The following is a 144,179-nucleotide window of genomic DNA, read 5'->3' as shown; positions in this document are numbered from 1 at the left end:
TGATACGAAGCAGGGGTAGGTTATACATATGTACAGGCGTGCTCGGGTTTCTTACGAACATGTAGAAGCAACGTTCTAGGTGTATTTAGGAAGTTCGACGGTTGGGTATGCGTGTTGGTAGGGCACAGACTCCCTGCGCACCCAGCGCTGTTTACTCGCCTTTTATAAGTATCACTAAATTCAGATTGAGTCGTATCATCATTTATAACAATACTATTCCGAGGCTTTAAAAAATAAATAAATAAATGATAATAAAACAAATAAACAAAGCCACTTTCCTAAATTTGTACTTTCACAAGGCAAGGCACCGTTTCAAACACGAAAGCCGAGAGAGCAGCGTGGAGCAAGGTGAGAGAGCGCGGCTGCCCCCGTAGCGACGCGATTACTCGTGTGACCTTCCCTTCCCTTCCCTTCCCTTCCCTTCCCTCACCGCCTGTTTCCGCGCTCTGAGGGCTCCCCGCTCCCCGCCCGGCTCCCTGAGCCCTTCCAGCCCCTCCTCACGCAGCCCCCAGCGCTCACGGCAGCCCTCAGCCCAGCGCCAGCCGCGCTCGTGGCGACGATTACCGACAAACCAATACAGAAAATAACATTAACAGCCGCCCCGATGAGCGGCCCTTCGCCGTGAGGGGACCGCTGCTTCCCTCCCCCCCCCCCGCGACCGTTGGTGCTCCTCCAACGGCCGCCCCGCCCAACGGCCGCCCCCGCAGCGTCGGCCGCGCGGCCGCAGCGGCACGGGACGGGGCGCGGCGGGCCCCGTGGCGGCGGGCCCCGTCCCGTACCTGCACAGGTCGTCCAGGACGCTGCTGGGGATCTCGGCCCGTTTGGTTTCCATGGCGGAGCGCGGCTCATCCCGGCGCGGCGGGGCCCGGACGCGGCTCGGCGGCGGCGGCGGCGGCAGCGGCGGCGGCGGCGGGGGTGGGGCGGGGCCGCTGCCCGCCCGCCCGGCGGACCGGGAGGGGGCGGGGCCGGCGGTGAGCGGCGGCGCCCTCCGCCAATCGGCGGCGGGCGGCGGCGCGGGCGGCCAATGGGAGGCAGCGGCGGGGCGCGGCCCTGGGGTGATGGCGGGGAGGCGCCAGCGGAGCGCCGCTGACGGGACGGGGCGGCCGCCGCCATCTTGGGGGCGGGGGGCGCCCGCCTCCGAGCCCGGCCTTTAAACCGCCCGCCCCCGCCTCAGGGCTCCCGGAGGCGGCTGCAGCCGCCGGGGGGCGCCCGCCCCGGGTTGCGGTCCTGCCTCCGGTTCCTGGAATAAAGGAAGGCGCTAATAAAGACACCCCGAGTCACACGAAGCATGATTCACAACGCGTTTTGTCAACCGTTAGGGGGGGAAAGTGATAAATGCATAATTTGCCCCCCCCGCTCAAGTTAAGGAACAAAGACACCACGGTGGCTCTGGAATCACAGAATCACAGAATTTCTAGGTTGGAAGAGACCTCAAGATCATCGAGTCCAACCTCTGACCTAACACTAACAAGTCCTCCACTAAACCATATGCCTAAGCTCTACATCTAAATGTCTTTTAAAGACCTCCAGGGATGGTGAGTCCACCACTTCCCTGGGCAGCCTATTCCAATGCCTCACAACCCTTTCGGTAAAGAAGTTTTTCCTCATAGCCAATCTAAACCTCCCCTGGCACAACTTTAGCCCATTCCCCCTCGTCCTGTCACCAGGCACGTGGGAGAACAGGCCAACCCCCACCTCGCTACAGCCTCCTTCAAGGTATCTGTAAAGAGCGATAAGGTCACCCCTGAGCCTCCTCTTCTCCAGGCTGAACAAGCCCAGCTCCCTCGGCCGCTCCTCGTAGGACTTGTTCTCCAGGCCCCTCACCAGCTTCATCGCCCTTCTCTGGACAACATATTATAAGGCAATTTTGGAGCACAACCTTGGTAGAGGCAGGAGATTTACAGATATTGCTGCCCCTCTTCAGCAAGGTCTGCACAATGGTGTTTGACAATGGCGTTTGCCCCAGTATCTGTTTTGTGGTGATATCTGAGATGGCTTGTGTCAATCTGCACACACAGAAGTAGTTTGAATGAGGAAGGGGTGGCCCTTGACACGGCTAAACAGAGAGACAGGTGGAGGGCTCTGAGTGCAAACACAAAAATCCCATTGCTCAGGGTTGCAGCGAGTTCAGTTTCTACCAGAAGGGGTAGATACACAGGGTCTACAAAGATACACGACCTGCATCGCCCGATTTCCCGGGTACATGCTTTTGCTAATTGATAAGTGCAAAATATCGTCCGTAAGTCAGTGAGCAAAGGCCTCAAACGTACTTCCAAGCAAGCAGCATTTATCTGGAACCAAAGCAGCTCATCGCCCATCGGAAAGAAGTCACTTGATGGTGCTAATTCCACCATTCCTACCAGCCGTGAGAGGACTATGATACCAAGATGGCAAAACTGCACAGCTCAGAATCACTCTGCTGGAATTCATTTCCTTGTCCCCACCTCTCTCTTATCTTCTTTGCCCGTATTTTCCTTCTTTATTACTTGTCATTGCTGGAGACACATAGTTATATAGCACCAAAATTCAAAGTCTAAAGCTTTTCCTACAGAAATCATTGCACTTACAAGTGCTTTTTACATGCAGAACGCTGCAACTCGAGACTTGTTTCCCTGGAGGGCTAAGAAGCAATCTCTCTTACTAAAACCCCCACATCCTGAAGGGTAGAATGAAATATCCAGCCAGTTTGTAGGAGGTATCTGTTGTGAAGCAGGGATCAGAGAAAATCTTTCTGCTAGTGTTATTCTCTGCTCTGCTGGATTTTCTTTCTCTCTCTCTTTTTTTTTTTTTTTTTTTTTTTTTTTCCCATGCCGCTGTTGTACCAAGAACCCTGTCAACTGATAGAGGGAGAGAAAAGTGTTTTAGAAAAGGTAGGTTGACACCTTATGTCAGCTAAGCTATTATTAGCCCATTCACGGCTGGGGGGAGGGAGAGTGTGATACAATGATATGCTGAATGTGTGTAATGTTACAGACCTTATGAAATACCCTTAGATAATTAATTGCTTAACGCATGAGAAACTGAAGAGCATAACGAAAGCTTAGACACGATGCTGCCAAGCCCCCAGGACAGGAGAGCAGGAGACAGACATTTGCAGAGTTCTTGCTGCGCTTCTGAAACGTTACTGAGAGACATTAAGTTAGCCATAACAGGAATTTAAGAACAAAACTTGTTATGTGGGATTTGGAACTGCAAATCATTTTTTTCTTCATTTAGAAGAAACTCATGGGTCAACCTCTTCTTTGCTAAAATAGCACATACTCCTTTCTGCCATAAGCTCATGCAAAGCAAGCTTAGTTAGAGCTGACACATTCAGGTTATAGCATTTCCCCAAAGATAAGTCTCCATATCGACACGTCCTGGGAAGGTGCACGCAGAGACGTATTGAGGGCAGAGTTGACAATGTCTCTTGTCAAGCTGCAAGCACAATTAGGATACAAGGATGGTGACACACAGCATGGAGAACTTTTCCCTAGTACGTACAGCACCAGCCAACCTTTACAATCATCAGGTAATGTAGTCAAACAGGTTTTTAGTATTTGCTTATCAGACAGCCCTGGCTCTCAGTCAGAAAGGCAACAATACAAAGTTTGGAAATTAATGTTTGTTGTCTGTTTGCACTGGGACAAAGAAAGAAGGTAAGAAAATAAAAATGAAAAAAAGATCCACACTTTGTGCCATCAGAAAGAAGTCTTAGAAAGGGATCTAGACTGCAGAGGAAAAGCAACAGCCGAGGGTGGAGAAAGTCTTGCTTGGAGAGGCTGACCGAGGTGGATGACAGAATTGTGTTGAATAGGAGGAAACTCTCAGAAGCTAAGAGCCAGCCAAACCCAGAGCTCAATAGCATGCATTTGCAGCTCATTAATTAGATTGAAGACCGAGGCAGAGTGTGGAGAGTCTGCAAACAAATGTCCAGCGTTGAGGCCCACCCAGGTCATCAGAAACAGGAGTCCTTTCCACTCAGCCCTCCCATAAATGCTTGGTTCCTATACTAAAATCTCCAACGAAGGACTGCTGGCTAACAGCAGGGGGGCTGAAAAGCACTGATGTAGTTCTTCTAAGAAACGTGAGCTTACACAAGCTCAGCACTGCCAGCTGCTGTAAGTTCATATTTTGGGTTGAATTTGCATAGAAATTACACAGAGACAATTCAAGCACTACTGTTCGGCTCAGTTATCACAGAATGGTTTGGGTTGGGAGGGACCTTCAAGACCACCCAGTTCCAACCCCTTGCCATGGGCAGGGACACCTTCCACCACACCAGGTTGCTCAAACCCCCTCTTGCTCCCCTGGCCTTGAATATTTCCAGGGATGGGGCATCCACATCATCTCTGGGCAACCTGTGTGCCACAGCCTCACCATCCTCTGAGTGAAGAACTTCCTAAATTAGTCAGTGTGTTACAAGGGAAATGAGCTGAGTGGGAGAGCACACACAGGCATCCAGCTTAGATGGGTGGTAGAGATCAGCCAGCACTATATAAACCATAGTAAGAAAGAAACATAAATACATAAATACTTAAAGGATTTGAAGATGAATTTACATATAGCAAATCACCCACACAAAGTTAGTGAAAATTTACACCTGCATTCACGTATGTCCCAGTTCCCTGTTCAAGGAAAGTTAGCCACAAAGATCTTCAGAAAATAATTCGGCAGGTTTTGTGGTTTTTGTTGCTGTTGTTGTTTGTTTTTAAGGAGACGCACTACAGAAAAGACCACACATGTAGTGAAGCACAAGAAATTATAATAATAAGATGCATTCAGTAGAAGATTTGAATGAATTATAGTAACTAGGCACTAGTGAAATTCTCCGAATGCTGCAGAGGAAGAAGGCGGTCTGTGGAAAAAGAAAAGTCTGTGATCACATGGTTACAGTATGTATAAAAGCTGTGGTAAGCCCGCACAGAAAATCTGCATTTAGGTTTTTTGCTAACATTATGGTATTTTACTCAAGTAATTTCCTGGTTTGTGAGTTTGCAGGTAATAATTAATTTAATGGCAATAATATGCACATTGTTATACAGACAAAACAAGGCTGCAGTGAAGCACAGCATATGCTACAGGGCATGCCTTACTTAAGGCAACACTGAACTCAAACAGGCTTACCCAGCTGATCCACATAACAATTTACACATCCCTTGGGCATGATAATCCCCTCAAAATCCAATTTAGGCAGATTGTTAGATGAAGTGTGCACCTGTGCTAAAGCCAGAGCTTAACCTTTAACTGTGGATGGATGACAGGAGTGGACAGGAGTTCAGGATGAGGAACCACGTAGATGGAAAAGCAGATAAGGAACCAGTGAGCATATCTAGGTCATTCTGATCCTCAAATCAGACTTAATAACTTAAAACACCAAACTGGAGAAGTAAAGACATCCATTTGTACTAATGGGGAAATAAAGGTAGAAAAAAAATAGTATGCAAACGTCCTGGTTTCAGTTAGGACAGAGCTGGTTTTCTTCCTAGTAGCTGGTGGAGTGCTGTGTTTTGGCTTGGGATGAGAGGGGTGCTGATAACATGCTGATGTTTTAATTGTTGCAGAGTAGTGCTTACACCAAAAGAAACATGAAGAATGGCGGAGAACGATAGAACAGAAATAACCCCGCTACATGCCATTCTTTTCCACTTCCCCTTGAAATGCAGCCCTCACAGGGACAGAATATGCAGCCTGCCTGCCTGGGCTAGGCTTAATTGTGCAAATCCTTGCCAGCTCTGCTGTGTCCAGTAGCCCGTGACTCTAGATGCCTGTCCTCACTACGTCATGGTAATTGCAGCTGGAGGCACAGCAGCCTGCAGAAACTGGCTACTACTGCATGCACTTTGGTTCTGACTGTGGACACATCTTGCACACTGCCACTTTCAAAACTTGCAGGGTAGGAAACCACTTGTCTTTTGGACCTCCACAGGATTGTCCTGCTGCATTTGTGTTTCTCCAGCAGAAGCTCCCTGGACAGGTCATTCAATCCTCCTTCCTCTCTAGGCTTGCTCCTTCCTGTTGCAGGATTCTTCCTCTTCGTTTCAGGCTTTCCTGGGAACAAGAAAGAATAGTAGCCAATATTTTTTGTTCTCCATATTGTGTTGGAAGAGCATTGACACAGTGCTCCACCTTTATTTCCATTTGCCTTTCCAGCCTGCTTCTTCTAGCCACCCATTTTGCTCTTGCTCTATAACAATTAACCTATCATAAACAAAACAGTTAAGCACATAACCTTTAAAAGGAATTTCCTCAGCACATTGTAGTGCGCTGACAATGCTTGTCTAACACAGGTCCCCTCGTTCTCTATAAAAGCCCAGACAAATCGGATGGATAATGCAGACAGGGAAGGATGGGGTGGCAGTGGGGGAACTGGGACACATGGCATAGGAGAGGCTCAGAATCTGTGACTGTTGTGCTAGTTCTCAGAAGTGAAGGCTACGTGGGGATATCTGATGGCTATCATCAGCTATCTGTCTGGAGGGTAAGAAGAACCAGACCCTCCTCAGATTTCCTCTTCCAGAGGACGAGGACAAGATGAAGCAGTCACAAGTGACATCAAGGGAGATTTCAGTTTCAGGCATAAGGAAAAAAGTCTTTTTATTTTTATTTATTTTTTTTTGTGTGTGTGTGTGTGCGCAGTCAAACACAGCAACAGCCTGGCCATGGAAACTGCAGAATTTCTATCCTTGAAGATGTTCAGACCAAACCGCCGGCACCAAGGTCTAGCTTTCACGTCAGACCTACACTGAGTAGAAGGCTGGACTACATGACCACCTTAGAACCCTTCCAACTGTATTTTATGGTTTCATTAAGGAAAGCTAAGCCCTTATCACCATAAATAAATAAATAAATAAATAAAATCACAGTACGAACATTTTACCTGGAGTTACAGACCAGGCTACTAGCAATGCATCTATTTCAGCTAAACCACACAAGGTAGCCTGGAAATAGTGGTGAGTCATTGTGATGGGTGTCCCCTGCTGCAGGGGACGGAGACACTCGCCTGTCAACCTGATTTATTGATTAGGAAGGTTTGCTGCCTGCCAGGGATGCAGAGCAAGGATGCTGGTCCAGCTCTCTGACTACTGCCTCCTGCTCTTACTCCACATGGGTGCAAATGGTACTGCTAGGGGAAATCTGGGCAGTATCAAACGGGACTACAGAGCTCTGGGGGCAGTCTTCAAGGGCATGGGGGCTCAGGTGGTGCTGACCTCCTCAGTCCTGCTGAGAGAGGAAAGGATGTGAGAAAGAGGGCACTGATAGAGGAGGTCAAAAATTGTCTGTGGAACTGGTGTGGGCAACAGGGCTTGAGGTTCTGTGACCATGGGACCCTGTTTGAGGATCAGTGTCTGCTTGGGAGAGATGGGGTACAGCTCTCTAAGTGGGGCGAGGACAATTTTGCCGATAGCACAGCTGATCTCATAAGGAGATAAACGAGGAAGAGGGAGAGGGTACCCAGTGGCCCTGTGAAGGAGTGATGCATAGGGCTGCTGAACAATGGGCACAGGGTGATGTGGCAGGAAGGGATCACAAAATCAATGATAGGGCTAAAGCAGGCTACTTCCAGCACTTGCAGGCTAGCAAGGAAATGCCTACAAGGCATTATTACGGAGAACTCCCTCAAACACCCTCTAGTAACACAGCATGCTGGGGTACCCCTCTGAAGCGCCTGTGTGGGGAATAAACAAGAGAAGTTAGAGGTGTGCATATGCTTCCAGGGCTGGGATCTTACTGACACCAAGGAGATGTGGTGGGATGGCTCCCATGACTCAGCTGCTGGCATGGAGGGATAGGGTCTTTGGGAAGGACAGGCAGGGGAGGCGTGAAGGGGGCATCGTGCTTGACGTCAGTGAGCAGCTGGAGTGCATGGAGCTCTGTCTGGGGATGGATGAGGAGCAGGCAGAGAGCCATTGGGTCAGGATTACAGGGAGTCCCCCATAAGATCCTCCTATAGAAGCTGCTGAAGTATGGCCTGGTTGAACGGTGAGGTGGATTAAAAACTGGCTGAACAGCCAGATCAAATGATAGCGGTCAGGAGCACAAAGTCTAGTTGGAGGCCAGGAATGAGTGGAGTATCCCAGGGGTCAATACTGGGTCCAGTCTTGTTTAACAATTTCATTATCAATCTGCATGATGAGGTGAAGCACACCCTCAGTAAATTTGCAGACGACGTGAAACTCAGGGGAGTGGCAGACTCAGCATAGGGCTGTGTTGCCATCCAGAAGGACCTTGACAGGCTGTCGAGGTGGGCTAAAAAGAACGTCATAAAGTTCAACAGGAAGCGTGGGCTCCTGCAACTGGAAAGGAACAACCCCAGATACTAGGACACGCTGTGAGTCACCTAGCTGTAAAACAGTTTTTCAGAAAGGGACCTTGGAGTCGTGATGGACACAGAGTTGAACATGAGTCAGCAATGTGCCTTTGTTGCTAAGACAACTAATGGCATTCTTGGCTGCATCAGGCAAAGTATTGTCAGCACGTCAAGAGAGGTTATCCTTCCACTGCATTGAGCACTGGTGAGGCCGCAAGTACGAGAGAGACTTGAACATGCTGTTGAGAGTCTGATGGATGGCTACCAAGATGATGATGGGACAGAAGCACCTCTCCTATGAAGAGAGGCTGAGAGAGCTGGGACTGTTCAGCCTGGAGAAGAGGAGGCTCAGGGGGGATCTCATAACTGTGTATAAATACCTGAAAGGAGTTCAAGGACGATGGATGCAGGTTCATTTTGGTGGTGCCCAGTGCCAGGACAAGAGGCACTAGGTACAAACTGGAGCACAGGAGGCTCCCTGTGCACATCAGGAAACACTTTTGTGGCATATGGGTGTTGGAGCATTGGCACAGGTTGCAGAGTCTCCCTCCTTGGAGTTCTTCAAAAGCCCCTTGGACATGGTCGTGGGCAATAGTCTAAGTGTCCCTGCTTGAGCAGGCGGCTGGACCAGATGACCTCTGGATGTCCCTGCCAACTTTAACCATTCTGTGATCCCACGATTATTCGCTGCTTCTCCTCATTCCCGCCTTTAATGACAGCTGCCTGAAGAAAATCTATTTCAACAGTAAGAAAAAACTGTTTTTAGTTCCGCGCCAGAAGCATTTCCCCAGAACAAAGACAGCATAAAAGGATAATGTGCAATTTACATTGATTTTTTCTCAGGTGAAGGTAGGAGAAAAGGAAAATAATAATAAGGCAAATTAGTGTTCCAGCATGCCTACGTGTAGCGCAGATTCGGAGGCATGAGGAGTGTGTGTTACTGGCTGTAATGCTGAGTCAGATGCAGAGGGGCTGCTGGGAAGAGTCAGCACGCTGAGGAAGTTTCCGAGACGGTGTCATACCCAATAAATTATATTTAGTTGGTAAGGTTACGCACACCATAAAGCCTTGGGTACTGTTACAGCCCTGAGCCACGGACATCCACGCAGCTTTTGGGGAGCAGTGGAACCACATTTTTTCAGCCCTCCAACATCATTTCGGGTCCCACCGGGAGGTCTAGTGGCTTTTATTCGCCCCTACACACCTGCGGTCACTCGCAACGCACACCACGGCTTTTAACCTTTTGGCCAGATTTCCTCACACCACTTTCCGTGACCGGTACCAGCCACGCAGGGCAACCACGGTGCGGGCCCTGGTGCTCCCAGGAGTTATTATTTTTTATTTCGCAGGGGATTCACAGCACCGCTGTAACTAGCGTAAAGCACCGAGCACCCCGCCTCGGGGCCGGCAGCGGGGTCTGGGGGCACCCCCGGCCTCCATTTTGCGACCCGGGGGGCCCTGAGGGGGGGGGGCGGTGTAAGATGGCGCCCCGCCTCCCCGCGGGGGGGGCAGGGAGGGGCGGTGGCGTGGCGCCCGTGCTGGTGGCGGTGCCTCCTCCTCCTTCCTCCACCTCCTCCTCCTCCTTCTTCTTTTACTCCTCCTCCTCCTCCTCCTCCTGGCCCCGTCGCGGCCGCGTGCGGGCGGTGCCAGACGCCGAGCCGGCCACACGCCCGCGGCTGTGTCGGGCTGAGGAGCGGGCGCCCCCGGCACCGCCACCATGACGGCGGCCATGCGGCAGCGCTTCGACCGCTTCCTGCACGAGAAGAACTGCATGACCGCCGCCCTCGAGCGCATCGAGAGCAAGACCGGCGTCGACCGCAGCTACATCGCCATCGGTGAGCTCGGGCACCGCGTTTAGGGGGAGAGAGGGGCATGGGGGGACCGGCCGGCAGCGGGAGGGGGGCGGCTTGGCAGCGGCTGCAGCCGCGCCCTGCCCCGCTCCTCCGCCTCTTCCCCCGGGCCGCCCCCTCGGGCAGCCGGCGGGGCAGCGGCTGGCCCCTCGGCAGCGCCATGCACCCCTTCTCCGTCTACCCCTTCTCCGTGTACCCCTTCAGCGCCGCAGGTGAGCCCCCGCCCGGCTCGGGCTGCCCCCTCTGCCCGTGCCGTTGCCTTCTCCTAATTCCCTCTCCGCTTTTTCCCCCCCCTCTGTTCTCCCCGCAGCTCTCCTCGGGGCGGTGGCCGTGTACCTGGTGATCGGCTACGGCGCCTCGCTGCTCTGCAACATCATCGGCTTCGGATACCCCGCATACGTCTCGTGAGTGCTGTAGGGTGCACGGGGTGCGCGGGGATGGCTGTCCCCGTTACCCCGGGGAGGGACCTGGTGGCAGGGTGCCAGCCCCGGCGGTCCTCGAGGACCGTGCCCCAAAACCTGGCTGCTCGCTGTCTGCCCGGCAGGTGCTGTGTCATGGGCTGGCAGGTGCTGAGCAGCTTGAAAGCGATGCCCACAGTGTGGTACGTGTCCTCCTCGGCTTCTCACGCTGCTGCTTTTAGCCCAGAGGGCTCCCAGGTGCGGTGCCAGCACGTGTTTAATGCAAAGCCCCCTGCACGGAGGCAGGCGCATTAAGGAGCGATGCTTGCCGCAGGACAGCCTGGCGGAGGAGGAGGGGGAGAGGAAGGCTTTGGGGCTCCTCTTGAGAGTTAAAGTCTTAAAAAATATTTTGCCTTTCAGAGGACAGTTTAGGAAAGCCCCCGTGGGTGTTCTGTTTATAAAAGTAGCTGGTATCCTTTTATTGGCAGTATACTGTCAAATTACTAGAACAAAATGGCCTTCCCACTAGGTAAGACGTCAGTAGGTTGCAAAACACTTTTTGGGGTTTACTAAATAAAACCTTCTGTGTAGCATGCAGTGTTCATAAAATGGAAGTCCTTCCCAGCTTTAATGTTACGTTGCTGAAATGCAGCGCTTGGCTCTTATATAACCACTTACATACAGTCAGCGGCTTTTAAAAATGTGTTATCTGGCAATTAGCTTCTGGGCAATTAAAAATATGTTGCTTTGCTTGCCCTTTCTCTTGTTTCCCGAGTGGGGGAAATCAACTCAGTTTTAGACTCATACAAGATTAAAAACGACTTTTGAAATGCCTTATGGTTACGATGCTTGAAGCTAAGCAGTGCTTTTCTAAATAGTGTTACTGGTGTGCACTAATTTAGGAGATAATAGGTCAAGAACAACTTGGGGGAAACTTAGGGTTTGTTTTATATAAGGCAATTTATAATTGAATTTTTTAAATTAAAATCTGAAAGTAGAAATGTTTAAATACTGTAGAACCTTTAAATAGTTGAATAGGAAATACATTTATGTACTATTTTCTGCCTGAGTTAGGCCACTATTAAATTTTTATAATTTATGATTGTGAAAGGCTACTTAAAGTTTTACGCTTGTTTGAGATCAGATTTTAAATCTGCCTATATTCAATTGGGATGAATAAACAGACTGTAGAGCTCTTAAAGTTGTGGAGGCAAGACAGTAGCAAATCAAATACAAATAGTATGGGTTTTCTTTCTTCTCATGTTTGTCTCTTTTTTTGTCCAAATCTGGAAAAATTACTTTATCTTTTTGTAGAGTGTCTACCCTTCTGTGTGCAGGTAGTTTTAAGTGTACCCTGGCTTGAAAATGTACCCCATCAATATTAATACTGTGAATTTTTTTTGGTCTGTTTTTGTAATGGGTGCATTGGCCATTGTTCTTGATTACAAGTCTTAACTAACATATGCAAACAAATGAAAAAAAGCATGAATATCACGCACATTTATACAGTGCCAATTCTGGCTTTTCTGAATCATGCTGATTTAATGCTTTCCCTTTGTATATCTTTTTAATGTGGAAACATTTTTTTTAGGGTAAAACTATAATCTCAGGTGATAATCTCATTTATATAGCATGCATGCCAGGGGCATACACTTTTTAGTGGCATCCTGCAGAGAGGTGTTAGCCTGTGAAGTAGTCTGCTGACACATTGGCTGCCCTTATCTCCCTTCCCAAGTGCGGAGATGATGCTTTGCATTCTCTGACGAACAGTGTTCTGCCCACAGAGCCAGCAGCCCAGCACAAGTGCAGAGGAGATGTGGGAGGGAATATGCTAGCATGCATTTTCATGGTCCTGTTCCATTTCCCCTTTTTTGGGGAAAGTGTGTGAACTCAGGATGGGCATAGTAGCCCTTGCTAGTCTGTACGTGGTTATGGGATCAGCCTGGGAGCAACAGGCCAGGATATGTGTGCTTTCTCCTGAGATGGCTTTCAGTCTGCTGCCATGCATGGGCTGCCTAACCAAACCTAAAGCCTGTTTGGTTTTACCTGGAAGACATCACCTGTCTTCCACTGCATGGGTTTCTTTTTGTCCTGGCACTACCATGCCACGCTCTGTATTTACCTTAGGGTAGATACCCTAATGTAGGGATAAGCCATGGGAAGATACAGCTGAGTTAACAGAGTGATTCCAGTTTCCTTTCCACAGCTTTGATCCTGTACTGTAGTTAGGGTGCTGCTGAGTCTTGTTCCCTCTGCTTGTGGTCCTAAAACACAAGGAGCTCCAGCCAGTGTGGTGTCTTTATTCCTCACTTCTCTTCAGTCTGTTCCTCTTTGAAAAGACAGCTGAAGAGCCCACTATATGAAGTGTCAGTACAAGTGAGAGTTGCTTCCTAGCATTGGGTAGAAAACAGTTTCTAGCTTTTTTCATTGGTTGAAAACACCTTCAAATGTGCTGTGGTGGGTTAACCCTGGCTGGTCACCAGGTGTGTACAACTACACTGCTCTCTCACCCACCTTCCTCTGAAAGACAGGAAAAAATACAATGGAAACACTCAAGGGTTGAGCTGAGGGCAAGGAGATCATGATAGTAATTAGTGTAATTGGTGAGTAGACAAAACAAGCTTGACTTGAGGAAGATTAATTTATTGGTTATCACTAACAAAGTAGGAATAGTGAGAAATAAAAAAAAAAAATAAAACACCTTCCCTCAACGCCACTTTCTGTGCAGGTTCAACTTCACTCCTGACTCTGCTACCTCATCCTGCACCCCTGAGCAGCACAGGGAATGGGTGTTGTGGTCATCCACAGTGCTTTGTGCTGCTCCTTCCTCATGCTCTGCCCCTGCTCCCCATGGGGTCCCGCCTGAGGGGGCTGCCCACAGGCAGCAGCTCCTCAAGCACTGCTCCCACATGGCTCCGTCCCACGGGGTCCATCCATCCATCCCCCAGGAGCAAACTGCTCCAGCACGGGTCCCCCACGGGTGGGCGGCAGCTCCCCCCAGACCCTCTGCTCCTGCGTGGGCTCCTCTCCACGGGCTGCAGCTCCGGCCCGGGGCCTGCTCCTGCAGGGGCTCTCCATGGGCCGCAGCCTCCTCCAGGCCACATCCACCTGCTCCACCGGGGGCTCCTCCACCCATGGGGGGGCTGCAGCGTGGAGATCTGCTCCATGTGGGACCCATGGGCTGCAGGGGGACAGCCTGCTCCACCAGGGGCCTCTCCATGCACAGCCCGCAGGGGAACTGCTGCTGCCTGCCTGCAGCACCTCCTACCCTCCTGCTGCACTCACCTGGGGGGCTGCAGGACTGCCTCCCACTCCTCACTTGCTCTTCCTAGCTGCTTTTGAGCAGCAGTATTTTGTCCCTTCCTTAAATCTGATCTCCCAGAGGCCCATGCAGTGTCACTCCCTGGCTCAGCTCTGGCCAGCAGCAGGTCCCTTTTGGACACAGAGGCCTCCCCTGCAGCCCCCATGCTACCAAAACCTTGCCACGTAAACTGTACAGCTGTTAAAGCTGTGCCTCCTGGAAGAGGTCAGGGAACACAGCCATCAACAGAACATGTAACAGAGGGAATTAATTTGATGTACACACAAGCATGTCAGCAATGGGTCCACATGTGAATCAGCTCAGAAGAGTACTGAAGGAGAAAAAAGAGACTGCCTTTCCCCAGCTAACTTACTGTCTTTGGTTGTGATGTAGATCAGTGTGTCGTTTTTGTGATGTGATTGAATAGTTTAAGATGAGAAATAACTTAAGTAACCAGTAGAAAGACTGGTGGTAGCATTAAGTGGTGGGATGTGTGTGTTCTGCAAGACAGATTACCTCCTGTTCTTACAGTTGCTTAAAACAGCCAACAGGCTACTACTGATGAGAGACTTGCTAGGCATGTTCCAGTTATCCTCTGTTAGGATTTTAGTTTTGGGTTACCTTGGTCACAGTAGTTACTGATCATCTCTTTGCTTGCCTGAAAGAAAGTGTATCTGGAAAAAAAAAAAAAACAAAACAGTCCAGAGATGCTCCACTCGGGAGTTCAGTCTGCTCACAGGCAAAGCCTTGGCAGTTTCATAGCTGCCCACCATGCCTTGTGTAGTTCTGTAGTTTATTTTCTTTCCTTAGTACCATTCTCTTTGCCCTGTGGCCGTGTGTGCTGTGCAGCAGATGTGAATCTTGCTGGTGTGGTACCTGAGGGCTGCAGCCACCAGTGAGACCGGGCTGGTGGGGTGTGCTGCCAGCACTGGCCAAGGCACAAGGTGGTTTCAGGTAGGCACAGCTGCTTCCCTTCTCCTTCCCCCCCTTTAATGTTCACCTTTGGCTTGGCTTTGTGCAAGTCTGTGCTGTGTTTGTGCACAGAGGAGCCATGCACAATCATCTGTCACACACAATCTTCTTGGCTCTTCTTTGAGCAACCTGGTGTGGTGGGAGGTGTCCTGCTCATGCCAGGGGGGTTGGAACTTGTTTGTTCTTGAAGGTCCCTTCCAGCCCAAACCATGCCATGGCTCCATGATTCCCCAAATCCCCGTCTTCTATGCCATGTCATCACCCACAGGGCTCTTAATGTAGGCAAAAATAAGCAGTAGTTTTCCAAGGAGAGCTTATCTGGCTATCGCCCAGAACATCAGACAATCTGGGTTACAGTTAGTCATAAAACCCTGGCGTTTTTCCCTCAAATCCTGTGCGGTGCTCTGTGATTAAAAAGAGTAATTGTTTTTAAGTTGAAATCTACTACTCATTTGCAGACTGTTGTTTGCAGTAGGCCAGCATTTGAACATTCTCCGCAGGTGATACCAAAAACCTCTTACGCGTCCAGTGAGCTTTAGCTGCACAAGGCGATACTCAGACTAGGAGATGGAAGGAGTGAGTCCTGCAAGTACTTCAGTAATGTTGCCAATGTCTCGCTGCTTTTCTAAACTTTCCAGATCTAGCCTGTTCAAACATAGCTCCACCCATAGCCCACGGCGGTTAGCTGCCTCAGAAAAATTAGAGAGTGCAAGCAGGAAGGGAGCCCCTTATGACTCAGAAACGCGTGCAAAGGATTTACTGAAATTTCAGAAGTGCTGTCATGTTTGGTTTAAACGTGGCTAAGATGAAAATAGCTCCGGGCAGTAAAATGTCTGAACTTATTACGGGTGTCTTCAGGGGAGAAGAGCAATATAGTACAATCATCCCTCCTCCTGCTCTGGCTAATTTTGTGCTGTTACTTCAGTTTATCTGTTTTTACTATTTAAGTGCTTATTATGGCATTTTAGAAACAGGAAACAATCTATTCTGATTACAAAGAGGTGTAAACATGCAATTCAAGTCTTGTAAGTATCATTGTGAACCTGAGCCTGTCTCCTGGTTTCTTTGCATGTTCCACGTCACTGAAATAGGAATGGTGCTTTTTTTGGTCAAAGACGGTTAAAAAATGTGAAATCATGTGTTTCCTGAGAGCTAGGACAGTAAATTTGCTTTCTCATAACAAATTTTGAGAGGAATGCTTACTTTTTTACTTCATGGAAAATTCTGCATGGTATATTTACATTCACAAGCAATGCTGTGCTGTTGTTTTATAAAACTGTTCTGAGAGAGCTGATGTATCTCATGAGATCTGCAATGTTCAGAGTAAAGTTAAGCAGAAAGTTTCCAAATCTGTCTATGCTTATACTGTCCACTTTCTCAGATGACACTCTTGCCATGGAGTTTCAAACTTTAAAAGCTATATATACTTTTTGCGTATGTTTTGCATAAGTCAGTTCATCTGAAACATGTTTGTTTTTTTTTGTCTTACAGATTTTAGAGTGCTGTGTTTAAAACAAAAGCTGTGCATCTGTTAAGTAGGGAAATGGCGTGCTTTTGTTTCTAGAGACAGCAAGTTGTTTGATGCAGGAGTGACTCTTAACATTACAACGAATGTAGATACATTAGAATTTATCTCCCACATTTTAAATTTAGGTTAAAAAGCTAAAGACCTTTGTTCTACAGGTGGGTCTGCAATCCAGATTAAACTCCTTGGAAGGCTACTGGTTTATAACTGATACAGACACTGTTTTAAGGAAAAGCTGATGTGTTCATTCATAAATGAAGGCATTTTACCATTTTCTTAGTCTAGAAATACACTATTGCATGCACTGTTCTCCCTTAACTGCAGTAATCTCTAGCAACTTTGCTGGTGTTAAGGATAGTGTTGTTAGTGGGATAGTTAGGATTACACCACTGGTGTTTGCTGAAATACTTTCCTAAACTATGCTTTCTCCTGCTGAGTCACAGTGCTTCTGAAATTCGATGTGTAACATTGCTGATCCTAAGCGTCGAAGAAGGTGGAGTCAAAAAGATAAAAAAATGTGGATTATTGTTGGTTGCTGTTCTTGTTTGCCCCGTGTTGTTGCAGTCACATGTTCTAGTTATGCTGTAAAAGGCTTTCACCACAGCTGTGAGACTGCTGGAGGAGAGTTCATCACACCGTGCCATCCTGAAAGGACGGCAGCCTACTTGCCACTGGGTACACAGTGAGCAAAATATGCAATTTTTGGACGAGGTTAATGAAGCTGTCTTCAGCTCCTAGGAAGAGAAATGCAGTCTTGCATGTGAGGATCTGTGATCATTAGTTAAAACTCAAAAATTTTGAAAAAGAAATGGCAAAATGTTATACACAGTTTAGTAGCTGGCACTGTACTCAGAAAGGAATTGAGGATTTGCAGAGACCTGAACCCAGAAGCAATTCCTCTAAGTCTGAAACTCAAATCCCTTTCCTACTCCCTGATGAATCAATTTTTTAAATTACTCTCAGTAATTAAAACCATAGGATCTATGTAACTTGCTTTCTAATTTAAAAAGTACTTGCACAGTGATCACCTTACAACAGCAAGATTTTTCCATCCAAGACTGTAATTGCTTTAAACATCAAGTCTGAAAATGTTGCACCATTTTGTGCTTAATTGCACATTTATGTAATTTAAGGGCACCCTGTAATTCATTTGCCAATATCATGGTAAACAGAACTGAAAGGCAGTCTTAGAGCTGTAACAAAATTATGCTTAAAATACAGCCTCCACAGTGCACTTCATGTTGACAAGGAAATGTAATTTTTATTCTTTCTATATTGTTTTAAGCATATAGCAGAGGACGACGACTTCTCCTCAGGGTAACAACAACTCTTTGATCTCTGTGCCTATACCCTAAAAAGTAGCAGCTCTGGAGAGACAATCAAAGAATATGAAACATGTTTTTCCTTAAACAAAATTGCCTGTCACAAGTACAGAGGGTGCCAGCAGCGTTGCAGATTGCCAGCGAGTGGTATCTTCTGGTGGGGATGCAGCATGTCTGCATTTTGCAGGTAGGATTTGGCTTTTTTGTAAGCTCCATGGACATGCAGTTTTTGTCTTCCTTGTCATAACCTTGAGGAAAGACAACTTGGAAGACTCCTGTAATAAAAAGTGTAATAAATGACTAAGTCCCAAATAGGATTACAATCAAAGTTTACAATTTATTAAGCGAATAGAGGTAAGCAAACAGCGCTGGGTGCGCTGGGAGGCTCTGCTCCACCAAGATGCACTCAAGTTATATCAGGCGGCTGTTTTTTGTGCTCCTAGGCTCCTGCATATTCATTATTATGCTAATACATATTCATTACAACTTCTAGAAAAGGCAGGGTTATTATAATTAGTTCCCTGAATCCGAACCCTCCTGCTGGTGCATGCGTATCAGTCTCTAGTGGTCCCTCTGGGGGTCTCTCATGCTGAAGGCTCGTAGTCTTCCTCCCAGGCTTTTTTCCTTGTCTTTCGTCTTTGTCCATCTTGGCTGGATGTCAGAGACTTGTGCAGTGTCCCCTGCAAGCTTTGTCTTTTAGTCGTCCTTCAGCTTTCCCCTTCCCCTTAATCTCTTGGCCAGATATCAGAGACTTGCACAGTGTCCTGTGCAATCGTCATAATAGTTAGCAGTTATTCTGAAACCCCTTTGTTCTCTTATCCCCTGTGGACAGGAATTGCTGGACCATTCCTTTGCAGGATACAAGGAATACATTATACATGTGTATACAAGAATACAAGATACATTAACCACTCTGTCTTCCTTAGACTTGTGGTTATACAAGGGTATGTAAGACAGAAAGTCGCATTTCATCATATCATGCAGCCCTAGCATTGTTCAATATGGACACGAATCAAATGAACACGTTTCACAAAGTGAAACTGGAGGTTACTGAAACAGGGCCTTTTAGGTTCAGGAGACACTGGTGTAGCTGCTCACGCCTACAAGCACAGCCAGCAGTAAAGCTGGTAAAGCTTATTCTGAGGATTCAAGTGCAGGCGAGCTCTGCTAAAGCCTGCAGCGACGTCCCTCACCTGCGTTAAGGCTGGCAGTGGAGCAAATCCTTCTGGTAGAGAGGGTAGGTGGACATCTTCTAGGGGAGCAGAGCCGGGGATGCTGCTGGAGGCCCTCACCTGGCCTGCAGGGCAGCAGGAGCAGCAGCATGATGGTGTGACAGCCTGGACTGAGGCACTGATCCACGTTAATCCCAGCCAAAAAGAGCCTGCGGTGTGGGAGCGTGTGTGGGGAGCTGGCTTTAGCCCGACTCAGAAGTGGGGAACAGATCCATCACAGGGCCCTACAAATACCCGCTCCAGAGGAGAGCGGGACAGGAATAAACAGTGATGAAATGACAGAACTGCTGCCTTTTTTTTTTTTTTTTTTTTTTTTTTTAGGAACCTAGCTTTGTGCTTATTTAACATAAGCTGTGGTACTCTCTTCACCTGTGACAACAAATACCCTTCCTATACTTCACGAGTTTGTCTGCTGCCATCTTCTGAATATACAACATTAGGAGAGGGGCAGTGGTAGACCTGCACTTACACAACTGCTGCAGGGTATTTGGCAGGGATGTGTTTCCAGTATCTGCAAAAGCATTACGCTACTAGTATAGTCTGGAGGAAGAAGCATGGAAAGACAGAAGGCTTTTAGCTGATGGATGAAAATGGAGAAGACAAAATGGTAAAGCAAATACAAACACACAGGCACAGGCTTCACTGCAGTGATGCCAGAAGTTTCAGGGGTAGCCTGGCAAGGGGGGTCTGAAATGAGGATGGCAGGGAGGCACAGGGCTTAAGGAAGAGTGTTGATCCCACAGAGGTGTCTAGATAGCTAGAAGTAAATTGGTTATGAAGCTCAGCAAACTGCTGTAAGGAGCCGAGACAGCCTGACAAGTATGAACTTTAGAAATATAGAGAATTTCTTTTTTTTTCTGAAGTTTAAAAAAAAAAAAAGGAAAAGTTAACCTTAGCAAGAGAGTCGTAGATGTGCCAGCCTACTCATTCAGTATAGCTCTGATTAGAAAACTGAGGGGAGGATGCACAGAATGGCTTATCTCCTCCATAACTACAGCAGGACTGGGTTTAGTTTAAGCAATGCAGTGTGGTTGTGAAATACATGTGTTGAGGGATACGTGGTTTACTGTGCACTAAAGATGTCTTAGACTGGAGCCTGCCTTTTGTCTTAAACTTGTAACTTTATTTGTACAAGAGTCATCGGGTATACCTTGTAAACTGCAGAGTTTTGAGTGACACTAGGTAATAAATTTTGGCATTTCAGCATTTCTTTCTCTTAATTTCTGGCTTCCACATTTACTAGCTGGACTCGGCTCAAAAAAGAAAAAAAAATATATATATATCCTTGTAAGATTATAATAGGCTTATTCTGTGAATACTGTATGTGTGAATTAACTCATCATTAACAATGATTTATTACGCCAGAGCTAATTCAGGGGTGAGTAACAACCTCTTCCTGGAAAAGAGTTGGTATTTTTTCAAGATGAGACAGATGCTTTAAGTGAAATAACTCAACTTGGCAAATTACTAATGTTAGGCTTAATCCAATTAATGCTAGACGTGGTCCGGTTGGACTGATTGTACGACAGAAGCAGTCAAAATTTGGGACCCGTGGTCCTGAGACTGCAGCTGCCCAGCCGCTGTGAACCCTGGGCTGCTGGAGAGCACGGCAGCCTCGGCTCTTCCCCGTTGGCGTCAGCAGCTGGACGGGTTATCAGAGAACAGGGGTGGATAAAAAGGACGCTGTCAGTGCTCTCCCCATGTGTCTGCACAGGTTGCAGTGCTGGCTCAGGGCAGGTCATACGCAGTGCTGCAGAGATACCTGTGTTTAAAATAACTGGGCTGTGATGTTTACCAGCCAGGCTGCTGGAAGCTGTTCTCCGTGACTGCTGCTTCCTCCTGCACGTGTAACTTCTGTAAGTAGTTATTTGGGGCTATGATTAAAGTCCTCTGCAATTAGAGTATAAGCACCAAATAAATTCCTTTGTGAAGTGTGATTGCTCCACATAACTAACGTGAAATTTACTCATATTGTTATTAGACGAAAAAGATATCAAACTACCTTCTTTATTTTCTATTTATTTATTTGTAAATTTGAAAGCATGGGCTTTGGGTGCTTCCTCCTTCATTATGAGACCTTAATGATACATGCTGCTGAAACTGACTTGTTCCTGCAGTGTACAAATTGCAAGGAGGCTGTCCTAAAGCTGGCTGTACTGCCAGCATCGTGTGGTCTGTATCTTTCCACTTACTGATGGAGGTTGAATTTTGAGTATCACACTGAGTCATGATTTAACATGAAGAAAAGCGAAATGTCCTTGCCATGAAGTAGCACCTATAATGTATCTCCTAAAGTTAGTTGTGCGGAACGTTATAGCAGGATAATAGGTAATAAATTACTGAAGTGCAGTGCAATTAAGGTGAAATTCTCCTGCTGAACAGAGTTATAAATGGACAAAAATCAGCTCAGATACTGTAGATAACCTACTGTACTTGCATATTCTTGAGTAAGAGATATTTTCTGTGACTTACTTTTGAAATGGTGTGTAAGTAGCAGAGGATGTGGTTATCTGTTGTCCTTTTATTAGGCAGGCACGTGTTATTATTGTATGGACTAGCACTGGCACTCTCCACTGAGGGACGTATTTCCCATTACAAAGCAGAGTGCTCATCACATATTCACCTTTCCTCGACTCCAGTTACACTGGTCAGTCACTGACAGCTCTGTTGTTCCCATTCTTCCCTTTCTTCCCTCCTACTAAATGGCATTAGGCTGGCGTCCTCCTAACAGCTGCAATTTTTGTTCTTGCCTCTGAGCCAATGGTGCTGGCTGTCATCGTCTGTGGTGTGGTGTCAGCCCTGTGAGCTTGTCCCGTGATACCTGGACCAGGCATCAGACCTGAGGGGAGTGTTGCTCTGCTGTTTTCTTCAGCGTGCAAGAAAGCACCGTGTGTGGGTTTAGTGTTGCATGTCAGCTGGTTAAACCACACCAGTGAATGACAGCTTGCAGTGCTGCTGCTCGTGACAGTCTGACCAAGAAAGTGTCCCGTTCAGATGCTCCTCTGTCACTGGTAAAAGGAATCCGTATTCCTTGGGTGTCTTCCCACCACCTTCCACCAGGAGGAAGACTGGGAAAGCTGTGGGGTGCCATGTGTAGCACGTAAGCTCCAGTGAAAGTAAGTTCTCAAGATCAAATGAGAGCCTGACTTGATTGTGGTCACGGCTCATTCTTTGTCATCAGCATTCATTATCATCAGAAGGCCTTAAGATACATTTCTTCCTTATATTAATTTAGTGTCATGTCCTTGAGAGGGGTGGTCATGTTTTGAAATGTCTCTCTGTGATGCTCTCAGGAGTAGTTCCTCATCATTCTAACAATTCCCATTTATTTCTTCAAGATCCTTCTTCAGGTTTTGAGGATTCGCAGCTTCACAGTTAAACTGAGACTTCCCAGATCAGCAGAGCTTCCTCTGAGGTGCTAGCAGGACTCACGAGTGACATCACCAATACTTTGGAGCAAAGGCTGCCATTGCTTGGGCTTTTTGGATGAGTGAATATGTTGTAGATATGAGCATATGCAAATGTTTCATAAGCATCCCTACAGAGCTGAAGTACTTTAGAAATAACAACTACCTGGCAGGTAGAGAAAAACGCACGTCACCTTAACTTAGTGAGTCTGAAACTCTTGTTTGCCTGTTATTTGGGATCTTTTTTGGGTTCAGCTGGGGACAGTCAGTTTGCATTCTCTGATTTGACCAGGCAAGGTATCAGCTTAAGCAACTGCAGGAGCAGATGGTGAACGTCCAAGTGGAGCAGCACCCATTTCTAGAGGAGAGCAGATACGAAAGCGAGCCATATTGGCACAGCGATGTGTCCAATGCCCTTTGCCACTGAATTGGAGGCTCTACGTTTTTCAGTGAAAACTGATTTTTGTGATCATTAGGATGATTTTTAATAATGTTAACAAAAGTTGAACAGCCTCCCCCTAAATCTGTCGACGGCTTCAGACGATGAGTGGAAAGCAGCAAGGCTGTTAGCAGTTTCACTGCCAAGTGTTCTCTCGCAAATACCAAGCTAGCATGTTTTTTGTGGTAAGATAAGCCTCCCCCAGTATGCCAGCAGTGAAGAACTTGCCAGTGTAACTGGAAAAATTAATGCCCAGCAGGTTTTCCTTAACCACGAGAAGCTGCCATATGTTCCTTTCCCTCCCCCGTTTACCCCTTTGTTCAGCGCTGACTTCCCTGCTGGCTGATTTTGCTGTTTCTCTCCTTCAGAAGGCAGTTCCATGCCGTGACAGCAGCCCGCACCAGGAGCTCTCTCCCTGACCTGCAGTGCGTTTTCTCAGTGGCCCCTCAGCCAGCGGTGCTGAAACTAGTGCAGATGATGCATACATTAAGTGTCAGATCCTCTTATTGCATCTGAAAGTAATTCAATCCAGGAGCTGCACCAAATCTCCCAGTGTGTGGTGGGTTTATCAGTGCTGCTGCTAAAACATAAGGCATGTCGCGTGGTTGGCTTTTTATTTTGACTTGCAGAGCTAGGAAGTGACACACTCTGAAGGGCTCGTCAATTCACAAACCAGGAAGTCTGCTCACGGATAGCCATCTCCTTGTGCCTTCTGTTTGGTAAACCTCCCGAAATCTCAACCTTCCTTACTGTCTAAAAGAAAATTTTACACCTTTGACTTACCCCACAGATCTTGCATTGGCAACAGTGTAGTTGATATTAAAGGAACAAATTGTAAGAGATTTAAAACCAAATATACAAACTTTAATCCAGTGGCACGAGTGGAGAGTACAAATGCTTTTTAATATTCTTAATGTTCATATTATCAGGCTTACGGTGGCTAGCATTTCCTTCTAAAACTTCTTATCGTGCTAATCTAGAACTGAGCAAGACCCAGTCTCCATTTCTCGTACTAAAGAAAACACGCGTGCATCTTTCTTGCAACCCCCTATTTTTAAAACTGTCTGAACTTGCATGCCCCCAGCAACTGGGGATTTAAAGCCAGTTAATTATTAAGCAGAAAGCCCAAGACTTCACTTGAGGTTTCTCCGCTGTTCGTAATGCCATAACCTACATCATGATATGCCAGTCCTGTAGGAGTGGATTTAAAGAGCGAAGCAGCTGGGGGTGCAGACACATCGTCCTCGCTGCCTGCGTTTGGGGGAGGTTGCTTTATACGGCCTCTGCTCGGCTGCTGTAGACCAAGTGCTCGCTAGCAGATAGAGCAAACCTTCCCATCTGCCTTTTCAGAAAGGAATCCAGCTCATGTACACGATGAATAAAGGTGTTTGATACTCACTTCCAAATCCTGGGCAGGGTTGCCTTGTTCTGGTCTCTTACAGATGCTGGTGTCATTGCTGGTGCTGGGTGATGATGTTCATGTTTCTCTTGCAGTCACAGTGGTAGAAGGTGCTGCTTCTTTCTGAAGTCACATGTTTAGGACAAAGCTTTCCTATCCAGAAATCTTGGGCACGCTGTCCATGTGATGGATAACATTTAAATCTGTTCTGCAGCTGATACAGAGAAATTAAATTATGAGAATTCACACGTTGCAATAAACCTGAGATGTAAAAACTTCACCATTACAGGTGACACTAGTGCTACTGATTTACTTACCTCTCTTTTTTTTTTTTTTTCCCTTACAGGATCAAGGCCATTGAAAGTCCCAACAAAGATGATGACACACAGTGGCTGACTTACTGGGTCGTGTATGGTGTTTTCAGCATAGCAGAGTTCTTTTCCGATATCTTCCTGTCCTGGTTCCCTTTCTACTACATGCTAAAGGTATTTTACTACCCACCTCCCTCTCTTAAAATGAGACCTTTGATGTAACTGCTTTAACGTCTTCAAGAATGAAGAGATGTCAACAGACTCCTCTGGAATCGTGCCTGGGTCACACCTTATTTTTAGATGCTGGTTACACTAATCTTGCTCTGTGAAAGTGATCTGGTTACAGCTGATGTTTTCAAAAGGCAAGTGGGAAACTTGTGGTGGGTAACAGGGAAAGATCTGCTATATTTTAGGAAAGAAGAGATTATGGAGATATTCAGTGGAAAGACAGTTGGCCTGCGGTGCAAGTTTGGGCAAGATGAGAGCACTTGGTAAAATCTGCAGAGTGGCTTCATTTCTGCTTTAAGTGCTTTAGTAGAAGTGGAGAGTTAAATTGCAAAGGCATCAAAAGGAAGTATTATCTTCTGTGCTATTGGGAGCAAAGAAGGAAATTACAACGTAAGAAATAGATTCAATCATACAATCTTCGTTTTTCATAGAAGATACTTTCCACTTCCTTTCAGGAAAGTTTCAGAAGAGCTTGTTGCTAACGTGTATTTAGTAGTGGGGTTTGACTACCAACAATTATTTGTTTGATGTGTTCCAAGCTTCATTTGTCAAATACAGTATGACTGTACTGTCAATCAACTTCCAAATATTAAATTATTCTGTGAGGGAGTCAATTAACATGTATGCTTTTGGGTAGAAGCTTGCTGGACAGCGATTTCTTTAGCTTACAGAATTATCACTTCTGTGTTCTCTTGCTTCTTTTTCCTACCTTTGTTAGCCTGGCTTAGCCTTTGCAAAGTACTTGAAAGGATTTGATTGTCAGCCATTGTGGTAGGGGCATTTACAGTTTTAATGGTAAGGTCTGATGTTGCCAAATAGTTTTTCCAGGAAACGCTGCATTTTGAAGACAGAACGAGCTTAGGTGGTTCAGTTACATGCATTACTTTTGCATTCTTCCTTTTGAATCTTCAGCTGACACCAATCATACAGTCATTTAGATGTTTAGTTCCCCAGCTCCCTCAAACACTCTGACACATTAGAACTGCTGCTTCAAACCTAAAAAAAAACAAACAAAAAACTAGGCTTGTCTCACAGAGTTAATTCTCTCTTCCCCCTTTTTTACCCCTTAGTCAAAAATTACAAGTTCTTTTACTATTTTAAGCCTAATGTTTTTGCTTGCTAAGTTTTAAAGAGTATGCTAATTTTGAAGTTTACTATGGTCTACACATACATGAAAGATTTACCGTTTTAATATATTAAGATCAAGCCAAATAGCAATGAAAATGCAAGTTCAGCTGACCTGAAAACAGGATCCAAAAAGATTGCTTATGGCACTGGGAGAATCTGTGCTCACACAGTTGTTTCACATCTCCATCTTCACCTTACAGTTGAGCAGCATTATAACTTTGCCTATTGTCTCCAGTTCTGAATTCATAGGGAGTATTCTCAGAGCTTCTTTTCTGGTAAAAACATGGCAATGATTTCTGCATGCCTGCATAGCACTCCTTCTGAAGAGCGTTCAATTGCAATTCAGGCTGACCTAGCAAATAAGAAACAAACAGATGGCTGTGATAATCCTGTATCAGAAATACCACATTTACATGTAGTGGTGGCAAAAACCGTAAGATACTTATCTCAGTTCAGCAGAAGCAAGCAGAAATGAAGGAAGCAATTGCAATAAATGTACAGCTTTCTATGATAACTGCTAAAGGCACATGCAAGTCAAGTATTTACTGTTAGCAGTGGGTAGGAGAGAGATACTTTTGTGATACAAAGGCAGACGGAAGGTGTTGGCTAAGAATCAGAAAGCACTGCTAACTGGGTGGGAGGATGGAAAATATTCAATGTGGGGAAAAGGAGGATTCTGGCAGCTTCTAATTTTCAGTCTACTGCAACTAAAACCTCTTGTAGTACTGTTTGTGATGTCTATGTCTCTTACGATCTTATGAAACAGAAGCCCAAATAAGCCATACATACAGATTTCAAACTTGCTTTTGTTTTATAAATATGCCAAGTTTGCATATTTATATTATTTTGATAGAGCTTGTAGTGTTCGCTCTGAACAGTCTTAGCTGCTTGTTATTCCTGTGTGCCTCAACAGGCAGGGCTGAGACTCTGATCATAGTTGCTCCCATACTTTCCTAAGTCCAGTGACCCTGACGTTTCAAGCATACTAGGAGTTTTCATATGTGGGTGAAAGGCATGTTCAAGAATTCTTTTGATATGTGGTACAATACTTCCAGATACTTTTTGTTCTCTAGCAGAAAACTTTTGAGTTCTTTTGGTTCTGTGGTTGCTTTGCCTTTTTTTTTTGTAATGCCTATTTTTTATTTATCAACTTCTTTACCTGAAACACAGGATATGTTTGCAACTCACAGTTTCATGTGTATGTGACCTGATTTTTGATACTTCTGATAATTATTTAAAGATTTTTGTTGTTGTTGTTCTGATATTAAAATACTATGGCCACTGAAAGTAGTAGAGGTTGTCCTAAAAGTATTACGGGAAGGAAGGAGATTCCATGCTTTACTAACAATTCTCTGATGAAATAATACCATCCTCTTTCGGTCAGACACATCACATTGGCTGTATTATGAAAACTGCTTCGACGAAGCACTCAGTGAAATGAAATGGGAGGAGTTTTCATTGAGGCTGTGTTATTGGCTGTATTACGAGGCACTCAGTGGAATGAAGCAGGAGGAGTTTCCGCTGTGAGTGTAGTAATGTGCCGCATGTGGCAGTCTGACTGTGCTTCAGGACAGAGATCCCATCCTCTCACCCTTGCACTCTGGGCAGTTATGAATCTCATTCCCTCCTATGGCTGGACTGGAGAGTCACAAAGAATATAGCCATTATTTTTTTTTTCCAATTAACGCTTTAACCACTCTATGCTTTGTATACCTTTTTTTATGAATCATTTTATGGTTATTTAATATGTTATGGGTATTTAATATTTTTTGTTACTTCAGCCTCATACGAGACAAGGGAAAAGTAAACTAAGTTAGCAGTCTGACATTCTCGAGCTTTGAAAAGGCTGAGATTTGCAACTCTGGTATGTGCCCTCTTGGAAAGGTATAAAACCATTTTTCAATACCTTTCAATAGTCATTGGTGTTTGAGAATAAATCTAGAACTGTAAGATACTTTTTTCATCACTAGACTGGGGCAAAGCTGTAAAAATCAATATGACTAATTTTATTGCTAGGCAAGAAAACAGAAATTTCAGTGTCTTTTGTTTCAAAGGAAGCTGGACTTAGAGGCATGGGATTTCCTAAAATAAAGGAGAACTAAGTAACATCTGTGTCTCCTGAGACAAGTAAAATAGCTGTTGTTAATTGGCCAGTTATTCCTTAAAGGAAATAGAATAACTCTCAGCTTTTACTGAAAGGTGCAATATAAGATGCTACTATTTATTCTTTGTTTTATTCCATTCCAAATAATAGAAGCTTTTGAAAATAAGTATTGCAGCACTTTCTGCCTTTATCTTTTAGTTCAAAGATAAAAGCTTAGAGCTTGCCTAAAAGGATGGTGAACTAACTGCCTTGGCAGAAGTTTGCAGTTGTTATCCCCTGGAATCGGGGTTCCTTTTTGGAAAGAAATCCTCTTCCACACCAAATATGTCATCATTAGCTTTCTACAGGGCTGGGAGAAGGAAAATGTGCCTTAAAGGAAAAAGGAGTTGCAGTCTCTCCAGAAACAATAGGTTAAAGATGTTTATTTCAACTGATGCATTTTTTTGGGGTGTATATTGCACTGAAGACAGAGCCAAAAGAGCTGGAGAGCAGAACCTACCAGAAGTCATCCCTTATCCAAGAAGGGCAGAGGGAAGACACCCTGAAATATTTGGAAGGCTTGTCTGGAGATCACTATGTAGTTTTCATCATTCAAAGAGGATTCTATTTTTTTTTTCTTTTTGTTAAATCAGAATCTTTCCTTTAAAGTAACACCTCATGACTTCAGTGACTTTGTGGTGGCCAAATTGTTATTTACAAGGCTCTTACGTAATACCAAAACAAATATTTGGGTCTTTGCATTTTTCCAGTGGGAAATCAAAAGCATAAGTGGAAGGAGAGGAGACAGAAATGCCTAGGTAGGCACAGTGGTACTCTGAAAGGATGCTGTAATCGAACTGATGTATAGGAAATGCTTTTGTGCTGTGCAGTGTACTCATACCTCATGAATAAATAAGAAATGGCTTGTATTTTTCAAATGACTTTCAGAAGCCATAGTGCATGCATTGAAACCTCGGTGCACTGCCTCTTTGACTGCTGGAGATACTGCTGTGAAAACCAGAAAGCTTCTGAGATAAAAAATATTTAAATAAGTCCTATTTGCCAACATTATTGAAAAGCGGCATTATCACTTTAAATTAAATGCCCATTTTTGGCCAAAGCTGGGGTGGTTTTGTTTTGTCTTTCAAGAAAAGGTGGTCTTCTGTGAGAAGATGTTCTGTTTTTATTTTTTGGAGAGGCTTTTGACACTGAATAATATTGTTCTCCTTGTGTCTGGAAAGAGTTGTTCTATTGCCGAGAAAATTTGCTTTTTTTTTGTTGCAGTTTTATTGCTGAAATATCATTCCATATATACTCCCAGTGCTCAAGCAGATTCAGTAGTGGCACTTCCTGTCCTCTACATGTTTTCATCTTGCTCTGCATAGCCATCTTTCTAATGCATATGACAGTGGAACTGAGGCCAAATAAAGGTGCTTCAGTGGTGAAGATAGGTATTTGTAACATACGTAATAGCTGTCTCTACAGTCCCCCTTTTAAGATGCAGAAATACTACCCCACACACTGTGGAGGTGGTTTCTGTTTTCCAGAGAGCAAACTGTGGTGTAAAGGCTATACCTAAACTGTGCAATCCCAAAGCATTACCCTATCTGTGTGCAATGTGTAGCTTGTTCGTGGCTTCTCATCAAGCCACTCTACCACTGGAATGCACACAGACCCTTTTTTCCCCTGCTGCATGGCCAAGGTGAGGAAGCAGAGTGGGTAGGGATGTGTTTTAGCTGGATCAGAGGGACCAAGGGGCTAGACCCTGAGTCATGTCTGTGCCGTTGTAGTTCAGATGTAGCCAGAGACTAATGTTTTGTCTGGTCAGCCTTTGTGTACTACTACCTTATAAAAAAGAAAAAATAGTGCAGTCTTGGTATACCTTTTACCAGATGAGCTTTACTGCTACAGCCTGCTGCCTTTATCCTATCAGTGTGCCAGAAGTTACTCCAATATTAAGATTTCCTGTGCAAAACTGTAATGATACATGTACTTATTTGGCTGTGACCGTACAAAACTGCAGGCCATTATGTACCATTTCAAATACACTTCAGCCTGTGGCAAAGTTAGGAGGGCGCACTGTTCCTTGTCTGCTGCTCGTCTCTTCCACTGACACAGATGTCCTTGTTCCCTCTAGTGTGGCTTTCTGTTGTGGTGCATGGCTCCCAGCCCGTCTAATGGAGCAGAGTTTCTCTACCATCGAATCATCCGGCCTTTCTTCCTGAAGCACGAAGCTCAGCTGGACAACGTTGTTAAAGATCTGAAAGACAAGGCTGCAGAGACTGCAGATACCATTGCTAAAGAAGGTGAGGAAAAGACCACTCAGTGATCACACCGAGTAGGAAGAATTTACCTTTGCAGCTCTAGTATTAAAGGTAATATTAATCAGTTTGGGGGGGGGGGGAAACAAGATTATTATGTAGATTTTAATGGAGAAGTTAAATTGGATGAAACTGTCAAGAAAAGAAGACTACAGTGAGTTTTACCTTCTGGGAGTACAGTTATGCTAGAATAAGCACAAACTGTATGAACACAAGAAGCAGCTTGCATTTTTTTTCCAAATGTGGAAGTTTGTGTGTCTTCTCAACATACATATCCTATCAAAATTCTCTCTAGAGACAGGTCTGAACATCCTCACAAGGTATTTTCCATAAATCTAGTTACCGTTGCAGTGTGTTTCTGTATATCCTAAAATACCATCATCCCCAGTACCTGGCAGTATAGGACTGACACTTGCCTAGTAAAGCAAACCCTTCGACTCAAGCAAGCAGCAGTGTTTGGAGTGGAGGTTTTCTGTCTATAAGATCTTGTAATTTTAATTCCTTTGGAAATCAAAGGATTCTGAGACAACTCTTAAAGAAATTTCTTAGATTCGTATTTGATTGAATAACATCCTAATTTTATCACAGCCTGGAGTTACTTAATGCGTGCTTTTATTGCCTTCCATTCGAATCTGGGCCTGTATACTCCAAAATGTTCAGTGGTAATTTCATGAATGAGAAAAGGGAATCTATTAATTAGCTGAAGTAAAACTTTACTTAAATATCATTGGAGAGGAAAATTATAAGATACCTCAAATCACCTTAAATCTGTTCTTCCCCAAATAATATATGCAGTCTGATTTCTTTTTACCAACTTAAGAAGTGTTCTTATGAGTATTTAAATGATCTGCCTTTCTCAACTACTCTTGGGAATTTTGCTGCATGACCCTTTCTGAATCATTATTGTTGAACAGGTATCTTAAATAATGTTCTTCATCTGTCCTTATTCTGTCACTTACTACTTACAGCGAATAAGCTACTTAAATCTGTAGGCCACTGTTAAGTTTTAACGTTTATTTTTCTACAGCCAAGAAAGCAACAGTGAACTTACTGGGTGAAGAGAAGAAGAGTACTTAAACTTTAACTGGATAAAGCTTCCCTACCACTTCCTTTACGAAGCTTGATGTTACTGGGAACTGTGGTATAACTTTAATAATGTTGCCTTGGAAACATTTTGATATATTAAAGGAATGTGTTATAAGTTCGCTTACTACTTTGCTGTTGTCTGTATAGAGATTAAGCATTTTTATTTAAAAGCAATGCAGTGGGCAGCATCTGAAGCTTAATGAAAACATTTTCTTCATCTTCATGCAGAAAAAATCTTTCAGTAATCACCTTCTGCGGTAACATAAAAAAAAGGTATATCTCCCAGCAGCTCTTGCACTTTAGTTGTCTCTTCGTGCATGTAATTACCCTTAATGCTGGCTTTGGTGTGTCTGGTAATACGATGTTATTGTATAAGGACAATATTAGTCTGAACAGATTTTCTTGAATATACAGGGGATAATTGAGAGAGATGGCAGAGCTGATGTATTTCTCACTAGTGAAGTAGTGAATGATGAAATCACCTGTTCTAGAGGCACCTGATGATAGAGATTATTCACTGCTGCATGTTTTGTTGTGTTTGGTACAATGTGCATATTCTTAAATGGATAGACACTAAATATGAGAAAGAGTAACTTCATTCGAGTGATGAGACCTATATTAGTGTGAGGTAATTTAACAGAAATGATGCGTTAAGTTGCACAAGATGACTGCAGTACAACTCTCTTGCCTTCTCTTTCTAAATAAAGTTGTCATCTAAAATTGTAAATAGAGTGCCTTCTTAAGCTCACACTCAAAAGCACAAACCACCTTTTCATTAGGAACAATAACATTACAAACACTTCTTCCTAAAGTCCTGATGATGTATTATTTACTGCATTAGGTATCAGTCCACGGAACTACATCATTAATGGGGTGGACGGCCAGTGCCACAAGCTTTTTTTGCACATAAACATCTCCAGTCTGTTCTGACTGTCCAAGAACAGCTTTGCATGAGCACTGAAAATTCCTGAATAGAAGTTATTTAGTCTATTAAATAAAGAAGTCTATTATTTAGTCTACTTGATATATTTCTGACCAATGGGTAAGAATGCAACCCAAACAAAGAGAATGAGCGCTTTTTCATAGTTGATGGAAAATATTTTTATAGATCTGAAGCTGCATTTGCTTTCACACTACAGTATTTTCAACAAATTCAGCATGAATTACTGAAATCTCTGTTTTCATCTCCCTGCTGACACGTCTTCAAAGCCCACAGTAGTGTTCTGACAGTTTTAAACTCAGAAAACACACAGAACGTGGAAGGTAAGATTGAACTTTTGATGTGATAAGAAGTGATTTCTGGTCCTCAACTTAAATTCTAGAGTAAAACAGACTTTTGAAGATTTGGGGCTTTCTGGAACAAGTTGGTATAGAAACATGTACTCTAAATTCTCAGGCACAAGAACTGTAAAAGAGTGAAGCACACAGTTACTGGGCAGATCAAGTTTACATTTGAGAAATGCCTATTATAAGAAGAGATATAACAGTGTCTTAAGAGTATGCATTTTAAACTTCAAGCTGCAAAACAGACCTTAGAGCAGTCAAATAACATGAATAGGGATGCATGAGGTCCTATGCATTATTTTCCATAGGACAGCATAGAGCTTGTTATTTTAAGAAAAAAAATAAAGTATCATGCACTGTCATTCAGTGGCAACATTTTATTATGTGGGGATATGCAGAAAAAAATACAGGGTAAAGCAAACTTCTTGTGAGCAAGTAGGAAGTTTGACGTGACCCACACATTTAATGCTTTATTTTCTCATTTTCCTCTGTCTTTAACCTGCTGAACTTTTCTATAAGCCATACTGAATGCTAATGCTGTGTTTCAAACACTGTCAGCTGTGTGCATACCAGTCACGTTGCCAGTGCTATTTAGTCTCACCTCTAGAAATAGTCTTACAGACACCTAAAAATTTGATTTAGGTACAAATTGCTAGGTAAACTACTCCCCTAAAAGCTGTCGATAAATCTTAGACGTTCCAAAACTAACCAGAGCTGTGCTACATTCACCATGCTCAAACTAGTCAACAGTTCTTCCATTGTTACCAGTGGAGATAAAATGCTTTTAGCTTAAGTTTTAAAATGGTCCTTACATCTCTTAGAACTTAGTGGTTAGTTAGGCTTTAAATCGACTTCTGTTACGTACAGCTCAGTATTTCCTGATCCAGCAGCCATGCTCGGTGATCCTTCGTGATTTCTGCTTGAGGTGGACCTACTGTCTGATGGGAAGCTGTGAGCAGAACTGGGTCTCGTTTACCTTGCTGCAAGTGGAAGTGACCATCTAGGACATCCATGGACTTCTAGGGAGACTTAATTCTGAGAGCTAAACACACCGTGTCCTCACGGAAACAATTAATTTCTAAAAGATTTAGGCAGTTCTGTGAAGACTTCAGTTAAAGGTAAACAGTGTTTCTGCGGCAAGTTGTCCTTTCCTGCAGGTAACTCCATGGGGCTGGCCCCACACACCGTGCTCTTCTCAAAGTCCTCTTCACAACATCTATATGCAAATATTACTATACACATCTACTCAATGTCTGTGCTAAACCTGTAATGTGCTATATAAAAACAAATAAAAGGAGATTCTTACAGGACTGGCATGATGCTTCTGTGTTGCTTAAGAGCCCTGCGCGTCAACGCAGAGAAAGCCATTTATTTAGATTAAGAACACAGATCTTCACAGGGTATTGACTTCTTAAACAAACGTCATTACTGCAGAACAAATAGAAGCCTCCCTAAAAGCCTGAAGGAAGTACTTTAGCCTTTTGACTAGCTCTCAAGGGTCCAACCAAGCTGTTTCACAGCATCAGGCCTGAACAGAACAGTTTGGACTACGGGGCTGCTCTCAGTAGCGGGCACCACAGGAGGCTGACCGCACCGTGTGGCTTTACAGACCCCGTTGCCTCGCCTGCCTAAGGAATCATCAAGGTTTACGTCCAGAAGGAAAGCATACTTTAGAAGTGTGTGTGTGGGGGGGAAACAGTAAGCTACAGGGATTTCAGACAGCTGTTTCCTTGCCTGTTGGTTTTCTACTGTTCCATTGGTGAAACAGTCGAATAATACAGCAACTGGGATTTGGAATATATCCTAGAAACAAGTGATTAAATAATACTGCACAGTTAGGGGCAGTTGGGGTGGTTGCACTTACGGTTCTTCCAGCTACCAGTATATGTAAGTAGGACATTTCTTCACCTTTATCACACAAGTTTCCAAATTCAGCAAAAAGAAAAGCGTTCTTAGAGGAAAGACCTGTGAGGAAACACAATGCAGTCACCACTGAAGATACTAAAACAAAACGAAATTCCTCAAACCAAAGCAGGATAGTTGAAAAACGTAAATTCTTGTAAGTAGTGGAAGATGTGACTAACTGCCAAGTCAAACCCTCACCATTTCCTTAGTTTGACTAAGAAAGTGTCCTGAGTTTCCATTCCAGTCTTACTAACTCTGAACAAGCCTTCTGTTTAAACAGCCTAGTTAAATCAACACAGACGTATGACTAATTCCTCAGTTACTCTCTAATCCCCACTTCAAACTCCACCGACTTCCTTACACAAAGCAGGAAGAACAAAGTTTAATAAAATGAAATTACTAATTCCTGTACTTCCTGATAGTACATTAAAGAAGTATATTAAGTTGTGTTCTTTAGGTTAAACGATCATCTGTCTATGGACAAAGAATAATTTTGCAGAAGTCACACTCCTGCAGTGAATCTTAGACTTGCTAAATCCATGATTATTCAGAAACACAGTGTTTTCATGTAAACTGCACGTTCAGCAAGCATGTAAGCAGCGTGCACGTCAGTCTGGTATTCCCAGAGAGATTCTACATCCCTTGTGATGGAGTGAAGCAGTATTTAAGGAATAACAACCTGGAGAACACTGAGGGAGTCCCTTGGCTGTGCAACCACCTACTTTGTGAGGAACTGATTTCTTCCTAGCTTGTAAACCAGTAAGATGTTTCTGAGCAAGCAAACAAAAACCTCTGTTGACCACTGTGGTACCCAGCTGGGCAGCTGAACTCCACCGTAACTGCTCTCTCACTCCCCATCCTTTGAAGAGGGGAAGAAGAAAGTACGCTGGAAAGAAAAAAACAAACAAACATACAAACAACAACAACAAAAAACATAGGTTGAGATAAGTATAATTTAATTCCTTTAATTAAATGTTCTTTTGGTCAGGAAGAGGAAAAAAAAAAAGGCTGCATGGAAGCGCAGAGAGGAGAAAGGAAGTTACTCTCTATTTCCCACCAAGGAGCGATGTTTGGCCATATCCCAGGAAGCAGGGCCTCAGTGAGTGTAGCGGTTTGGGAGGATGACTGTCTTCATAACAAGAGCTCCCCCCCCAACTACTTCCCCAGCTTTTATCGCTGAGTGTGACACCACATGGCAAGGAGTTTCCCTTTGGTTGGTTTAGGTCAGCTGCCCCGGCCATGTCCCCTCCCCATCTCTTGCCCACCCCAGCCTGCTGGCTCTTGGGGGGCTTGGAGAGAGGCCCGATGCTGTGCCAGCACTACACAGCAATAGGCACAACGCTGGAGTGATATCAGTGCTGTTCCAGCTACAAGTGCAGAGCACAGCACTGCAGGGAAAGTTAACATCCCAGCTAGACCCAGCACCAACATACAAACCCATGAGACAGTCAAGTAAAAGTAATTGAAGATGAACTTTGTTGAATTTAACATCTTTTGGAAGGCTATGTGGTTGATGTGTTTGGTGAGGCAAATGGAATTTCACACAAAACAAATAAAAATGCTTCATTTACCTTCCATTTTTGTTATTGCATCCTTGCAGGATGATGTAACACCATAGGATCACAGAACCATAGCATGTGTTGGGTTGGAAGGGACCTTAAAGCTCACCCAATCCCACCCCCCTGCCATGTGCAGGGACACCTCCTGCCAGACCAGGCTGCCCAAAGCCCCATCCAGCCTGGCCTTGTACACCTCCAGGGATGGGGCATCCACAGCTTCTCTGGGCAGCCTGTGCCAGCGCCTCACCACCCTCTGAGGGAAGAATTTCTTCCTTATCTCTAATCTAAGCCTACCCTTGTTTAGGTTAAAGCCATTTCCCCTTTCCTTCCTGACAAAGAGTCCCTCCCCAGCTTCTCTGTAGGCACTCTTTAGGTACTGGAAGACGGCAACGAGGCCTCCCCAGAGCCCTAAGTACATTAAGTGCAGTTTTGCCAGAGCAAACTGCCAACCAGAAGGGATAAACGTTCATTCTCCTTGACTGTCCATGTTCCACCTGGGGCACAGAACGGTTCTTCATGACTGAGGAGAACTCACTGACTTTGAGAACTTGCCTTTGTATTATTTCAACCTTTATTTCAACCTTTTATTTGCCTTTGTATTATTTCAACCTATTATTTCAATTATTTCAATTTTCAAGTGAATCAACAGTTATAACTCAAAAGTTATAATGCAATAGATGAAGAGAGCATTTGTATCAAGTCTTTTTTCTTTAGGAAAAGATGTCTCTGAAAAGCTGTAGTAAGACATAAAATAACACCATAAAGTCGAGTTTGTAACAGGAAGAAGCTAAACACATTAAAGCACAGCTACACCTGCAGCTGCTGACGGAGAATGAAACGAGACCCAGTGGGTCTCGCGTGCTCTCAGTGCATTGCACAAGAACATCCCAGCTGCAGCTGCTGCCCCAAAAGGCAGCGCTAGCTAAAAGGCTCCAATCGTTGACACGCACAACAAACAGGATGTACACGTGTTGGTTTTTTATTTTTAAGAGTAGCTGTTTTCCCCAAACCTGTTTGCGAAATTTATTTCATGACTGAAGGTAGAAAACTATATATGCTCATACCATACTGCCACCTCTCAATTAAAACATATTTCAGAATAACCTTTGGAAACTCTCTTTATGTTAGGAACTGAGTAACAGCGGTTGTGCTTCTGTGAGAGCAGCTACGTGCTCCCTTTCACGCAGCCGAAAGGACGAAGCATCTGTCCCGAAACAGCGCCGAATTTTCATTTTTAGTCACCGCTGCGCTGCGCCTGCAGAGCTGCCCAGTGCCTGCCTCAGTGCTCCCACCGGGCGCCGTCACGGCTGTAAGGGCTGCTCCAAGGGTTTGGAGCTCACAGGTCCCCTTCACCTGCTTCATCTTTGCCTGTGTGCCTTCCCCCAGAAGCACAGGAAAATGAGGATACGCTTCCAAATACCTTGCCTGGTGCCTTCTGGGGGTCGCCAGCCCGGCATCCAGACTCCCCGCGTCGCACCGCGGAGGTGGGCTCTGACCCCGCGATCCGTACCCTTGTTAACGCTGCCACCTGCTGGAAGCCGCACGGCCCAGCGGCCTCTCGGCAGCTGCTGCGGCAAATGCTCGCGGGAGACAGTAAAAAAAAAGCAAGGCAGAAGGAATAAAAAGATTTCCAGATACCTTAAAAGAGATGGCTATAACGGAAGATAGTTTTGAAGAGAAGAGAAGCCCTGCAGAGGAATCTGACTTTCTATCCTGGCCTGTTTGCTTTTATCCTCTACTTGTTAACTCCACTTGTTAAAAACTCAGGAATCCACAAATAAAAGTCAGGTTTGCGTGCTTATCTCTGCTGGTAAAGGGGGAGTTGTGCTGCGCTGCCCGATGCCTCATTTAAGAGCCAGCATGGCTCACGAGAGCACTAACTTGAAACCAAACAGAAAATGAGAAAGCAAAACGTAGAGCAAAAATAGCAGAACTCCCCTCAGCTCGCAGAGATGAGGGGAGAAGCATGCAGGGTCTGTGAGAATTGGGTTTTGAATCCCTACTGGTAGTAACCAGCTGATTTCCTACTAGTGCACAATTTGCTTAAAATAAGCCAGCCTTACCCAAAATACCCAGAGCTTTGTTCATTTATTAAATCAGTTTTATGTATCTGAGCTTAACAGCAGTTTTTGCAGAAACTGATCTCAGCGTTTTTGTACAATCCTTTAGTTTTCACGGAGCTCCCACTTTAAATATTTCAGAAAAGTTACTCAGTGATCAGGAACAGTCAGGAATAACCAGAGCCCCTAAATCAGTGAGCAGTTACGGTCTTCCATACAACTATCGCACACTCTTGCTCCTCTCACTTGCTGTTTCAGCTTCACAGAGCAGCAGTGACTACCGAGCGACCTCTGCTCCCTGTAACGAGCCCTTCACCTGCTCCCGGCAGTGCCCACGCCGCCGTCCCTGCCGCAGGGCTCTCCGTCAGCTCCCAGCAACACCCCTCAGCACTGCATTTTCAAGGCCGGGTGACCCAGAGGAAGCTCCTGCAAACTCTTTTGTCAGCAGAACAAAAGGGATCTGCTGGTACAGAGCCATACCCAACCGCAGCCTGAGAGCACAGGATTTCCTCTCCAGGCACTGTGCTACGGGCAGCCTCTGCTGTTACTCGCACTGCCATGGGGCTCGGGCTGGGGAACTCATCACGGCAGCCTCAGGATCGGGTGCAGCTGCTGTGAGAGTAAGAATGCGTCCCACGTGCAGCACTGCAGTACGAGAGCCACACCTGAAAAGCCTCAGAGAAAGGAAATAAAGCAGACTCTGAACCACGCACAGGCAGCGGACTCCAAGTCCTTCGCGGTGGGTACCAACCAGCAGCAGCTCCAAGGGTCACTGGCAACTTGCTGTCCACTTGAAAAAAAGCACTTGGGTGGAACAAAGAATAGGAGTATAAGAAAACCCAGAACACAAGCATGAGTACCTTGAGCAAAGACATCATCAAGTAAGAACTCAAGAAAGTTTCATTGCTTCAGACTCATAGTCATTAAATGTTTAGATGAATTTTGAATGCTGCTTATCTTTGAAACAGGGAAATAAGTGATGCCAGAGAACATACCTGACAGACAGATTAAACAAACTCGAAAAGAGAATACTGCTGCATGAAAAAATCATCAGAATACTCTGGTAACTTGTTTCTAGCACCCACCTGGGAAAACATTCAATTGGCTTTGTTTTCATGTATTAGAAAAGCTCATGAGGAATTTAAAAAAAACACAAAACTCAAAACAGGTAGCACTGTTTCCCGTTCAGTCTCGTTACACTGATTACCCCTCGTTTAGCTTTTACAGTACATTCTTCAAATAGTTCTAAGGCTCCTTGTTACTGACAGCTGTTTGGATCAATTAATCTTCTCCAGGTATGTTTCCATCCCTGTCCATGCTCTGCAGATACGTATTTTTGGAGCACATATTTTTATGTTACCAGATATTGCAAGGCTCAGACACCAGAAATAGTATTTGACAGGTAGAAAGTAAAGCTAGGAAGTGCGTTTCATAAGCTCTCAAACAACCACCCAAAATACATGTAGGATAATACAGTATTTCATATTCTGTAAGAAGACAAAAAAAGAGTACGACAATTTGTTTAATGTGTTCAGTTTTCAGTCATCATAAGCAGGATACTAACACTGCACTATGTCACTGACTTCTTTAACAGGTTGTTGAAGAAAGTTAACACTTTTGACAGAAGTAACTATACAAGTTAAGTTCTTCAAAATTCATGTGCCACCTTTATTAGTGTACTGACAATTGTGAAAGATGATCAGCAAGGACATTTACAAAGTCATAATGTCACTGATGTACGTTTTGTAGTTGGTGGTACAGACCTTCCAGAAACAAGACAGTCACCTTACTAGCAAAGGTAAATGGTTAACCAAGCTGGAAAAACGTTTGCCTATCTAGTTTGCATAAAATTTTACAATTATTTTTTAAAAAGCTGCATATATCTTTTGGAAAAAATATTTCTCCCCTCCACATGACTTGCTTATGTTGCTCCGCTTTTAGAACTGGATGCTAGCTTCAGACTCGCAGGTTGTGTGTGAAGACAGATATATTGTTACAGATGAAAAGCAGGTACATGCATTCCAGTTCCAAAATAAGCCGGCAGTTCAATTTGGCTTGACCTGTTTCTTTCTGTCCTGTATCTTTCACTTCAGAGTTGCAGTAGGGTAACGTGTCCATCCATGTCTGTCATAACCACAACTATTCGATGTTACAGTTACTCCTGATGTGGGATCATTTCTTTTTCTTCCCTTTCCCTTTCTTGCCTCCCTCTCCTTGCTGAAGACTTTGATCGCTACCTCCCATCTTCTGGGTTCTTGTTTTCAGTTTGGGAATGGTTTCTGCGGCATACAGCATGACTGATTTACCTGAAAATACAGAGAGAGATCATTGCATACACCTGCTGCGTTAACAGCATCCACATCATCTTCAGACAGAAACTTCAGTTCCATTTTAGATTTCTATTAAACACATTTCAGATTCAGGTTTCTGTTAAACTGGATATAAAGCCTAGGAGTTCAGTTTCCCTCCACTCTGTAGCTGGAAGTTTGGAAGGAACGTCTTTTTTTTTTTTTTTTAATTTTATTTTTTAAGCACAGGAATCAGACATGTCAGAAATCGGTATTACAGCAGACCAGAACTGGCACATCACCTGACAATATCTAAAGCATCTACATCCTTTATGTTTCTCTCTCCCCTCAACTCTTACTGGCCTAAAATACTTGGTACAAAATGACTAGGCAAACAGCTACAAGTGTTTTTACAAAGACACTGCCATCTTCCTACTGTAATATGGTTTGATTTTTTTTCCTTCTGATTAACAGTGCTCTTCAGCTGCTCTCATTTTAGTATTCTTCTTGCTCTTTCCTTAAGTTACCTGCTTCTTCAGATATGTATTTGCTTGCCTTTTACAATTTGATTCCTTGTCAAGAAAAATGCACAAGTCCAACTAACAAGAATAGCTCTTCAAGTAATTTCCAAGGAGCTGCTTCAAGACCTGCCCTTTATTGTTAATTTTTGAAAACAGACAGTAGAAAACTGAACTGGACACTCAGTGTTGTGTTTTACCTATCTGGCACCTGTAATGATGCCTAACTGATGTATGCAGAGTAAGAAAAAGTTGTGGAATTGAGCCATTTTAATATGAAATCTTCGGATTCGACTGTCAAAAAAAGGGTAAACCAAAACTGAATGGATGATTAACTCAATATAGTTATCACACAACACTCCACAAACTTCTTTTTGATTCCAGTGTTGAAGAAAGAGCACTATCAAAGACAACAGCATTTTTAAAAACTCCGCTCACTGCTCATACATGGACTTGATTTTGTTGACTTTCAGAGGTGAAGAGATTTAACGTAACATTCTAAAATTTGTTAACAGTAGAACTAATTAAACAAGCTGCTAACAAAACAAAGCCTTTCTGTTCTACTAACAGGTAAAGTGTCTAACCCAGATACTCTACTCACGTGTTGGGAACTGAGGTAAACACGGGTTGCCATCATCTTGTTTGAGCTGAATTCGTACTCTACCCCTGTACTGCACATCGCGGTTCCACTCTCTGGGATACATCTTGTTTTTCTGTCACAGGGGAGAAGAAACTTGCTTAGGTATGAAGTAATGGACTCATTTTCTACAAAAATTGTCAGGCATCTGATCTAAGTCACGGCATACTGGACTTCTGAGCAGATTCAACTCAGACCTGTGGCTCTCCAGCCATGTCATCCCCCAAGCATTTGGCCAACAGTATTTTAAATTAATAATCTCTTCAGAAAATGAAGTGTGAAAAGTTACCTCACTACAAACACAGATTCATTCCACTGGGAGAAAGTAACCAGCCAATAACGACCTTTCATTGCAAATTAAACTTTAAAATGCGTGTTTTTAGAGTTACACCTTGCAGAATTTCCTTTTATTCTACTTTACAAAGAACTTTTGAGATACTAAGATCATCTTTCCAGAATAGGTAACTAACAATAATCTTTTTATAACCTTAAAAAGTGACATTAACTCAGAGATTCAAGTTATTCTTGCCTTGCACACAGTTTTCAAACATTTCCTTCATCATTATTACTCAAAAGCAATCAAATATCTCTATTGCTACTAACAAAAACTTCTCAGTTGCAGCTTATCCTGCCTGAAACAAAAACCAAAATGATAGGAGACAAACACCGAGGCAGCTTTTTTTGATCGGTTTGTTTGTTTTACGTTACCTCTAGTAGCACATTGAATCCAACTGCTGCACACACATCTTGGATTTCTGTGGACGTGGGATTTTCAACAGCCTGTTGAAACAACATACTACTGTTACACATCTTTCAGTGGTGCACTAACTACTTATACAGAAATAGTTAGTGTTTCCCACTCCATACTTTACAGCTAGAAAAAGCAGATGGGCAAAGAGATGGCACTGCAAATAGTGACTTATCTACTGCCCTCCTACAGATTAGGGAACATCAAAAAGAATATATAAGGTATCAGTAAAGCAAAGCAGATAAGACACAATTATTTAGGACATAGGAGAAGGTAGCAGAATTGCCTAGGAAAAATAACTGAAACAACATCTATTATATTTATATAGAACCAAAAAAGACAAATTAATGACAGCAAAACTATAGCAAAGACTGCAGATAAACATTTTTGTCTCTTTTAATGTAAACTTTTTAGGCCTGTGGCAGCAGATTCATCCCATAAACAGATCTTTGACTGGCAATGTATATGCTCAAGAATTATTTTCACTTTTTTTTTTTTAAACTATTATCAGGAGAAAGAAAAACAAAACACCACCGAAACTTCCTAACCAGTGAGAAAAGCCATTTAAATTGCCAGCATTGCTCGTCAAAAATGCTATAAAGAAGGATGTGATCAAAACTATTTCCGTACAGATTGAAAACAACAGCAACTACCACATCTACATGCCACAGCATAGCCTAAGCTCATAGATAAGCTCTTATCTTTGACAGACAGCAGCAAAGAGGACAAAGCACAGAATATGGGCATGTTTCGATAAGCCAGTCATGAAGCACACAATCACAAGCTAAATATTCTTTTCCGCATCACTCTCTTATTTGGCAAATCAATTCTGTAATAGATTGAGCACATTTGGTTTTCATTGCTTCACCTTCTTGCCAAGGGTGCTGCTCACATGAAAACAGATGCCTGAACCCAGAGCTCCTCTACCAACTCGACACATTGACATTAGATTATTGTCAAACACACTGTAATTTCTAGTTATCAAGCTACTTGCCACAGGGCATAGGAAAGATCGATAGCTTTGAAATTTATTTTTGTTTTCCAATTCTTTGCTCACTACTGCACAGCAAAACAAAGCATCATATTTCCCTGCTGCCCCCAAAATTACTTTGTCTATAGGTATCCTTCTTCCTTCTGCTATTGTCTTCTTGTTGTTTAAATATGCTGGATAAATGCAGATAAATCTAGAAAAAAAAGAGAGAACAGGAAGTTTTAATTAAGTAACATCGACTCCTGACATTGTTTAAACATTATTTTCCTAGTAAAAAAAAAAAAAAAAAAGTTGCTAAAACACACAAGTTTCCACAGCAGTTTCATTTATTTTTAATACGCCGCAAAATCCCATTTCAGTTATTCAGTATGCTGCCTGACCATTTGGCAAAAATCCCGTTTGTGTGACACTACTTTTGGGGGCAGAAAGCGTACGCAAGGTGGGGATATCTGTTCTGAGAAGAAAAAAAGGGTTGTGAGGCATTGGAACAGGCTGCCCAGGGAAGTGGTGGAGTCACCATCCCTGGAGGCCTTTAAAAGACGTTTAGATGTAGAGCTTAGGGATATGGTTTAGTAGAGGACTGTTAGTGTTAGGCCAGAGGCTGGCCTGGGTGATCTTGGAGGCCTCTTCCAACCTAGGTGATTCTGTAATTCTGTGAAAAGGAGGCTGAAAAAAAACCACGTTGTTTTGACCCATTTCTTAAAACCCAGAAAGCTAAGAGAAGAAAATATATCTCATACGTTCCTTTTTGCTGAGAATTAATGGAAGTTCCCTCAAAGGGCTGTAGCACCTTTGTTGATGAGTAAGTTATAGGCAAAAATAAGATTCACTTTTTTCCTACGTATTAACGCTAGCCAGATTTATATAACTTGTAAGTTATATAAGTGAAAAAAATCACGCTTAGAGACTCGACTACGTTGAATTGAGATTGTTTCGCGACACCCCATCCTGCCCAGCACGTACGGCGCCAGCGCCCCAGTCACGCTCCCCTCGGGCACACCGAAACGCGGCCGAGGCCCTCAGGGAGAGGCCCAGCAACGGCCCGGGCGTGACGAGACCACCGAGGCCGCGCCCGGGCCCGCCACACGCCGCTTCTAACGGCCGCGCTGTAACGGCCGCTTGTAACGGCCCTCAACGGGCCCCCCTCACCGCACGCCCCGGCCTCGCCCCGCCGCCGCCCTCCCGGCCCCGGAGGGCTCCGGTCACGACGCGAGGGGCGGTAACGAGGCCGCGCTGCCGCCCGCCCGCCCGCCATTACCTCTCCTTGTCCGACGGCGAGGCGGCGGCGGCGGCCATAGTAACGGCCGGGCCTGCGCCGCTGCCCGCCCGGCACCGCCTCCTCGCGCCGAGGGGTCCCGCCCCCGCACGCCATCTCGGGGGTGTGATTGGGCGGCGGTGCCGTCTCTTCGAGCGCCGTGTCCAATCAGAGGGAGAGACGTGCACACAACGCCGGGCGCTGAGGGCTCCGCGGCGGGAGGAGCTAGCGCTGGGGGGGGGGGGCGGTGCACAAAATGGCGGCCGCGCCTCATGGCGGGGCGGGGCGGGAGCAGAGTGCAGATGATTCAGGCACAGCTGCGCGTCTCGGATACCTCCCCGATGGGAGGCTGAGAGAACTGTTCCACAAATAGCTGAGCATCTAGCCCTCCCTGTAATTTTTCTGCTTTAACAAAACGCACAGGTCTCCTAGAGGAAGTACTGGAGAGGAGGGTGCTGAGACACAGAATGTCTAGGTTGGAAGAGACCTCAGGATCATCGAGTCCAACCTCTGACCTAACGCTAGCAGTCCCCACTAAACCATATCCCTAAGCTCTACATCTAAACGTCTTCTAAAGACTTCCAGGGATGGTGACTCCACCACTCCCATGGGCTGCCTGTTCCAATGTCTAACAACCCTTTCGGTAAAGAAGTTTTTCCTCATAGCCAATCTAAACCTCCCCTGGCTCAACTTAAGCCCATTCCCCCTCATCCTGTCACCAGGCACGTGGGAGAACAGGCCAACCCCCACCTCGCTACAGCCTCCCTTGAGGTACCCATAGAGAGCGATAAGGTCGCCCCTGAGCCTCCTCTTCTCCAGGCTGAACAAGCCCAGCTCCCTCAGCCGCTCCTCGTAGGACTTGTTCTCCAGGCCCCTCACCAGCTTCGTCGCCCTTCTGGACACAACGCAAGACAGGATGGCATTTGGCACCCATCAATGAGTTACTTGGTCTGTTCAGTGTTTTGGATGATGGACAGTTTTGTTGTCTTCTATCTTTGCTCTCGTTACGTCAGAAGTCAATAAGCTGTACAAAGTACTGCAGGAAAGAAATATGAGCAGTGCAACTCTGTGGTCTCTGCAGTAGCAGCTTTCAAAAATCAGACTGCAGCTGTCCAGAAGCACAGCAGCTCTTCACAAACGTGACACAACAAGCTCAGCAGCTAAAAAAAAAAAAAAGAAAGAAAGAAAGAAAGAAAAAGGTTATGCAGAGTTGTGAAGGAAGCTGTTGATCCAACATGCCAAAGTTTAGCAATGTGCTAAGGACAGATTTTTGGAGGGTGATCTACTGGTTACAACTAACCTGGATAATACAGAGGTAAGTGTACCTCTCCAAAAGGTCATCTATTGAAAGTAATTATTTAGATGTCTATTTTTTAATAACAAAACATCTTGTTAGTACTAGCTTGATAATGGATTCCGTGTTCTTGCTTTGTACACGGTTTTAACTCTTCGTTGCACACACATGCACACATCCATTAAGTGGTTTTCCACTGAGATATCCATCACCAACATTAAAAGTTATCTCTTCACTCTGGTTTTTGTTGTTGGTATTGTTAAATTTCTCAATGTTTGTAATTTCAGAGTTACTTTTTAAAGCAAGTTCTGGTGCATAGTGGACTACCATTAGATCTCAGCTTGAGAAACACTACTGTGACTTTACATTGAAGAAGGCATTGAACGTCACCGGTTTATGGATGGCACAGTACCATCGTTGCATATTAAGTTTGCTCTCAGTCAACCCACATAGTTCAGGACACTGAGAAAGCTTTTGTGCGTTTTATTTTTTAATGTTGTTTGACAATTGCAGGCTATTTTTTTCCTTCACTTGAATTCATACAGCTATTTAATGCCAACATATTAGGGGCAATGGCTCCGCTTCTAAAACAGTATTTAAACTTACTATATCAGGGCAAAAGCTACATTGCCTATATCAGTATTTTCGGTAACAACAAAAATGATTGATTGTTTATTTTTCAGATGAAAAAATCATAAAAAATTGCTGGGAGTTTTTTGGGCTAGACTGAATCATGTGGCATACGTGACTGATGATGAGGGAAGTATGTCTTCTTTTCTGCCGATCCTATTGTTACATACCAATCTTACTTCTTGGTACTAGTATTCATAGTGTTAGTGAAGCTAACATGCCTAAAATGAACCATTAGGTACAAACATGTCAATTTAATCCCCATCATCGTTATAGAATGACCTCATTGACTATACGGCATCCAGTCACTACATTTGTTCTCGTGTCATAAGAAATACATTTCAAACTTGAGTTCTGCTTAATTCTAGCCTGAAGAATTCAGGGACAGAAGTAGGTCACAAAGCACACTAGCTCAGGCACGTTATGGCTGCATGCACTTTCCAAATATGTGCTATCCCTGACATCAGAAATTTAATAATGAAGCAATCAAAACCTGACAGGCTTTAAATATTTTAAAGCAAGCTGAAGATGCAATCGCTGGTGAGCATAGGACTCATGCATGTCTGTAGCAAAATGTCAAGACTGCAAATACTGCCTTTGCTTAATACCATGGCTCCTGGTCTCTGAAAGCTGTGCATAACTTGAAGTTATTCCATTTGTCATTACTGCTGTGGAAGGGGCAAGGAATGAACACTGCACTGCCTGCATTTCAGAGAATTTCTTCACTGCGCACACTGTCAGCAGCAAGTTGTGTGCCTAGTCAGACCTTACTTTGTTACTGTTAAGAATGTCTGGGGAAGAAAAATAGTATCATTGCCCCTGCCCCAATAAAATAAAACAAAATAAAATCAAGGGCCCTATAAAATAATGAAATAGAAGTTCAAATTGGTTTTACTAGGGAGTGGTACACTTCACCTGTGATAAATCCAAGTGCCCTGAACAGAAGTGGCACTCCAAGCGCAGATAAATGGCTTGAGCTGCATCAGTACTGCTGTGTTTCACTGAAAGGGTCATGTACAGATGTCAGTTTATTCAGACCAAGCTTACGTGTTCAGTTTTCTCTAACCCAGTGTTACACTGCATAGTCAGTCATGCTAGACATGCCTCTATAATAGGTGGACTAGTGAAGTCATTCAGGAGGCGTGTTTTCAGCTAGATGGGTGCAAGAGATCTGTAGTGGACTGCAGATAAAATGTGGAACAAAAAGGGGATGCAGAGAGGTGTTAATTGGTCCAGTGGACATGGAAAGGAAGGGGGCAAGCTAAGAAGGATTTTCTCTGCAATCTTTATAAACTAGGATTCAAAAAATATATTTTAAACTTCACTATGGGGTCTGGAAAAAAAGTGTTCAAAATGGAAGTGTACTTCATGCTTGAGACTGAAGTACAGAGAGGTGTAAACCTGGTCTCTCGAACAGAGACCTTTCATCAGCATAGAGGGAGAAGAATGCCGTCCTTAATTCAGAGCTGTAAAACTAGTATTACTTACCATGAAATTGCAATTTTCAGAGTGAGCCATTTCATTCTTGGTGTACTCCACTTTGCAGTATGTATACTGCTTTCCCAAAAGGAGCGATTATTTTAAATACAGAGTCTACTTAGCATTTTCTGGAGGTGTTCTTCCTCATGCCTGTCCTGCAGAGACAGCAGCTGCACAACTATCTTTATTAATCAGCAGAACCCTTGGTTCTGTTCATCTTGATGCTAGAAGCCCATAATCAATCTTAATAGGCTGTATATCCTTAAGATGAAAGAAAAACATCCCCAAGATTTCTAAGGCCACAGTAGATGAATATGCTTCATCTGTTTAAGTGCTGCACAAGAGCAGCTGACAATCAGAGTTGCTTTGAAATAGTCCCCGATTGTACTCTGTTCAGAGCTAAAAGTCTTGGATTACTTCACCTAGACCCATCCCTTGACCTACGCGGGGTAAATAACAACACAGAGCAGAGTCCATGTACAGTATTTCACAGAGGTACTGAGGAGACTGTCAGGCACTACATTCCCGATCGATTGTATCCAAACCCCCGTTTAGCTGGCAACAGTGGAACTGACAAAATTGAAATAGAGAAACATGGATTTCTGCGGATCTCTCATTCCTTAGTAATTGCAAGGACTATGTCTCTAACTTACAGATCTTGGTTTTACACCCAGTCGTTCTTTGGCCTTGTTCTTGCCCTGTAGAACAGCTGACAGCTGTGTAAAGTCACAGCTGTGTAAACTCAGTTTTTCAGATAAAAAGGAACCATCAATCATCCGGATGTATGTAACACAGTAACATAGTATTTGTGCTGAACTCATAGCTTCCACTTAAGCTAGAGGATTTCTGTTGGTAAGACTTCCAAATAACCTAAAAAAGTGTCAAATAATCCATCGTTTTCATTCAACTGCTCAATTATAGTAGGAACAGAAAGATGCCAACCCCCTTTCATCATGCAATGGGATTAAAAAAGAGGCTTGCAGCCATCAGTTTTTCATCTACCTGCCTGCTCTTCCATATTACACATCTGCCATCACAGACCTTAGTAACAACCTAGGTAAGATGCACGAAGCCTGAACTCTCTTTATTGTACACCCAAGATGTCTTTCCCCCTCACCCCAAGCAGCATGTTATATTGCACAGAGAATGGTTAGCAGGGACCGAACTAGGCATAAGCTACCTTCATTTGTATTAAATGTAGCTCACTCAAAATCCTGTAATTTTCACCATCCCTACTGACTGAATTACTAGCAAGGAATTTTCTCTTTCTGTGTATGAATCAAGACCTTGAAGTGTATTTTTCTTTAGACACTTGAAAAATAAGGGACCAGCTAATCAGTCCTGAAATTAGACCTTTATTTTTACTTATTTAAATGCTTCTAACTATGTCAAAGTCTAGGATGGATAGAAGAGTGCAAGCCAAGCATACGTCTTTAACTACATGTTTGTGTATGTATTGGCAATCAACTCATCTAAGTCCCTTAATAGCCTCCAATCAGAAACAAAATGCATTAGTTAAGAAAAGGCTGGAATTAAATGAGTCTGCCATGCTTGAAAGTCATGATGAAATAAGCTTCCTTGTGAACTTACTGTAAATATCAGAGATTATGGAATTACATGGTGTCAGAACTAGATTTTGTGCAATTCATTTAAAGTGAGACATGGAAGAGAACAGAATTATACTGGTGACCTGTGTGTCCTCCTCAGCCTTTTTCCACTTGGTGTTTACCTGAAACGTGGCTACTACCAAAATGAAACCACGTGGTTTCTCAGACCATTAGTTCTGATATGCTTTACCATTGCATAAGTGTCTCAACAGCTACTTTCTTTTTACATGAAATCGTATTTCTAGTACAGCAAACAGACGGCTAACTTTTAGAAATAAATAGCCAAGAAAAGAGTTCCACTCTGACAAGGTGCAATCAGGAGGAAATTTTATATAACACTGCAAGTAATAAGTTATGCATAGCAAGACTAAATTCAGAATTAGTATACTGTGAAGCAAAATACATTAGAATAGTTGAAGAAAGAATTACAGAGTTAGGATTAAAAACAGTAACGCATCTCAGGCAGAAGCAAGCAACAAAACTGAAGGAAAGAATTGTGGGCTGAGCTTGTTAAAGAGAAACAACATTCATAGGTGGGAAAATGTATCTGATCTCAGAGGATAACAACTTACTTACTTGCAGAGAACCAGCACAAGCTTTATGCATCTTAAATCCCACTAGGAAGTAGGGCACATGAGATACTCAATTTGTATGCATCTCTTGAGCTTACGACTCTGGACGGTAGCACGTTTCAGTGAGTGAACAAGCTCCCCCTATACCTTCATGAAATCCTAATTGCAATTCCATGTCCGCTCAAGAAAAGAATACTTTCACCACCATCAAAATTAGAAGAACCTCAAATATTGGAAGTGGCAGAAACTAATATTGATTTGTAAACCAGTAGCTACGAGGAAATTTCACAAGGAGTGGATTACTTGCAAAACTATGCTAAGGAGACATTATCCAGTCTTAGGAGTAAATAAAGAGCACGTCTGGAAAACTGAAAATTGACAGCAGAAAACCTAGTTATTAAATACATACTTGATAATCATCTGGGCATCACAAATTCATTGACACCTACGTTACTGTTGTGAACTCTTAAGCTCTTCAGCACCACACCAAATTCCCTTGCACTTCCAATATGTAGCCAAATACAACACATAACCATCTACCTTACCATTCAGACTAAAAACTCAACCTTAACTACATTAACATTCTCTACGATACGCTTACAGGTACAATCTGTTATTCTGCATATAGTAAACTATGAAGCAGGAATGCCATTTCTATATGTGACTGGAAAATAAAGAACTGGGGACATCTCTTCTGGTTATGCTTAAAAGTGCAAAGGAGATGGCTGTGGTAGCAGAGAGTGAACACGTTTGGGTGATATGGTAGTAAGGAAGTCCTCAGAGCTTTAAGCGCGTGGAGGAAGTCATGCTGCACGTTAACTGACACTTCACTTTTGATTCACAGCTTCATCCAAATCACACATCTCACCGAGAACAAAGCTGTCAGACAGGTGGATGAGACCTTGCAAGGCATTGCAGTATTGTTAAGTTATGTTTAGGTGGAAGTCTAGGTAGGATTGTTAGCGACATTCAGGTTGTACTTACTATTTAATGGGAGGTCTGAGAAGACTTTTGGGAGGTATCTAGTAACAAAAGACTGCAAGAGCTTGTCTACCTAAACATTTTCCAGATCATGCCTACAAGTAGTACTGTCTTCATCAGGGAAGGGATATGTCCTCTCACCCTTCAAGCCTCTTCCAGAAATCAACTAATTGCAGTAAATTAATTTTGAAGGATTTAATGCATTTGGCATTGCAAATTTAAGAATTGTTGCATACAACTTCACATATGGTAGAAAAAATCATTTCTTTTTTTTTGAGATTTTGAAGAAGAATGATTTATTTTCTAGAAACACAGACTAATGTAATACTTCTTGTTAGTTGTTAGAATTTCCAGGATGATGGACTTACCTGGAACACAATATATGTACATGCAGAGTGCTCAAGGCCATTAGGCAGAAGTTTAGAGTGAACAAGTTAGGGGTCCAAAACTTCAGTTTGCTTTTGCTGTCTCAAAAAGGGTGAAGAACAGTTCTGGAACTTGCCATATTGGCTTAAAAGTGCAAGTAATGGCTCGATCCAACCACTTTCCACCAGCACTAGCTGCTTTTCTCTTCTGCTGGCTTAGGCAGCACTTACCTGACCCTGCACGGAGCAAATTCAGCATACTAAAGCAGCACAAATCATACTACTCCCCTCATCCAGCTCTACCAAAAATGAGCTGAACTGGTCCACTGAAGGGTCAGATGAGTGCTGCTGCTCACAGTCTCAAGTTTGAAGCCAAGTCCTGCTTCAAACAATATTCCAGTCTTGCCAGGAAATCCTGGCAAGGCTGCTGACTTTCAATTTTCAATCTGGCAACTCTGACAAGGAGTTTTAAGAATTATCTTTAAAGTTTCAAGGCAAAATATTCTGATGGAGAACCGCACGTGAAAAGTAAAAGTAGATTAGTTCCCTTTTAAAGTCTGCAACACTTAGAAGAGCTTTCACAGAAATTTAGCAATAACCTTAACTGTGGCACACTGCAAGGAGCTAGATGAACATAGGTATTAAATAGTAAAAATATGCAGGGAGGTCATGTTTCCACAGCTCACATAAAGAGAACAAAACTTTGTTTAGTAAACTAATGCAAAGACAACTGCAGATCTGCGTACAAATCACAAAAGTTCTACCAAAATCTGTAGAAAGGCAGGCAGTGTATCCCCAAAGAACAGGAAAAGGAGCCTTGGCTTTCTCAGCTCCTTACTTTCCCTTGTTTTGCCTCAGCATAAGTAAGGTCTGTTGCCTGCTGCAGCAACTTCATTTAAGTAAAACCAAGGAATAAATCTTTGGCAGCACAAACCAAATCTGGCAACCATTAATCTAGACATCACTAAGAAAATCCAAGATCGAATATACTAATTATAACTATTTCCCATTTTCCCGTTTTTATATTTCTGGGATCTGTGTTTATAGTTAAGCTTAGAATCCAACTTTGTATCCTAATCACTAACATGAATCAAACATCCTGGATGTCCTTAAATATTCTAAAAGGCTCTTAACAGCTATTATGCATTTTAGATAAAGAATCAGAGACACGCAGGTCTGGCACGGATTTCAAAGGATCACCTAAGCCCATCTCTGCACGCAGGCAATATGAAATATACTAAAGTCCATCCCTATGAGATGTTTCCTAAACCTCTTTTTAGAACTTCTATAATGGAAATTTAACAACTCCCATGGGAAGCATATTTCAGTGTTTCACTACCGTTATAGTTGGAAAGTTTATCTCATCTGTCTTTGCTACAAATATAGGCTTGTTTATGAGGGTATTAAGAGAAACTTCCCAATTATAATGATCATGAAGTACCTCCAAGACTATCTAAAGAAGCCACTACAATTTTCACAGACATTCTGGTGTTTGATATGCATACCATTATTGATAGTTTTCACCTCATGTTCTTCTGATTACCTCAGTTATAAAGCTGAAATCAGAATTTCTATATAGGGATTGAGTTTACCTTTAAATTCTTAGATCAAGAGGATGTAAAGCTGGTGCTAACTGACTATCCTGGATTACATGGTATATCTTCCTATTAGTAGTTAAAAGCCCAGCACAAAGGAGTATTACATAGTTTATGGTCTTCCATTTTAAACACAAGGATGGAGTTCTGCATTCTACTCCAACAGCAAATCCTAACTTCAAACAAACCACATAATCTTTGTCTCTACTTCCTCTTTAAAGAACAGTAATACTAATATTAAAAGTCTCATGAAGATACTATACGCAACATATTATATAATAATGCTAATAGCAGAAGCACTGTTTGTTAACAGATTCACCTGGTGGTGTAGAAATACAGTATGTCTTTAAGCAGATTTGTCGAGAGGCAAATAACAAAATATCTAATAAGATGCCACTTATTCCAGAAAGGTACTTTTGGTATTGGCTTTAAATTTAATCAGAATTGACTGCTGTCTGCTGATGGTATCTCAACTCTGTTCATAAACAATGCAAATCTTATGATGAATTTTAGACAAAACTGATTCATTTCAATATCAGATTTAAGTCCAAAGCCACAGATACGATGTACTCTGCAACAGTGTTAAAGCTACCATAAAGGTAAAACTTCTCTATTTCGGGGCTTCCTGATATTAGGGCATCTTGAATCCTGAATATGAACTGTTTAGAATGCTAACTTTAGAATAGTCCAGCTGAGATACAACAAAACTGACATACCATTTCATGGTTTGTTCAGTCATGCACAGAATGGTTAATGTTTTGTTATCTTGTGTTTCTACTTTAAACCAATTCTTATCTAAATTCCAACTATATATATATATATATATATATATATATATATATTTAAAGCACAAATCTGTCTTTTCAGCATTGTTCTAGCACAAACCATATTTGCATCAAAAAGGCTTGAGGCAGCAAATGTCCTGGTTTGTGTTCAAAATTGTTTTTCCCCTACAACAGCAAATTTCTTGTCACGGAATTCTTGCTTTGTTTCCCTTTATAATTTTTTTCTAAAAAACAAAACAAAACAAAAAAAAAGCATGAAGATTTCAAATAGAATTAAAATTTCATCTTATAGTCACTATTTCACATTCTACATTATATCCCCATTTTTTTTTTTTTTTTAAATTGCTTTATAAATATTATTCTTATACATACAATATTATTTCAGGCTCGCAGTGATGAAAACAATTATCCTGTTTGGCTTCTGGAAATACCCTGCCTTTAGCCTTGTTATGCACCTGAGATGGGTGAAACTGTCTCAACTATAATTATATTACAGAAGACCTAGGGCCTGATCCTGCAGCTGTTAAGCATCCTACAACAGCTATTTGTCAGTGATAAAGAAGAACAAATACTGGAGGTACAAGGTTTTGCTGGATCAGGCCATAAATGTAAGTGCATTATACAACATATTATAAGGTGACATCTCAAAATAAAGTACTGTATTTTTATGTAATGCAGAAGTAACACACACAATTTACATATAGTAATAATTTATTCTGAAATGTTCATTTTAGTCTCTGTTGAAACATCCCCTTATTCTCATTAATAAAAGAGCAGCCATCTCACCTCAAATACCAGAATATACAACAAGTTACAGCATAGCAAAAAAATTCTACCTACTTTAAGATAAAATCTAGATCAGGTAAAATAATTTTGTTCAAGGTTTTACAGTTACACAGTTTTCTTTTTTTTTCTTTTTTAATTTTTATTTTTTTTTCAGAGCACAAAGGAAGTGTAAATTGTTACACCATAACTATCTATGCACGTTATGTGACCACAGAAATGTTATCATTACTTCAGAAAATAACCATCAGTTCCATTCATGCAGAAAAGCAGGCTGGGAATGCTTGTTCAGCAGAAACCATATTACTGTGAATTTCACAGCCACATGATTAATTATTGGTTTAGATGGACTCACAAGTACTAAAACTGAGTATACTTTTTTGCATAAATAATACCAATTCTTCCCTGATGTAGTTTAGTCAGTCTGCAATCTAGAAATGATTGGTAAAGCAGTACACTGTATCATTTCTACCTGCAATGTTCCATAATTTCAAGACAAGCAATATTTAAAGATTATGGGATGGGAAGCTAATTAAATACATGTTAAACATACTGTACAAATATACTTGCATTAGCAATTTTATTTCAAACTGTCAATCAGGTATTCCTCCAAAATATTACCAGTGAAGACAAAGTATACTATCAAATATGGCTTCCAGAACAAGGACTCTCTAACAAGAATCAAACCTATTTACAAAAAATAAAAACAACAAAAAAAAGCAATCCCCATTTTTCTTAAGTTTCATTCGAAACAAAAGTTCTAAGTAGCTGCTATATGTAATACATCAGTTTTATTTTGTGATGTATTTAAACAGAAGTCACCAGGTAAGAGCCAGAGTGGCGCTTCGGACTCTGAGTTCCACTGGAGTCTGTGTTTTCAGATTTCGAGTCACGTTTCTTTGTGCTGTTGTTTACCGGTGTCGGTATCTGCGACGGCCGAGCAGAACTATTGTCCACACTACTCTTCCTACGGCTCGGATTGTAGTTGAAAGGAGTAACTCTTGCGGCTACAGCACCGATGGGGGAGCTGTGTTTGCTTGAACTACTGGAACTGAATGGTGTACGCTCGCTCACAGTACTCTCATTATTTTCTGGTGCAGGAGCAGGATTAGTCTGCAGAGGTTTTGTTTCAGTGCCTTTCTTGTCTGGACTGTCTATCTGAAAGAAAGAGTTCAGACGGTTTTCTAAACCAACGGTACGAACAGGAACACTTCCATTCCCTGGATTTTGTTTTTCTTGAATCTCTTTAGAATCTTTGCCATTCACACCCCCTTTCTCTGAAACACTGTCAATAACAGGGGGAGTATTTCCAGTCGGGGACCTTCCAGATCGAGGATTGTTAATTGGGCAGTCCTCAATCCTCACCCACACATCCTCTGTCTTAGAGACAGCTGGTGCCATCTGATAGATCAGGGTTTTGGAATCAGAGCTATTTGTGGCACCCGAGGAAGAATGCTGAGGATCATTCATTATCTGGGGAATTTCATTTTCTTTTATTTTTCTCCAAGTACCTTTTGCTGGTGCTTGGCTTTCTTTATTTTGCTTGTGTCCAGACACAGAACTTCCGTGCTGCTTCTCATCTTCACTTTTTGCCTTCTCACTGGATTCTGAAGAAGCTGACAGAATCGAGGAAGAACTTCCAGTTCTTCGCCAAGTGCTTACACGAGGAAGTGATGAGGAATGCTTACTGTGTTCACGTTTCCATGTTCCTGATCTATTGACTGGCAACCTAGATGGACTTTCAGAGTGAGAACGAGCTATATCATGACGTTTTGCTGGTCTCCCATCATATTCTACAGAAGGGCTCAGATTAGGGGGTAATTTTCGCCAACCGCTAGTCTGGGCAGTTGAATGAGAGGACAAAGACATATCAGGAAGAGAAGGACTTAGAACTGGGGTCTGTAGCTGGGACCTTGTGGGAGAATCTGGCCTGGAAGGAGACAGAGATTCAAACGAAGCAGACTCTTCCAATTTCCGTCTTAGAGTTGGACTTGGAGCTTCTTTAATAAAAGTTGACTGGCGAACAAGGACAGGTCTCTCAGATCTGTCAGATTCACTTCCGCTAGATTTTGTGGACGACATTCTGGATAGGTCAGTCTTCTTGTTTGATCCGCCACTGCTGAGAATTTGGTTTAATCCTTTTGAAGCAGACTCACTTCTTGGGATGCTACTGCTACTCTTCGGTAAGGCAGTTTGCTTAGTAAGGTTTTGTTGGCTCATCTGCCTTCCTGGTGACGTGTATGACATTCTGCCTGAACTTGAAGATTTAGTTGAAGCTGTGCTAGGAGATGATGTCCTTGGCAACTGAGACAGTTTGTTTGGAGGACTTATACCATTTCTTCCTGGTGAAATTGAGTTTCGTCCTGGAGATTGCAGAGGCCGACTTAATGGCTGCTGTTGAGGTCTAGAAGGAGTGGAGTCTCTAGATCCTGATCTAGAAGGTCCTTTACTTGATCCACCCTGGTTCAACCCTGAAAGTTGCCTAGTTACAGGAGCTGGCTCAGGTTTTCCTGATGACTTGACACCTCTTGGAGAGCTAGCTGAACTTTGGCCTTCACTGGGACTCTTGGAATTTGCGTTTTTGAGTGGGGCACCTTTTTTGGAAACAGGACTAGTACTTGAAGAACTATTTCGAACTCCTGGAATATGAATCATTGTCCTACCACGTGAAATTGAAGGCACGCTTGTTTGTTGGGGTTGCTTTAACTGGCTTGAAACTTCTGAATTGGAGCGAGCTTTTCCTGTAATCATACTTTTATACACTTTTTTCCCTCCTTTGATTCCCTTATTTTCAGCTTCTGCTTTTTTAGACTCCAGTGTACTTTTCTCTCCTGGCTTAAGGATTCGTGGACCTTTATTACTAGTAAAAGGTTTTTCTTCTTGGTCTGGAGTAAGATGAAATGGTGACCCAAGGGAAATACCAGATTTTAATGAAAGGATAGAATCAGAGTCTGATGAAGCTTGCCTAGACAGTGATGCAGCAGCTGCAGCTTGATGCAAACTACTAACTATAGAGTTCGCACCTTCTTGTATTGCTTTCCAGTCAAAGTTCTCTGAATCAGGTGAGAAACCATGTTCTGAATCTGGCCTCTGTATCTCTCTCAAATCCAGTGTCAAATCTTCTGCCAATATACCACCTATATTTCTGGAATTATTTTTTTCACTTTCGCTCTTTATCCTTGATGGTTTTTTCTTTTTAGGCATGGCAGAACTAATGCATTCCTGCAAAAGGTCATCTTCGGAGTCAATACTAAGAGAACTCAGAGAGCTGTTTCTAGAGAAACATACAGGTGTATCTTCAACATGAAATGATTTGGGTGCATAACCAGAAGTCTGTGGTCTGTTTGGTTCTATCTGTGAATCAGGAGCCTCAGTTTGCTTTGCAGGTTCTCCTTCTTTGTTGTTATTGTTTTCTTGATCAATATCACTAAGGGAACTAAGAGATGAATTGCGAGAAAAACAAACAGGTGTGTTTTCGATAGCAAAATTCTGCATTTTCTCATCTGTAGCTGCCCCTCTGTCTGGAATATCTTTAGTTGACTGACAGAAACTTTTAGGCTGGCTTCTGCTTGTTGGGTGTTTTTGACAAACTTGTGTCCTGTTGGTTGATTGCTGATTTGAAGCCTGTTCCACATTAGCGCAGTCTTTAGCTTCTATTTCCTTTGCTTCTTTTCCTTTTCTTAATTCTGCCTTTTCCCTTGAAAGGTCAACATCATCATCATCAAAGTCTAAAGAACTTAGGGAATCATTCCGTGAAAAACAATATGGAGTTCCCTCAATAGGCGTATAATGATGAGGTGAATCAAATGCAAAGCTTCCTCTTACACGCTCTTCATTATTTGGAAGTTTGTCATTAAAATCTCTCGCATTATTTTTAACGTTCTGTTTCTTTGGGTCTCTGTTCTCTGAATAGCTTCTTTCATTATTAATATTGCTTTTAGGCTCTGTGTTTTTTCTTACACGTGCTCTGTATTCATTGTTTTGGGGAACAGGCTTTACAGGTGATGTTGGCTTCTTCTTTTCACCTTCCGATTGGTTTTTGTTACTTAAAGATGCAGATGCTTGTTGAATTTGATCCATTATTTTCTTCACTCTAAAAGGTTTGTGACTTTTTCCTTTTGGCATAGCTGAGTTAATGCACTCAGCCAGAATATCACCCTCTTCTGTTTTGTCATCATCCAGTCCTGGGGCAGTCACAGTTATGCTTTTTGCTCTCTGAGAGTCATCTGTACTCCTACCTTCTGTAGGAATGGTGTCTCTCTTTTCAAATTCCCCTGACTCTGCCCCTGTACCCACGCTGTCTACGTTGGCCAACTCATTTGGTGGTGATTCTATTGTAAGATCACTTAAAGATGTAGCTGTTGAAAAATTTATTGGTGTTCCCTCAACGCAATACACCCGCGGCATATCATCACCTGGTGTAAAACTAACGTGCTTTTGGGATTGCATTCTGCTCTGTGAAGGCATAAGCTTGTAAACTGGTAGCTGGCTGGGCTTTCTGGCTACAGGAGGAGGTATTTTTGGAGCAGATGCTTGAGAAGGCTTTTTGGCTTTGCGTGAAGACTTTGTTGGCATTGCAGAAATAATACATTCTTCCAGTATTTCAATATCATCATCATCAGAATCATCCAGAATGTCTTTTTCTGCTTCAGAAGGCTTCTCTGCTTTCTTCTCTTGGTTATCCTTTGTATCATCTGACTCTTCAGGTTCTGCTTCATTTCCATGTTCGTTTTCATGTACGGGAGGCATTATTCTCAACTCTACATCTTTCTGTATAAATGGCTCATCAAGACTCAGAGCACTCAGGCTAGAAGAGCAAGAAAACCCATCTGGTGTACTTTCTGTGGCAAAATGTAGTAATGTATCAGCATCTGGCAGTACCTGAACTCTCTGCACAGCTGCATTTACAGCTGCCTGTCTAGGACCAGGCTCTCTCTTTTCTGCACTAGGTACTTTACCTTTAGCTACATCTCTTTTTACCGGAACGCCTTGAGAAGGAGGTGGAGTTTTACTTCTGCTTGGAGGCATTGTTTGTCCTGGGCTGTCTGGAAGATCACTTGGACTTATAATGCCACTTACCATTCCACTGCAAGGCTCACTTTGAACCGAACTGGCAATCGAACGGCTTTCAAAACTATCCAGGGAACTTACAGAAGTACACCTGCTGAACATCAGAGGAGTTTCCTGCACATAATGTTCTGGTGGGCTTTTGGGGGTTTGTGCACCACTCTTTGAGGGAGATTTGGCACCTGAAGAAAACTCAACAGCTTTATGTCTAGAGGAGTCGGAAGGAGATAAGCTAGAAGTTGGAAGTCTACTGGATTTTGTTCTGATATGTTGTGATGTTGATGTGATTTCACTTACTGAGGCTTCTGCAGATAGAGCCCCACTGTTTTCCTTCAGTTCTGCTATCTGTAGTGTATTATTAGCATCTGCCACACGTGTGGATTGATCACGTCCTATTTCATCTTCAGCTGATGACAAAGATGACAGAGAGCTACACCTTGAAAAACATATTGGTGTATCTTCCACACAGTAAGTTTGTATAGTTTCCTGATTAATAGACGGAGTCTTACAGGAGGCAGTCTTTTGAGCATGACCTCCTCTGCTCTGTGCAGAACTTGGGTGGAGCTGATTCTGTCTCTTTGAAACAGCTGAGGGGGCTGATGCGTTCCCAGTGCTTGAGGAAATACGGTCAGTTTTGGTGCTTTGCACTGAAGAAGTCTTAGAAAAAGTAAAAGATGGCTTCTGAGAAGAGGGAGGAACTTCTGTTGAGTATTTTAGACTATAATCAATGGGCTGATCGACATGATGTTCCTCTTCATTGTACTTTATACTGTAATTGGTTGGTCTGTCTTCCTCTTCGTGTTGTTCCTCCTCGGAGTAACGCTCACTGTAGTTGGTTGGCTTATCATCATCGTAATCATCAACCTGGCACAGGGACTGGTTTACTTTCTGATTCATTCCAAGAGTTGAGCCTACTCTGTTCTGATCTGAACCATTGGATGCTCTTGATCTAAACGAAGAAACGCAATCTTGCTGTCCAAAAGGTGACTGGTATTTCATATGTTTATCATCTCCACTCTCAGTGTACACTGGGTAGGCTGCACTTTGGCTCCTTGACTGCCTTTGTTCATTCTGTTTCATTTCATCATCTATTATATGCTTAGGCCTTGCCCATCTTTCATTCTGAGAGGGGCTCTGCCTTCCAGAATTTAGCTGTTCGTCCGAATACTTAAGACTATAGTTAATAGGAGTGTCTAGCTCTCCATCATTGTCATCCATGTGATTTGCACTGTGTATCTTATGTGCCAAGTCAGCTGGATATTGACCGTAACTACAAAACTTGCTTTCATCATCTTCAGAATAAGATTCAATGGAAGGCTTCATTTGGCCTCTTTTACCATAGCCATCACTGCTGCTTACACTATTTAAACTATCGTTTGAAGCTCTCTTGTATTCCATTTTTGCGTAAGGCACAGGACATGTCCTGCTTGAATTCTCAGGTTTAGGGAAGTATGTACTTGAGTGAGTAAGGGCGCTGGCTGCTCTCCTCGGGGCATTTCTGTCTTCTGTCAAACAGTGCATTTCAGAAGTGGAACTAGAACTTCTGTCTTCTTGTGGAATATGCATGCTTGTTACTTCTTCCATAACTTTGGCAATTTGAGCTGCAGCAGTAGAAATTTGCATTCCTATTCTCTTAGAGGAGTTCCCAGTGTTCTCTGTAGCCGGATGATAGGTATTTAAACCTACTGCTCGATCCCTGTCAAGACTTCTGTCTTTCTCAGACCGACAATTTTCTATGTTTCCTCTACTGGAAGAAGAGGAGCCAGGCAATACTGTAGTATTTAAATATGGTGAAAGTACAGTCATATTACCAGTATTAAAACTTTCTGATCTGCATATTGCATCATCATGACGACTAGAATCCAAAACATACTCACTGTATATGTTCTGCTTATGTCTCTGCTTATTACGGTGAGATGCTTTTGGGCTTAAATTATCAATATTGTCAAAAGTCTCTGATAAATGCTGAGCATCTAATTCTGCTTCCAGTGCCTTTTGTTTTCTAACATGAAGAGATGGTAAGCTTGATCCTGGAGACATAATATTAGCATCCTTATACTTTGCTGGCCTGTTTGCCATGAGGTTTCTTAGAGCTGCAGCGCTGCCCATTGCTATCATCTTGTGTTTTGAGTGGATGAGATTTTTGAGCATGCTGACTGCTCCCATGTCCCACAGTGCCTCCTGATCCTTTGCATTTCTTGCAGAAAGATTCCACAGGGTCCCACATGCATTACTGACTATCGTCAAACTGTGTGACTTCAAGTGTTGTAACAAGGTTTGTAAGCAGCTGTTCTCTCGTAAGATTTGCCTGGTGTTAAGTAATTGAAAACAAAAAATCAGTAAGTGGCATTTCAAATGAATCAGAAATAAAACAAAAACCTACTATGCTACAGGTGAGGTTAGTCCTTTGAAATGATGAGTATGAATTATCTGGTGCAAATCTGTCTTATTTTTCCTCTATTCATATGGAAATCCATCCAAATCCAACTGATCAAATACTAATACGAATATGAATCACTTGTTCCCACCCTACACTCCCTGTATTAAATATTTTTCCATTCCAGGTTGTTTCCTGTACAGCTTAGCAATTTTCTCTTTCCTGGAAAAGTTTCTAGTACCGTTCATTATTTACAAGCAACAGATTTGATATTATTGTATATTCCTGTTATCTGAGTGGAATACGTGCCTTACCATATTCATCACAAATTATTGTATTTGATTACTGTTCTTAATGAATGCATTCCATTAAGATTCAACATACAAACATGCTTTTGGTACCACTATACTGTAAATTGTCAGAAAATGTATACATACCTGTGGTCCTCATTAGTAGCAATTAAGCTAGAAACATTTCTTAATATTCCTCCTCCGCTTTCTATGATGGCTAGAGTGTTTGTTTGGCTCCGGTATGTGAGTGTGCCGACTAGAAATGCAAGAGCACCATCAACAGCACATATATCGGCTTTGTTCTCAGTACAATGTGCTGACAAATTCCATAAGGCACTCAAAACGCTTTTTAGGGTTGATTCCTAGGAAAATAAAATGATAGAATTAGAAAAGTTTCCAACTGTTGAACACAAGCCCTCAAAAATACTTAAGTTAGCTTCAAGGACTCTGTCAAAGATCTGTCTTTCCAGTTACCACTGATGCAAAGTGGAACCAAGAATAAACTGAAATAGTAATTCCTATTGAACCTGCACAGTCTGAAAATACAGCCCAGAGATAAAAACTGCCTCGCTGATTCTAACCTACATTTGCAAAGAAAAAATTCATTGATCATGGGGTATTTTTTCCCCAGTTAACTGCAGAATTTTATTTTTGCTTGGATGAAATCTCGTGTTGTATGTTAAACACCCAATATTTTGTTTTCTGTTTTCCTATGCATGTCTCTATTTCTCTAGTTTTCCTCACAAACACTCATAATTTGTGATTTAATTATGTTCCAATTTCTGATTTCTGAGCTGGTAAGCTAGAGACATATAGCACTGCACACACCAATAATTTTCTTTGCTTCTCTCTTACCATCAGCTATGGATTTGCTATTGCTTGCCAGAAAATTTTGGAATTATGAACCGCAATATTTGTTAGCTGCCATAATGGTAAAAATGGTTTGAAGATTAGCTGGCAGAGGACTCTGGGATGGAATATAATTCCGTATGATTGCAGGAATTATACCAAGAATATATCCAGAAAATGGCAGAAGTGGAAGTTACCTATTCACTAAATCAGAAGAGGTTGCACTGAATTGCAAAATTATAAAAAGTGCCTATTAGAACAGCGCAGCTCATGAAACTGAAGAGCAAAAGCTGTCAACTCTCATCAATAAAATTATATACCATTAGTTCTGAGTTGACATTGATATGTTGTGATCTGCTGCCCCATTAACTCAAAGCAATTCTATTCAGCAATTTCAATTGCTTTGAGTTAGGTAACTTTAATTTAGAAGTTACCTAAAACACCCCAAGTATTTGATCTACGACTTCTATCAAGAAGGACAACACTTTTATTCTGTATAGAATAAACAGAACATTTCAAAAAATTTATCTTTTAGTTATTTATACATGATACCTTCTTAACTTCCAAAGCACATTCCATCAATGCTTTCACACTCCCAACTTCTCGTAGTGTCTTCTTACTGTTTACATCTGCTCGCCAGGACAAGTTCCTCAACACACTTGCAATGACCTGCAAACCATGAAAGAAAAATATTATACATAGATGCATATAAACAGGTGTATTTTATATATGTATGTATAAGCAAGCATATATAACAGTCTCATTTGTGCCAGGAGAGGTTTAGATTGAACATAAGGAAAAATTTCTTCACAGAGAGGGCAGACGGGGCTGCCCAGAAAATGGTGGACTTCCCATCCCTGGAGGTATTTAAGGTATGTATGGAGGTGGCACTAAGGGACACTTTAGCGATGGGACCTGGTAAGTCAGGTTGATGATTGGACTTGATGATCGTAAAGGTCTCTTCCAACCTAGATGATTCTGTGATTACATAAGAAATATATATCTTATTGCTTACGACATTAAATAAAAATAATTTAATATTTAGTAATTTTAAACAAGTTCCCAACCAATGAAGAACAGTTGTGCGTTCTCAGCTCTGAGGATCACTCTACACACTTCATAAATACTGTTTATTTTCAAGATATTTTCCTCTACAGCACAGGATCAATAGGAAGAGACACTTGTGTCACACCAAACACTTTGCTCATGCTTTGGCAGTTTCTCCGGGAGGTGCTGCTGTGGAGAGCAGGTATGTATGTACGTACTAAAAGTACAACCTTGGCAAGTCAGATACAGGTTTTTTTTTTTTTTTTGAAGAAGAGCTTCCTCTACTACGGTCCCCCTATTATTAACTTTCTGTTACTGTAGAGGAGCCACAATAACGTGTTAACCCTCAGTCCACTAGCACTACCATAAGTAAGCTGAATTAGAGAATCTAGGATCACTTTTCTTGAAAATTGGATTTCCACCAACAGACGAGGATCATACAGACGAGTTTTACAGCCCATGTATTTTGTGTGTTTTGGTGAGAAAACAGTACCACAGCTTACCATTTTTACTACAAGAAAGTTGTACTTCATGGTTCACAGAATTAATATAGGTACTAACTTTGCATCAAACTTAATGCAGGTAAGACAAGGAAAGAGCAACAATTAAAAAGTCAGGCTAGGATAAATGCAGCACATTTCAAAGACACACTAATTAAAAAAAATAGAGAAGGCAGCACCCTAGAAACTTAATGCAAAGACAGAATTCAAGTATAAAAAAATGATGTCGAGAGTAAATCAGTAGAAGGAAAGTAAATATTAAGAAAGGAGAGCAGAAATACAGTATTTTCACATAATGCAATAAAATTGAAATGAAGCAAAATAATGGAAACAGCCAAGAAATATTTCACCTAGTAAAGACATTACCTGCTGTAAGTCTTCACTTTCAGACTTCAATTGGGCTACAAGAGCTCTCATGCAGCCCTTCATAGAACACAATGTAGCCTGATAAAAATCAGAAGAAAATAGAGAAGAAATAGTTCTAAATGACAGATTATGTGGCTTGCTTGTGCTCAATTCTTTGACATTTTCATCTGATCATTTGTGAAGTTCAAAAAAAAGCTTTGGAATACACGTTTCCAACAATAAACATTTGGTCCGCAACTATTAAAAATTTAAGCCTAACACAGTTTCTGTACTGGGAAATCCCAAAGTGGTAGAATCACGCTAAATTTTACTTTTTTTTTTTTTTTTTTCCAACAGGTCTAAGACCAGATCTGGAAAAGTACTAGTTGAGAAGCCTTCTTTAACATATGCTGGGTAGCATACTACACAATTACCTGTAAGCTGGCAATGTGTTTTTCCCTGCTCTCTATAGAGTCTCACAATTACACTTTTCATTTCAAACATACAAAATACTAAAAAAGATGAATATTTAAAACTAAAACGAACTAATTCTTCTAATTCTTTGAAGTAGTGCCTGTGATGAGCTAGATATTCAATAAATGTTTAAGAGTGAGCTCCAGCTTGAAGAGGTTTGCAAAATCTTTTTGGACAATAATAGTATTATTAAGTGACTATTTAACAAAATTTGGCTCAATTAACAGTTTTAGTTCAACATCCTCAGAAAAATCAGTCACTGTCTGTTACTGTTGGTCCATAATCATTGTGTTATACATTACTGAAAGATCATATGTATTGCTTATAAAAAAAATAAAATCAATTGGTAAAATCCTTACTTTCAGTGACAAATTAAAAATGACTTGATTTAATGTGACAGTTGATACTGTAATGGTACAATATAACATTCATGTCTGTGGTACTCTCAGTAAGGAACAGGATGAAATGGCATTTTCTTTTTCTCTCCTGAGCTCAAATTCAATATCCTATCCTCAAGATTTCATCACCTGCCTGAGTATTACAATTCAAACTTCAGCTTTCAACTGAAATTACAATATGTTTGAAATTCTATTCTTACCTTGTTTGCCACATCCCCAAAAGTCAAGTTTGTCAGAGCCATTCCAGCATACCTCCTTAATGTAACACTATAGTGGTCATTTGTAAGTCCATACATTTCACAATCCACTTGCAACAGTTCAGCAATGGCCTGCAAACCTCCTTTAAAAACAAATTAATAATAATAATAATAAATTATAGTAACAAATTTCAATCCTTATACCAAGAATACAGCTTGTATATATACCAATGAACAAATTGCATTTATAGGCATGGAACAAAGCTCAAACACCTAAAAAACCTGAAAGGCTCTGAAGTAAAATAAGCCATTATATAATGACTGTGGATCTCAAATTCTATGCTTAGCACTGGCTGAAAGGTTGCACTACATCATACTGAGATTTTGGAAGAAATGGAGTGAAGTGGGAAGAGAAACATTTATGCAGAAGTAAGGAAAACTCTCACATTTTATCTCCACCCAGACAAAATCATGACCGATGAAATCACACCAGTTACATAAAAGGCTATTTAGTAAATCTGACAGGTATTGATTTATTAATTATTATTACTGAATATTATTTTCTCAGGAAAATATACTTAGAATATTTTTACACAGAATCAGCAAAGAAAACCTGCCTGCACAGAACTGACTGAGTATGGACAAAAAAGTTCAGGCTGCTAAACAGGAGCCTACTCATGACACAAAAAAAAACCTCTGGAAAGCAGCCTTCACTCCAAGCTTCTGAAAATCACAAGTACTTCTATGATTATATACTCTTCCAAAATTCAGTGTTCATGCCAAATAAAAGAGTAACTTGTATAATAACCTGTCCAAAGGCAAAGGATACAGTTAATTTAAACTGCTTTAATCACTTAGAGATCAACATCTGACACAAATGAACTGAAAATCTGTTTAATCCAGTGGTAAAACAATGCCACATATCCATCACATATCCATATACAAATATGGAATGTCAGTATTTCCAGCAAGTGTTTCAAAGGAAGTCAGAGCAATACATTTGGTCTTACCGAGCTCATTCATTGCATGCCTATGTTCTTCGTCAAATGAAAGTTTCATCAAAACGCACACAGCAGGACAGATCTGATGATCAACTGGAGCAGGCACTGATCCAGAAATAGGTAACAATTAGTATTTCCTAGGTATATAGCTTTGTATAAAAATTTTCAAAGAGAAACTAAATTTAAGATAAATCAATTACAATTTTTGTTCAGGGTTTTTATCTTCCTATTAATCCAAGAATAGACAATTACTTCAGAATATTACTACTGTATCTGTATACACAGATGCCTGAATAAATCTACAAAAAAACAAGATGACATATAAGTACTAGAAATATACTTGATGCTGAAAAAGAAACTAAGGAGAATCATTAATCTATATATTAAATTAGAAATATAACTTCTGGTACCAATTATCTTACTACTCTTGAAAAATAAAAATCTCTGTGAAAGAAAGCATTAAGGTTAAATATTATAGTGGCATTAAATAACACACCTAAAGTGAAGCTGTTTCATTGGGTGTTAAGTCATTAGGAATGATTATCTAAGCCCCTTTGTTTCATAGTTTTAAAATTCGTAATTTTGTTAGCTAGATACTGGCTAATGCATAAATTGTATTGATGCATGTTGTTCAGAGCCCAACTTCTGCGAAATGGTTGTGGCAGAAAACTCCAAAACCTATGATGCAGCTCACTGATTTCAGTAGTACTTCCTACAACCTGTATTTACAAAATGCCATCAATTCAGAAAAGCAGTTGAATTATGCAGATTAAATCTTTTTTGTAACTGCTCCTTAAGAAAATTCCTATTTCATTTACATTGCTACATCTCTGGTATTTTAATATTGAAATATGTCTCATGTACCACATTATAAATAGTAGCCGTTATATTGGCTAGATTGAGATTACTTAATTTGCGCTCTGTACCTCTCTCCTAAATGAAGTGTGAATCTCGCAAATACATCTGAATGAAGAACAATTTGGGATTACTTATTTATTTAGATATCCTTCATTATTCATCAAAATGTAAAACAGGAATGAATAGAAATTTACTTTTAATTTACAGACCATATGCATAAAACACTAGAGTTTTCATCTAGAAAGCATACAGAAGCCTTATGATTTGAAGGAACAGGTTTATAAATAGGGCATCATATTTGTAATAGATACTACTTCCTAACACTACCTTGAACTTAAAAAGTGTATTTGTACATACACCCACATGCATTTATTTGCAGATACCCATATATATACATATATATATATACACATATATATATATATATATAAAACAAATCTTACATATATTCAACATGATTTCAGATTATATTGTATTTTTTGTTAATTCACTGTTTTTCAAAATTTATACAGCTTGAAGAACCTACTTGGGTTTTTGTCTTGGTCCATGCCTTGTTCATGTGCTTCCTGCCATTCCCAACATGTTTCACAGTAAGCACGAATCTGCTCCAAAAGATGGAGCACGCGGATTTCCCGTCTGCCTCGCTTATCATCAGGCTGGGAGTGAATGATGTTATGTAGTGCTGCGCTGGCTCTGGCACGGGCCTCTTTGCTACCACGAGAGTTCCCTAACAAGACAGAGTCTTTATCGTTGCCATGTAAAAGCTGGATGAGGAGAGGAAGACATCCAGACTGGCGCATGGCTATGCAGCTGTCTTGGGAGCTAGACATTGCTAGCAATGTTCTTGACATGTCATCTTTATCATGAGTACCAAGCATTGACAACAATGAGTACACCATTTCCACCTGCAGGTCAAATGATTTTAAAAAATACAGTTACATTTTAAAACTGCATATAAAAATAAATTATAATGAAATCTGAATGGTACATATGAACAAAAAAACCCCAAAGAAACAATTGATTTAATGCTGCAAGAATTTTAACTATTATCACTACTTCACCATTTATAACCTTAATAAATCTCATTTAGTGATTAAATAGCTAGAATAAGTGTGTGGTAACTGTAAGCAGTTCTATTAATCTATAGGTCAAATGGTGAAGACTTCTAACTTTCCATTGTACAAAAAGATTAATGAAACATAGTAATGAAAATATTTTAGTTTGAGACAGTTAAAATATAGTTAAAATAAATTATATCTCAAAAAATCATGTATGAACCACATTTTCATGTACGAATGTTCTTCAGTGAGAAATTATTTTCCAAATGGCATTAAATACAATTATTTGAGGCAGGATAAGAGTGATTACATGAACTTTAAATTTCCATTGTACTAAAACAATGCTGCATCTACATAAAATTTTCATGTAATATTTTCAAATTAACTAACCATTTTTTGTCACAATGAGTGACTTGCATACGGACCAGATTACTTACAGCAAATGCAAAGCTGAAGAGTTAGAGGAACTCTTTATGGGGACAAAACCAGAAAAGAAAACAAATGCTCTTTTATAACATATCATGTAACTACCGAGCATTTATAAAACTAAATAAAGTCATATAAACCTAGCATTACACATTTAACTTGGTGCAACAAAAAATCACAGCAAAAAATAGCAATTCTTGAGGGATCCCAATACACTATTTGGCTTGTCTACCCAACCTGTTTTCTTCACTAGTAGCCTTATAATGAGAAATGTATTTGGTCCTTGCAGTCAACTATTAGTAGAATAATATCATGTAGAAGGTGATTTAGATACTATCCGAAACTCCTGAACTCTATCCAAACTCCTAAAGCCAAGATAAACAGCAACATTCAAAATGACAGCACAACATAAAGAAACTACCAAAAGGAACTGTGAAATAGCAGAGGGAGTTTATTTAAAATATGCTAAGAAATAGCACTTGGGACTGCTAAACCAAGTTTTCTACTACTAATTAGATTTTTGCACTAGTTACTAGATCAGTAAATGCTTTTATTTGGTTTCTTCACAAACAGTTCTAATGTGTCTGAAGGTAAGTACAATTACCTAGTTAGATAAAAATTGAATGGCAGTGAGTAGACTAAGCAGAGAGTCTGGTAACATGTATTTCCCTAAATGCCATAGGACTGCTGGAGCAAGGAAATCTTAAAATTTACAAAACTATGATTCCATGCAAAATCCACTGAAATAGTCCTGTAGCCAGTTTTATGACAGTCTAGCATCCCGGTTTGGAGATTCTTGGTCTGGGAAAATTCATATGTAGTATTAAAACAAACTGCTTGGATTCGTAAAAGAGAGTGAATTTAATCTGCTTTATGTGTGCCTTTTGACAGATGTTTCAAGTTGCAGTTTTTATTCCACAGTTACTGTGATTTGGAAGGCAAAGTTTCTGTCACACAATAAAGCTGAAGCCACCAAAATCTGGCCTAGAAGTTGTGGCAAACACAGTATAGGAAAAACTAAAGTGTACTTCCCTCTGTCTGTATACCACACTGCAGAGACATCTCTTTCTGTATTTGTAAATGCATAACTGTATGTAGAACCCCTACAAATTTCCTCTCTTCTCATGCATTACTACTAAACTTTTCTTACCCACAGCAGAGTAAGTTCAGCCTATTTCTTTGCCTGTATCCTTCCACAATCAGCATCTTTCCCTGCATTCAGGGCTATCCTCATCTGTAACTTCTAGAAATTCTATGATTTGCAATGAAAGATTTTTAAACAAACTACCTGATATCACATTCATTTGCTACATGCATACAATGCACGACAGAAAATCTGTTATAACAACCTATTTAAAGCCCAAAGTAGTTAGTACTATGCCAATCTAATAATAGCCCCTGCTTCCCAGAAGACTGGGCTTAGCACCCCCATCTATACTACTGCTGATTCCAGAGGCAATATGAACTCCAGTGGTTCACGAACTTAATTGTGTGTTACAGATTTACACATTTTTCCCTCTCTTTTTATGCTGTACACACACTTTTGAGTGCACTCTATCGCAAACAGGCATTACTGTGAAGAGCTTACATGACTTTTTTAAAGTTCTGGTCTAGTTAATGTCTTAGCAATCACATCTATTTTGTGAATTTGGTCTCTGTAAAAGTGTTTCAAGAACTGTTTTTAAAAGGGTTAGTTTTCATCTTGGAGTATAAATCAACATCACAGTTTTAGAATACTGCAGAAATTTCTAGCAATTGTTTTTTCCTTACTGTAGTAACTATTAACTGGTCATCAATAAGTTCAGAACAGGAGGGTTTCTGTGGATGTATTTTAAAAGGGGAAAAATACTGTTAAGTTTTATCTCCATAAAATTACTATAGGTGGATAGATTATTCAACTAATATTAGTACTACTGGCAGAAACAATGAGATTATTGTATTAGTAAAATGTAGCATTAGCGACCTGTGGTTTGTAATCTTCGGTTACCTTGGTACCCAGATGACTTGTCAGTCTGCGAGGAACAGAATAGTTATTACTAGAGCTCATAACACTGGCTGTCTCATGGTCCATTCGAGCAGCAGAACCCTACAAATTTAAACAACAATTCAGTATAACATGAAGTCTAACTGAAAAAACAACTACTGTCTAATTCAATTTCAGCACTGGATCATGAAATCATATTTATAGTGGTGAACTGTCAATGTATTTTGGGTAAATTAGGTCCTCCCTGCCCTTACACTACTTAGATGTCTCTGTTAGGTGGGGTTTATTAACCACTTCTCCCAAAATTCAGTCTCAATGGAGTTCCGTTTTCAATGGAATTGTTTTATATTTCCTATTTTCATCGAGAAAAGGGAGAACTGGACTGTGCAGCAAGCTGAATTATGATTTTTATGGAGAGAAAAAAGCAGCTTTTACTTTTATGTCAGATTACATACTGCCTAATGATATGCATACATCTTCAGAACGCGATCAGATAAGCAAGAACTGACAAGTTAAGAGATTCATCTGGACAAGGAATAACCATACTTGAATTTGTCCACATCAAAAGCAAATTACAAATGGATGAATCGGTTTTATTTTTAATGAAACATTGTAAAACAATGCTGACACTATTTGCTGCAAGTTTCTTAGAAATTATTGTGAATGTCCCTACCTACTGTAGCAGGAACTACTATTAGGATATTTGCTGTCTTTCAATCTATTTGGTGTATTTTTCCTTTTCCACCTTTGCTGTCCACTTTTTTTTTTGTCTTTGCTGATCATTTTCTCTGCTTACTGTCTGTGAAGTTTCCTTTACTATTTCCCTCTGTCCCCATTCAGTTTAGGAACTTAAAAATACATTTGAATAGCGAACACTTTAAGAGAACGTTGTTCTATTTATTTCATTTCTGTATTGGTGAACTTCATCTTGCAAATGAGATGAGTGCCTTACAAAATTTACATCTCCCCAGTGCTCTGTTGACCTGAACCCAGATCTCTGTTGTCTTTGGTGTTTTTTTTTTCTTTTTTTTTTCCACCTCCCCCCCCCATATCAGGTCTAACAGCAGCTGATAGCAGAAGGAAGACAACTTCCTGAAAGTCCTGAATCCCTTTATATATACCTAGGTAAGTATGTTACCCACCACGATCATAAGATGGTGATATGATACATGTGTATCTGGAATCATGTTTGTTCTCTCAACATCACAAAAAATAAACTCCAGAAGCTGAAAAATTACTTCGTATTCTAACTGTTTTTAACCACTAACTGTGAGGGAAGAATCACAGAAGCCACACAACTCCTACAAAAAATCATAAATATCAGTGGACTGTATCAGTGACATTTAAAATGCTACGGATAAAATATTTTAAAGACAGTTCTTTCAATCTAATGACTTCTAATATCGGAATTTAAAATTAGATTTAATTATAAAATTAAAAGTAGTTAGTAGCATACTGACTATGCAATCAGGGAAAAAATTTCAAAGGGGGTGCCTGCACACCTAGTTGAGAATACCTGAATACCTCAGTGGAAATCAGCAATAGGAACTGTAAATGCTCACTCACTTTTAGTATCCAAAAACTGCTTTACTGAGGTAGTCAACAATCCTTGGCTGATCTTGCCCAAAAGCTAGAATGTGTTCGTGAAATTATTAGCTTAATTAACAAAACAATATTGTCAAGCTATCTGGATGAATGAGTATCAGTATTTTTTTTTTCCAATGAAAACATAAAACACCGAAGAAAACTGTATGAAAGACACTTTGAAATAATTTGTTGTTTTTCAAGGTGCACCATAAAGAAAGAAGATGAATATTCCTCTCAGAGTATTTGCTATTCATACAGTTCAATATCTTAAATTTGAAATTGAAAGTGAGTATAATTAAAGTTGGAAATAGCTTCATGCAGAGTTTGTTTAAACAGAAAAAATCTCATTATATTGGAACATTTAGAACCATTATTATACTCATTTCACTCTCCATTTGAATCCAGAACATTCATACATATTACAGAATAAGTACTAGCACAGGATGCTAAAAAGTTGTAACTAGAATGATTTAAAGTCATATATTAATTTATTCCAATATATATTTCCAATGTAAACAAGCCTCTATGTTCGCCGTTGAATATGAGAAAAATTCAAAATCTTTAAGCTTAACATGAAAACTATATTTTACTTTTTGAATTACTCACTTCAGTAATCTGTGGTGCTATGAATATGGGAGAGGACCCCAATATTTTTACACTGACCAATCCCTTCATATCATTTTGACCTCAGACTACGTTCAGAGGATTACAGGTTCAACATAATGTATATGCAAAAATTCTCCACTGCTAAATTCACTACGATCATCTTACCCAATACAGTAAAAAAGATGAAAGTTTGGAGTACTACCTGTTAAAGTTCACCACAGTACAGACAGTAATATTGCACTTTTCCTATTCTTTCTCCCAAACTGTACTTATTTTTGTTCCCATACCTATTTCATTCAGAGCCATCATGTGGCCTTGCTACTTGCAGGATGCCAGGAGTCCCAAAAGAAATGTAACAACCTTTTTTTTTTAATGGGTCCTAAAGACTGATTTGGAAGAATTAGTTTAAGAAATGTGTAGCCATTCATGTGAGAAAGTGAAAAATTACAAACAAATATTACATGGACCATTCTTGTGTAGGACTTTCTCATTTTAAACCATCTCCTATTTGTCTACTTCATCTTGTTTTCTCTTGTTATAGCTCACTGCTATTCACTCAGTGTTTGTTTTACTATGCTTGTTACTTTCCCTGTCAGTCAGGTTATTTTCCCTATTTTGTGTCAGATTTTCTTAATGCAGCAGACAACCTAACTGAATTCCTTTACAAATCTTGCAAAACAAAGGAATGCAAAAACTTCTCTTCAGTGCCAGCACAGTGACCATAATGGGAGAACAGAGCTGAATGATGAAAGGGACAAAACTGAATCCTGAAAAATCTCAGCTTCAACTGGCAGCATTTCAATTAACATTCATTTATGTTAGTAGATGGGGCTACAAAAACAATGAGACCCAGGTTATTTTGTTAAAACTTCTTGCACTCCACTTAGTAGTGACTGCTAAAAGAAACAAAGTATATTCAGCTGGTTTGTCACAAATAAATGTTATGCCCAATCCATTAAGCCTTTTCTCTTTGGACTTGCACTGCAAGTAAATAATCCCCAGATGTCTCCAGAACACAGATTCAGAGCCCTGGATCTATCAGTCTCCAGGAGGAAATAATATGCATGTTTTAAAGATTTTTTATGAGGCAAAATTCAAATCACTAAAATCCCAAACATAGGACCTCAAATGAAGAATGAATGAATCCTCCACTTGAGTAAGTCTGCCAGGACATGACAATCCCTTCTTTCTTCCTTCCATGTAAAATATCTGTTCTCCAAAATAACTCCTGATTCATACAATGAAGACAGATGATACAGCCACAATGCATCAATTATTCAAACACATTATGCTTTCAGCCTCAAAGCAGTGCTGAACTATTTTTTTCCCCACACAATAAAGCTGTCATAAGAATTAGAGTCAGAGCCTCATGCAATTGCTCAGATATGGCTGATAGAACTTAATTCTAAATGGTAATCAAATATATTTCAAAAGCAAAATCATGAGCTCTGCTTAATGTTTAATCAAATGAAATATTCTAACCAACCACAATTTATATTCTTTCTGGTAAATCTTCTTGTCCATAATACTTTCAGAAGGATTAAAATAATTCTATTTCCCCAAAGTAGCAGAAATATTTTGCATATGAATTCAACTATTAGATTTGTAGTGTGAAGTTTAGGAATACACATTACTAATGGGAATGTCTCAGCTACAGTTGGAGATCATGAACTGAATGAACATTAATGCACGGTAAATAAATCAAAATATTCTTAGCTATTGAAGGGTTGATAAGTATTTTTTTAAAAAGACAGAAAGAATTTAACGTAACACCTAAAATGTAAACCCACTAATGTATTTCACTAATATAATGAAGAACAACTGACTGTTTAGAAGCATTTACAAAAACATTTAGCACACTTCCAGATTATCTCATTGATAATGCTGTTTCAAATCTTTACCTGAAATAGTATTAAAGAAACATCAATGATAAACCTGCCATTTGAATCTTCTCTTAAAAATCACTGACATTTCAGTGATAATTTATAAAGTAAAATTTTGAACCATTTCTCATAACTAAATCATACTGCTAACATTACAATTCACCTACGATAAAATATTTTCTCTAGTCATTTTTCTTATATCCATCTTAGTATCAAGGTCATTAATTATTTAAACAAAAGAAAACCACTCCCTGCATTATAGAATGCTTATACTTCATCTTATAAAAACATTTCCTTCTAATGAATACAAGTAATTACTAATTTCTAGATGGAATGAAGAAAACCAAATCTTTTTAAAATGAGCAGGCATACAAACATTGTAAGGTATATATCAATAAATAAGCACTGTACATTTCCAGCACTATTACATCCACATTATTTATGTATAACATCACCAACTGAAAAAATATATAATATCAACAAACAAAAATAATCAATTTACCTGACCAGTACTGCTAGTTGGCATACTGATTTCTGCTGCTCCTTGACCTTCACTCTGCCTCTCAGTATCATGGGAACCTGCATCATGCTTGCTTTGAGGTGCTCTCTGTTAATATAAGAGTTTATGAAATTATATTCAGAAATGAAGTATGCAACCATTCAAAGCTCTCTAGACTGTAAATATATCAATGCTGCATCTTCACAAAGCCGTTGAACAGTACTTTATATTTCGCAACACTTAGAAATAATTGAGAAATAATTAACAGCTGAGTGTCTTAGGAAAACTGCAGGATGAAAGTGAAGCATGTCCTCTGAGGATTATAGCCCTGCAAGACAAAGGATTTGCTGTGAGACACTGGAACACCATTTTCCACCAGCTGTGCTCACGTCGCTATCAGAAATGTAACAGAATTGGAGCAAACAACTGTCTTCCCTGCACTGCCACGTGATCCGTGCATTTGCTGGAGACTAGGGCTAGCACGGTTAAATTAAGCTTCACAATCACAGACAAACAAATTCTGGGTGAAAAGAAGGCCACCTGTATATTAAGGATTGTTCTGAATTTTAAAGTCAAACAGAGTAGGAATAACTGGTTCGATGCAAATAAAGTTGCTATATCCTTGATGCTGTATCAACCTGATCACATACAACCAAAATAAATTAAACCTATAGAGCAACCTGACACAGATGAATGTTTCAGTTTCTTAAGGAGACCCACTTTTCTGCACGAGTACGTGGAAATTAAACCAGTGTCCCCACCGCTCAGAGAGATCAACACCAAAATCAGGCCTTTAAATACAGTTCCTTAAAAAAGCAAATAGAATAACTGAGTAGTTATGAAGTACGTGAATATCCAGCATCATCCACTACTATGCTTAAAATGTCCCAGCTTTTCAGAACAATACATAAGCCTGTCCTTTGAATTGGTTTGAAGTCTAGAGTTGAAAAAGTATCGTCCTACCTCAAAAGCACGATTATTCTTACAGAGTCACAGAATGACAGAATACCCCAAGTTGGAAGGGACACGCAAGGATCACTGAATCCAGCTCCTGGCAAATTAATTTTGATGCCAAGCCTCATTTTTTAGAGGCTACTACCATACGCTTATTTGAATTTCATTTTTTAAATTATTTGTTTATGCTTGCTATATTCAAATCATTTTTCACAGGGACCTACGATGTTTTTGAGCAGTACAGCTTATCATAGCACAGTCTACCCCATCTAGCTTTATGGAAATTTCTCTTTTACTTTCAGGAGAAGCATACTTCAATGCGCACATACTGAAACTCTTTCGGTTACCTGAAAAAAGTTAACTTGTTTAGGTGTATGGTGATCAAACTCATACATTATCCCCATTATACACTCTTTTATTTTGTTCATATAAAGACATTAGAGCCTCAAACCCAGAAAATGTTTAGTGTTGAAAAGAGTTTCAAAAAACAGTAACTACATGTTTGACAATAATTTTGGGACAGACATTAAAAAAATAAATCATATATATATATATGCTAATGGAAGAAAATATGTCAACATAACACAAAGTAATAAAAAAAAAATGACATACACAACTGTTACCATTTTTCTTAACATGATATGCTCAGTTATGGAAACTGAGTATCACATTTGCCTTTTAACTCACAAGGCCAAACTCTGAACACTTTTCTGGAAACAGCATTACTGTTCTTTTAAATTTGAATTGTAATTTAAAAACTCACTATCTCTGTCTGTGTATGAGATTATATTGCTATGGATGCTCATACCATGACTGAAGACATTTTGGTCCCCAGTACAAGAGTGGGGACTCAATCAAGATCGGTATGAATACAGTATAATGACTCTCCCTCTCTCACAGTATTCTCAGTCTTGAATAAAGTGTAATGATGAGTTTGACATAAAATCTAGATCCACTGTAACTAAGAACAGAATTTTCCAGCCATCAAATAATTTTCGATCTCATGAAGAAGGTAGTATTTAATGTACCTAAAGATGAAAAGCAGAACCACTCATTAGCAAGGCTAATGAATTACTGGGTTACCCTAGGGGATAATGTTATCCATCGAAAAATAGTCCTGGATTTTGGGCACATTTTTTTTAGGGATGATGATGGTGGTGGTATATTTATTAAATACTGTTAATGTAACTAAAGCACAGTCAGGGAGATACTTCATTCCCTGACACCAAAAGCAGAACTCTCCTCAGCACTCTGTTCCTCTCTTCCCATTCGTATCAATTTTATTTTTCACGTGCTATTTATGAAAGAGGTGGCTTCCCTTTTCCCCAAAAAGCTCTCAAAATATGCCACTACAAAGAGAAGTCAACATTACATCCAAATTCATTCAGAATTATAAGGCCATTCTTAACATTTATAAAAGCAAGGCTTACCTTATTTTAAACATCAGTGTGCACTCGCGCAACATGCATGAATAAACACACATATTGTCTCATCAGTCATCCATAGGGCTTGAAGGTCTGTCATTTCTGATTTCTGGCATCACACTACAGAAGTAACTCTAAGCTTTTAAATTACCACGTATGCTTGTTTGCTTTAGTAGCAGAATAGCGAAGGACTGCACGTGCCTGTAAGAGCAAGATAGAGGTGCTCCCTCCATCTTGTCACTATGCTCTGAACGCTTCTGAAGTCAACACCAATTATCACTTGACAAGTAATTTTGCTGTTATTTACTAGTAGAAAAGTACATTTACATTTTTGCTAAGACGACAAACTGCAAATAATTGTACTTAATATCTTGTAAACATGAATTGCTGAAAGTCTTTTATGTATTTATTAGGACTAAACAATTTTCCATTCAGAGATTATTTTTTTCACAATATTCAACTACCCTGTTATTGTCTGTACATTGAAAACTACAGACTCTTATTTTCTAGAGAGTATAAAATATGCCATAACTTCACAGTAAGCACAACGATTACACACATACGGGTGTAAATAAGAACTTAAGACCGAGAACAACACAAGAAACAAGAACAGGCCAGAAGACTGAAACAGTTTTGCTTCCACTGAGTCATAAGGCAAAAAAAAAAGCAGTCAGATGAATCTTTCAGAGGATGCCTGCCTATCACAGTTTAAACAGTTAAAAGTTTGCAAAGCATTAATCTCCGTATGTAATAAATCCTTTATTTTATCTACAGCAACACCGCAAAATGGAACATTCACATTTCAAATGACAGATAGGCCTGTGCCACTGTAACAAATTGAAAACCCCGTATTAAGTACTTGACAAGAAATTGCCTTTTTCTTTTAAATGCAATTTCAGATTTGTACCTGACAGCAAAACATCCTGTCTTTGAAGGGGTCTAACTCTATATAGATTTCAAACTTTGCTATGAAGGTTTTAAAAAACATTTTATTGATACATGAGAATTGTTATGAAACTGGGAGGTACTCGCAAGTAAACTACTTCAACTATTTCTAACAGCATTTACACGAGCTAGCAATTTGCAAAGCCTTACAAATGAGTGCTGAAGTTTTCTTTGCTGATTTATTTCATAAAACTACTCTTTATAGTATATTATTATATTTGGTCTTTTTCTACAGCATATATTGCTCTTAGATTCCATAATGATTGGCATAACCACACAGGCCAACCATATCAGCAGATAAAGCTGTGGCATTTATTATTGACAGTAGATCTTTATAAACATAAGGAGCACATTCAAGTTGGGTATCATATCAGGCACAACAGAAATATACTAAATGCCTCGTGTTTACACTTTTCAGTTACAAGGACTTTGCAATTTCACTGCTAATACCCTCCTTTTCTTGCCACCAGGCGATTTCAGCTAGATCCAGATACTATTCAATAGGATATCCATCCATCAAATGACTTAACCTACACCAAAGTATTAATAACTGTGTAGAAACTACCTCCTTTACCACCAGCACATAGGTAACTCCTAAAGCACGCAATAACAGTACAACCAGCCAACCAGATGCGTTATGGGTAAGACACCATAATAAAATTTTGAAAAAGCAGAAGAATTAGCATGTATTCATCAGCCAAGTAATTTGAAAAACGGAGGAGTGGAGGGAAAACTAAGACAAAAATCTTCTCTAATTAGGTAGTTCCATCTCATTGCTGTTTGACCATTTGAGTGTTTGACCTCCCGTGAGGCTAAAATACTGTGCTTTTTTTTTTTTTTTTTTTTTTTTTTTTTTTTTTTTAAACGGAGTAAGAGAGAAGTGTTCTGGGGACATGCTCCATCTGATCAAAAGAGGCAACAGTATCACAGGCTGGCCAACTGCTAGGGAGAGCTTTACACCAGAAACAAGGGAGGGAGTGATCCCTCAAAGAACAAGTAAGGAAGTTGCAGATAGGGTAGGCAAGCCAAAGGGCCCTGAGGGATGGGAAGACAAGGGCAGTCCACAGGACAAAGGATGTGGAATCCCTTTGTGGACAGTCATACAGAACAGCCATGGGGGAAAGCTCTCAAGCCTGTACAGGGGGAGTTGGCACGCTCGGGTGCCTCTCTGAAATGCCTCTACACTCACGCATGCTGCACAGGAAACAAAGAGCAAAGGTCTGTGTGTTGTTGTAGGGCTACGGCCCCCTCGGATTCATGGAGATGTGGTGGGATAGCTGACATGACTGGATGGCTGTGACTTGAGGGTTAAGTCCTTGTAGGAAGCACAGGCTGGGAAGGTGAGGAGAACAGCTGCAATGCTTGGATTTGTGCCTCGATGGGTAGCGGTCAGTCAAGAGCTTATGGGTGAAGATCAGCTGGAGATCAACATGGGTGCTGCTGTAGTGTGTATCTGCTATAGACCTTCTTATCCAGGAAGAAGAAACAGACAAGACCTTTTCCAAACAACTGGAGGAAGCATTGTGTATACAGAGCCTGGCCTTCACAGGGGACTTTAACCACGCTGACATCTGCTGGAAGGGCTGCACATCAGGGCGTAACAATGTGATGACAGCTTCCTGACACAGGCAATCAAAGAGCAAACAAGGAAAGCTGCCCTGCTGGCCCTAATATTCACAAACAAGGAAGAATTTCTGAAGACATGAAAGTCAAAGGCAGCCTTGGCTGCAGGTCACCATGAGAGAGTGCAGTTCAGAATCTCAAGAGGAGAGAGATGGGCAAAAAAACAGAACAGAAACTGTCCTTCGTTGCAGGAAAGCACCATTAAACCTCTTCAGATATCTGCTCAGAATAGTCACACAAGATACAGCTCTGGAGAAGAAAAGGCTCAGGGGTACATCAATCAATGTGCACAAACACCTGGATTGGCTAATGCATAAAAAGACCAGGTAGTTTAAATTATACACACTTCTGTCAGCTTCACTTATAATACCAGATTTTCCCCCAGATCTTGAAATAATGAAAACATTTTTACAAATGGAAAAACATACGTCCCTTAAGAATTTAAATACTGTTCTGGACTCTCACTGTAGATATTTTGAGTGAAGATAAAACCTAAAATATTCACATCTAAGATAAAATTTATAGTTAATTTACCAGTAAAAGCAACTGAGTTGAACTTTTAAGCGAATTTCCACTGCGAAAGCTGTTTTTGCTAATGGTAATTACTACTATAGACTTTGTCATTTACAGGAAACATTATTTTGTACTTCTTAATATAGAATCCAATACTCATGCTAAAAATATGCCTTTTAAGAAGTCTGACTGAGGCTGTGTTCACCAATTTTTTTCTTCTGTCTCTCACGGGACGAGCAAACCATGAAGCTGCTTATTAGAAATTCTATTTGGTAAGGCGTGTACAAGTGATTGTTATAACTATTTGCTAAAACCAAGACACAGGCTTCATAATACATTGCACTTTCACCTTCTAACTGAACTTGCTGGTTGAACTTTTAACTGACTTATCATTAGTGACTTAAGTTCAGTAATAACATAAAGAGTAATCCAAGTATTTTCACCATCAGTTAATTGGTAAGAGAACAAGAAAAAGCCTGCGTATATTGACTAGTTCATTAACTGTGACATCACTAGTTGGTGCGAATAATCCTGCCTATGAGCTTACTGAAATGATTTGATTTTTTTTAATTAGATATATACCACAACCAAAAAAAAAAGGCAAGTAAATGCTCACTAACCTCTGCTTCAGCTGCTTGTGATTGCAGGAGCTGTCGAATACGCAGAATGTCCTTCTCTATTTGTTGAATTCTCGCCACCCTCACCTGAAATGAGTACATTTTCATACTTGTTTTTGTTCAAGAACTCCTTTTATTTATTGCATATAATGACAATATGAAGAGTTCATTTCAAATACAGGTGACTACAACAGCTTCTACTAACAGAACTACTTAATTTATATTTTAATTCAAGTGTACTTCACAATAAAACACAGGCATGACTGCAAACATCGAAAACAGCGGGTAGCTGGGTTTCTAATAAATCTGACAATAGCATGGATATAATAGCAGGTTGTCACACAGTGCAGACAGGCATAGAAAAAAGTCTCAGTATACTCTAACAATTTTCCCATTTCTGAAATTAACATTCTGTCCACATTTATAGCAAATTATTTCTTACATGTCCAGTGTTAGAACTCTACTTGCCACATAGAAATGTGGGAGATGTTTATATTGACCGAGTGTCTTAAAAGTATAAAATCCTCAATGACTTCCATCATATTCAGTTTTTATGATGATCTGTGACTTCTGCCTATGCACTGCTTCTGAGTATTTTCTGCTTCTACAAATCTCAAAGAATATACGAGACAAGAATAAAGAAAGCTACATACTACTACTTTGGTTTGTCTGGGATTTTATACACATCTCTGAATCAATGTGAGTCTTATGAAGATATCATTATTCATTTCCCACTGCAGTCAGTGTGTGCTTTGTAAATTGAATACTGAGAAAAACTTTAAAGGCTAAATATACTTCATATAAGTTGTACTGTGAAGCACAGGACACATTGTGATTCTGTGAAACAGTAAATTAATGAAGTAGAAGATCCCTATGTGAGTTTGATAATAAGTAAGACTTAATTTGACTTTAAAAGTGGGCAGGGAATAAAAAGCCCAGTAACATCAGGAAATGAACAGAAAACTGATTTTTTTTTTTTTTTTTTTTGTACTATAGATAAATACAATCCTGATATTTTTACCTGAGTAACATCTTCAATGTCATATTAAAAAAGAAAAGACTTTCTGCATTTAGTGGACAAGGATCAACACTATAACCAACCTTATTTAACATCTTTATAGCCTAGAAAATGGAAATAAGGTGAACTTTAAAAAAAAGGTGTTTTTATCAAAAGATACACATGGAATAGAAATATGATGTAATCCAGAAATCTTAGAAATACAGAATATAATGGTGAATTGGAATGAATTCATGGAAGATGCATCATAAGCTGTAGGAAGAGTATCATGTGTATCAACACTTAGTAGAGATGCAAAGCTATAAACAGCAAACTAAAAACTTGATTTGAATTTTGCAAAGCAAAGTGTCAGAAATATGACCAATAAATTTGAAAGCAGCACACACACAAGCTTTAGTAGAACATGAAACAAATAATTCGCTCCCCTTAGTTCCCTCACAGGAAATTCTTAGTACTATAAAGATAATGAAAATGAATTACTATAAATAGCTGTACATTAGTGAAGTGATACATGACTGACAGAACACATCCATTCTCTAAGAATGCCTTGAATTTCCCCCAAAGTGAATTTATTTCTGTGTAAAAAGCGGTTTATTTCACAAAGCGCATCAAGAGAATCTGAATATGTGTACATACCCATCGAAACATGGGGAAATATTTTTCTGCATATGAAAAAAACCTTAAAGATCACATCATTTGTCTAACAACACCAGGATAGGAATTGAATCTGTATCTCCCAAATTTTAGTCAAGAAATTTAAACAGACTTTTCTTCTTTCTGTTGATTGATATCTGCATTACGGGGGACATGAGGAGCTTCGTCTTTAAGATTTTTTTTTTTTTTTCCCAAATGAAAGCATAACATACTTAATAGGCAGAATTATAAATAGGTTGGTCTACATTTAGAGTCAGGACTGCTGTATCTAACAGAGTTGACATTTTTATCTGTACAAGACTCCAGAATGCAAATTCTCTCCTTTCATTAATGGTCTGTTCATTTTTTTTTTTTTTTTTAGCAAATTTTTGAAGATACTGTGATAAATTCTTATCAGAATTATCATTTTTCGCTGAGATTTTAAAGAGCTCTGAACTTAAAAACTCGTGATCTTTCATATTCTGGCATGAAGGAAAAATAAATTCTCTACGATACTGATTTCAGCCTTGGAATTTTTATTTTAAATATCTATAAATATTTAATATTTATTTTAATATTTATATTTCACAGAAATTAAAATGTACTTCTACTAAGTAGAAGTACTAAGCTTACAATATTTGAACATAAAATAAAGCATGGTTTTATGCTTTTTTTTCCCTCTGAAGTCAGAACTATCATGTGAAGTTATAAACTTCAGGTATTAGTACAACTTACTGTAAATAATTAAACAAACTGAAATAAATTCTTAATGCATCTTTTTGAGTAACTACTGGGCATGTTGTTATATACAATCATCAAAAGGAGTAACATGAACAATGACTGCTGTGAGCTAACTTGTTTCAGAAAGAAGTTCAGAGGAAACAATGGCAGATAAAGAGAGGGAGAGGAGCATTATTTTAAGGTACCCAAGAAAGGAGTACATGAATTACTTGGGCGAACAGAAGGCTATCAGCTCTCTCACAGAGTAAATGTTTGGGACTCTTAATACTGAGACGTCTGCAATGCCATCCTTCATAAAAAGCTGAACTATTCCATCCTTCAACATTTATTTTGCATTGTCTTCTGTATCACATACAGTTACGGCAGAAGGAAAATACAGTACAGCAAGAAGGCTGGAAAATCAGGAAATTTGCTCTGTTTGTCAAACACGAAAGGTTCAGTTTGCAGATCTGAACAGCACAGCAAAATAATCTAAAATTTGCTTTTATATGTTTGTACGCCAATGAACTTCTAAACAGTTTTGGCACCTTTCCCAAAGCTCTCAAGAAACAGACGTGGATGCAGCTACTTTCCATTTGATCATCTTTACATAATTACTATAGACACCATAACTTCTCTAAGTATATAGTGCTATACACAGAGTTTGATAGTCATACAGCGTGACAAACCCACAGGCAAACATTGATCCAGAAAACTGTAAAAAGACTTCAATATCCTCTTGGTAGGGTTTTTTCCCTCTTGAAATTAAAAAAGAACAAGTAGGGAAGTAGCTACTTCAGGGACAACTTAATTACTTCCACACTGGTAAAACTACAGTCAAAGTGCTTCTTTTAACAGTTTCATTTATTCTCTGAGTGAATTTGAAATTGGCCAACAGCCTGCTATATCCATTTAGCTAACTTATTCTACATTAGTCTGTTAGTAACAAGAGAACTTGTTCAGAAGTTTCAGTGTTGATGCTGCACTGCTTCCTTTTACAACAGGGCTAAACAGACATATGCAGATGAAGCCTGTTCTGCATTCACTCAGAACTGGCTGACTCAAGTTCCACAGCTGTATTCACGAAGGGCATCATTGTAGCTGATAAACACTGATAACATAGCCACGTGGCTTCCAGATCAGAGGCAGGTATTATCCAAGCAGATTAAAACAGGGAAAAAATGAACTTGGGTCTGTCTGAGCACACCAATAGTGACTGATGTTTTAACAGACTGGCTATTTAACATCTATGGAAATAAATGGTAATAAATATTTCAAATTGTCACTCCACTGCTGTGGGAGAGTAGTTTTTATAATGAGCGAGCAACTGATTATTCTGTTTACAGGTTCCATACGATTACATTCAGATTTATACTTCCAAATGTGTGTAACATGATTTGCATACAGAATTGTGCATGTATTCATCATGAATGCAAAACAACTCTTGGTCAGAGCAAACAACTTTCAGGCATACATGTGAATTACATTTTATTTATACATCATATGCTCGTATAGGGTTTCTGGTTAAGGAAACCTATCAAATCCTAGACGGATTTTATTCTAACCTTAAAAGGCACAAAAATCACAGCACTACAGAAGCAAAACAAAGGAGCTGAAAAACACACTTGTGTGAAGCTAAAATGATAATAAATTAAAAGCAAATCATCATAAAATATTTTCTTCAGAAGGAAAATTAGTCTACTTCTTTCTAACTCACAAGTCTTCTTCCATCCAGGCAGAAGAGCGTGTTGCTTGTTGAGTAGCTATTTTCTATGTTCTGGTTCCTGTTTTTGTACTTAAAAGGCTAACTAAATGCTGTGTGGTATCACTTTGTTCACACACATTTTAAAGATACAGCTACCAATAATTCAATAAAATCACTGGAAAACTTCTTCCATTCTCTCATAAAGAAAGAAAAAGTGTACCTGTGCTCGTTTCTCCATATCCTGACAAGTTCCCAGCTGTTCTTCCATTGCAGCTCTGATTTGTCTTGCCTCATACTCCAGCTGCCTTCTGGTCATATCTGTTTGCAAGGAGAACTGAAATTTGAAGGACAGAAAAAAAATTTTAATACATCAAACATCATTTAAATCATATACCTCACTTGTGTAAATGTAGCATTTCATTAAAAAAAAAAATAGAACAGTTACTTTTGACAGCAAAATTCATGAACAAAAAACATGAAATAATAGATTCCTATAATATGAATATGTTATTAAAAACAAGAGCACACAGTATGTTTCAACTAACAGGCTACCTGCAAGTTCTGCCAAATAACTAAATACAATATAGAAACATTGGGACAGTATCATTCATTACAAGCCTGGAATATTTGGCTACTAACATACTTCAGCATACCAACAAAATGTTACGTGTACCATTTGAATCAGTATTTTCAAAAATATTTAGAGGTATCAAACAGCCGCAAACAAGTGATGGTATTCATGCTTCTGCTATCTACCCTATTTTTAATTATCCCGTGAAAAAGGCAGATGTTCAATTCATAACAACACAGGCACTCCAATTATATGTTTTTCAAGGCACAAGCAAAACCAATTTATGATTTTAAAGTAGATTTAAAACAACAAGTCTGTAAAGTTAATAGATAAAAATTAGAAGAAAAGTCAGTTAAGTGCTAGTCACTCAAGCTTTATATTAAAAGATGACAATTATAAAAAAAGATGGCAGGGACTTCTGGAGATTACCTGGACAGCAGGGTCTTAGATTAATGTACCCAGGCCTAAGTCAAGCGAAGTTTTGGATAATTCCATCAGGGCAAATTTCACCACTTCTCTAGGCAACCAATTCTAATGTTCAATGGTCCTCACAACAAAACAGGTTTTGTTACCTACACACACAATTTTCCCTGAAATAACCCACTCCCTCTTGCTGTGTCATGACACATCTTTGTAGAGTATATCCCTCTTCTCCATAGCTATCTTTAAAGTTTTAGAAGACATAATTTGATCCCTCCCAGGCCTCATCTTCTCTAGGCCTAACAAGGCGATTATTTCAGCTAAAAGTTTAACTATTTTTCACATGTATACAGGTCATATATTCATGCACATGGAAAATGGAAACGGGTCCAGTAAACACGTTTGCTCAAAAACTGAATTAGTGTCATCTTTCAATGCACATCATCACATTCCTATCTTGCTGTTCTCATCAGATGAGTGTAAGTTTATTGAGCTTCTTGTCAGGTCAGTAGTTTCAAATATGTAGCTACGCGAGAGTGGCAAGTAAAATGAAACAAATGGTATAGAAGATTGTAAGTTCTTTCATTTAAAGATCAGTGACAACTACGTTTGTGAATAGCACAGCACCATCTCTTTCAAAAGCAGAGAGGTCATGAGCAAGTATTGCACCTGTACTTCGTTTGTGAAGACTTACCTCTGTTTTGCAACACTAAGGTACTAGCAAAATAGAGCACAAATCAAAGTAATGACTGTATGGATGTGAAAAACAAACTAGAAGGCAAGAAAGAAAAGCAAATTAGCCACAGCACCATGGCATTGATAATCATCAAGAGAAGACAGAAATGACTTTTGCTTCTTTGCTCTAATGGTGTGGAAAAAGGAAAAATCAAAGCTGGTACAGTCTAGTAGCTTTGTTTCACCAATAATACGCAAAAATCTTACCGAGGCAGAACTCATAAACCCTTTCTATTCTGGGAAACTATCTTAAAAGAATGTCAGAAGGAATCCTTCAGCTACTGACATACAGACAGAAAGGTAAAGATAGACACAGCCATAGAGCTAGTTCTACTACTGCAGCTGCACAGAAATGAGAAGGCTGTGCTTTTCAACGTGTAAGACAAAGATGTGGGCTACACTGAGAGGCAAAAATCTGAGAACATGAGGAAAAGTTTTCTAAAGTTTAAAGCTTTATTTATTCTTAGAAAATTCAGGTAGGACTGATGTATCTTTTCCTAGGAGGCTACACTACACTTCTTAGTCAATCATCCAGCTTGCAAACAAGCTAGTCTCCAAGAGCAGCTCTCATAGGTTTCAACCAGGTTCATTAAAAGAGTCAACAGCAGACAGAATTGTCTACAAATACGTAAAATGCTACTAAAAAGAATGGGGTCCTCCCTTCCCCTGTGGATGCAATTAGTAGTACTACATTACCACAAAAGTGTTTTAGTGTAGATATTAGGTAAGATATTCTAATAAGAAAAGCTGAGTTAATTGATTATCTTTGAAACCAGGGAGAAGTAAATCTTAAAACCTACAATATGTTTAGAGTGGGACAGACACAGTTGACAGCGCCTTTGCAAAAGGATTGCAGTACCTCAAGACCTATTTCAGACTTTTCTCCTCTTGCTTCCAGTTTTCTGAACAATTTGGCTATGACTTACTGTTAGAAATGCTCAAGTCCAGCTGCTTCATCCCTATCAATGAAGTGTTTCCATATTCTATTTTCATTTGCAGGACATTGACTAATGCCTAACCAGGCTTGACTGTAAAGATGGGCAACCAGATCTTCCCAAAACTGCATGGACAAAGGAATGTACTGCAAATACATCCAAGCTACTGAGGTCTGACAACAGAAAAACCTGTATTATTCTTGGAGATCAGAGATCTTCATTATCCCAGATAATGGTGACTAGACTGTGAACAGCTGGGAGACATAAAGGTAAAACCTTGGAGCAACTGCATATATATACACTGTAGCACCACTTCACTGTTCTGAAAGAAGAGTTCTTATGTAAACTGTCTCTTAGACTCATATTGCTCTCGGAACTGAAAGAATCCATTAAATAACAGAAATGAAAGGAAAAAGACCTTTGGGGGATATAGGTAAAGAAGGAGCTTACTGACACGTAATTTATTTGTCATAACTTCTTAATGTTCCTTTCCAGCACTGGCATTCATTCTGATAGGTATGAATCTTAACATACAAAATCATACATGAAGAATATATCATTGAGACTAAGTGAGCTTTACACAGTGAATAGAAATATTTTAAATTAAAATAATGGTAGAGGAAGTCACCAAATTTGTATATATATACAGCATCTAAACAGAGATTGTAGTACCAGATACATGAAAAATCATGGAAAAGTTACTTACATTTTCAGTAAGGGGGAGACTATCAATCCTTTTAGTAAGGTTCTGAAGCTGGGCATAATACCAGTCCTTTTCTTTCTCTTCCTTCTCCAGTTCCGCAAGCAAAAGAGATCTGTTGAAAACAGAAGCAGGAAACGTCTCACTATTAAGACCTCATTACCAAATATGAGTGCAGAAATGAGCATTGATACCAATATAAAAGATCTATTTAGAAACACGGTTGGGGAAGATGGCACTAACACAACGTCTGATAACATGGGTTCTGTTCCCTTGCCTCAGCTGAACAAACTATCTACTGTGCTGTCTTAAGCGAGTCACTGTAAGTTCTTGTGCATCAGGCCCACATCTATAAAAAAAAAAAAAACCTAAATTTTTCTATAAAATGAGTCTGAAATCTCAGAGTTGAGATCTCAGGTTGAGAGGCATTCAGTGAAAACTAAAGCACAGTTATTAGTCATATGCTACCTCTCATCCTGTTTCTGAGGCCCCCTAGAGACATACAGAAGCATTCATGATCCCTGGTCCTCATGGGGCACTTGAACCACCCCAACATCTGTTGGAGGGACAGCACAGTGGGGCAGAGGACATCCAGGGGGCATTGCACTGATAGAATCCAGGAGGAATGCACTGATGATGACTTCCTTCTCCAAGTGACAAAGGAGACAACAAGGAGAGATGCTGTGCTGCACCTCATTCTCACTAACAAGAAGCACAAGTCCAGGGGACCTGGTGAGATGCATCTGCAGGTCCTGAGGGAACTAGCAGGTGAATCTGCTAGGCCACTGTCCACCACGTTTGAGAAGTCAGGGCTGAAGAGGGGAGGGGAAACATAACCCACGTTTAAAAAAAAAAATAATAAAAAATAAGGAAGACCCAGGAAATTACAGGCCAGTCACGCTCACCTCTGTGCCTGGCAAGATCATGGAGCAGATCCTTCTAGAAACTGTGCTAAGGCACACAGAAAATAAGGAGGTGACTGGTCATAGCCAACACGTCTTCACTAAGGGTGGCTTATGCCTGACAGATTTGGTGGCCTTCTCTGATGGGGTTACAGCACTGGTGGATAGGAGAAGAGAAACTGACATAATCTACCTGGACTTGTGCAAAGCATCTGATGCCGTCCCCCATTATATCCTTGTCTCTGAATTGGAGAAACATGGATGTGATGATGGATGGATGGATGGTGGGTAAGGAATTGGCTGGATGGTTGCAATCAAAGAGTTGCCACCAATGGCTCAATGTCCAGCTGGAGATCAGTAACAAGCTGTGTTCCTCAGGAGTCAGCACTGGGACAGGCACTGTTTAACATCTTTGTCAGTGACAGGGACAGTGGGATTGAGTGCAAGTTTGCTGACGATACCAAATTGCGTGGTACAGTTGACACGCTGGAGGGAAGAGATGTCATTCAGAGGGACCTGGACAGGCTTGAGAGGTAGGCCCATGCAAACCTCGTGAGGTTCAACAAGGCCAAGTGCAAGGTCCTGCACCTGGGCTGGGGCAATCCCAAGTATCCTAAATACAAAGAGAAAAGAAGTTGTGGATGCCCTAACCCCAGGACCCCATCCCACGAGGTGTTCATGGCAGGGGAGTTGGAACTAGATGACCTTCCACCCCAGGCTGTTCAATGATTCTACAGTTGTGTGATTCTACAAGTAAAGGCTGGGGGACAAATGGGTTGAGAGCAGCCCTGAAGTAGAGAACTTGGGGGTACTGGTCAATGAAAAACTGAACGTGAGCTGGCAATGTGAGTTTGCAGCCCAGAAAGCCAACAATAACCCAGGCTGCACGAAACGTGTGACCAACAGGTCAAAGGAGGTGTTGCTCCCCACCTGCTCTGCTCTCGTGAGACCCCACCTAGAGCACTGCGTTCAGCTCTGGGGCCCTCAGCACAAGAAGGGAAGGGACCTTTTAGAGTGAGTCCAGAGAAATCCAGAGGACACACAAGAAGATGATTAGAGGATTGGTGCACATCTTTTATGAAGACAGGCAGAGAGAATCGGGGTTGTTCAGCCTGGAGAAGAGAAGGCTCCAGGGAGACCTTACAGACACCTTGCAGCGCCTAAAGGGGGCCTACAGGAAAGCTTGGGAAGGACTCTTTGTCAGGGGGTGTTGTGATAGGACAAGGGACAATGGTTTTAAACTAAAAGAGGGCAGATTTAGATTAGATGTTAAAAAGAAAGTCTTCACTCAGAGGGTGGTGAAGCACTGGCACAGGTTGCCCAGAGAAGCTGTGGATGCCCCATCCCTGGAGGTGCTCAAGGCCAGGCTGGATGGGGCTTTGGGCAGCCTGGTCTGGTGGGAGGTGTCCCTGCCCATGGCAGGGGGCTGGAATTAGATGATCTTTATGGTCCTTTCCAACCTGAAACAATCTACAATTCTTTCAGACATCAAGTTTGTATGACACACTGAACTACCACTGCTACTTAAGAAAAGACCTGGAAATTACAGGAGTGCATATGTCTCAGAATCATGTTTTGAAACTTAGTTATCTTTTCTCATCATTAACCTGTCACCCATACAAAAACAAGACAAAGCATACAAAAATCAAGCTACTTGTGTGATTACTAAGAATACTTAAAAAGAGTATTTCCCATCAAATGTTATAGACAGAATACATCTGCAGTGATTTATCACATTTTAAATGAGTATAATGAACATACTGTAGATCTGATTATTTTCATGAATTTGACTACATGCATACTACCAAAAAAATCTTTTAAACATTGTAACTACTATTTTATGAATCCTTCATAAACTACATTTATGTTGCAAAATTTATCAGTATAGTTACATATTATTTATTTTCATCACATTTTTCAAAATTAAGATTTTCAGGTAAAATCTGGACAGTACAAAGATATAGACAAGCTACTTTTTTTTTTTTTTTTTTTTAATAAAAGTGTATTAGCTTCTTATAAATGCTCTCTGCAAGTGTTCTTCCTTCCAGCATTTTAATATTGCTCATTAACATTTAAAGAAATGCAAAAAATGTCAGATTACAGATAAGATGATATAAACATAGAAATACTCTATTTTAAAAAATTAAACATGCATAGTACATAAAAAAAAAGCTGGACTGATAAGGCTGAAGACTGAACTCAAACACCAAGCCAGAGGACAGAAAGCTGCAAAGAGCATTGCCCAGTATTGCTTCCTATGCCTTAACTTCTGCATCTGTCTTTCTCTAATCTCAGGCTGCGTTTTTTCCAAGCAACAGCCATATGAACCTTTGTGTGTAAAATACAAGAAACCATTATGGATAATTACTCCAAGTTTTTAAGGAACAATAACAGCATACAATAGCAATAAAGTTTTCCCCTGACTACTTCGTGAATGCATCCCAGGCACAACCTGGGATGAAGTTCCACATGAAAGAATTTGATGGAGAAGAAATTAAAACCACAGATTTTGAAGGACCTGACGACTTAGTTCCTTCATTAAAAACTTTTCAAACTATTTCTGATACTTTAATACTCCATACCCAAAGCAAGGATGTACCTGGGCTGGAATTCCTTAAGTCCTTTACAGACAGAATGAAACATGAATAGACAGACTGTGTTCTAGGAAAGCCTGTGACAAAGTCATTCAGTTGCCCTCCCCTCCTATCCTCTATCTAACACATAGAGGATAACCCTGCCTGCCTGATCTCTGCACATGTCCGCATCCTTCACGGCTTCCCTTCTTTACACCCTGGTGAAAACGCACTGTCGGGTGTCCAAGCACTGGTTGCCTCCAATTTGTGAAATCAATTTTGCAAAAAGTATAATTAATGCAATTCTTATAAGAAGTATTTTTATTTCTAAATGTGTTTTCTAACTGTAGTAATCAGATTATTCCCATCTACTGCTGGTTAAAACCATGCACAGACTGCAAATGTGAAAGGACTGACTAATTCTCCCTCTGGGTGTCAAGGAATTGGTAGTAGAAACAGGAGGGATTACTTTCAGCTAAGCAATTACGTTTCTCTTGCAAAATGTAGGGTATTCAGCTCGTGAGTGAGACACCGTGTCATTCAATCTGTTTTGACATGCTTAACAGATGCTAGAAGCAAGAAAAGAACTTAGGAACCATCAGTGCTCCATAAACAACATAATGCATATCCTGGGGGTGTCCCCCTTAATTTAATAGTGTCATTTTTGCCTCTGTGCAATGCTCTGTTTGGGCTTACTACTTTGGTATTACTGCTCCAGGAGAATTTAGATTTTAACAATATTTTTAAGGTCTGTCATTTCAAAGCCTGAAGGAGTTGGTACAATCATAGCAGGTTGGTCTTCAGTTTCTTTGAAAATAAGCAGCAAGTCTTTGTAGATGTGTATGATAAACTGCTCCCCACACCTACATTACCATCAGATACTAAATTCACCAAGCAGAATAAAGCTGCTTTTGCAGCCTTTTGGAACTTCCTAGTTGAGAAGACTGTTTAAGGTGGAAGAATTGTTACTGATCATGGAAAAAAACAATGGACTGAAAATCCCAGCATGGTTATTCCATCTTTGTATACCCCAAAACTGTTTATCAGCACTTTCGCAGTAACAGAGAATATTCTGTCCTCTGTCATACACCGTCAACTTCAGTTAGAATGCAGCAAAGGCAAATGTAAGCTTTTGGAACATGACAATGTTTTTAATGAGTTAACAAAAAGTTTCCAATGTGAAGAGCTTTTCTAATGAGGAAGTATTTAGAATAACTTCTGTAATATGTTTTTTTCTGAAGTTCTGAGCAATAAACGAAACTGAATGAATACAGGATTGCAGAAAAGCGGTTCCCTCTTTAGGAAATCTTTTCTGGATAATCATGCCACTATTAAAAGTTTAAAAGAGAGAAGGGTAAAAAAAAATGCTATTCTACTTGTATTACAGAACTATAAATAATATTTCCATTTCCACTGGCAGGCAATAAAACAACAAAATCTTGAAAACCAAACACAAACCTGAAGATGTTGTGAAGACATAGGTAAGTCATACAAAATTCAACACGGGACCACCTGTTCTAGTGGTAAGTCACAGAACCCACAAGAGTGAGAATATTTAAGCTGTAAAAGGCAAACCAAATAAAAAAGTAACCTGTGGTTTATAAAAGGTAACCTGCAGTATACTCTGGAAAGTTTTGTTGAGACAGTTTCTTACCAAATACAGCTGAAAACATTGAGAGCCCAGGCAGGACGTATTAATCAAGTAGTGTATTCTGAACTGGTAAACTATAAAACAAATATTACCTACTTTTTTTTTTTTTTTTTTTTTTTGATTTTAAAACTAGAGGACAACTCAGCAAATGAGAAACACAGAAACAACTTCATCTTACCAACTGGTTAATTTTTTCCCTCTCAGATGATCATTTTTGGCCAAGCTATATAAAATTTTCAATACAAACGTTTTAGCAATTTTTATTGTTTCTTACTGTTTATATTTATAAACATCTAGTGATTTTTTTTTAAATAAACATCCCATGATTTTGCCAAGTTCACAGTCAGTTAATACTTAAGTTGGTCCTTGCCCAAACACTGCTGCCGGCAAGCAGTATGTATTGTTTTTCAGTGTATAAAAATGCTGAGTGGAAATGTTGTGTTGCAGGTTTCCAAAAAATCCTAGTTTTCTTTTTAAATTTTCTTAATATTTTAAGGTTTGTCAAGTTCTTTGAGTTCTTCAAAAGCCTTTTTAAATGCAAAAAAAAGTTTTACTAGCAAATAATATATGTTGAAATATATGTTTAGAAACACAGAAACTTAGTAAGTATACCAAATAAATTCTGACACAAAGCATAGAAAAACTAGTTAATTTCATTTCAGAATTTGTATTGATTCCAGATGGATAGCCTTGTATCCTTTACCCCACGTTCTGATTCTTCTGGCTCATGCCAATGCCCTAAGCATTCCTACATGTCCCTTGAAACAGCCAAAAGAATAGGACAGTTTTGATTATCCATCATTCCATTAATAATGGAGCCAGATGTTATCTGGCCATGGCACAGATCATCTTCTCAGCAGCACTAATCTTCATCCCCTCAGCTATGAGGGTAACACTGCCTGAACTCATGTGAAATTAAAATAACTCTCTCCATTTTTTTCAGCATTGTAAAAAAAAAAAAAAAAGTCAGTTCACTGCCTCAACTCTCCTTATTGATGAGCAGAACATCCAAAGAATTATCACCTCAGAATTCACGACAGTGGGAAATGACCACAGATCATAAACCAGATGCACTAACCAAACTGAAGAAATCCAGTTACTCTAAATTAATAGTCATTGTTCTGAGTGACCTGAAGTTCACTTGAATTAAAATGGAAACCCTCAGCTGCACTTAATGATTTCATTAACACATGGTAAAAACCAACAACGGTAAGAATAAAAGCAGGTACAGTATTTTGTTAGGATGGACATCGAAGACTACTGCTAGGTTCTTACTCTGGATAACAGTGAAGTGCCCTGTCCCTGTCAAATAGTACACATGGAGGGCTTTTTTACCAATACTCTTTGCACTAGAATGGAAGACCATTTCAACAGAAAAATGGAAGAGGGAATGAATAGCCACGAGCTCAAATGGCAGACACATTAGATTATTTAAGACTCTGAAGAGATTCCTGAAATCCTAAGTATTCCTATCCAGCTCTTCAAGAATTTGTATTTTTGAGAGGGAAGGAGGTTCAGGTCGGAAATGAGGAGAAATTTCTTCTCAGAAAGAGCAGTCAGGCACTGGAACTGTTTGCCCAGGGACGTGGTGGAGTCACCGTCCCTGGGCGTGTTCAAGGGAAGGTTGGACGTGGTGCTTGGGTTTAGCGGGTGACACTGGTGGTAGGGGGATGGTTGGACCAGATGATCTTGGAGATTTTTTCCAACCTTAATGATTCCATGATCAGTGATCCTGAGTAACTGGAAAAAAAGTGACAAAAGATGGACGCTAGAGGAGGTGCAGTATGGATCCATGGGAAGTTACTTTCATTTTACTGATAGGACCAACAGAGAGGGCCTTGAAAATAGTACCTTATAGGAAAAGTGTACTTTCAGCTCTTGATTGCAGAGGTTTTACTCAACAGCAGGAAAGACCACTAAGAGCACGAGTTGCTAGGGTGCTGCCCCCCAGACCACTTATTACCCACCAAAACTTTTATATTTTTTATATAAAAGTCCCAAATGGTATTCTTTGGCTTGTTCATACTACTAGCCATAGAAATAGAGTTGCTATTTGTTTTGTTTTGCAGTCCCACAGCCTGACATCCTATCCATTGAGTTTCTAAAGATTTGGTCATTGGAAGAAACCTTCTTATAAGCACATACTACAACTCTGCATTATGCTCAGGACCTTCTTCAAATTAAGTGGTTAGCACGGCCTTTCAAGAAAAGTAACTCCATGGTTTTGCTAACATGCAAAACATCACACAGGAATTACATCCTGAAGACTGAATAAGTATTTTTGTTTAGCTAATAATTGTTAAGTTACAAGAATCAGTAGGCAAATGTCTACTAATAGTAACAAACTGATCAATCAGCTCAGCAGCTGGTAGCTATAACCATCTGCAAAAAAAAACAGAAAATTGCACCATCACCTTGTTACAATTTCAACACTCATCAGTAGTGGTGAGGAGATACAGAGGTGTTTGGGATGCCGTGCTCTCTCTCTCTCAAAATATTTAAAGTGCTGATAATCTGCTGATCAAAACACAACCTCCAACCAACAAACAGTAACAATAAAATGCAAATATGAAGAAGCAATAGAAATTGTACTATGTGTTCTAAGATATTTTTTGTTGTGCGTATCTAAATACAATGTAAAGTCCTGGTATCTTTATCTGTTAAGGTAAATATACTTTAACAGCAAAAATCATTTTCATGACAGCTAAATATTTAGTGTGCCAGTAAACTTTCAAATAAAATTAGAAGAAATCAATGTAAACTGAATAAATAAATGGAATTTACCTCTCTTTTTCCAGCTCTTCTAAATAACCAGTGCTTTCCCTGCTTCCATTCATAAATCCTCTTCTTGGAAACGATCCCATGGGAACAGGACTGCACTCTCCTGAACGGCTTGACACAGACCCTTCCCGGCTCCCATATGAACGCACAGACACTTTTGGCCTTAACTTGACTCCAGGGAAGTTGGTACTTTCCAAGTTCAATTCTGGATAATAAAGAGCAAATAGTTTCAGAGCTGAAGTTCATCAGTGCATTAAGGAGATCTTTTCTATCTTGATTTTGTACTTCATGAACAAATCTGTGTTTTTTGATGGAAATAGTTTAAACATTTTGCATTGGCATTCACAAAAGAACATAATGTGAACAAAGCCAATCTTGATGGTACACTTAGAGATACTTGTCCTCTGAGCAGATGGCAAAACTACTGCAGTCCTGCTCATCACAACAGTGTCCCCACACTAGTTTCCCTGCCTCCTTCCCAGAAGACTTAAGAAATGGGCCAAGTTTTGCATAAATGCCGTTGGAATTGCTCGTGGCACATTTACAGCCTCTTCCTCTGCTATCTTGTATATGCTTCACTGTCATGCAGATGACGACAAGTCTGATCACCACCAGGCCCTTAAATGTAGACCCCCTCTACAGTATTTCTGGTTCAGTAGTAAAGATAATGGACATATATTGAAAGTTACTGATTTGTACTTGCTCTGCAAGAATTATATGGGATGGTGCACGTTCCGCCCCATGATCTAGGGAAGGAGGTATCAGTTTTCAGCATGGCAGATACAATTCCAGTGATGTGGCGCAGAGAGGGTAGGACACACAAGCAAATTTGGAGAAATCATGGAACTAATCCATCATTAATTTTAAAAATTACATCTACTTTCTCTGAAATAATGAATGAAGTGGAAGTTGCATCAAATGCAATTCATATGAAGTCCTACAGTAACAGTAGAAAAAGCACAAAAGCAACTTAGAAACATGCTCCTTTTTGAAAATATGTCTTTAAAATGCTTAGCCAAAACAACTATGCATTGAGAGCATGCCTAACCACCGAAGTCAGCAGTGGAAAGAAGGTGCATTTGAGTTTGGAAATTTTACCCCCCAAAAAAAGCAATTAAGAAGCAAATCAACCCATTTAAAACGTAATTGTAGATTTACCTTTAAGTCGTTCTAGTAAGTCAATTTGTCCAGAAGATGCCATTGCCTCATCTTCAATACTTCCTTGTAGCTGTTTCAGCACCTCCTGTAAGAAATTAAACTTCATTAAGAAACCCTTACAGTAATAAACCACAAAGTAAATACACATCAACTGTCCTCAAGTTCACACTTATGTAACACCTACTGAGACACTGATGTAAACTTTATTTCACGAGACCTGTGATCAAGCGTTGTAACTTTTATTTCTGTCAAATAAATCCTATAGCATTTCCCCAAACACTGTCACAATGTAAAGTATATCCTGAATAACAGACCCTCTGGTAATGCAAGCTATTATCTTATTTAGAAGTCCTTCTCAAAGCAAATATACGTTTTATCTCTAATTTACAGATGGAGAAGTGGGAACACAAAGAAATCTGTCAAATTTCTTCACCTGTGTACCTAAAATTAGTCTCGTAAAAATGAAATTTGGGTACATGACTATAAAGTTACTACAGTATTTTGAATATCACATTAAACCTTAAAGGTATCAGTAGAAGTTAGCAGCACTGTAAACCAGCAAGGAGAGGCATAATTATTCTTACTGATACTGTTACTATTACCACCAACTCTGTCACCACCACACCCATGAGAAAAAGACAGGATTCCTTCATGGCATCATCTTATTTGGCTCTGTAGGATTCCTTCATGCAGCTAAAGCTTCAAAGCCAGTAACATACCTGCACGCTGTTGAAACCAAATGAACTATACAGCAGAAGCAACATAATTCTAATGCACAAAAAGCTTCATAATAAATGATTACTGTACTAAAGAAAGGGTCTTGTAAGCCCCCAGGTCCCTAATGCTCAGTGGCCTAAATTCAGGTAGCAAATTAAATGCAAGTTACTGAATGCCTTTTCGATTTTGTAATGATGGATACATCAATAGCAAAAATTGAAAACACTGGGAATAAATCAAAAAGCCCTTACAAGAATTTAAAATACGATTTTTCATATTATGGCATAGAAAATATTTTAAGAAGGTCAGGAAACAATAACTCTAAGTAATGAAAGGTACTCCATACTTTTCATGCAAAGACTCTACACCTAGAATTGTATTCCTATTCAAACCCAAAAACTAATGAATTTTAGATGACTTTAAAAATCTTTGTATCCCTGTTTTGCTCTTTTCTGAATTCAGCATGCCTTATCATCTACATTAATGATTCCTGCAGCTTCTACAGAAAGTTCCTTTTGAATCTATTTTACTCTGTTCAAAAGAAACAAAAGCCATCTACAAGATGACAAGATATTATTTATTTTAAACAGATATACTGAGGTTTTCTGTACTCAAACTGTTCTTCCTCACACACACACACACACACAAAAAAAAAAAAGGATTTTGAGTATTTTAGTCATTTTACTGTGTGTGGTCCTGGGAATATAATCTCCAAGCACTGCACCAAGAACAAATGGTAGCAGCACACTCATTCTGCAATCAACCATTATTTAACTACATGCCAGTACTGTAAGCAGAATAATTCTGCTTGATTCTAGATGTATGAACTAGGTCTACTCTGTTTTTTGAAAATAATTCTGAGAATTTGGAAATTGAGGCCAAATTTCCCACTTTACATACTGCCTGACTTGCCAAATCAAGACATGTGCCCACACCGGTGCACTTGTGTGAAGCCTGACTCCCAGCTGCCCCCACTGGCTGCACTTTGATTCACAAAGCAGAATGATCTCAAAAGTGTAAACTGAATTTCTTTCAGACCAAACTAAGCCAGAAGTTACTCTCAAGACTGCTAACAGGCATTCAGCCCATGGGATCAGGCTGTAACTAGTCCAAAACCAAAATGCCATGATATATATATATATTGGGGGACATATATATACTATGCACACTGGGTCCTCAATGAAATTCATCTACAAATCTGCTCTTACTGTGCTCCCTGTTAATGCAGGCATAGCCTTCAGGATCATATTTGGTGGGATAAAATCACTACTCTTGGAAAGAAATCTCCACTGTGCTTGTGCTTTTAAGTGCGTTCAAGGGTGTCCTCATTAGCCACATGGCACAGCCATTTCTATACATAACATCTGCCCTGTCAGCACAGTCAGACAAACGAGTAGTCTGGTGTTTTTCAAAGAAGGACTCCTACATTATCTGACACAAAGGCAGATAACATTTGCAGACAGCAGTCTTAGCTTAAAAGCCTGAAAGGGCAATGTGGGTATGTGGAGTGGTCTTGGGAGTTTTTCAGGCTTCTGAAAGAGCTGTCAACTCAGATAAATTTAGAAATAACTGATGAACCCTCTTCCTCTGAGAGCAGCACCTTGGTGCAGGAAAACAAGTAAACAAAAAACAACAACAACAACACAAACCTCCAACCTTTCCTCCCACTCTCTTAAAAGCCTTTTTCTCACCTCTCTGCATGCTGGTACTATAGTCCTGCCATTTCAGAGATGGTATGTTCAGGATACTTTCCTACACTATGAGTCTTCTTGCTTCAAGAGCCAGCGTGAACAGCTAAGTAGAAATATTATCACCTTCTCCTATGCCACCATGCCTGCATGGTGTCTGAGTAGCCAAGGACTGCTCTCTCTTCTTGAACATCCAGCATTGGCAACAGTTAAAATCAGCATACTGTATCACCCTTCTCAATGTTCTCTGCTGCAACTCATTAGTTTAGGTTGCCCATTTAAGTTTTACTTTTTCCCCCCCATTTTTCTTCCCTCAACAGCCCACGCATTTTTTCTATTTAGTAGGTAAAGCATTTCATCATCTGTTTTCTTTACCACCATTGCTAAGGTAACGGTGCCATTACAAGACTACTGTGTCTATTTCAAGCTCACTCACAGCACACTTTACAATCTAAACTGACACAACAGAAATGTTATGGAGGGCGATGCAGACCCCCAGTACCAGTGAAAAATGAAGGAGTGTGCTAAAATGACACATTGGGGAATTTGAGCTTTTATTTGAGTAAAGAAAGAGAGAAGTTGTCCACAATAACTGATTTGCAGGAAACATGGCAATTTAACTGTGATAACACAAATTTTTATTTATACTTACTATAACTCCAGGATTCAACACATTCCTTTCACCTGCAGTTCTCCTATTTTTTTTCTTCTAAGATTAATACAGTGTTTTGAAATAATGCTTTTCTATGAGTAATAATCTTGCATGTCTTCTGATATCATGCCTGTTAGATAGCACAACATTGTCTCTCTCTATTAAACTTGGACCACTTTACCTAAATTAATATTGCTATTTAGTTATGCAAACTTGAATACGTACACCACTATGAGTTTATGCCATTATTCTACGCAAATTCTTTACTTGATTGTGACTTCCTAATAAAATAGTTACACAAATCTATGTATATCTACAAAAAAGGCTGCAGAAGATTTTTTTCCCCTCTTCTTTTAATGAATTGAAAATTAAATTGTTATAATGGTCTCTCAAATATAACCTAGGCAGACAGGAGAAGTACATGAATGCTTTTGGAAATAAACGGCAATGTCCCTGTGACTCACCATCATTTAAAAAGGTTTCTGCCTTCATAGCCTTTCTGGACTGAGAAGGAAACTAACAATGTCTTTATGTGTGCGTTCTGTCAGTATAGTCCCAAGCTTACAACTAATTCACGGCTAATTAAATAACGAAGATCAGACCCATCAGCAAGTACCTGGAAAACTACCGAGGAGTACCTTAACAGTAAATGCACCCAACTAAGTAGTACACTTGTAAATAAAATTGCTTAAGGGTTGTAAATTTACTCAAACTCCTAATAAAAAAGGAACCACAGAGACTAAATGCTAATAATACCAAGTTTCAAATCCCAGTGAGTTAAGGTTTAAAAGTATATTTAATTTTGGAGGATTGGAAGTGTATTAAATACCTGTATCTGAAAATATCTAAGAAGATGGTAGCTGCGCTAACACATTCTGGCTTATGTATATACTTCTTTGGCAGAAGACAGAACATTTACAGGAGCCTGGTCACATCAGATAGGCTTAGTCTTCTGTAAACTATACTTGCTATTTCCCCTTGCTTTTAATAGAGTAAGCTTTACTACTTCATGCACTTTTCTAAAGGGTTTTTGTTTTCAGAGAATGCCCAAATGTATGAAAATCGTAACAAAAATTAAATACATGAAAACACTGGCAGCAGTATTCCAGTCACAGATGAGTTTCAGTTTGATAGTAAGCAAACGAGATGTTTTAAAATGTATTGGATCTTTTAAAGGTAAGCATGAGCCTGCACTGAAAAAGATTTCTACCAAAAGCTATTCTGTCGATGACTTTTTATTAAGACACTCTTCATACCAGTTCCTTCTTTTCAGGCAGTAACTATACGTGGTCCTGAATGAAGACGTTCCTGTCATCTAAACACTAGACTTCACTGTGTGTATCTTTCAGTGTTTGTAGACAAAACCTGAGTCATCTTTCAGTTTATATTTTAGGTTATGTTTACCTTGATTAGCACTATATTTCTAACACTTGAGTATAAAACCAGGCCTAATTGCACAAATACAGGCAGTGTTTATAATTTCAGACAGTAATTGAACATCTGTCTTCGTACCATACAGGATGGAATAGTACATCGTGAATGACTCCAAAATATTTTGCATTGTTTTTAAATTAGAATATTTCTGTCAGCAACTGTGCTTATGTTTTTAAATGCAATATGCTGAAAGCTTACAATACAGCTGAACTCTAATTTTAAAGTGATTTTTACAGTTCAATCCAGTGCTGCACATTGTTTCAATTATTGGTTTGAAAGGGCAGAAAAAGAGATAACATACTAAAAGCACATCCATCACTCAAATTCAACAAAAGCATTAGGTGCCAAAACAGCTGGGGAAAAAATCAGAGTGCTGTTTGCTATTCGTTTATGGAGAGCAGAACCTGAAGCTCAAGGTCTAGCATGACCCTTCACAGCTGTATCAACTCGACAGTGCCTTAATACTATCACACAGGGCAGCTGTGACACTCACAGGGTCAAGTGAGCATTACGGAAAGGTCCTTCACTCCTGTGCATTCTGGCAAATTACAATGCTGCTTAATCTAGCTCAGTGGGAGCCCTCCTCACTGGCTGAAGCGTCAGGCGATTGCTCTGGTTCCTCAACCCTATAACCGAGCCCAAGTGATCACAGCGATGGTGACAGTACTGCTGACTGAGGTCAAACACTGAAACAGATCAACTTTTAACCTTGTAGGAAGAATAAAGCGTTTCTTATGTGAAATGATGTTGTTCATTTTAATTTCAAACAATGTCACTTTTTAAAGGAAAATTATTTGCACGATGCCACCATGCTCATGAGCTGTCACTTGCTGTAACCACACACTGAAACACATTAAGATTTTAGTGCAAGTCCACTGTCAGATCAACTAAAGCATCTTATTTTATGCTCAGAAAGAACACTGTCTGAAATAATGTCAGTAACTATAAATATCACCAGCTCATTTTCACACGAATTACAGAAAAACCTTTTATTCAATTTTCCAACCAATTTGGATTCTGGAACAATCTTTTCAATTGCAAACACCGTGCTAAAAATATTAATTATTGTGAAATCAGAACAGCAAACTGAGAGACACAAATCCATGTCAATATAATGCCACTGTTCCTTCTTTATTGACAGAATTCGCTATTTCACATCTCTGCATTTCATAAAAAACTGGAACTTCCACAACTAGAAAATGGTGCAATTTTTAATTCACTTGAACTTAAGTTATTTGCAAATGTCTAACTGCATTACATGTGGAGTCACTCAAGAAAAATGTTTTCCAGAATTATCATTTGATTCAATTTGTAAAAAAACTGTTCAGCTTAAGGGATTTTCTTCCACTGACATTACCAAATGTTCAATCCACATGAACTGAAATCCTCAAGTTTACCGTTAACATTCTTTTTAGAGGATGCCTCTACACATTTCACTGTCCGGGGCATACCTCCTGTACAGTCAGTGTCGTATTTTTCCCTCCATGTTATAATTCTGATGTTACAGGCTCCTTTTCGTGCTTTATGACTGACATTAACTCTTCCCTCTTAAGAAAAGCGTGGGTGTGTGGTGCATAGGGTACAACAGAAATACCCAGAATGTGGAAAATCCATCTTAGAATACGGCAGTTACTTTGAGAATGTAGATGAAAGCTCGGGGGGGGGGGGGGGGGGGGGGGGAGAGGGGAAGCATGCTTCCTATGCTAATTATGAACAACAATCTCCCTTAAATATTTGAAAAGTTCAGCTGCTTACAAGTTTGGAAGGAAAATACTGAAATAAAATGGAAACCAATCATATGTTGTAAAGAAAATAATGAATAAATTAATACAGCATGTGGTACCGAAGCTCAGAATTTAGCACCTAGCCCACAAATAGTTGCTCAGGGTAGGAATGTTACCGCTGAATCCCTGGCTTTGCTCCCTTCTTGTTCATCAAACAAAGCACTACCAGTTACAATAGCGTCTCCATCAGATGAAATTAAAATCTTTAGAAATGTATCCTCAAAAGAGGCATTGTCAGTGTCAATGCAAGACTATTAGGAAGTGAAAGTATAGTTGCTAGCGCTCTGCTGACCTGCACCTAAGAAATAATTCTCCAGATGGACAGCCTTTATGTTCAAGGCTGTACACAGCTCATTTCACTTTCAGACTAGACCGGTGAACTATTATCATGTACAGTAACACCGATCATACAGGCAGTTAAACAAAGCAAATATTAAGGCTTCAGGGAAAGAAGTGGAAAGCTAGTATCACCACTCAAAGAGCAATGCAAGGTGCCATCATGTTCTGTCCGTTTTTACGATGCCTGCTGCGCAGAATGGGGTGAAGTAAAAAGCTAAAGAAGGTTTTCACTAAGAGCAGTGGCATATGCACACACTCTGAGCAAACACCCACTGGGCCAAGCATTTGGGAGAGGACCTGACTTAAGGTGTCAGATCCCATGCTCCTATTGTATTTCCCAACCTCCCCCTTACTAAATAGATATGAGGTTAAATACACGCACTTAAAACTACAAAGACAGCTAACTTGCAGATGAGTTTTAAAACGCTGTATTATTCTAGAATATAAAACATAATCCAGTCATACTGAAAGCAAACATTTATTTTCACTGAACCAAAATATTTGGTTGGCTGTACTGAATATGTACTGAGTTTTGAGCTCTGTCTAGGATGACACAGCGCCACGTGAGATCTGCATCTCTGAATTTGCATTGAATTCCCTCCTACCTTCTGCTCAACTTTACGGACACGGTGTTTCTGACTGTGACTGAAGTCAAACAATTTCCATGATGTAGGCTACCCAGTCACAGAGAGACCATAGCTTATGAAGGAGACACTATCAGGCTAAGAAATCCAGTTGACAGACGAGGATGCAGTTCTTGTGTTTTTAACATAGTAAGCTGAATTTTTTCTGTCAAAATACAACTTTCAAGAGAAATTCCTGACTCTACACATCATTACATGCATGAAAGTCTGCACTGAGAAACTTCAATTGCAGATATAAATTAGAAAATAACACATTATAGAATGGTGTATTTTCATCCTTATTGTAAGCATTGAGTTTGCTAACTTCAGATGATTTTTTTTTTGGTACAATACGTAAAATTGTATCATCCACCCATGGTAGGGGGGTTGGAATTACTGGCACCCTGAAGGTGACTTCCAGCCCAAACTGTGTTATGATTCTACAACCACAGTGTGTACAGACAGGCCAGCTGCAAAATACAGGTGTCATCATCTGTCTTAAAGCTCATGTTTCCTTAATGGTTAAGTGTGCAAACCCAAATAAGATGCCTTCTAACTTATTTTTTTTTTTTGGTGGTATTTTCTTTTCCGGTTTAAAGAGAGAAAAAAGTCAAAAACCTCTCTTGTGTAAATGACCATGCTTTCATTGTTTGTTTCAGTCTGAAAGCTCATTTGTGTTACAAGTGAAGAACAGACCTGGGAGTCAGATAATTTGTATCATCCCCACCACTGGAAATGGATACAAAGATGAATTTCACAGAAATGTCTTTATACTTCTGACTCATTAATTCCCTCCCAAAAATTCCTTTTCAAAAGAAAGAAGCTTACTCAAACTCCTCTTGTTCACTAATGCAGCTTGAGCTGTTCTTCAAAACACTTTTAGTTCCTTCTACATTTCCCTTTATTGTCTGCTGTAATTTATGTTTCTGCTTAAAGCTTGCCTAAAGCTGGGCCACAACAAAATTCAGTGAACTATCAAAGAAATCAAAACAAAGCTTCTACTGTGTGCTAGATGGAACATCTATCAAACCGGGCTTTTAAAAATGGAGTTAGGAGAAGAAAAACAACCTCTGTTAAGTCAACAGAGGACACAGAACCATACAAATAACTCCTAAGAGCCTAACTTTTTGTAAAAAGTACAAAAAAAAAAAAAACAAAAAAACAAAAAACAAAACAACAAAACAAACCTTTAACTTTGGCCACTTTTACCAAAATGTTGAAGAATCAGTCAGACACAATGAGGCTGATTTATTAAAGTTGGCTGGAAAATGCATGGAAACAATGCCAGGACAAAGACAGATTCAATGTCGGCACCACTTCTTGAGGTACACTACTTGCATGGCAATGAGCAAATGTCAAGCATGCTAGAAGGTTCTCATTAGCTGGTGACACACAAGCTAATTAAGGAAGGAGAATTTATGTTTAACTGCTCTAAGTGGCAAGCAAAAAAGTTTCTTTTACTCCCATCTGTATCAATGTAAACAGGATCCTTCTCTAAAAAGTTGTCAGACAAACATATACAGTCAGAACCAGGATGATGGGAAGAAAAATAAAGCACTGGAAGCGAAGGATACAGTAAGAAATGGCAACATTTCAACAGTCTCACTGAAACATTGACCTCACAGTATGATCACAATCCTTTGCAACTGCTTCATCAATTATAACAAAGCAACTGGGTCATATTGGCAACTCTACTCAAATACTCCCATCCTTCTAAAACAATCTAAGAACTCAGGTTTCCTAAAAACAACAACCACAAAGAAGCACACGACCCACAAACAAACAAAAACCCCACCACTTTCTATCATGTTATCTCAGAGCCACCTTATATAGAATTTCCGAAGTTAACTTTTCAAGCATTTTTGTCCCAATTAACATGTTAGAGTATAAATTTTCACCAAAAAATAGTAAACAAACAAACAAAAAATGTTTCTGAAATTATTTTCAAAAGTATTTTTTCCATGAACTAAACACACTGAGGATTCTGCTACTTAGGACCAGAGCTATGCAGTGGATCTGCTTAGACCTTCTCATTAAGACCTTCTATTGAGTACCTAACGACAACTGAAAAGGTTTTAAACAGAACAAAAAGCTAAGCTGTAAACCAGGATAATTAGCAAACCTTTTAATAAAAAATATTAACAATTTAAATGACTTGAAAAGACACTTCTGCTGCATTTCCTGAGGCCCCGTACAGCTCTCCCCTGCCTACTGCACCCCTTGCAGGGCAGATGTGAATTGCAGCACACGCTGTAGATTGCTACCTGCTCAGAGAAAGGGCTCTTTCCAACACCAGCCAGGTAGACTGCTCCATTTCCTACTCTCTGCTGCAGTCTCCTAGGATCTCTTCTTCAGTTACGGGCTCCCCGGCATGTTGTTGTTGTCACCTTCCCTTCCCTCTCCCCCTCCCACCATCCCTTCCCACACCCGGCCTCTGAAGGCCCTCTCCTTCATAATGCTCAGGGGCTCTAGAACAGAGGAAGATTCCTCCTCCTCCTCCTCCTCCTGGGGCTCTGCTCCAACCAGCCTTAAGAGATCGTGACCCTGCTGGGAAAAAAAGAGTGGAAGCGAAAGCAGGCACCCTCCTCACGCTGAGTCAGACCAAATGCCAACCTGTGCCAACATCCTACCTTGGCAGGAACCCAGAGCAGATACATGAACAAAAAACACATTGTTCATTCCACTCCTGTATCCCTCTTCCCAGCTGTCCTTAACTTGCAGACTTCCTGAATCTGCATCGCTGGTGGTGCTAACCCCTGATCGATTTTTGGCATCCAAACGCACTGAGTTTTATCTGGCACCCATTTCCTCAGTCACTCGATACCACAAAATCCTTCTGCAGCTCTTCACACTCAGTGCTCGATATTGCCTTACCAAAAATCATTAGTCAAACTTTTACATCTTTTTATTTTTCTTCTCCAAATAACTTGCGAATATGTTGAAAAAAAATCAAGTCACAGCAAAAATCTCACTAGGTCACTACTGGCTACAGTAAAAAAAAAACAAACAAAAAATAACCATTTATTCTATTGTTTATTTTTTTCTTTATTTTCTACCTTTAACTCACATAGCAATTGAAGAACTTTCCCAAATTTTCAAGAATCTGATGAGGGAGATCAGCAGTTTTTCCTAGGACGTTTTCTTGAAAAGTGGCATCACACCTGCCACCTTCCGTAACACTCACGCTGAGGGCATTTTAAACATGTAGCACAGATCATGATCATTGTCTGACAAGCACCAGTGGTTGCTATAACCAGGAGGACTTCAGTAAGCAGAGGATCTTGCAGTAAAATTACATACACAAATTTGATGAGCAGTGCAGATGTCTGTTTGGTGGAAGAGTCAAATTAAAAAAAAAAAAAAAGATTACCGTCAGTTTGAATTCTGTAGATTGACAGCGTGTCATTATTTGCTATCTGTTAAACATAAGGGTAAGGGAAGATATCTAAGGAAGAAAGTGAAAACATGCTGGGTAAGAAGCCCGGGAGACAGGGGTCCAGCTCTAAAGCAATACAGTCGACACAGCGTAGACTATATGGGGCAGCAGCTTTGACTAAGAAGCTCTACGTGATGAACTGCTGCGAGGAGGGAACCTACCACAGGGAAACTTTGCGATCCACGAACAAACAAGAAATGACTGGCTGACAAGCCAGTGAAGACTGTGGAAATGTTTGGTTAACTACAGTTATAAGCATCCCTATCTCATGATCACTCAGGGAAATGATTTTTCCTCTTTCCTAGGCTGTAATCCACTCTTTCTCAAAGCCAGAGGGGTTACGCCTCAGTCCTCCAGTTGCCGAAAACCAGGGGATGGCACAGGTTGCACCTTACTGTTGACAGTTCAGTGATTTCATATGTGAATTACTTCAAAACACTTGAGTGAATATCAAATATTTCTGACATTTCACTGTACCTTTTATCCCTTCATGCTAAAAGTTTTTTCTATTATTGACAATAAATTTTCAGACACAACCCCTGAGATGCTCTCTGTGTATCAGGGAAGTATCTCTAAGCTCCTTATGTGCAATTACTGTGGAAATATTACTACACTGCTTTTAGTTATCAAGCAACTACAACCCACTCTATTATACTTGTCCCAATCTCTTTGTGAAAGTATCAGATGCCTCATCACACCTGGAGATCAGATTTCCAGTGACTGCTCTGGAAATAAAGCTAGTATTCCAGTCCGTGACAGAACGCACACAGACACAGCTACGGCACTAACACTTAAGATTCAAATACAAGCATTTCACAGTCACACTGCAGTTTGCTTACTACCCTTGCTTACCAGCCTATTCACTAACAGGAATTCCAGATCAAATACATCTATTCTAATGTGTTTCTCTTCCATGTACTGAATATTTTACTTTCATATCTTAACATTATTCTTCAATTTTTTTATTGCTGTATGCCTTGCTGAAATACTTTACTCTGTGATGTCAACTATAAATCTTTTCTCCAAAGATAAAAGAAGAAAAAGGGGAAAAGTGAGATGAAGCAACAAATACTTTCCTTTCAGAAAGTGATGGGAAAGACCTGTTTATCTGACACAGTAGTAAAATATACAATTTCAGGTACTTTGTAGTAAAAACTGCTGATAGATTACTGAAGATGGGATCCATTAATTGTATGTATCCACCGTTAACCTGACTAAGCTTATGTATAGGAAGATACATACCATGTATGCATACAACATGTGACAAGATTTGTAAGCAGTATGTTTCAGGGATTTCTGTCAGGCTTCAAATGTGACAGGCTTCAAATTCTGATTTGCAAGCACATGGATTATCACGATACATTGAAATGGATTCCCATGCCAGAAACAGAAAAACCTCTTGGCATCTTCTGTGCTTTACAATGAGGATCACTAAACACTGCCGATCAGAGGGACAACTGATCAGAATAAAGTAGGTTCTCATGGTTAAGTATCAAGAAACAGTGGCTAAGCAGGAGATAGTCTGACCATTAAATGAGGAAGGTGAATTAAAAAAAATGCAATCACCTGTTTAGGTAATCAGGAAAGCATTAGATAAAAGCATTTACATATTCTGGAAGAGGCTCTCTCTGGGCAGACATTTTGAACCAAACCTTAAAATGTGCATATGAGGAATGAAGAGTGTCAATAACATTTAAATTTTTATGTTTCTGCAAGTGTAAACTTTTCTAAAAAAGGATGCGATTCAGTCACTGGTATTCTTGGTGTAAGAAATCAGCATTATTTGTTGTTGCTGTCATTTGAACTCTTAAGGCAAAATCCCACTTCCACACGTTAACGAGGAGTTCATAAGCAAAAAGTGTAACAGTGTCAAAACACTGCTAGTGAGCTTGCTCCTGAAACACTCTGAACATCCATCTCCAGTTTTCATAAACAAACTTCAAGCTGGAAGCAGTGCATTTTTAAAATTCCATCTTTTTCATGAAACAACCAAGCTACTGTAACTCTTCTCTTAAGTTGCCATCTTGCTAGTGAGTCTGCTATTCCTGCTAAAGATCTGTTTGTTCATCTCTTTAAATAGTCACAAAAAGAACGGTGGGAAGTTGTATTTGCAGAGAAAATAAAATGCAAGTTATTTTTTTTTTTTACATAAAATCACACTCAGTTCCTCTAAGGAATAAGCTTTCCCATATTCTCACAAATTTAGCATGACCGCTGCAAATGGAACAGGCACCATGGCATCTTGTATAGCACACCTCTGACCTTTAATTCAGAGGATTTAAGTATTAATTAATCAACTGCACAAAGTATACAAAAACCTAAAATAAATCTGATATATTATATTGGCTTGAAGTGTCTTCTGCAGCTACTTTTCAGTTATCTAAACACTGTACAAACATACTCAAAATCAAAATTCTCAAAATATCAGCACTATTTTTTTAATTCAAAATCTGTTCCAATCCAACAATATCAACGATTATGAGGTTTACTACTCTGCTAATTTGCAGAAAAAAAAAATACTTTCCATGTCAAAAAGAAGCCACACTTTGGACCCACACTGAACATCACAGTAACTAGCTCTCTAGTTTGTCTTTAAAATCTGAATTCTATAAACAAACAAATAAAACAACAAAACAAACAAAACAGAAAATCATTAATACTAAAATATTTATATGAAGGCAACCATCTGCCAAAAAAATCAAAAAAAAATGTAAAAAGTATGAAAAATGTGTTTCATGAACATGAAAAGAAAAAAAGATTCCATAGAAGTTTAACCATTGCTTTGTTTCTTTACAGTGCAGTTTCAGCTACTTAGAACTCTTCTAAAAATAATCAGGATATCTGAATGTATTTTGTATTGATACATGGAGACAGTATAGAGGACATTAAATGAGCTGGAAAATAATATGGAAAATGTAACTGTAAATGTGCTATATAAACACAAAAGGGAAGACATTGTGCTCACAGAGCAGTGCACATAATAAAGTTGGCGTCTTTCTCACACAAGACAACACACAATTATTATTTTACAATTAAATCCAAGCAGAGACAGAGCAAGCATGGAAATCAAACATAACATAAGTTATTCTTTTGCTAGCTTTTAAGTATCTGAGATTAAATTAAAAGTAACCATGTCCACACAGATCTTGTATGGGGAAAGATATTGATACGAATTCAGTATCATATGAAAAAACGCACCATCCTTAACAATTGTTCCTCACATAAGCCAAGTAGGACGGTCTTCACTTGCAACGTATGTCTTAAAAATTGAGGTCTTTTTCTGACAGAGTTCTGCATTTACAGGAAAGTAGCAGTAGAGCTGATGCTGAACTGCTTTTTGTCTCTTCAAAAAATTTACAGCCTTTGAGTTCAAATCTGCTAGTCCATTTTTTCCTAAATTTGTCCATAGTCTGTGTTTTATGTGGTTATGCTTACTATCTACACCTACACACTTAAACTGTTCTTTTATGTTTATGGGCCAACATCATTAATTCATTGACCATCAAACTCCAACTGCATATTTGTTTATTTGGAGAGAACATTTTATCACACAGAACTGCTGTATTTCATCTGACAGTAAGCCAACAGTAACGACTGAATTTCCCAAGTTAGTCATAATACTCTGAGGGATTTCTTTTGTTTGAACAGTTAATCTCTAAGACAACACAAATTAAAAAAGAAAGTGTACACTGTTTTATAAGTCATTTTGGCACCCTGATAGCATTCATCTTTGTTTACCCCTCACTTCCTCTTTTGGTCAGCAAAGTTTTCCCTTTTAATTATGAAATTTAGCTTTAAAAATGAAGCATTCAGATGCAGACGTTGTTCTTATATAGGTCAGTAGTAGTTTACAATAAATGCATCTGCAAGATGAGCTCATGTTAAGCTTTTAATTCCAGTACGATTATCTTACATTTCAGGAATGGAGAGATTATGAAAAATGAGGTATACTTTCACAAATTTTAACACTACAACTTTCAGAATCAATTTCTTTCAAAATATTCAATATTGCCTTCAAAATTCCCCTCCCAATGATTGCCTTCCATGACTGATTAAAGAATATAAGGCAGAATGGGCAAACATACTAGCACAGTCTGAAGAAAAACTATGAAGTATTTCTACAGATCAACATGAACGGTGTAACAGCGACAACACTGCTGCACATAATGTCATGGGACCACAACTCATTTGCCCCACTGCCACTCCCTTTATCCCTTTCGTGTTTGGGACTGCACTTGGCAGGAGGAGCTGCTACAGCTCGACAGTGCTTATGTGGTATCCCAGAGGACTGGAGTTCGAAAGTAGTTGGAGCATTAACTACTTATATGGTAGCCCAGAGACTTTCTATCTACACTTCCTTGTTTCTTCTAATTACTTTTATTGCAATTATCTCTAATCATGGCACTGGAACCATATGAGCCATGAAGAAACCAGCTTCTTTCAGTGGTACAAAGCCACTATGTACTTTCTCTGAAAATGTACAATACTAAAATTGTCTCCTGAGTGAACAGAATCCTGCAGGATCCCCATCAAACTCTTTCACCCACACGCTCCAATACTGTCCTGGTTTCAGTTAGAACAGAGTTAATTTTCTTCCTAGTAGCTGGTGGAATGCTGTGTTTTGGCTTGGGATGAGAAGAGTGCTGATAACACCCCGATGCTTTAATTGTTGCAGAGCAGTGCTTATACCAAGCCAAGGACACCTCAGCCTTTTGCTCTGTCCTGCCAACAGGCAGGCTGGGGGTGCAGTAAGAGCTGGGAGGGGACAGACCCAGGACAGGTGACCCAAACTAGCCAAAGGGGTATTCCATACCATCTGATGTCATGCTAAACAATATATAGGGGTGGCTAGCCGGGGGAGGGGGCCGGACTGCTCGGGGTTAGGCTGGGCATCGGTCAGCGGGTGGTGAGCAATTGCATTGTGCATCACTTGTTTGTACATATTATTATTACTTTCCTATTATCACCGTTGTATCATTATTATTATTATTGTTATTATTATTTTGTTATTATTCTTTTCCTGTCTTATTAAACTGTCTTTATCTCAACTCACGGGCTTCACTTTCCATTTCTCTCCCCTGTCCCAGAGAGGGAGGGGGGAGGGTGAGCGAACGGCTGCGTGGTGTTTAGCTGCCGGCCAGGTTAAACCACGACAAATACTTAAGGTGATTCCCATAATATCCTTCAAATTCAACGTAAGGAAGACAAAGCAAGGTTTCAATCCTTTTCAAATATATCTGAAACAAACAAGAGAAAGAAATGGCATCTTGCTTTGGATCCAGAAGCAAGCACTCATGAGGAACAGAGATGCCTGGAATTCTTTGATAGAATACGGGGAAAAAAAAATCAGATTAGTCTAAATAACCTCCTCCCTCTAAAATGAAAAGAAACCCTGAGACTGATACTTGAGTTGGAGGAGTTTTAGGATAAATTCCTCATATCCAGTTTGTCATTTAAGGAGAGAAAATATGAGGTATCTACTTGGAATACAAGCATAAACATTTTCTGTCGAGTGTGATAGAACTGCTTTCAGTTTGGTGATCCATGAGATTTGAAGTAAGGGAATACGGCTGTCCCACATCCCAAATTAATGCCCTAGAGGCATTAATGTCTGTCTCTATGTCACTGGAAATTTATCGATCTACACACACAAAAAAAAGAGCTGTATGGGAACAAGCAAGGGAAAAAAGGCATTTCTGTTTTTCCTTTTCAAAACTGCAAAGATCACTTATCCCATTCTTCACTCCCTGCAGTGAAGGAAATTTTAGACTGCAGTGTCAGAGAGAGAAGGAAAGTTACTGATAGCTTTGTTATAACGTTATCTTAAGAAAAACAGTGTAAGTAACAGATCTAGCTTTCAGATAGAGAATTAAGCAAACAGTTGTTTTTCACAGTTGCTAATACCAAATACAGTTTCAAGTAGCTGGCGCGTTACAGACTATTACTTCATCTCAGTTTAGGTAAAAGACACTTGCATTTTACCCCACAATATAAGGTTTAAATAAAAAGAACTACAATTTTTTTTTTTGGTTATAAGTGTTGTAATTTCTAATGACAGTGATTCAGAACAAAAAAATCCTTCTGACAAAGAATATATAGGTCATTCTACATGCTGGAGGAAAGTTCAATTAAAAGTATTTTTTTTAATTGCTATAGTAATCAGATTACAAAGATCAGCTATAAAGGTAACAGTAAGTCAATGATATAAAGATGGGAATGCAAGGAGATGGACACTGTTGTCCACAAAAGTTGTTTAATATTTAGAGCTAGCCTATGCTATACAGTACCATTTGCAGAGGTAACAACAGTATTAGCTTTGGTACCAAAAGCTCTCTGGTTCTGCTGGCTGTTAGCAAAAAGAAGCAAGATTTGTCAGCTCAAGAAGGGCACCCTATTAATGCTGCTAGAATGCTTCTGAAATTCTGCCTTCTTCAGGGTCATTGTCACATAGATGCAGCTGTTATGTATCTTCCAGTTTATCAAAATCAGTCTAAATTCCATTTTTGCCCAGTGTTTTGTCCTGGATAGGTCATTCTGAAAGCCTACACCTAGACGTAAGACATCGTTAGATTTGGATGGAATTATTGTATGAATGTAGGCTGTCGGAGAGGCTGAACACTTCTGGTCTTACTTTAAAATTAACTTTTTTTGGGGGGTTGCTATATATTGTAACTCTAATAAACCCCAAAATTATTAAATTATTAAACTTACCTTAAAACACTGACAGTCTCCAGCCTCTCACACAACTTTCTGCTGGCAAGTACAGCAGTGGTAAAATGGTAATATGTATCATGATACACCAGGAAAAAAGCTAGAAAATTTGAAGGAGCTTCTAAAAACAGTTTTGAAATATTTTGATTTCCATATTAAAAACAAAAGAAAACAAAAAGTACATTTTATTAAGTAAATTTGATTGATAGCTGTTTCCCTTACACAGCCTGTAAATGAAGGCTTGTAGGAATCTTGAAGAACACTGAAACTATTGAACTACCAGTCCACTGAAACACACACAATCAAATACAAAAGGCATCCACACAAAAAATGATGCAGTTGCAATACCTTCATGTTAGATGCCTCAGTTTCCAGTTTTGTTAGGTGATTTGAGTTGTCCTCTAGCTCCTGTCGAAGGTTGGAGTTCTCCATCTTTAATGCCTCAACTTGTTTTAACAACTGATCATAGGAAGCTGCGGCCATCCTGGGCTACCCTCAGCCCTAAAAAAAATAAGAGAAAATACTAAACATGAGTATTTTGGCAAAGCAAACAACAAGAAAAAAATTACCTAACTGTAAAATTTTCTCGGTCCCACTTACCACTGAACTTCCTAAACATTTAATTTAAACCCATTAAACAGAACTGCCAGTATCAAACGATTGCCAGTTCAAAGGCTTTTTCCAATGGGCTTCCATTCGATACACATGATTAAGCTTATGAAAGTAGTTCATTAACGACTGCATTAGGTATAAGGGAAAGCCAGAATACATGAAGGAAAATCACAGCATCATATTATAACACTCCTTTTATTGGCACTCTAATTCTAGCAATAAGAAACTATAGAGATAATAGACCATATTTAATCATTTATGTATGATCAACAAGCACTGCCAAACATATCTAGAAGATGCCGCCTACCTACAGGTTTTATGAAACAAAAGGTGGTCAGTCCAGTGGCTCAAGATTCCTTAGGACAGAACAGACTAATGGAGATGTGGTGTGAAAAGACAACGGTAAATACTGACAAATTTTAACAGAATAAAAGCATAAATATACTAGTAATGGCGTCTGTTGTTAAAAAACAACTCCAAGTAATCAAGATTAAAGCAAATCTTCATGCAGTATCAACCCAAGAAGTGGTCATACTGCACAGCAGAAGAAACAGATAAAAGCCAATTCGTAGTATTAAGACACCTCATATTGTAAATATGTGTAGGGAAGGTATGGCACAGAAACCATAAAATTGAAAATGTTGTTTTCATAGTGATTGTGCTAATTGGTCATACGTGCCTTTTCAAAAAATGTTACTTTGGTTAATATCATAACATTGGTTAATATCATAACATTCCCACTCTACTCTGCACTGGTGCGGCCTCACCTCGAGTACTGTGTGCAGTTCTGGGCACCACAGTATAAAAAGGACATGAAACTGTTGGAGAGTGTCCAGAGGAGGGCTACGAAGATGGTGAAAGGCCTTGAGGGGAAGACGTACGAGGAACGGCTGAGGTCACTGGGCCTGTTCAGCCTGGAGAAGAGGAGGCTGAGGGGAGACCTCATCACAGTCTACAACTTCCTCGTAAGGGGGTGTCGAGAGGCAGGAGACCTTTTCTCCATTAACACCAGTGACAGGACCCGCGGGAACGGGGTTAAGCTGAGGCAGGGGAAATTTAGGCTGGACGTCAGGAGGGGGTTCTTCACAGAGAGGGTGGTTGCACACTGGAACAGGCTCCCCAGGGAAGTGGTCACTGCACCGAGCCTGTCTGAATTTAAGAAGAGATTGGACTGTGCACTTAGTCACATGGTCTGAACTTTTGGGTAGACCTGTGCGGTGTCAAGAGTTGGACTTGATGATCCTTAAGGGTCCCTTCCAACTCAGGATATTCTATGATTCTATGATTCTATGATAACAGTCTTAAGTCAAAATTACTCAGCCATTACAAAGGAGAAATAAAAAACTAAATGATAAAAATTCAAATTGTTCCCCACTTTTCCAATACCAAAAAACAGAAGTTCTTCCTCTAACAAACAATATAACTAAACATGGCTAACCATGTTCGAAGCTCTTTACAGCTGAAATTACAAATTTCTTATTCATCAGAATAACAAGAAGCCCACCACTTTGTGCATGTGTAAGTTACCCTTCTAACGTCATAGTGAGAATTTCCTAGGTACAGGACGTCAAACCCGAAAGAGAAAAAGAGAGAAATTCATTGTTACTGCAATACTTTGGAAAAGATGAAACAACTAAAACCTCCTATTCAGCAGTTTTTCTGAACTTCTGGAACATGCTGCAAATACAGCTTGCAACCTATCCTGAAAACTACACTAGCAAGAAAGTATTTTCTGTGTATGCTCTCATTAAGCCTTTGACCTTACTGCTTGTGTAACTCCTTATACAATCCTTATACAAATTTGCTCTTCCAGATGAATCTTAATTGAATAATCAAGTCAACTAAAAGGTAAGTAAAATCATGCTAAGAGGTTTCATTTAGTTCCCCAATATAAAATTTGAAAATTAAGTTTAATTCTTCTGAATTTAAACTGAATAAGGAATATGAGGAAGTATGAGGAAGCATGCGTACCATTGAAAACAGGAAAAATGACAGAAGCTGTAGTGTTTTTGAAATGACAAGCTTATTTCTTTTTCAAGAAACAGATCTTCATGTCCTAAACATCTGTCGTCCTTACAGAAAGGCCAAGGAAGAAGCCTACCATTTATGGAATTGTGATTTCCATGACACTATAAATAAGCTGAAGAAAAAAGAATCCTAATAAATTTATTTTATTTTATTTTTTTTACAATTTGGTCATATGTAAAGGGAAACCTGACTTTCAGAGAATTATTCTGTGAATTCCGTGCTTTTACAACCAGTCTCCCCTAAAAGGTGGAAAGCTGTTGAAAAGAGTTTTAATGAAAAAACAATGCCAGACTGCTTCTGTTCCACTTCATGGATGTATTTAGTAAGTACTATTTTTGCATTCTTATTAGTAAAACCAAAAGCTATAGTTTATATTTCTTTTCAGAACATAAAATGCAGAAGGGATTTCTGCATAAACCCGAGGAAAGGTAGATAGCTTGTAGATGTTTCCCATTCTGGTAGTCATAAAAATTAGCACTGTATTGTAACTGGGAGCCAGAGAACAGCGAGAAGCTCGCTGCTGCTGGCCGGTGAGGCGCTGCAGGCCGCTGGCACGAGTGTGAAATGCAGCAATGCCTGGCAGCTGCTCTGCGCTACAGCGGCATTCACATCGCGTCGCATGGTACTACAGGAATCTTAAAGAGAACCTCCCCTCCCCAAAAACAAAACAAAACAGATCAGCACAGCATATGTTTTGGTAACATCACAAGGTTTTGGTCACAGAACAAGGTCTGGGGGAAGGCAGGGCTGAAGCCTGAATCCACTACCTGAATGAACATCCCTGCGATATCACCTGAAGCATTAGAGGAGAGGTGAAGGGCAGTACCTGGTGCTGGCACGGACACCACCACGCAGGGGAAAATTAAAGAGTTCCCACCCTGGTTCTGCAATCCCAGTGCCACACTGCCCCAGCACCTGCGGCAGGGGTCCCTGCTACAGGAAAAACAGAAAACAAAACCAAAAAACCACCTCCCTATACCACCTAAAAGGCTGCAATAGCACAGAAAGCTGGACCAAAAACAGACTGCGGGCCATGAAGGCACTGCTTACAGTGACTCTTGACACGCCACTGGCTAAGGCACCTGGGCTTCCTCAGGGCACACAGATATTTACCTACCTCCCCAGCCCTCCAGGGTATTTTTTTTTCCCCTGTCTGTAAAGGGCAAGCTACCAAATACTTGAGGGGAACAGCAAGCTGCTTTGTAGAAGTAATACATCTGTCCTGCTGCTCTGACTGTACCAAAGCATTTGATACGGTGCCACATGTGAAATCAGATGAGGCTATGAGCAGAAAAATTGTATGGGGATAAGGAGTAAGTCCAAGACAAGATGACACTGGGCAGCGCTCAAAGCCAGGTCTCCACTGAATTTCCACCAACACCGGTCTGTGACGGGTACTTGCAAATGTTTGGCGTTTTAAGCCAAAGGCACAAGGAATGGCTGGGTGGCAACAAAACTTGCTGCCATGAATTCGAGAAGCTTCATGAGGTCAGAGGGCTACATATAACACACAAAGAATGTGATGACCTGAGCAGTGTGAAGGGGGTGAAATCGTGCGCGGGAATCCCGTCACTTGGAAGGGAGCAGCGAGCGGGGAGCAGCAAGGTGAACCGCGCACCGGTCAGGTCACTGCACACCAGAGCACTACCGACACGGTCCCGACACCTGGAAAGCAATCACGACCCCTGGCGTGATCAGGCCATTTTACAAGGCACAGGTAAGAAAAGTGAGTTTAAGTGGGTGCAGAGAAAGATGCTAAGTGATCGGGCGACTGCAGAGTCTCTCACGATAAGAGACTTAAATCCTTCCTCTTCAGCAACAACAGCTGTAATCACATGGCTACGCTTTATTACCAGGAAGGGGAAAATGCTCGAGGAGGAGAAAATATTTACGTTAAAACACAATACTGACACAGAAGAAATGGCTATAAATTGGTCATTAATCAATGTAGACTGCGAGCTCCCACTGGAAGTTGTAAATGCAGCAGCATCCCTGCCTAGCTCACTGCACAGGAAGGAAGGGTGCCTCACCATTCAGAAATCCAGTCTTGTATTCCTAAACTGCACCACAGAACAACTCTGTATTTTTATTCATCTCTCCTATGTACTGTAACTCTTTTCTGCATCTTCAATCCATCTGCATCTTTTCCTCCTACAATCATTCTTTCAGCACCTTTTGAAATAATAAAATGTCAAGTCCTTCACCAAGGACTTCATTATTTCATGTTAAAATGGAGGAAACTGACACAGGTAATGCATGACCACGAACACCAAGGCTTTCTGATGCTGAACACCAGACTTCTCTCAAGCAGACGGAGATCACAAGGCTCAGTGAGACACGAGCTGTCCCCGCGCACGTTCAGTTCACACCCCGAAACTGAAGCCATTTAACAGCCATTCTGAACACGCACTTACCCTGCCTCCCAAGCGCACGGTATAAAGAAGGACACACCCCGAGGTCTGCCCGTCTTCCAGAAATAGCTGCCTCCCACAGCCTCAAACGAGACGCAGCAGATCAGAGTTCAGCTGCAGATACCAATTCTTTGATTTATGCTCCAAGTAAACCGAGTACAAAAAAATGATTTTTTTAAACAGAGAATTGGTGGCAGCGGTAGAAATGAGCAGTATCGCTTTGCTCCCTCCTAGTAATTTCTTAGGGGTCACGATTCGAATGGAGGCATCCCCTTTTCTAGATTTACTCCACGAAACAACCCTCTTGGGATACAGGAGCTTTGAGATTGACTCCCTCGATATAAGACGCACCAAAAATCTAGGTCTCCTAGGTCCCTTACCCATATTCTCAGCATTAAGAGGTTTCTTCTCCATCTTCTTATCAAAGTAAGGTGAAATTATGGCAACAAATTTCATGCTGTACTGAATCAGCAGTTTGCGTGAATATACACATCAAAGAAGAATTTCAAGCTAGATATAACTCTTTCACACTCCATAACCAAAATTAATGAGAAGCCTACATTTATGCAAATGTACTGTTAAGATTTAGATATGCATTTTTCCACATTAATGGAAACTGCACAAGTAACAACTGCCCAGGAACGGGGAGTTTAGATATGCTCTTTTTAGTCTCAAATCCCAAGCAGGCAAAAAAAAAACAACCAAACAAAAAACAACGAAAAAACCCAAACCAGTATCTTCTCAACACTTACAATTTCTTATTGATCAGAGCATTTCTTTTTTCCTTTGAAATTAATGAGCAGTGTACTCAAGAGCCCTGAAGTTCTACTTAAGAACCCCAAGCTCAATACTTTGTAACACATTAATCAAATATTCTTATGAAAATATTTCAGACTCCCATCAGTGTTTTTTTAATCCATAAAAAAATGTAATTACCAACAGAGCACAGTATTTTATAGAGCAACTTCTGTACAACAAAATCGTCTTAGTCTTTTCAGAAGAAGCTAAAGAATGATCTAAAATATAAAACCCTACCATGAGCTTTTTCAGCAACACAGGAAACTGTTATTGCCTGTATGTAAGGCTAGGTAACATTTTTCCCTACAACCTATTAATTTCAATTAAAATTTTTTCAGTAGAATTATTATTCTGGGACCTACATTAGCTGCCTGAGGGTGATATATAGATACACATGTACTTATATGTAACTGCTATTAACAGTTAAGTTATGTGGCTACAAAAATCAGTGGCAAAAAAAGGCAAAATTACTTTATTCGAAAAGGTCATTTCAAACAACACTAATGTCAACTATGGCTCCAGTTAATTTGATTACCGATTACAAACGTTGTTGAAAGTAGCAAAAGAGATGTTTGTTCAACTCTCTTAAAAGCAAACAAAACTTAACATTTTATTACCATCACCCCTGGTAAGCAGATGTGCACACTGTAACTGGAGATTTTTCAGAATGCAGTTTATTTTGTTAAGATACCAATTTGTAACCACTGCAACTGAAACTGATAAACATCTAGATTGCAATTTAGTAAGGTTGGAAAAGAAGATCAACTTTGATCTCTTCCTGTACCCACAAGTGTTACCCAGGATCTTGTCCTTACCACTCCTTACCATTCTGTCATTTCCCTGTCATCCATTCACAGGTGGCAAGGGAGAATTGTTTCTTCATGGGCTTATCACACAGAAATCAGGAAAAAACTTACACAGTCATTTCTGCATATTTGAGATCTTTCCAATTAGTTTAGCTTAAACACATTTCAAAACGCATTTCGTAGAGTGCCAAGTCCAAGGGTTCTGACTTGGACGAGACCAGGGCTAATACTGGCATGGCTGCAAGGGTGCCAGCCCCAGCTGTCTGCCCTTCCCATCTCCACAAGGTTCCCACCCAAGGATGAGAGAAGGGCTCAGCTGCTCGTGCAGCAGCTGCTCAACCACTGCAGATTACTGCCTGACTACCAAGGTAATCTGAAATAGGTGTCGGTTTAATTTAATATGCTGGGCCATTAACCACAATGGTTCAGCAGCTGTTACACAACTCTTCCCGAAAGACTGGCAAGGCTGACAGACAGAAACAAAAATCCAGCACAGCTGTTCTAAGGTAAACCAACCACCCTTACTAATCTCAGCCTTTGGTTTACCATTTTTATACAACTGCATTTTTAAATATAATCAAGCGAATAAAGCAAAATTTTTTTGGCCATTCTTACTGCAAACGTATCAAGCCATGCTGATTTGCATTAATTCAATTTCTCTGTTGACTAAATCCTTTATTAGGTTTTCCATTATTCTCTCTGAAGCTGGTCTTCATGTAAATGGTTTATATGTAGATATCTTTCTGCTAGTCCTTCTTTAACTCTGGCGAAGTACCAGCACTCCGGGTGCCGTGCTTAAGAGTTTAATCAAAAATGGCTATCGGTAGGCCAGAGATTGTCTTACCCAGTCCAGTCGGGGGCAAGTCTTCCAGGCCTCCTAATTTAAAATGCTTATCTTTCATAGGTATTAACATTCTTCTTTTGTACTCACTGAAAAACACTGCATTGGCATCAGGTCGTGGGAGTCTGATACCCTGATTCTTTCACACAAAAAAATCAAACTTTTGCCTTCTCCAGCATCACGCTGATCAACTATGCTATTTTTAACTGGTGGCAGACCTATGCTTTATTGAATGTCCTTTTTGGCCAGCACATTTCAGTCTTTCTACCCTTACCTGCAGCGAAGAGCAAACCCTGAATCTTCCAGTCAGCAGCAGCCTGACAGGAGGGTATTGTGTTTGCTTTTTTTATCATCTGCTCTAAGCAGGCACGCAAACATAATGAGGGGACTGAAAAGATGGCTTTGGGTGTGGTTGAACAGAATTAAGAAAATACTCAGCAGAAAGTAAGAATTGCCATGAAAGGAACAGCAGGTCGCGCACCTTCTGTGCACGTTCTCATTCCTTCTGCATTTGCATGCTCAGGTCAGAGACATGCAGCAAAGAGTAGCAAACAGCCGTCACAGAAAACTCTTCTTCATTTGTTCTTGAGCTTGCTTCAGTAGCAAGGACTTGGATATGAGGAAGCGGCTGCAAATAATGTAACGTTACTCTTTTTAGCGAATGTCAAATAACTGAAATTGAAAACCAACAACAAGTTATACGAAATGATAATCTCTAGAGTAGGTACTCTGAGTTCCTGGGGGTTTTTTGGCTGTTGTACAAGAAACAGGAGCCAGATGAAAAGCCACTCTCAGTTATCCTAACACAACGTGTGAAATCCCTTGGAAAGTAAGCCATGCTCAACTTTCTCTTCCTAACCTCGCCTGCATCAAGAGGATTTTCTTCTTAGTTCCTCTATCTACATCTGCATGCAGATTATCTTTGCGGGCAGTAGAACAAAATACTTAAGTGTTAATATACCTGACCTTCTTAAATCCTTCTGACTGCGGGGTAGGTTGAATATTTCTTGTTATTGTTGCTGTTATTGTTTCTGTCCTTCCCTAAACGAACATGTAATTTGGCAAGACCTTTTGATCCACTGTTATATTTTCTGGACAACGTTCCTTAAGATCAATAACACAGTTAACTATGCTGCAAAATCTGTACTGCACCAAAATTTCAAATATAGCAGGAGCTTTATCATGCACAAGAGTCAACCTGCTACACCTTCAGACGCAGGTAGTGCAGAATGCCGTATGCTTTGCCCTAGCAATGACAGTCTTCATAGCTCACGCTCTCGGCCTGTACTCACAAACGATCATAAGCAGATGCATCATCTGTTCTTTCTAACAAAACATAGCTTGGCTGATGAAGGTGCCAAAATAAGATGCGATCCACACTCTGCATTCTTCAAAAGACCATGAGGAAGGAGAGAAGGAAGATGGTGGTTTGATCGGAAACCATGACTTGCCTTCCTTGTTTCAGGTCTAGTTTAACTGCAGTTGTGTGTGCGCGTGTGTATTAAATAGAGATGACTTCACCTTTATGCTTTTACTAAAAAAAAAAAATAAAAAAATACTAATAACAAAATCATATTAGTACAAACAGAAGGAAATCCAGAAGTCATACATTTCAGGCTATAGACAGTCATGTTCAGCTTCCATTACATTCTCAAGACAAAAACCCTACTTATTCCTTTAGAATTCTGTGTCGGGAAGTTCCTTAGCTGGTTAGTCATGCTGCATTCAGAATACGACTGTGAAAATACGAAACATGATTTGCATTTAAATACTATATTGAACACAAAGCAGTCCAGACATCACTTGAATCATAACTTATATTGGACCAGGGATGATTCACGATCCTGAACACTCATTCTTCGGCATGATCATTTTTGCTATTCATGGTGAATTGCGTATGCTCTCACTGCGTATGACTTGCTGCTGGTTAGTTTTCATTTCTCATCATCTTTTAAGGATTCGATTCCAGAAAGTTTAAGCCATCAGGAAGCCTGAGGCACGTCCTTATTCTCTTTAATTTGTATTTTCAGTTAAAATAAACCAATAGCATGAAATAGAACAGCCACAATTTAAAAAAAAATCGTGAAAAAATATTATTTTAAATAGGTGATCAATCAGGGTCATCTTCAGGATTCGTTTCAGCACTTTTTGAGAACATAAGACTGTCTCGCAGAAAATACATCAGTTCGTGTCCACACAGGTCCTGTACAAATTTTGGAAAACAATCGGTGGAGACGTGCAGTGGTCTTCACCCAAAATAACTCTGTTACAGTGTATCCCTAGCAGTATAGCCTGTTTTAAATAAGATTTCTTTACATTGATGAAAAAGTAATTAATACCATCTCATTGGCATAAACGTTTTACTGAGTTATGATAATACAGAAATCCAACATAAGAACTTGTAGACCAAAGGTAACCCATTTTAGATATAGGCATTTCCAACATATGCTGCATACTATGACATCTATCAGAACGTGTATCATTACCCAATATTTTGCACAAAAGTTTTGGCAAATATCACGGCATGCATGATATGAAGGATGATGCTTATGAAAGTCTGCAGTCGTAAATCATTTGAAATATACTTAGAAGTGATCTTTTATTCAAGCTGCCATTTTAAAGAGCATGACTACTGACAGGAAATACTGCACTTGTCATGCGAAACAACACAAAGACCGTCTCTTCTCATGGTTCTTCTAAAGAAGCAAAGGAAGAAACATCACCAGAATAACTACCACAACTATCAGTTTGCTTTTATCGCCTTCCTTCTTGTCAGAAGGGAAAGTGGTGAACGCACCTCTGCACCTATGGCACCTTCTAATGTTTCAGGTGCTGGAATGGATGTTCAAAATGCGTAGGAGAAAAATCTAGAATCACCACCAGCAGCCAACTGCTGAGTCCTCACCTGATGCCCTAAAGTTCAGCATAACCCATACCTCGCTGACAGATGTGGAATGAGCCTGGGGTCCGGGTAGCGAGCGTTTTCAGGGGGCGTTTCAATCACAGCATACGAACAGGCTCGACGAAGGCAACCCCTTTTTTTTTGCGCATCGCCGAATCGGGCCGAGGAGCAGCAGGGACGTGCTACCAGCTCCTCGGAAGCCCCTCCGGGGGGTGCCCTGGCGGCAGGGCCGTGCTCGCAGCACACACACACACACACACACGCACCCGGCTACGCGTGGCGCTGACACCCCGGGGGCGCCCCGAGCGGCGCGGAGCCCCCCGGCCGTGCCGCGGCCGCCCGCAGCGCGCAGCCCCCCCGCCCCGCGCCCTGACCCAGTTCCCGCTGGCGCTGCGGCAGCGCAGCCAACAAAGCGGCGCGGCGCCGGCTGCCGCCCGCCACAAAGCCGCTTCCTCCGCCTCCTCCTCCGCCTCCTGCCGGCCGGCCCCGTCCCGTGGCGCACTCACCCCATGGCCGCGGCCCCTCCATCGCCGCCAGCCCCGGCCCGGCCCGGCCGCTCCGCCCGCGCCCCCCGCCCGCCGCTGACACGGCCGCGGCGCCGCCGGCACGGCCCGGCCCCGCCCCGCCGCTGGCCCCGCCCCGCCCGTCACGTGCCGGCCGGCGCGGCGGCGCAGCCAATGGGAATCGAGGGCCCGCCCCGCCGCCGGGCGCCGCGCGGGGAGGGAGGGGGGAGTCCCCGCGCCACGCCGCGCCCCCGCGCAGCGAGCGGCGCTCACTCCGCATGCGCGGCGGTCGGGGCGGGGCGGGGCGGGGCGGAGCTGTGGGGTCCCTCAGCCCTCAGCAGATGCCACGGGCAGAGCGCGGCGCGGAGCCGCCGGACCTGCTGCGGGGCACCTCAACCCCCAGCCTGGCCAAAACAACGAAATCTCCGCATGAAAGCTGTCCCAGCGACACCATGCGTCATCAGAAACAGTTTCATCAGCTCAAAACGCGATTATTTGTGTTATTGTTTGTAGCAGATCCCCCGCGCCGTGCCGAGCACGGCGTTCTCACACAGACAAGCAGGAATTGTGCCTCGGAAAACAGATTAATCTTTTCATAGATTACTTTGTGCAATCTGTGTGCTATTTCCCAACTCACCGCATTTACGTAAATCCAGTCGGAGGCCAAATACAGTTTAGCCATAAGTTCAGAAACTAAAAAAATGTCAACCGCATCTACTAAGTGAAGCTAAACAGAAGCTCTCAGCACAGTAAGGTTCAGGTGTTTTTAAGAACGTAAAGGACATTCTCACACACATTTGCTTCTTGAAAAATCAAGAATATGACAAAAGAAAATGCTAGAGGTTTTCTGGTTTTAGACAGCTTGCCCGTAAATGGGACAGCTCCTCACCCTCTGCAGCAGTACCCTTTTCCCCACTCAGCGAAAGCTTTCCCAGAAGCTTTTCACTATTTCATATATTTGAAGTGATTGATATTTCATTATTAGTCATTGTGCATGCACAGTACTAACTATTCCAGAGTCTTTGGGCATGGTGAGTGGGTTGGATAATGAGTTAAATTCTCCCTCTCCCTGTTGCCAGGCACTGTGGTTGGCATTATTCACAGATGTGATATGTAGTGTCACCAACTTAAGAGATCTTATCTTCAGAGCTTCATTGCTAATACAAGTTTTACTTACTGATTTACATAAAGATGCATCTTTTATAAAGGTGGCATAAACAGATTTTATTAACATAAAACAGTGAAAACATTTCACAACTGTTTAACAATGTAAATTTCATCTTAATACAGGACTTGATTTAGTAGCTGCTATAACCAAAGACTGCCTCCTTTCTTTTAACTTTATTTTAAAGATCACTGGAGCAGAATGTGCTCTCTGCTTGTCACTGCCTTGGAAATTGTGAAGTAAAGTTGCTTTCACCTCTCACTACCACACACAGACTGAGCATTGTTCCCTCTGGGCCTTGTCCTTACCATGTGACTAGGACCAGCAATAGTTCCCATATTCACACACATTTCTAATACTCACAACCTGCTCTCAGTTTTTTTTTTTTTTAAATTGAATGATATATTCCTATACTTGGTCCATCAGGACTCTTTTAGAAACACTGTGTACTATTTCCCTATACAGATGATATCCAGCTATCAGCAGAAAAAGGTTTCCCAAGGAACAAGAAACATACCACCTTTCTCTTGCAGATACAGAAAAGAAGAGTGAAAAAACCTCTGTTCCTTATGCATTGCCCAGAAGACCTGCACTCAACTCCTTTTCCTACCAAAGGAAGCACAAAACTGCTGACCTTAGGACAGAGAATCAGAAAGCAAGTTGTTCCTGTAAGATTTTCTATTACAGTAATGTACTGAAATTCCACTTCTATTTTGCAGAAGGCCATGCTACAAGTTCCTGAGCTTGAGAAGATTTTTCCACAAAAAAACATCTTGGGGCCACTTAACAGGGCCACTTAACTACCAGAAAGTCACGTAATGTAAGTAGAATGAGAGAAGCAGAGACATGTATTCTGTTTAGTTATTTCATAAATAAGTCAGATTTACAGAAAGCCGTCACCTGCTCTTTACATCCTCTGCTACATAATGCTCTATTGTTTGCCAGTTCCTCCGTTTTGTCCAGAAGCGCTGTACTCTGAGGCATTTCCCACTCATGCTTTCTTCTATCCCACTCAAGCTTTCCAACTGCATGCAGGTTTCTTGTTGCAGCTTACTAAAATGAAGATTCAAGTAGATCTATACACAAACCAATCTGCTATATTAGTCACGTATATCCTAAAAACAGTACAACAAAAATTCCACTACAATAATGGAAGTGGGTTTGCCCAGCAAATCATTCATGCAGCCAACTTCACCATCCATTTACCCGTTCTTCTATCTCATGCACATAAGGAACCACATCTGACACGGACTACGTGCCACATTAACTACCATTTCCTCATCCTCTAATTAAGAATGTCACAGTATCCCTGTATTGCATTTCCTCTGCTGCTGCTCTCAGGCATGTTAAGTAGCTTACTGTATCTGTGCTGTAATTACCACTTCTTATTCCAGCCATGCCTTGAGTTTTTCTTCTTCTCCTAACCAGACACATTACTTTTCCAGCCTTCCCTTCAGTTATGTTTTTCTCACCTCTTAATACTATAGCAAAGCACAACACTCGTTAGGCCTCATTTCTAATGGACTTTGGAGCACAAGCCTTTATCAGAAATGTTTCTGTTCGAATACCAACAAAGTGAGCTGTCACTTAGTCTGGGCCTCACCCCTACGACATCAGGCAGCAGCGAGTCAGGACACTGCTGTGCGGTACCTCGGCTGAAAGGCAATAGAGATGTTCACTACATACCTACATCTGCCCGTGCCCTCTCAAGCTGACTGCAGATGTCTTCATCTTATCCAATACTAATGTTTTGCCCTAATTTTCACAAATACTTTTTAAATGAAAAACCAATCCTTTACAAAGAGCTCTGCTGCAACAACATAAAAGAATATAGAGCTAAAGATGCAGGAAAAAAAAAAAAAAAAAAAAAAAAAAAAAAAAAAAAAACAAATTGATGGTGCTCAGTCCATTACGAGGGTAAACCTTCACAAAAATTTTGAAAGCTTTTATTTTCCTTCCAGATTCAAGCTAAAAAAACTAAGATGGTCAGAACGTGAGCTCAGATTAACCAGATAATAAAGCTGACTTTCAAGTTTACTTTATTCTACCTCCCTGCTTCATGCAGGCACCCACTCACTCATTCTAGACCTCCACCAAGCTAAAGGTTTATTCCTCATTTTTTGGAAATCTGTAACTGCATCTTTAATTCAGTTTCAGTCATCTGTTCACTGTACCAGAGGCTGAACGTCTTCCATGGAAGAGCCCACGCCTAGCGTACCTCTGAGCTTCTCTGGGAAAGAGGTTTCATAGTAAAAAGCCCTTTGTAGAAGACTTCGTTCATTTCTCCTCTCTTCCCAATCTGGGCTCTAGAGTAGAAAAAGATCAAATATCTACAGGAAGATCAATAATTTTATATTTTCCAGTCTTTCCCAGGGAATGGCAGGCTCTGGATCTGTCCAGTCTTCACTAGAATAATCTCTTGTAAGGGAAGCATTTCATCCTAGCATTTTTTGTCCTTAGCTGCAGCACAGCTGATAGCTGGTTTATGCTTTTGCTCTGTGCTGCACAGCCACCAGCTGCTCAGAGACTGATTCCAAGCAAGACCCAGTAGAAGAAACATACCTAGAACATCTATAGTGGCCTAAATTGCATGACAAAGCCATGTTTTACTTATTTCTGATATTTAGCATCAGCCGTAAATTAGTTTTCAAATGTGTACATAACAAATGGATGAGTGCACATGCAAACAGATGATCAGATTCAGTTCCTTGGTATATTGAGGTTGACAAGAGGTCAGTGCTAAAAGACATAATGCTATGTGATTATGTGAGCTCTATAGGCAACCTGCGCGCATCCCAGAACTTCACACCACTCTGACAAATGGAAGCTCTATCACTGTTCGAATATTTACCTTTTTCTTCACAATCTTCTTTTCAACCTTCCCTTTGTTTGGTTTGAACCAGATGTTCTTAATGCAAGAGTTGATTCCTTGTAAGCATTCTGACATTTTAGTAGTAATAAATCAGTTAAAAATCTATTTAGCTGAAAGCCATCAACATGTGCGATGCCCAGGATATTGAAAAAGAGAAAAGGTCAATTTATGTGGAACCTTCTAAACATACCTCTTCGTAAAGGTCTTTGCTAACTATCACCGTTCTCCATGTCTGCCAAGAGGAAAGAGTTCCAGCTATCACCTCTTACTAAGGCCAACTATAGGAAATTCTTTAATACCCACTGCATTAAGAGAATGCTGTGACAAGGTCTAGAAACAACACAAAGATCTTGCTCGGTCATAGCCGTGAGTTCCCTTGATTATAGTCTTCTAAATCCTTAAATTAGGGCCTGAAACTCAGATGCTCTTAGAAGATGACAACCATGTAAAAATCAATCTAAAAACTGTCCTTTACATAATAACTTGTTCACAAGGAATCTAAGGATACATATTTTCCTTTAAAAGAGCAAAAATGCACATTTCCGTACATAAAGTACCGAAGAGCTCAAAAAAAGAACACAAAATGGCTCAGTTTGCTAAGTAAGATTTATGCTGTATGGTTAAATGGGTGCAAGTTAATTGATTTCGCAAAAAGTAGGTTGTTTTTTTATTACTATATATTGAAAATATTCTTAAGTTCATCACAAATGTAAAGAGATCCAGCAGGTGGAAATTAGACAAACTGGAACTGAATTTCCTAATGTCTGTCTGGTTAATCAAATCACAAAGCTCAGCAGGAGCTGAGCCCACAAAGGTGAGACTAGGTATTTAAGAAATACCATTTTTAAATGTTCTGCAGCTTCTGTGTAGGGGGGTCGCACCAGACAGCACAGGGATCCATTCTGGGCTTAAATGCATGGAAGTTCACAATTTATTTGATCCTTCAATAATGTAATTCCTTGCAACGTCCACACCCTCAATGTGTTGCAGCAATTACAATCAATTCTCACCCTTCAAAGATTTAGATTGTTGAAGTCAGGAAAGAAAGCCCTCTTTTTCCTCAGGACCAATGCAGACCGTGCTTCACCATTAGCTGACTTCTGTTAATGTGGAGGCTCTGCAGGAGGCAGCACTCCTGCAGAAGGGTCTGGTGCTTCCAGGTAGCACAAAGCACCACGAGACTCCCGGCCAGCACACAGTTCTCCTGCTCATGGACATACTGATCATCAGATGCAATGATTCACATCATATTTTTGGGTTAGCTTTTGTTTTGGAAGTGTTCTTCAGATTATTTACTCCATAAAAATGCTTACTTGGATAATCTGGGTTTCACTCCCTTTGGGAATTGTCTGCAAAAGAAACCTTCAAGTGTATTGGTGGCATACTAAACATTTTTTTATTCTCTTGGCACACAGTTCAGTGTTATTTTTTTGTTGTTGTTTTGAAGTTAAAATCCACAGACACCTCAAAATACAGGGCTTTATGGTGTTGATGTGTATGGAAGGGGATGCTAGGAATTGTTCTCTTTTTCTTCCAGAATTCTTCAAAACGTCACTTCTGTAGCAGGAGTGAGGTTGAAAATCAGACTTCTCACTTTTTTTTTTTTTTTTTGGGCAGGGTTGTTTTTGTAAAATTTGAGGAGTCTGTAGTATTTTAGACATTTTCTCCTGATAAAGAAGGGTCAGCTTGCTGAACAGTCAGTAAGGAACAAAAATTCAAGTTGGGATGAGCGACTCAGTCTGCCCAAGGTCTGTCAGTTCAGACATTGACTAATCTGCCCAGTATCCAGTGTGGTTATTTTCTGAAATTAATCTACCTGTTCATTTGACAAAAATGCAAAACAAGTATTTGTTACATCACAAGCCAAGCTGCTTCCAGCAGCAAGATTTATGCACGCAGCAACAGTGCTCAGTGACCTGCACTGTTAGGACTTGGGCAAAGCTAGCTTTTCTTTGGCCCATTCTTCGTCTTGGAAACCAACATGCAACTTCAAAGTAACAGAGACAGCATTCCAGACAGTCACTACTAAACATTTACCACTAACAAAGTTGCTTCAGAAAAGTACTGGGAGAAAGCAACTGAAGAAGAAAAGGGCTGACAACCATGTCCAGGACAAAGCGCCAGTGGAATAATACAGAAGAAAATGCCCAGGATTTTTAAACCAGGAAACCCGGAGTGTTTTTCAATTCCTTGATCTAGATTGAGCGCACATTTGAATGCCAGCTTCCCTTCTCCAGCTTGGAGCCAAGGCCACCATCTACTCAACTGAAAAACCTAAGATGCATGTGTTAAATATTAGAACCCCACGATACCACTTGGCATCTAAGGTGTATAATATTGCAACTCTCTCAAAAGCCTTGGGCTACAGGAAAACCACCCTACTGAGCTACATTTTCTATTTCATATTCCAAGTCCCCAGAGACATGGGAAGGGAAAATTTTAAACCATCACAACCATGTTTAGAAAAGCTTTCTGTATTGGTAACTGTACTGAAGAACACTTTCCTTTTTTTTTTCCCCCCTACCCAACCATATAAACCCAATACTTCAACTTTCACTGAGGAAATGAAGTATTTTCAAAGATCCCTGAGGCAAGTCAGCTAGAACACCAAACCCAAGTAGCTGAGATTTAGAGAAAACAAAAACAAAAACCATTCGACACTCAGAACTTTCTCCTCAGGATAGATTTGTTTTTTGTTGATCCATTACTCTTTAATGGCTGTTCTAAATATTTGATCTAAGACTGAATCCCTTACTAGAAATAATTTATATTGCTTTAATGTTAGAAGTCGAATCAATTAAGTTTAAATTCACCTGGTACTGAGTAATCCTAAGCAAACTCTGGCAAACAGGAGACACTGTTTCTACACACAAATTCCAAGTAAAGTAGTTATGCAGGCACACTTAGTGCCTACCAATCAAGTTAAATACAGATCCCATGTATTTTAAGCATTTGCCACAATGTAGGGAATTCCCACTGTGTGGGGTTAATTTCATGAGTTAATTATCACAGGTGGTAAAGCAAAGAAATCTTCACAGTAGATGTTATTTGTTCTGACACGGATGAAACAGTAGGAGAGATCCCATGTCATTGGCAAAATCCCTTCTGTCACACGAACACAAAACCAAAGCCCTTCCCCAGTAACTCAACTGGCAGAAATCGAAATGTCCTCATCTAAGACTACGTATGAAACGCTCCCCAGTTTTACTTCCTACTTTTTCCACTTTCCTGAGTTTTTTGCCTTATAGTGTGAGCAAACACATCATATAACAAGAACTCAATGCAGCGTTCGTTCTGTGGTACTCACGCATCTCATGAGCAAACGGGTATGTGATTAGAGTCACCTGGCTGAATGACCTGACCTGAACTGTTGCCGTGCCCGGGCACGCACCCTCTACCTGGAAGGTTACACCCAGGCTTCCATCACGCAGCACAGCATGATCAGATCCATCAGGTCCAAGCACTTTGATGAAAGGCTGTGCCGTACAGCTTCACTAAAAGGCAACTGAGCTACCAGCACATCGGCCTTGTAGTCTACACCTGGCAGATACTCTCCTGATGTTTTTATTTACCATTTCTTGCCTTTCATCTCTCAAAGAGTAAATGTTAGCAAATGCTAGTAGTGAGCTTCATGAAAACCTTATTTCCCAGATTACATGCACAGTAACATTCCACATCAAAGGCTGGGAGCAGCGTTGTTGCTTCAGAAAGGAGTCCTGTCTTTATGGATGTGATGTCTGCCCATCACAGAGCAACTCTGATGTTTAAAGGGCTTCTAGAGATTCCTGCAAGATAATTACATAATAACTTGAGAAACGGAGTGCAGCAGCAAGAATGACAGAAAGCACCATCCATCCATGTTTAAACTTATTACACCACTGGTAAAGAATGCGAGTTGAATGAACTAAGGCAATTCTCCTTCAATAAGTAGATTCGTAGGCAAACTGTCTAGGCGGATAATTCCTTGCCTTTGCAAAGATCTCCAACACTTGCAAGTCAGAAAGTTTTCAAGGAACAGAATCCTCACCAAGCAAAGAACAAACTTGTATGTTCCTATGCTATCTACGCTCAGAGCAGTTGACTTTAAAGGTAAGAATTAATACACTGGCAGAAAGCAAACGCAAACCAGCACACTGAAGGCAGATGCTCTTCAATTATTACCTACTGAAGTTAGATACAGCATTCCAAAATATCAGAATTATCTTAAAAGTAATCATTATAGCAAATTACAACCAGTCTTTGTTGTTACAGCTGTTTCGTGTCTTCCTTGCTGCATGCACACTAGACTGTCACATGGACTCTTCACTACCTTTGTATCATTGAAGGCACAATTTCACTTGTGAAGAAGAGATCTGGACATCATGCTTACAAGTAAAATTGAGAGAGAGACTTGGAACAGTATAAAGACAGTCATGTACAGAAAACTACTTTTTCATGCAAATAAAGCAATACACAAATCCACTGGTTTTAGAGAAAGACAAGGTCTCTTTTTCCATTCAATTCACTCTTTTCAGCTTCTAGCACTTGAAACATTTTTTGGAAAAAGCTTTATGAATCAAGTCTAGTTCTCAAGGTCTTAACAAAGACATTTAGACATTTAATTAGCAAGCCATCACTTAGACTGACATCTAAACCTTTTGTCAGAGACCTAATTCCATGCCAGTTCAAACATCCTATTAGTCTTATATTAACTAAAAAGAACTCTCATAATATTCTGGCTACCGGATTGCAGTTGCATACATTAACACAACAGTGGACTGAGTCTAACTGAAAGCAAGGACACAGATTTACAGTGTACATGTTAAACTTTGAAGGATACTTTAAGCAAGACAGAAATATATTAACTGCATTCATGTAAGAGCTAGTACTCAGGCAGATTCTGTGTTCCCTGGCGGCCTGGATACAATTATAATCAGAATAACATTCAAGTGAGGAAAAAAAAAAACACACAACACGTAATGAATTAGAATCGTTTCACTGATTTCAAGCTGAATCCAGATCTCAAAAGTCTCTGGAGCTCATTCTGAACATTTGGAGACTTAAACATGTGAATTCAGTACCTTTACCTATTTTGGCACTTCTACCCTCAGTCATGTTCAGTATATGGAACTTGAAGTCATGAACATACATAACAATAAGCAAACTATATTCAGAATCAAAAGGAGAAAAATGTCACGGTGGCCAATAACATAAGCTTGTATTTTTAAGTTAAACCTGTGGTTTTCCTTGCAAATAACAATAGCAAAATCCAAAATGTAGACAAATGGTAGGGTGAAGGGCAGGAACCATGTTTTTCTCTTGCACTTATGAAAATAGTAATTTCACATAAGTTTGAGTTACCACTCTACTACATTGGGCTAGAATTAGAGTCTTAAACAATGAAAGGCTTGTAGTTGAATGATTTGGATACTAGGAAACAAAATCCCAACAGTAATTCTGCTGAAATAGGGGGAATGATGAAGGCTGCTAACAAGAGTTTTTTTGTTTGTTTCTTTTAAATCTATATGGGAACTGGAAGTATTCAGAGTTGTGCTTGACTTCAGTGTTGATTTAAAAGTGTGTAAACAAACTGTTATATTGTGTAATGAAAAAAAAATCAGTTTAGATTTGCATTAAAAAGCAACAACATGGGAGGAACACAGCCAAGAAGTAGATTCTGCTAGCCTCGGACTGTCATGAGTCTCAGCACTGCCTACTGACACTGTCTTTTCAGCAATGGCAGGTGGCAGTTGTACTGTCAAGGTTACTGGCACAAAGAGCTTTTACTCCAGAACTGCTGACAAGGAGGCTACTAATGCCAATTTTAAATAAACAATTTCTAACATCATCAGCACTCTTTTTCCTGTTGTTATTGGTGGTCTAGATTCCCATATACAGCACTTGCTGACAGCCAACAATTTAACTCATTCCCCATCCAAGTCACTAACGACTAATACAGACTAATCAAGAAGACTTTACACGAGCCCTTGGTTTGGGAATTCTGTGGGAAACAGCTTAGAAAGAGATCTTGAATACAGATCTTTCTGAGCAGAAAATAAGAAGCTGCAAACAAACTCACTGAGACAAGGCAGGCATTTAACTCCAGAAATCCTGGAGTTATTCAAGGCATGCACAGCGTTTCCTTTGTGGAGTGTCTAATTCAGATACCTAAACCTGTCCCATCCATCCCCCTCCCCCCTGAAGTGAAAAACAAAGCTGAATTCTAGAAATAAAAAAGAATATCAGAAAGTTCTGGTTCAAAACTACTACAGTACGAGAAGATCACACCTACTTCACCCTTTATGATTTATATGCTTCGCACATCATAAATGGGAATTTTCTGCTTGAACCTCTGAACACGAGGTAGAGAGAACTCCTTCCCGAGGCAAGCGTTAAGCTGGAAGAGGACGACAGCAGAACTGATAGAATATGAACTTCTTTCAGAATGGATGTTGATTTCTCTTTCTTATGAAAATGAAGTACCTTCCTATGTAGTTGCAGCTTTCACTGAATAGCAAAAAGATAAAATCACCGGCATTAAAAAAAAAAAAAAAAATAGATTGCAACATGGTACTACAAAGTCTACTGTAGATAATCTGGCATCTGGTGTGAAGACTTTTTTTTAACTATGCAGGCAAGGATATTTTGAAGGTCATCCACTTCTTTAGGCCTCTGCAAAGCATTAAGTAGCCTTCTGACAATGCTTCAGAGCTTTGTAAACCAGAATTCAGCATTTAGTTGCACAAAAACTTCACAAATGAAAGCCTGCTAAACCGCTGGTCTTCAGAACAAGATGCTAGAATTCTACAATTTAACTAAGCTGCATTTATTTAATCTTTACTGAATGGTAAACACCAATATCAGTGCCAGAAGACTTCACAACTAGAAAAAGTGTTTTCAACTATGTTTTCCAAATGCATCTGATATTAGCATGGTCTTTTGAAAACAACTAATTGAAAAAAAAAAAAAAAGAAAAAGATATTTAATCTGATTAGCACAAACCAAGATAAATAGACACGAAGATGTCAGCAACTTGAGGCAAAGTGGAAGTTCTCTGCAAGTCTCACATCTGAACTTAAATCTATAATGACAACACTACCATCACCAAGAACAGCTGATGAGCTCAGCATTTTCATTCAGATACTATAGACACATAAAACAACTTAGCGAGTATCTGAACTTGTTTGATCAAACTATTTTGCTCCACCTTAAAACCTAAGTCATGTTCCCCAGTCCAATGAGCCTTACACTATCCCAAAGTACATGCACAAAGTAATGGAGAAGAAGGTCCAAGTAACTCCTCTGGAGGTTAAACAAAGCTATTCTGCTTTCTAACAACCTCTTCACGGATGGCTCAAGCCAATGAGGAACGAATTGCATTATTATAGGAAAGAAATTGGGCATTTTTGACTCCAGAATTTTTTAAATACAGAAACACTTTTAACGTTTAAATTATTGATAAGTGAATTTTTCAATGCTCCCATTACCATTCAAATAAAACAGAAGTGGTCATTGCATCGCATTATTACTAGCCTTGATCATTAAAGTATCTGTTAGGATAACGAGTAACATGACTGGTTCTTACACAACTAAATTCCAATGCCAGTAAGCAGGTACCAACATGGTCAATTTATTTCCCAAGACATGCCTCACACACCCTCAAATGTACATGAATGTTAGCTGTACACTAGGACTTCCAATGAAAAGGGGTTATCCTATTCCCTAACACAAAGCCCTAACACAAATTCCCTAACACTGTGAAAACAGCCACTGCATTCTGTAGTCCTCTTATAAGGAGCAGCAGCATTTGCTGTTGAACTGTGCCATTTGGTCTGCGGAGACTAAGCCAAACACAAGCCCTGAAACACAGGTACAGCTGTACACCCACCTCAGTTATTCAGTGTGACTTTGCCGACACACTCCTCGGATCCTCTTAGCTACAACATAACTGCTTTTACCAGCAACAGCTCTTGTTATATTTTCCTCCACACACATGCACAACTGGCATAAGTAACATTACTCACAAACTGCACAAGCTTGGCAAATCCCTTCTGAGGACGGCGATCAGCTGCAAGATAAGACACTAAGCAAGAACTTCACACCCACAGTGCTGTAACAGCTACCTACAGCGCGCAGGACAACCCTCATTACAGTCGCTGAATTACAGAGAAGAGCACTCCATCAGCTATTCTAATAGAGAAGGCCACAGGTTTATTACAAAGACTGCTTATGGGGAACGGTTAGTTGTAAAAACCCCAAATGAGAAACACTTCACAACAACAGCAGTCTCTGCTGGCTACGCGCTGTATGTATTTCCTTGTTTTCATTAATACCCCTCTACTTCTAGGAAATAATTACAACACAAAACCACGCTGCCTAAGTCTCCTTGGATTGGGCAGCCTCCTAGTAACAATTCCGAAGCAGTAACATTTTTTGTCCTATCATACCACAGATTGCCCATTTACTGCAGGGATAATACCTGTTCCTATACTCCGAAGACTACTCTATTTATCCAAGGATAATAAAGGCACCAACCTGGATTCAGATCTCCTCTGCTGTATTTATCCAGGTATAAAGTCAGTGACCAGAGGTTCACGATACTTTTGTCAAACAAAATGTAAATCAAAGACAAACCTGACGGGTAACTTCCACTAAAGCTATATGGACACATTTAATATTAGAGTACATCTGATTTTCACCACCATGTTTGAACCTCATTTCTTGTTCACTTGACCAGACAGTCCACATCATATTTTTATTTATACTGTAATTTCCTTTTCCACATTCCCTGGTATCAATTAGGAAAATTACTCCTTTGTAACATGAAATCACATGTCTTGAGGCAAACAAAACATGGAGAAGGAATCCATTTCAGTGTATGCAGTGACAGCTGTAAGTCCCATCCTGACATGCTTTCTGTCTAATAAAATTATTTAAATGCCTGAGAAGTCATTCCACTACCGAAACAGTAAGTTTGCAATTCAAATGCAAACTCCAGCAGAACCTGTAACAAAACAAGCCAGAGGGGCTGAAGGGCAATGATTCCCATTGATCAATTGAATTTCAGTTTATAACATATCAAAAAAGTTGAATATCTTACTCCAAAAAATAATTGCAAAGCGTGAACAAGTCATAAAACAATGTATGACTCATTCAGGTTAAAGTGAGAGAACAATGAGTGAGAGAAGGCATTTGTAGATAAAGTAACTGAATTTCTGTGTTGCACATGGGAACCTGGAATTTTTAGACGTACTCATATACCTTAAATAATAACATTATATATATGTGTGTGTAAGAAGAGCATTGCATACCTCTGAACTGATTTTTAGCTGAAGCCCTTTAAGAGGAAGAACAGCAGCAATACAGGATCTCCATAGCAAGGGTGTTAGAGAAGAGAAAACGCTCATGTGATCCTGAGAACCTTTTTCCATTAATAAAGGGAGAGCCAACTCACACAATTTATGCTTTCATGATTTCTTTGCACTCTTGTCAGACAACAATGAGAAGTCCTAGTTTCCTTCCAGTTCTCCCCACATGCCAGTTACCACAGAAAGGCCGATCTGTTAACAGCCAAATTCAGTTTTGGGATACTCAGCACCTCGCAGAATCTATTTAAAGCAATCAACGCTGACAGCATTAACTGTGACAACTTCTGTAAGAAAAAGCTTTCTACTGATATCCAATTTCCAGAAAAAGTGTGCAACTTTCACACAAACAATCTCATGAACTAAGCCTTGAGTGATGCTTTGCGTCAAGAGTAAAAAGCTCCTATCTTAAAAAAAAAATAAATCATGGTATCAAGAAAGACGTTATTGCACTATTTCACACATGCCTAAGTTCTTTTTATTCTGAATTATGAGGTCTAACCAAGCAAGGTGTTTTCTTTGAAAGATTAACATTATATTTATTTGTGATTTAAAGGCATACCCAAGGAATAACACTACGCTTAATACGCCTCAAAATGCTATCCATGCTCAAATTTTAATTATTTAGTTTGCCATTTCCATAAAGAAGTCAACCTATGCTAGCACAATTGTATTAATTCAAAAAAAATCTTGTTTATTGAATTTTACTTCTCACTATCTGAAACTCCACAATGTAAAGGCAAAACAGACCCCCTCCAGTCTCAAAGTGTTCACATTTGCACTAATGATAACTGATACTAAAGCAGTAACAAAGACACAAAGGAACATGCCCACAGAACCCTATTCATTTACGGCAGTGAATTCAGATTGCCCTTCCCATAAGCTTCTTCGAAAAACAGCATCCCCACTGAATATAGACCTCTGTTGTTTCCAGTGAGTTCTCCAGCTATACCTAGTAGTAAAAAGGCAAACTTCCACCGAGTGGTTATCACCCAACAAGCAACATTTAAGAAGAGTACAATATAAGTTACTTATGAAATCAACATCACAAGTTCTTTTAACGGTTTCTGAGCAAACTCATAACTGTAGTTGTAATTCATGCTAATTAGGATCAAAACCCCAACAGTATTAAATATCAGATCATTAGAAGGTGGGTATGGGAATCAGGGGGTCAAAGCTTAGAGTATAAAGCCTTTACTTTGCTAAGACTGGAAATAAGTGGATGGCTAAAATAATATAAATTTGAACAGCAAATTACTAGAAGATCCATTAAAAAATCATTTACCACTACAGGAGTACATTTCCCAGCACAGTCCTTGCAAACTCATTCAGTCACGCTGCATTTTTAAACTTAAACCTAAGACTTCATTGAAAGCTAAACTCTTAAAGCAATCCTATGATACTTTTTTTTCTTTTAACATTAGTACTATTGGCAGTCTCATAAAGACATGAAAGGTTAGTAATGAACGTTTTGTTCACCAAGCCATTTAGCTACCTAACTTCAGTCAACTTACCCACTGCTCACTCAGTCACTATCATACAAGTTACTAAAATGATATTGTGAAAACACTGTAATTTTATGCAGAGAAAGGATACGCTGCTTTCTACTGTCCAAGTTAACAATGCAGTGGAGAATGTTTCACAACTTGCAACCATACAAAATTTCAAAAAGCAAATGTAACACCTACGTGAATAATTCTATTTCTTGTTACTGAACTACCTGAAACAAGAAAAGTTAACTGCTACAGCACAGCCCAAACTAGTTCTTAAACTTTTTAAAAAAAAAAATCTTAAAGTAAGAATTTTCAGAGTCCAGGCAAAATAAAGTTTGTTAAATCAAAAATCTCCTCTTGATCACTGTAGGATTAAGTTTTATTATTATTCTGTTTAGTTTTCAACGTGGTAATAGGACATAATTCCCTTACCAACAAAGGCATCTAGACCTAAGAAAGTTCTACAAATCTGTAAGTCTCCATCGAGAGTAAATATATACACACACAAACGCATACATATTTTTGAAAGCATTCACACTGTACTGTAAATGCAAAATAAAATGCTTGTTGAGGCCAATAATTATTGATTTCACTTCAACACTGATCTAAATGAAGAACCTGAAACTCTCTGCACCCAGTAGCACAGCACATTGCTGATGGCATGACTGTCTGGTACTCTTAAGAAACTGGAACTGTGATGTTGGTTTACCCGACAAACATTTTGTCTAACAGATGCCTGGGTATCTGAACTTCATGTACTTGACCACGCATTTCATTGCATTTCCTAATACCTATTCATACGCTCAATAGTGTTTGGTATTGTAACATTCAGAAGTAAGAAAAAAACATCAAGTACATCACCATTTGGATTACCACAGTTTTGGGTTGTTTCTTTCATTATACCATTTAGTATAGAAACCTTTTACCAAGTTATATACATTTATATTTGTTTAGGAACCTAATGCTTCAGTGGAGAGCAAGTACTTGCGACTGCAAGGTCTTTTTGCAGGGCAGAGCTATCCTATAAACAGTCCTCAGCATAACCAGAGGAAAAGAAACATACTGAGGAAGTTGAAGCTGAAGCATAACAATGATCTCATGGCACTCACTTTAGCACGGAAGGCACGTTAGCCTTCTTAAAGACTGGATGAAACCATTTAGCACACATTGTTTTTCAAACACAGTTTAAAAGACTACAGCACCTGAAGAGGAAAAAAGCTGTTTTCCCTTTCAATTAGTGACCAAATCTTACTCGACTTTTGCAATATTCTTAAGAAAACTTCAGTCACATCAATTCGGTTTCAACCTCCTGAAGGAAAGCTCTCAAACCTGTGCTTCTTCACTGGTGCGTAGGAAAACGACCTCTTGTGCATTTTGTAACTGGTAGAAGCACATGAAATCAACTTGTGGAGATTTTTAGGTTTTTTTTTTGTTTGTTTTGGAAAGTTTCTACGACAACTTCACCAAAAAAGGCTCATCCTCCCAGTGCCACAGGACACCACCCAGCCACGCTGCTGGGCACAGCTGCCCCTTCACCTCTCCGCTCCTCCTCGGTGCCACGGCGAGCCCGACACCCACACCAACGCCAAGCCCGTGAGGAGCCGGATCCCTTCGCAGCTCCGAGGGGCAGCCCCGGCTGGCGGGACCCCAGCAGGGCGATGCTCCGCCGGGCACACCTGTGCACACCCAGCCCTCGCCCAACTCCTCGCGCTGGCGGGAGGCAGCGGAGCAGCAGCAGCCCCCACCAACCACCACTTTCGAGCTCCACCGACGCCCTCCGAGCCTCGCAGGCTGCCGCCGGGCTCCTCAACACCCTTGGCCGGGGCTGAGGCAGCCCCGCCGGGCTCCCCCCCGCCGGGCAGCGCCCGCCCGCCCCGGGTCACTCACCTGCGCCCGCCTCGCTCTCCCCGCCCGCCCGCAGCTCCGCCGACGACCGCTCCACCTCCACCGCCGCTGCCGGGGACCCCGCAGGGGGCTGAGAGGGAGGAGCGGAGCGGCGGCGGCCGCGCATACGGGGCGCGGGGCCGGGCGGCCGCTGCCCTGCTCGGCGGCGGGGGGCTGCCGGCCGCCCGCCTCACTCGGCTCCCCGCGCGGACCTCCCCGCCGCCATCTTGTCTGGGGGGAGAAGGCAGCGCGCAGCCGCCGAGGAGGAGGCGGTGGCGGCCGCGCGCATGCGCCGAGGCTGTGGCGGCGGCGGTGGTGGCGGCGGTGGCGGTGGCGATGGGAGGGGGTGTCCCCTGCCGCGGGGGGCGGCTGTTAACGGGCTTGTGGAATCGTTAAGGTTGGAAGAGATCTTCAAGGTCGTCTGCTCCAACCACACCCCTGCCACCAGTGTCACCCCCTACACCGTGTCCCCAAGCACCACGTC

General features: G+C 40.4%; 4 protein-coding genes across 8 annotated transcripts in view; 1 reads left to right on the top strand and 3 right to left on the bottom strand.

Annotated features, from left to right (window-relative positions):
* The window catches only part of DCP2 (decapping mRNA 2), a 36,923-nt gene extending 35,985 nt beyond the window's left edge, over positions 1-938 (bottom strand). The window contains exon 1 of one of the 2 annotated variants that reach the window (XM_082784245.1): positions 780-938. In XM_082784245.1, the coding sequence (XP_082640371.1) occupies positions 780-832 (53 nt within the window). In that variant the 5' untranslated portion in view covers positions 833-938. The remainder of the gene's footprint in view (positions 1-779) is intronic. The other variant, XM_082784244.1, reaches the window with a different exon arrangement.
* Positions 939-9,836: 8,898 nt separating this feature from the next.
* On the top strand, positions 9,837-32,019 carry REEP5 (receptor accessory protein 5). The gene is made up of 5 exons (XM_082783021.1): positions 9,837-10,125; positions 10,451-10,544; positions 24,482-24,620; positions 30,023-30,191; positions 31,234-32,019. Exons 1-5 carry the CDS (start codon positions 10,008-10,010, stop codon positions 31,281-31,283), a joined length of 570 nt encoding a protein of 189 aa, XP_082639147.1. The 5' UTR covers positions 9,837-10,007; the 3' UTR covers positions 31,284-32,019.
* A 7,725-nt stretch (positions 32,020-39,744) lies between these two features.
* SRP19 (signal recognition particle 19) lies at positions 39,745-44,623 on the bottom strand. Its single transcript, XM_082784307.1, has 5 exons — positions 44,541-44,623; positions 43,400-43,475; positions 42,252-42,323; positions 41,508-41,619; positions 39,745-40,406 (listed from the first exon to the last, which is right to left on the bottom strand). The coding sequence occupies exons 1-5, from the start codon at positions 44,576-44,578 to the stop codon at positions 40,273-40,275; spliced, it is 432 nt and encodes a 143-aa protein (XP_082640433.1). The 5' UTR covers positions 44,579-44,623; the 3' UTR covers positions 39,745-40,272.
* A 9,819-nt stretch (positions 44,624-54,442) lies between these two features.
* Positions 54,443-143,922, bottom strand: APC (APC regulator of WNT signaling pathway). Of its 4 annotated transcripts, none has more exons than XM_082784224.1 (16): positions 143,699-143,922; positions 116,385-116,537; positions 98,653-98,737; positions 97,498-97,699; positions 89,594-89,702; positions 86,447-86,560; positions 82,154-82,237; positions 76,078-76,182; positions 71,479-71,601; positions 68,558-68,936; positions 67,183-67,278; positions 66,176-66,315; positions 65,125-65,202; positions 63,764-63,880; positions 62,510-62,724; positions 54,443-62,003 (listed from the first exon to the last, which is right to left on the bottom strand). In XM_082784224.1, the coding sequence occupies exons 2-16, from the start codon at positions 116,517-116,519 to the stop codon at positions 55,436-55,438; spliced, it is 8,550 nt and encodes a 2,849-aa protein (XP_082640350.1). In that variant the 5' UTR covers positions 116,520-116,537; positions 143,699-143,922; the 3' UTR covers positions 54,443-55,435. The 4 variants fall into 4 exon arrangements, with proteins under 4 accessions (XP_082640350.1, XP_082640352.1, XP_082640351.1 ...); XM_082784226.1 differs by having other exon boundaries at positions 71,503-71,601; XM_082784225.1 differs by lacking the exon at positions 143,699-143,922 and adding an exon at positions 117,416-117,589.
* Positions 143,923-144,179: the final 257 nt, after the last annotated feature.

Source organism: Aythya marila (genome assembly GCF_965140915.1).
Source record: "Aythya marila genome assembly, chromosome: Z".
Lineage (NCBI taxonomy): Eukaryota > Metazoa > Chordata > Aves > Anseriformes > Anatidae > Aythya > Aythya marila.
This window is presented reverse-complemented; position numbering and strand designations above follow the sequence as displayed.

Coding starts and splice junctions, on each gene's coding strand:
- REEP5 (XM_082783021.1), top strand. CDS start 10,008: ATGACGGCGGCCATGCGGCAGCGCTTCGACCGCTTCCTGCACGAGAAG. Junction 10,545..24,481: donor GGATACCCCGCATACGTCTC/GTGAGTGCTGTA, acceptor TTTCCCTTACAG/GATCAAGGCCATTGAAAGTC. Junction 30,192..31,233: donor AGATACCATTGCTAAAGAAG/GTGAGGAAAAGA, acceptor ATTTTTCTACAG/CCAAGAAAGCAACAGTGAAC.
- SRP19 (XM_082784307.1), bottom strand. CDS start 44,578: ATGGCCGCCGCCGCCGCCTCGCCGTCGGACAAGGAGAG. Junction 42,324..43,399: donor GAAGGATACCTATAGACAAA/GTAATTTTGGGG, acceptor TTGTTTCAACAG/GCTGTTGAAAATCCCACGTC. Junction 41,620..42,251: donor GATTCAATGTGCTACTAGAG/GTAACGTAAAAC, acceptor CCCCTGTGACAG/AAAAACAAGATGTATCCCAG.
- APC (XM_082784224.1), bottom strand. CDS start 116,519: ATGGCCGCAGCTTCCTATGATCAGTTGTTAAAACAAGTTGAGGCATTA. Junction 66,316..67,182: donor GCATGCAATGAATGAGCTCG/GTAAGACCAAAT, acceptor TTGTTTTTAAAG/GAGGTTTGCAGGCCATTGCT. Junction 63,881..65,124: donor AAAGTGAAGACTTACAGCAG/GTAATGTCTTTA, acceptor CATGGTTTGCAG/GTCATTGCAAGTGTGTTGAG.